Source organism: Haliotis cracherodii, unplaced genomic scaffold (genome assembly GCF_022045235.1).
Source record: "Haliotis cracherodii isolate W230 unplaced genomic scaffold, xgHalCrac1.p SCAF_14, whole genome shotgun sequence".
Classification (NCBI taxonomy): Eukaryota; Metazoa; Mollusca; class Gastropoda; order Lepetellida; family Haliotidae; genus Haliotis; species Haliotis cracherodii.
Window position 1 is genome coordinate 23,321,598 of NW_027266269.1, and position 113,752 is coordinate 23,435,349.

Below are 113,752 nucleotides of genomic sequence, written 5' to 3' on the forward strand. Positions count from 1 at the left end.
GTGCAGGGGTGGTAACTCTTGGTCGGCCGGTTCTCGGACGTCTGCAGTGGAATTGAACTGTGTGTATCGGTCACAAAGGCGGCAAATGGTGCTATGGTAGACGTTGAAGTGGCGTGCAACAGAACACTGCGATTTCCCTCCTCTGGCCACGTTCCGATCGGAAGTCATTTTCGAACTGGACAATGTTGACAATTGAATGACAAAACTATTGATGACAAAAAGATGAGCAAATGGCTTATTTGCTGATCCATTTCATTGAAAAATAAATCTGGTTAAAACATATTCCCGAATAAACAGACGTACAACACTCAGTTGCACAGTATATGATGTGTATATACCAGAATAAACACACGTGACACTCTCAGTTGCTAAAGTGGCTAATGTCGTCGTCTTTTGTTGGTTGCCCAGTCACGAGGGCATAAAGGGAAATACAATCGCTGCTGCTGCTGTAAATCTGTGACACCACTTCTTATCCCATACAGTGATTACAAATATGTGATTACATGTTACATCCGAGATCTCATGGAAAAGAAGTGGGACAACCAAGTAGGTATCAATAAAATCAAATATCGGTTACACCTACTTGGGTTGTCAATCTTGGGATTGGAAGAGGTCATTTAACGATGATGTCGTATTGGCCACAGCAGCTATAACCATGAAGATTTATTAAAAGGCGAGGATCCTCCAATTTTATTAAAAGGTGAGGATCCTCCATTCTGTATCCCTTGTGATGATAAAATCACGGTCAAACATGTCCTGCTTGACCGTGTTGATTTTTCATCACAAGGGATCCATATTTCAAAGTTTTCATCGCTAAAGGATCTTTGTAACAATATTAGCTCTCATTGGATTATTGGTGTTGTAATAGAAATAGAACTTATTGACATAATTTTGATGTAAATATGTGTTTCTTATTAATTGGTACTGTATTATTATTAACCGAGATTGTTTATGGCTGTGCCTTTTACGGGGTTTGAAGAAGTGTAAACTTATTGTCCCCCTGAGAGGGTATTGTCAGTCCATGTCTTTCAAAGTATGTTATTCCTATCTTGGTTTTAATTGCAGAATATTTGTTCTTTTAATTGATGGCTAAAATGGCATGCCATAGCCAGCAGGCGACGGGATGGTGTCAATACTGCTGGAGAAAGTATCGTAGGTCCCCACGGTCCCTAATTTTGTTGTTGCTGGCATTCTGTAGCCCTTTTTAATAATCTGTTGTTTACTGATAGTTTACTCTTTCACGTGTTCTAAAACTAGTTTTACCTCAAACCTGTATTAGTCTAATAATTATACTATTCTTCGTAGACAAGTTTTATGCACACTCAATATGTTTGATGTCAATGTTTAACTTTATCACGTCACGGTATGGCTGAAATATTCCCGATGTGACGTTAACCCTCTTGGTGCCACTCACTTTTTACACCCGCATAGTGCCAGGGGACCATATATAGTCCAGAGAAAATGACCTTTTTAAACTCTGAATTTTGATATTTAACACGGAGTGCGCAAAGTCAAAACTATAACCATCATCACCCCAATCATCTTAGCTTTAACATTGTGTAACTCATACAACAATGCTACGGACTACGAAATATGGCGAGATTAGTAAAGTGGCTACCGCTCTTCTCGGCCTTTTTCTGCCATGTTTGAACACCAAGCGAACGACGGCGAATTTTGATTATGCACCAATGTCACATACACGTAAATATTTTCAGATATAATCCTTGTTCATAAGAACAAATATGACCTGAGTGGTCAGAAAGACATATTTTTCCCAACTATACTTATTCACGTAAATACAATTCTGTTCACTCCTTTATGAACTAGTTTATTTACACGTTTTGAATATTTTTATCGACTATCGGTAATGGCGGAATGGTCGGTACACATGAGAAAACGACAGTGTATATTTCCATTACATTTACCGCGTGGTTACCGCGCTTCTCGATCTTTTTGTCTGCCATGTTGAACTTCATGCGAATGAAGGCATTTTTTTATTATGCACCGTTGTCACATACACGTAACTATTATTATATCAGACAGCCAATTTGAAAAAGAAATCTGATGAGACTGGTCAGAAAGATTTACTAGTCCCCACTGTACAGTTATTGGCGTAAGATTACTAAAGTTTAGTCGGCCACGGAAGTTTTTTGTTCAAGTATTGCATATGTTTATCGACTGTGTGTCATGGCGATTTAGCACGGCGCTACATACAAACCGACAGTGCAGATTGTCTTTTTGTTTATGATGCTGATTTACAGAAAATATTAAAATCAAAGATACGGAAAGATAGCTATAATCGTTAATATTAAGTTGGTATAGTGTATATTTATGGGCAGGAGGTTCATGATCAAAACCTAAACATTGAATGGCCAAGCCCGAAGTGATGAACAGTACTCGTTCGCCGCATAGCAGTGCCGCGATTTCTTGTTTACCGGTTGTCCTACATACTCGCCCGTTCAGACAAATAACTGCTACTTTTTTCATATGAAATGACTGAGAGTCATGTGTGATTGCTCAAACTAGCTGACCCTGTGAGTGACTTGCCCTAACTGTTTCACATTTTGTCGCAAATGGAGATTTTAAAAGTGTGGCCACGACATCTAACGTGAGTCGACGCCATATTGTAAACAAATTGTGTCAAGGTCGGTTCCACATGTGGTAGCTCGGCCCCCGTTTCTGTCGATGGTACACGCGATACAAACATAATGCAACTACTGAAATCATCAACATAACTTCTACAATGATGCCAGCAATACCTTTTTGCATTTGGGTTAACCGCTTATGGATACGATGTGTTGTAAAGTTCGATTTCGATTTGTTTTTCCTTTCATTGAAACTGTGATAATGGCGCTGTGATTGGTTTGCTGAAATAGTATTTTCCATGTGTCTAATGTACCTGGTACATGCTGTGATTGTAGAAGATAATTGATAACCAATTGTGTATGCATATATATCATCAAATACACATTACTAATCTCTTCAGAAAATGGAATATATTTTAGCTCGTTTTCAAACATTCTGCCATGGATATTAGATCAAAAATTAATATTAGATTTACAAATTATTTATGTACACTGTACTCTCGATTAACGTATGATATTCTATTGCAAGTCTTCAACTCTTATTTGATATGTCATCGGAAATGTCAGCAATGAGTAAAATTAATTTTATTTCGTTACAATCTGCAATTTTATTCAAATCGGCTAATAGACGTTCGGTGATTTCCCGCCGCTGTGAATTTGTCGTCTGGACAGGTGCGCGTGATTTGACCTCGCGTGTTGTGACGTGGATGACGTCACATGAAACAGCTGATCTAATGTTGTGGTAGTATAATGGATACACGTGGTTTCATTTTCCAAATAACAATATTCTCTTTGACTGAACTAGAAAGCATATCTAGTACATCACGATTGGAAAATGTCTACGGCGACCGAGTGAATGAGACCGCATATCATTTGACGAACAGTGTTAGAATATTTGGCGCTGTTTTCTAATTTTGGTATGTTGACATGTGCTTTTCATATATGTTTGAATGCTTGATATTCCAAAAATATCATGTGCATTTAGTTGAGTACAGTGAGAAAGCTGTCAAAATGGATCCAATATTAAACAACCTAGATTTTTAACATTTTAGCTTCATCTATTGGAATCTCGAATGTTTCAATTTATAATATAAACAGTAAAAGTAATCAGATTTACTCACAATATATAGATAATCAATTTCTGAAAGACAAAAAGTTTTCAGTATAAATGTGATTTCGTTTTGATGTTTTATATAGTTTTATTTATGTCTTTTTTTCGCTTTGCATTATCTAAATTACCAATTACTTCGACCAGTGACATAGTAGTTATTAGATTCTACTTTGTTTTGTATCCTAACTATGAAATAGATATTTTTTAAAATAAATGTTTGTCTAAGAGCAAAATCAATGCATTCTTGTGGGTTTTTTTTTCACCATTTTAATTTGAATATCTTCCCTCCAAGCTGTAGTTTAGCTAGGCCAAAATTAAGGGGGAAAAAAGGAAAGACATATAAAAACATTTTTATTAAAGATTTTATTTTGCTGGTTAAATTTTCGAAGTTCAATACCAAGAATATATTTTTCCTTTTATGACAAATAATTCCATTACTTTCATTGACCTACGATCATTATCTATTTCAAACTTTCCCTTTAGTAGAATGGGATGGAATGGGAAACTAGTGGAAATAAACTATCACGTATGTCCTTAAATGTACATGTACATATATACCTGGCTAGGTGTAAATACGCTTCTAAAGTCGTATTTATAAATCAAATGAATAAATGGAAGAAAAAGTGGTATTTCATGGACTGGCCATACAAGTATATTTTGAGCAAAGGTCTAAGTTAGGCAGCCAAGTGCGATATACGAGCTGATACGAGGATGTATGTTTTCTGGTGGCCATAGTGAAACAATGACATATGGCGCCCGAGTTGCGAGTGATCGAAAATAGGTTTGTTGAACAGATTTGCTGCCCATGAAAACGTTTCAACAGTTTTGATTGAATCAACATGTACTTACTCTTGGTTGGTGTACCGTTAGTATAATCTTGTTAATTATTAAGAAATAATAATGATGCCCGATATTGAGTATTGTTAGGGCTGTTTAGCGATCTTTCACATTTTGTCCTTTAAAAATGTACGATGTCAGTTACCCCGAAGTTGGTTATATAACTAATAAAAGAGCACGGTCACTGAAACATACATGGAAGTAACCGGGATTTCTTCAAGATATACATTCCAAACTGTCATTCGTTTTGTGACATGATCTTTGAAACAGTCTGCGTATGAATTAATCACGACCACTTCCGTCAATTTTGTTTTGACGTCAAAAACACGCACAATTTCATCGGGATTTTATATCGGTAAATATAACTCACGGAAAATTCTCAGTGAATGTGTACTTCAACATAAATATCATATGTCTATCACTGTTAGGAGATGTACTTGCCAATGATATGAATTATTGGTCATTTAGATTTCAAACAAGGGCGCTTACTTGACTTTGCTTGCCATATTCGGGTGCATCCATATTACGATTAATGTGGAAAATTAGGATACTTATAATACCAGTACTTTCATCGATGGCTGGGCACTGCATAGATCTTTTGGATTTGGTGACTTTAGATACTGTTGGAAAGACAATCAACTCGAGTTGCATGTTATACAATTTGGTTACACTGTGTGAAGAAATAAAGACGTTGCAACACTTTTGATACAATGTATACGTTTTTGTAACCGCGACGTCAGCACAGTGCGGCACTGAGCGTTTGCAAGCTGACTGACGTCCAGGCACCATGAGGGTTAAATCTCAACTCACTCACTCACTGTTACAGATTAAAGAAACGGATATTATTATCAACATCGATCTAATTTGTTTGCTATTTTAAGAAAGTGAATGATTCTCTTTTTGAAGATGAGTTTTGAAGACAACGGAGATCAAAACAAATAGTTTGAATATTTAGAAGAGGGAATTATCTGCAAAAGATTAACTACATCACATTAGTTCCCAACACTAAACCTGTCTGTATATGGAAGGTCTAAGTTCTCTTCTCGTGTCACATCAGTTTCTGCCACTAGACCTGTCTGTATATAGAAGGTCTAAGTTCTCTTCTCGTGTCACATCAGTTCCTGCCACTAGACCTGTCTGTATATTGAAGGTCTAGCTTCTCTTCTCGTGTCATCAGTTCGTGCCACTAGACCTGTCTGTATATTGAAGGTCTGAGTTCTCTTCTTGTATCACATCAGTTCCTGCCACTAGACCTGTCTGTATATTGAAGGTCTAAATTCCCTACTCGTGTCACATCAGTTCTTGAAACTAAACCTGTCTGTATATTGAAGGTCTAAGTTCTCTTCTCGTGTCACATCAGTACATTTCACATTTCATACTTCATACCTCCTTTTATTGCGACCGATTTACCGTTACTATCAAACGTAATATTTCTGTTATAGGGAGATATTATAATAATTAAGGTATGTATTCAAAACAAACTTTCCAATTCCTCGGTTAGAACAAAAACAAATAGTTTGATTATTTAGAAAAGGGGATTATCTGCAAAAGAATAACTACATCATACCCGTCCTGCCACTAAACCTGTCTGTATATTGAGGGTCAAAGTTCTTTACTCGTGTCACATCAGTTCCTGCTACTAGACCAGTCTGTATATTGAAGGTCTAAGTTCTTTTACTCGTGTAACATCAGTTCCTGCCACTAGACCTGTCTGTATATTAAAGGTTTAAGTTCTTTACTCGTGTCACATCAATTCCTGCCACTAGACCTGTCTGTATATTGAAGGTGTAAGGTCTTTACTCGTGTCACATCAGTTCCTGCCACTAGACCTGTCTGTATATTCAAGGTCTAAGTTCTTTACTCGTGTCACATCAGTTCCTGCCACTAGACCTGTCTGTATATTGAAGGTGTAAGGTCTTTACTCGTGTCACATCAGTTCCTGCCACTAGACCTGTCTGTATATTGAAGGTTTACGTTCTTTACTCGTGTCACATCAGTTCCTGCCACTAGACCTGTCTGTATATTGAAGGTCTAATTTCTTTACTCGTGTTACATCAGTTCCTGCCACTAGACCTGTCTGTATATTGAAGGTCTAAGTTCTTTACTCGTGTTACATCAGTTCCTGCCACTAGACCTGTCTGTATATTGAAGTTCTAAGGTCTCTCTCTACACGTGTCATATCAGTTCTTCTCAGGTTAATTTCAGGGGCACGGGTGGCCCAGTCGTCTAAAGCACCGCGATTCGCTGTGCAGAGTTGCGTCCCTTGGGCATGCCAGGAACCTATTATTGTGGGTTCGAAACCCGGTTCGCCCCGATTATGTTTCTAGGTTTGTCAGCACCATATCCGTGCTCGTGGGTTTCACCGAAGTGATAAACGTCTTAGACCTGCATCACTTCGGGGTTTCCTCCCACATCAAGCTGACACGCCTTCATATAACTGGAATACTGTTAAAAAAGGCGTTAAACACAACTCACTCACTCACTCCTGCCACTAGACCTGTCTTTATATTGAAGGTCCAAGTTCTCTTCTTGTGTCACATCGGTTCCTGCCACAAGACCTGTCTGTATATTGAAGGTCTAAGTTCTTTACTCGTGTCACATCAGTTCCTGCCACTTCACCTGTCTGTATATTGAAGGTCTAAGTTTTTTACTCGTGTCACATCAATTCCTTTCATTAGACCTGTCTGTATATTGAAAGTGTAAGTTCTTTACTCGTGTCACATCAGTTCCTGCCACTTCACCTGTCTGTATATTGAAGGCCTAAGTTCTTTACTCGTGTCACATCAGTTCCTGCCACTAGACCTGTCTGTATATTGAAGGTCTAAGCTCTTTACTCGTGTAACAACCGTGTTCCTGCCACTATACCTGTCTGTATATTGAAGTTCTAACTTCTTTACTCGTGTCACATCAGTTCCTGCCACTAGACCTGTCTGTATATTGAAGGTCTAAGTTTTTTACTCGTGTCACATCAGTTCCTGCCACTAGACCTGTCTCTATATTGAAGGTCTAAGTTCTTTACTCGTGTCACATCAGTTCCTGCCACTACACCTGTCTGTATATTGAAGGTCTAAGTTCTTTACTCGTGTCACATCAGTTCCTGCCACTACACCTGTCTGTATATTGAAGGTCTAAGTTCTTTACTCGTGTCACATCAGTTTCTGCCACTATACCTGTCTGTATATCGAAGGTCTAAGTTCTCTTCTCGTGTCACATCAGTTCCTGCCACTAGACCTGTCTGTATATTGAAGGTCTAGGTTCTCTTCTCGTGTCATCAGTTCCTGCCACTAGACCTGTCTGTATATTGAAGGTCTGAGTTCTCTTCTTGTATCACATCAGTTCCTGCCACTAGACCTGTCTGTATATTGAAGGTCTAAACTCCCTTCTCGTGTCACATCAATTCTTGAAACTAAACCTGTCTGTATATGGAAAATGTTAGTTCTCTTCTCGTGTCACATCAGTACATTTCACATTTCATACTTCATACCTCCTTTTATTGCGACCGATTTACCGTTACTATCAAACGTAATATTTCTGTTATAGGGAGATATTATAATAATTAAGGTATGTATTCAAAACAAACTTTCCAATTCCTCGGTTAGAACAAAAACAAATAGTTTGATTATTTAGAAAAGGGGATTATCTGCAAAAGAATAACTACATCATACCCGTCCTGCCACTAAACCTGTCTGTATATTGAGGGTCAAAGTTCTTTACTCGTGTCACATCAGTTCCTGCTACTAGACCAGTCTGTATATTGAAGGTCTAAGTTCTTTTACTCGTGTCACATCAGTTCCTGCCACTAGACCTGTCTGTATATTAAAGGTTTAAGTTCTTTACTCGTGTCACATCAATTCCTGCCACTAGACCTGTCTGTATATTGAAGGTGTAAGGTCTTTACTCGTGTCACATCAGTTCCTGCCACTAGACCTGTCTGTATATTCAAGGTCTAAGTTCTTTACTCGTGTCACATCAGTTCCTGCCACTAGACCTGTCTGTATATTGAAGGTGTAAGGTCTTTACTCGTGTCACATCAGTTCCTGCCACTAGACCTGTCTGTATATTGAAGGTTTACGTTCTTTACTCGTGTCACATCAGTTCCTGCCACTAGACCTGTCTGTATATTGAAGGTCTAATTTCTTTACTCGTGTTACATCAGTTCCTGCCACTAGACCTGTCTGTATATTGAAGGTCTAAGTTCTTTACTCGTGTTACATCAGTTCCTGCCACTAGACCTGTCTGTATATTGAAGTTCTAAGGTCTCTCTCTACACGTGTCATATCAGTTCTTCTCAGGTTAATTTCAGGGGCACGGGTGGCCCAGTCGTCTAAAGCACCGCGATTCGCTGTGCAGAGTTGCGTCCCTTGGGCATGCCAGGAACCTATTATTGTGGGTTCGAAACCCGGTTCGCCCCGATTATGTTTCTAGGTTTGTCAGCACCATATCCGTGCTCGTGGGTTTCACCGAAGTGATAAACGTCTTAGACCTGCATCACTTCGGGGTTTCCTCCCACATCAAGCTGACACGCCTTCATATAACTGGAATACTGTTAAAAGAGGCGTTAAACACAACTCACTCACTCACTCCTGCCACTAGACCTGTCTTTATATTGAAGGTCCAAGTTCTCTTCTTGTGTCACATCGGTTCCTGCCACAAGACCTGTCTGTATATTGAAGGTCTAAGTTCTTTACTCGTGTCACATCAGTTCCTGCCACTTCACCTGTCTGTATATTGAAGGTCTAAGTTTTTTACTCGTGTCACATCAGTTCCTTTCATTAGACCTGTCTGTATATTGAAAGTGTAAGTTCTTTACTCGTGTCACATCAGTTCCTGCCACTTCACCTGTCTGTATATTAAAGGCCTAAGTTCTTTACTCGTGTCACATCAGTTCCTGCCACTAGACCTGTCTGTATATTGAAGGTCTAAGCTCTTTACTCGTGTAACAACCGTGTTCCTGCCACTATACCTGTCTGTATATTGAAGTTCTAACTTCTTTACTCGTGTCACATCAGTTCCTGCCACTAAACCTGTCTGTATATTGAAGGTCTAAGTTTTTTACTCGTGTCACATCAGTTCCTGCCACTAGACCTGTCTCTATATTGAAGGTCTAAGTTCTTTACTCGTGTCACATCAGTTCCTGCCACTACACCTGTCTGTATATTGAAGGTCTAAGTTCTTTACTCGTGTCACATCAGTTCCTGCCACTACACCTGTCTGTATATTGAAGGTCTAAGTTCTTTACTCGTGTCACATCAGTTTCTGCCACTATACCTGTCTGTATATCGAAGGTCTTAGTTCTCTTCTCGTGTCACATCAGTTCCTGCCACTAGACCTGTCTGTATATTGAAGGTCTAGGTTCTCTTCTCGTGTCATCAGTTCCTGCCACTAGACCTGTCTGTATATTGAAGGTCTGAGTTCTCTTCTTGTATCACATCAGTTCCTGCCACTAGACCTGTCTGTATATTGAAGGTCTAAATTCCCTTCTCGTGTCACATCAATTCTTGAAACTAAACCTGTCTGTATATGGAAAATGTTAGTTCTCTTCTCGTGTCACATCAGTACATTTCACATTTCTTACTTCATACCTCCTTTTATTGCGACCGATTTACCGTTACTATCAAACGTAATATTTCTGTTATAGGGAGATATTATAATAATTAAGATATGTATTCAAAACAAACTTTCCAATTCCTCGGTTAGAACAAAAACAAATAGTTTGATTATTTAGAAAAGGGGATTATCTGCAAAAGAATAACTACATCATACCCGTCCTGCCACTAAACCTGTCTGTATATTGAGGGTCAAAGTTCTTTACTCGTGTCACATCAGTTCCTGCTACTAGACCTGTCTGTATATTGAAGGTCTAAGTTCTTTTACTCGTGTCACCTCAGTTCCTGCCACTAGACCTGTCTGTATATTAAAGGTTTAAGTTCTTTACTCGTGTCACATCAATTCCTGCCACTAGACCTGTCTGTATATTGAAGGTGTAAGGTCTTTACTCGTGTCACCTCAGTTCCTGCCACTAGACCTGTCTGTATATTCAAGGTCTAAGTTCTTTACTCGTGTCACATCAGTTCCTGCCACTAGACCTGTCTGTATATTGAAGGTGTAAGGTCTTTACTCGTGTCACATCAGTTCCTGCCACTAGACCTGTCTGTATATTCAAGGTTTACGTTCTTTACTCGAGTCACATCAGTTCCTGCCACTAGACCTGTCTGTATATTGAAGGTCTAATTTCTTTACTCGTGTCACATCAGTTCCTTTCACTAGACCTGTCTGTATATTGAAGGTCTAAGTTCTTTACTCGTGTTACATCAGTTCCTGCCACTAGACCTGTCTGTATATTGAAGGTCTAAGTTCTTTACTCGTGTTACATCAGTTCCTGCCACTAGACCTGTCTGTATATTGAAGTTCTAAGGTCTCTCTCTACACGTGTCATATCAGTTCTTCTCAGGTTAATTTCAGGGGCACGGGTGGCCCAGTCGTCTAAAGCACCGCGATTCGCTGTGCAGAGTTGCGTCCCTTGGGCATGCCAGGAACCTATTATTGTGGGTTCGAAACCCGGTTCGCCCCGATTATGTTTCTAGGTTTGTCAGCACCATATCCGTGCTCGTGGGTTTCACCGAATTGATAAACGTCTTAGACTTGCATCACTTCGGGGTTTCCTCCCACATCAAGCTGACACGCCTTCATATAACTGGAATACTGTTAAAAGAGGCGTTAAACACAACTCACTCACTCACTCCTGCCACTAGACCTGTCTTTATATTGAAGGTCCAAGTTCTCTTCTTGTGTCACATCGGTTCCTGCCACTAGACCTGTCTGTATATTGAAGGTCTAAGTTCTTTACTCGTGTCACATCAGTTCCTTTCATTAGACCTGTCTGTATATTGAAAGTGTAAGTTCTTTACTCGTGTCACATCAGTTCCTGACACTTCACCTGTCTGTATATTGAAGGCCTAAGTTCTTTACTCGTGTCACATCAGTTCCTGCCACTAGACCTGTCTGTATATTGAAGGTTTAAGCTCTTTACTCGTGTAACAACCGTGTTCCTGCCACTAGACATGTCTGTATATTGAAGTTCTAACTTCTTTACTCGTGTCACATCAGTTCCTGCCACTAGACCTGTCTGTATATTGAAGGTCTAAGTTCTTTACTCGTGTCATATCAGTTCCTGCCAATAGACCTGTCTGTATATTGAAGGTCTAAGGTCTTTACTCGTGTCACATCAGTTCCTGCCACTACACCTGTCTGTATATTGAAGGTCTAAGTTCTTTACTCGTGTCACATCAGTTCCTGCCACTAGACCTGTCTGTATATTGAAGGTCTAAGTTCCCTTCTCGTGTCACATGAGTTCCTGACACTAAAACTGTATATATATTGAAGGTCTATGTTCACTACTCGCGTCACATCAGTTCCTGCCACTAGACCTGTCTGTATATCGAAGGTCTAAGTTCTCTTCTCGTTTCACTTCAGTTCCTGCCACTAGACCTGTCTGTATATTGAAGGTCTAGGTTCTCTTCTCGTGTCATCAGTTCCTGCCACTAGACCTGTCTGTATATTGAAGGTCTGAGTTCTCTTCTTGTATCACATCAGTTCCTGCCACTAGACCTGTCTGTATATTGAAGGTCTAAGTTCCCTTCTCGTGTCACATCAATTCTTGAAACTAAACCTGTCTGTATATGGAAAATGTAAGTTCTCTTCTCGTGTCACATCAGTACATTTCACATTTCTTACTTCATACCTCCTTTTATTGCAACCGATTTACCGTTACTATCAAACGTAATATTTCTGTTATAGGGAGATATTATAATAATTAAGATATGTATTCAAAACAAACTTTCCAATTCCTCGGTTAGAACAAAAACAAATAGTTTGATTATTTAGAAAAGGGGATTATCTGCAAAAGAATAACTACATCATACCCGTCCTGCCACTAAACCTGTCTGTATATTGAGGGTCAAAGTTCTTTACTCGTGTCACATCAGTTCCTGCTACTAGACCTGTCTGTATATTGAAGGTCTAAGTTCTTTTACTCATGTCACATCAGTTCCTGCCACTAGACCTGTCTGTATATTAAAGGTTTAAGTTCTTTACTCGTGTCACATCAATTCCTGCCACTAGACCTGTCTGTATATTGAAGGTGTAAGGTCTTTACTCGTGTCACATCAGTTCCTGCCACTAGACCTGTCGGTATATTGAAGGTCTAAGTTCTCTTCTTGTGTCACATCAGTTCCTGCCACTAGACCTGTCTGTATATTGAAGGTCTAATTTCTTTACTCGTGTCACATCAGTTCCTGCCACTAGACCTGTCTGTAGATTGAAGGTCTAAGTTCTTTACTCGTGTTACATCAGTTCCTGCCACTAGACCTGTCTGTATATTGAAGTTCTAAGGTCTCTCTCTACACGTGTCATATCAGTTCTTCTCAGGTTAATTTCAGGGGCACGGGTGGCCCAGTCGTCTAAAGCACCGCGATTCGCTGTGCAGAGTTGCGTCCCTTGGGCATGCCAGGAACCTATTATTGTGGGTTCGAAACCCGGTTCGCCCCGATTATGTTTCTAGGTTTGTCAGCACCATATCCGTGCTCGTGGGTTTCACCGAAGTGATAAACGTCTTAGACCTGCATCACTTCGGGGTTTCCTCCCACATCAAGCTGACACGCCTTCATATAACTGGAATACTGTTAAAAGAGGCGTTAAACACAACTCACTCACTCCTGCCTCTAGACCTGTCTGTATATTCAAGGTCTAAGTTCTCTTCTTGTGTCACATCAGTTCCTGACACTAGACCTGTCTGTATATTGAAGGTCTAAGTTCTTTACTCGTGTCACACCATTTTCTGCCACTAGACCTGTCTGTATATGGAAGGTGTAAGTTCTTTACTCGTGTCACTTCAGTTCCTGCCACTAGACCTGTCTGTATATTGAAGGTGTAAGTTCTTTACTCGTGTCACATCAGGTCCTGCCACTAGACCTCTCTGTATATTGAATTTCTAAGGTCTCTACTCGTGTCACATCAGTTCCTCTCAGGTTAATTTCGGGGCACGGGAGGCCCAGTCGTCTAAAGCGCCGCGATTTGCTGTGTAGAGTTGCGTCCCTTGCCCACGCCAGAAACCTATTATTGTGTGTTCGAATCCCGGTTCGCCCCAATTATGTTTCCAGGTTTGTCAGCACCATACCCGTGCCCGTGTGTTTCACCGAAGTGGTAAACGTCTGAGACCTGCATCACTTCGGGCTTTCCACCCACATTAAGCTGACACACAATGATATAAGTGGAATACTGTTAAAAGAGCCGTTAAACCAAACTTACTCACTCACTCTGGTTACCTTACACCTCATCAATTACGATTTTCCTGACTATCAAACATGACATTTCTGAAATATGGTATACAGGATATGAGAAGGGAGAACAAACCTTTTCTTATTCTGTTGACGTTGTCGAGCGGAAGCAATAATTGCGTGTGATCTCATTAAAACCGCCAAACTTGACATGTGACAAAAACGTTTCTTTTATCGAGGAATATGAGCTCACCCTTTCGGTCAGATCAGCAACAGGTTTTAAGTATTTGCTAGTCCATTGGGTGTTATGGATGCTGCGAGATAAACTGCCGGTCAATATATATATATATATATGTATATAGTTGCGGACTTTATGTTTGCAGTGTATCAGCTGTTTCAACCTACAAAATTTGTATTTTTTGGCCAATCCAATTTTTAGGCGTCTGCTATCATTTGCCCGGCTGTTTTGATGAAACCAGAGATCAAACGCAACATGAAATGAAATATTTTAAAATGCTCTCTGGGTACAATAGGTATAATTTAATTTTCAAGATGGTTTTCAGGTATATGATCTTCGTCACTAAACCAAATGCTACGATAACGTTGAAGAAGCCGCTGATGATGTAATCGCCACCACTGCAGCCCCTAAAGTCGATCATGTTCATGTAAAAATCAACGCCAACGTGGGGCCATCTGGCTTGGATTCCGGCAGGTCATAAATGTGCAGAAGGTGACGTGTTGCAGCGACTGTTTTGTCTCGAATGCGACGGATCTGGATGTAGCAGGGCTGCTGTGGCGATCTCCCTGACATTTGATAATGTCCAGTGATACCATTCAGCATCCCGGGGCAAGGGAGGTAATTGATAGTAAAAGTCCAGATTCCACCCTTGCCGAACTAGGCTGGAATTCCGGAGTTACATTTTGGCTGGACTTACGGGTCTATGTACAGTACAATCAAAATCTCGAAACGAATTAGACATACGGTTCGTAAACAACATGGATTTCAGCGTGCAGATTTCGTTCGACTGCAGGATTTGCAAAGCATATGTGCCGTCAACTGGGCGTCCAAATCTTTTCATGTTTTTAATCAAGGTGAGTAAATGATTTGATGCACTTCGTCCGTTAAGACCCATTTTATTTTAAAAAATCAGATCGTCTTAACTACGCGCCGCCATTTTGTTTGAAGCAAGTGCAAGTGATATGAGAGATTGGTCATTAGAAGGGACATAACTCGTAACACTGGTATCTCTACAATCAAGTCACGAAATTCCAGCGTAGTTCGGTAAGGGTGGAAACTGGAGTTTTTATTATCAAAAATCTTTTGGGATAATAAATATATAAAATCAACAATACCAAATTGAATGAGAGATTTGTTCTTTTTTATAAAAAAGAGGAACAATTAGAAAACGGTTTTCAACCATTACAGACATGAACTTTTGATGAAAACAACTCAGTGTATACGCGTCGAACGTTTCTTGTTATCCTTTGATCGACATGTCATTCATGTTACCTATTAAATTCTTTTCTTTGCGATAACTTTTCGACAGTTTGAAAGGTATGTTGTAGGTAAACACAAGGGTCAGAAAAGCCAATCCCTCGTTCTCCACAAACCATCGGTTTAATGAAGAGTGATACACCTCAACTTGTGTGTGTCTGGTATATTGACGACGACGTTCTAGTACCATCTGAAATGTGAACAATGCTACGAATGATCATAAACGCATCATCTTGTATACCATTTGTTCGAGTGAGTGAGTGAGTGAGTTGGGTTTTAACGCCACTTTTAACAGTATTACAGTTATATCACGGCGTGTCAGCTTCATGTGGGAGGAAACCCCGAAGTGATGCAGGTCTAAGACGTTTACCACTTCGGTGAAACACACGAGCACGGGTATGGTGCTGACAAACCTGGAAACATAATTGGGGCGAACCGGGATTCGAACCCACAATCATAGGTTTCTGGCGTGCCCAAGGTAGGCAACTCTGCACAGCGAATCGCGGCGCCTTAGACGACTGGGCCTTCCGTGCCCCCACCATTTGTTCGACACCAAAGCTTCGCTGTGAGTCTGGTTCGAATGACCCAGCGCTACAAGTGGTATCCAACCAAATGACAATGTTATGAAAATGAAACAAGCGATATTAGTAGTTCACTCGACTTGTTGCATGACGTTTCTCATACACTTGGAACGTATTACTTACTTCGCACTCCACACTCAAATACTCCAGCAAGAATATCATTCATAACAGTCCCCTTATTCGACTATACACACTCTCCAAGACAAGTTTGTTTGTTTATTTGTTTAAGGCCACAATCAGCAATATTCCAGCTTTATGACGGTGGTCTGTAAATAATCGAATCTGGACCAGACAATCCAGTGATTGATATCATCAGCATCGGTCCGGGCAATTGGGATCTATGGCATGCATCAACCAATTGCAAGTCAATGAGCCTGACCACCTGATCATTTTAATCGCCTCGTACGACAAGCATAGTCGCCTTTTACGGCATGCATGGGTTGCTGAAGACCTATTCTACACCGGAATCTTCACGAGGCTCCAAGTGGAGAACCATGAAATAAAAATTGTAATGGTCGGTCGTCAAACCTTTGAAAAATGACTGCCAGAGATAAAACTGCCTGAAACAAAAACCTCGCAGCCCAATACATCCAAAATATTGCAATTCCTCCGTGCACGTGGGTAGGGTCATTCTTGGTTTTGTTCGACTTCAGTGGAATGAATGTGTAATCGCTCTGAGCCATTGGTAATGTTGATTTCCATTACCTACAGTTACGTGAGAGCTCTCTACTTGTGCTACAGTATTTGTGATCGATTTTGAGTGTGTCGTCTACAACTTGATGAACGCTTAAGGGTCACTGACATCCTTTAAAGTATCAGATTTCTGATTGGGCGCCTCGACCACGTGACATGTGCAGTGTCATGACAAGTAGATGATTGCTAGATATGAATCAGAGTGCTACCTGTATATTGGCTTTGTAGCACTGTTAATGTTATTTGTTCGTCACTAACAAAATTATCAACATAAGTTTGCCATTAAATAGTAATCAGCAGCTGTCAACAAAGCGCACAGTATGAGCGCAAGAAACGAGATTTCATTCCAGTGTAGTAGAACTAACGACAGGCAAAGTCCATATACTATTGCAGTGTAAGGCCGAAGTCAACTTTTTTGACAGGGGGTGCAAATATTGGTGCAAGTATCACTTGTCCCCAACTTGATTCAAATAACACTGTGTTCTATAAAGAATCCAGCGGGGAGGGGGTCCTGGGTACGGCACTGCAGTGGTTAATCAATTTTACAGTCTACTATAGACCACCTATTAGTCTATTTAGTAAAAGTTTAGTAACATTTACTAACATGTTAGTGTATGTGTGGACAGTGAAATTCATTGACTAAGTTAGTGAACTCTACTATTTCTGTCAGTGTGTTAACTGCAAGAAAGAAGGATTCATTCACCCGAACGTCAACTCAAAGAAACTACCAAATATGCACGCAACGTTTAGGACTTTCTTCATTTCTCCATTTACTTTAGTGACAAATTAAAGACATTTAGTTTTTTCATGTGTAACGATTCAGGGAGGTATGGATCGCAGCTGAGTGTGAAATATATGTGATGTGATAGGCGTGTGATCAATACGCAATACGTGATTTTGTAAACACTATTCAACATGGAAAATTAACTTCCACTTTCGTGTCTGCAAACTTTCTGGGTTTTTTTAAACGGAATGATGGAGGACACCTAAGAAAAAAATCAAAAATGATGTATTTTGTATACATGGTCTGGGTTGAAGAGGAGGAATGTGCCTGTCACTGTGACAACCAGGGTTTAACGCTGCAATATTTCAACAATACCACTCTGGCAACCAGGGTTTAACGCTGCAATATTTCAACAATACCACTGTTACAACCAGGGTTTAACGCTGCAATATTTCAACAACACCACTGTTACAACCAGGGTTTAACGCTGCAATATTTCAACAACACCACTGTTACAACCAAGGGGTTAACGCTGCAATATTTCAACAACACCACAGTGGCAACCAGGGGATTAACGCTGAGATATTTCTACAATATCACTGTGGCAGCCAGGGGTTTGAGGATGTTAGGATTCGAAGCAGGATCTAGACGTATGAACACGAGTGAACAGAAAATATGAATAACATTATTTCTACTCACCCTAACACAAAACCAGGCCGGCGCTACTCCAAACTTCTTAATGAAAAGCTCCATTTTTGTAATATGTCCTATGTCTTTGGTCCTGGTGAACTGGAAATAGATATTAGCATTATTATAAACTAATATAGGGGTGTCGTTGTGCCAAGGCTAACACATAGACTCCAATATGAACATGTTTTAGTGTGCATTGTTGTTTACAGCCGTACTCAGGAAATATTCCGGCTCTATGATGGCGTCTGTAAATAATCAAGTTTGGTCCATCAAGCCTTTTCACGCGATCAGTTTATTTACAGTTTGTTTGTTTGTTGTTTAACGCAGCACTCATGTGATAGCAGTCTGGAAATAGATTAGTCTGGACCAGACAATCAAGTGATTGCAATCATGAGCATCGATCTACGGAATTGGGATACGATGACATGCGTCAAAGTGAGCAAGCCTGGCTACCCGATCCCGTTATTCGCCTCTTACGACAAGCGTGGTTGGCTGAAGACTAATAACTTCGAGCCGGGATCTTCACGGGTCAGTCTATTTAAAGATATCCGTCATATAGGTGGAATATAGTAGGGATACTATCAAGGAGTTGTGAACATAAACGTCTGCCTTTAAAATAAACATACCTTATCTAGATTCCCCAGCATGTGCACCAGACCTGTATTGATTTTGATCCTGTATGGCGATATACGCATGGATTAATGAGCACTCGACCGCCTCCGTGGTCTAGTGGTAGAGCGTCCGCCCGGAGAGGGGAAGGCCCAGGGTTCGATCCAGGGCCGCGTCATACCAAAAGACCTTAAAAGATGGTACTTGTTGTTACCCTGTCTGGCGCTCGGCATTAAGGGGCTAAAACAAGGACTGGTCGGCTCGGAGTCAGTATACTGTGTCTGAGTGGGGTATTCATGTTAGTGGGCTAGCACTATAGTCCGGACTAGTACAAGCAGCCACACAAACACATACACGTACATGCACGTGGCTATATTAGTGCAATAATCTTGGACGCGACGTTAAACCCAATTTCACCTCACCTCACCTAATGAGCACTCATTGCGGCGTTACAACAAACACACAAAAATCAACCGATACATCAACATACCTGAAACCTATCGACCTCTCATGCACCCATTACGTCGTAATTTTTATGCAGGTAAAACACCTCAACGTTGTTCTTGTAACCGTAGACTCTCAGACGTACCCAGCAGTCAGTGGAACTGTCTTTAGTTTTCCCAGTCTCTGTCACAACCCTATACGTGCTCCGGACGAATGCATTCGCTGAAACACATAATTTCAATATTACAAAGAGCAGTTGTGTCATTGTGACCAGTCGTGATATACCGGAACAAGCACAATGACGACTCGCACCATTGTCATCACGGTCTTGGTCTTCGCGCAATCGCGCACAGCAGAAAACCTAGTCAATTTGTTAACCACATCCGCCATTGTTAGTTGTAAGACCAATCGGCCATTTTTGCTGAAAATAGACCTCTGAGGTGTCTCGTAGCCAATGTAAGCCGGAACTATTTTTGAAAGAACTCGTTAGCACATGACCGTCACGTGATGTAAACATTCTAGCTTACTGTCGACAGCTATGAACGCCTTGTCAGACGGAAATACCACAGAATACAGGTAATCTGGTGGTTGTGTGTGATTACCTGTGGCGATAGATCACAAATACTTTGTTTAGCAAATTCAATGACCTTTCATTGTAGATGTTATAGCTATTATCATTACTGCTAACGTGACTTTATTTTACAGTCTCCGTGTTGGAACTATATTTCCAAAGCGTTGTTGTGTATATGTATAAATCTTTTGAATATATTTAGGATAAAAACTTTGGCGCAACAATGTACATCCGCGAGCATGTTTAGGCGGAGACCTGTTTACTGTTAATCCATTTCCAAAAATTCACGGCTGAGTCTTCTTTGCGTTTAGGAAAAGGGTGCGATGTTTGCCGATTGCGTTGTTCATTGTGAAAATGCAATTGTGACTGTCGTTTTGGTATATTTAGACACAAAATATAACTAATAAAGTATTTAGGGGTGATTCCTTGACCAAAGTGCGTAGTCAAACGCGCATTCTGACTTGCTTGTCCTGTTCTACATAACATTGTTCGATCTGTACATGTGGGCGAGTCGTCTTGCGAGAGAGTGAGAGGTGCCGAATAAGTTAGTGTCATATCATTCCGATATATATACACATAAAAAAAGTAAATCACCCCCGAATATTATGTATGATAATACACTACCATAATGCTTAATGTTGATGGCAATACTAATTATGATATTAATGTTGTTTTGACCGTTAATGCGTGATGGTGACGTCCCAATTTCCCGTGATTTGCACGTGCATCAAGCCTCCCTAGCACTCAGCAAAAGAAAGTGTGTTCACGCAGCAAATACTGGTACTGAAAACAGCGTAAACTAGTTTGTGTAGTCGTGAAGTATGAAAATGGCAAAGAAAGAGTTTATGTGAAGTACTAAGATGGAGCATATTTGGTATGCATGGCGATTGGACGTCAACTGGGTTACCATTACTCACTGATCAGCCGACTTGTGCGACAACACGCACAAACCAATTCAGTTAAGGACCTGTCACGTACAGGACACCCTCCTGTGACGTCAAGACGTAAAAACAGGATATTACTGCGATTAGTGCAAAGAAATCCATGTGCGACGAGCACCTTCCTGAGGAGTAATTAGTTACCCAATAGACGTCTGTCTTGCCAAACATTCCGGAATCGTTTAAGAGCTGCTGGAATGAGTGCCCGAACAGTCGTCAAACGCCCCCTACTGGTACAACGTCGTCGAAGACTGCGTGTTTGGCACACCAAGGGTGGAACCTCAGAACATGGAGACGAATCCATTAAAATATTGGTCAGATGAAAGCAGGTTTCAGCTGCATGTGAATGATGGCCGAACGAGAGTGTGGAGGCACCAAGGTACAGCATACACCCCCCAAGAACATTAAACCAACTGTTCCGTTTGGTGGTGGCTCCATGATGATATGGGGGTGCGTATCCTACAATTGTAAGCTAGACCTTGTGACTGTACGGGGCAATCTCAATGGTGAACGTTACATCCGGGAAGTTCTGGAACCAGTTGTTGTTCCCCAATTTGACAACCACCCTCTGGCATCAAGACCCCTGTTCGTTGACGATAACGCTAGACCCACTGTTTAAGAGCTATGGCTGCATATTTGGCAAACAACGCCATTGCAAGTTTACCTTGGCCTGCAATGTAACCAGGTCTTAACCCTATGGAGCACATTTGGGACATTCTTGGGCGTAGAGTGCAGGCAATGGATCCTCCTCCACACAATCTGGATGAATTGGCAGCAGCTTTGCATCATGAATGGGCGCTATTTCCCCTTGAGATGATCCGTCGTCTGACTGGAGGGATGAGGAGAAAGGTCGAGGCTGTCATCCGGGCACGCGGTGGCCCCACCCGTTATTTAACTATTTGACTCGCGAATGTCATTAATGGACGTTAATAGACATTTTTATTCATTATGTGCAATAATTTATCGTTGTTCCAGATTAGCAGTGCTATACTTATAGTGGGTGTTATGTTGTGGGAAAAACAGTACCTGTGTTTGGGCAACTATATCTCAATTAAAATTTCATTTTGTTTTGTTTGTTCTAAGATGGTTGCTCTTTACAAACTTTACAAAAATGTTTTATCCAGTCTACTCTGTCAATTTTGTCATGTTCGTTATTCTTGTTTACTATACAGAAAATGTTTGGGAGGTGCTTTACCTCTTTTTTTATGTGTATACATTGCAGTGTATCCTGTTTATGAACCTACCTGCTTTTGCGATCTTTGGCTTCCTGAAAATCTTCGTCATTCTGTTTTTCCCCTCTTTTCTAAGTCCCTTACTTTTGGAGGGACCTAAGTGTCCCGCAGGTTTCTCGTTCTGCAGGGTTGATGAGGCTTTGTCTTCGAGCACAGGAGATTTTTGGACATTATGTGTGGGTGGTGCAGATTTGTTGATGTCCTGTGTGGGTGGTGGAGATTTGTCGGTGTCCTGTGTAGGTGGTGCAGATTTGTCGGTGTCCTGTGTGGATGGTGGAGATTTGTCGATATCCTGTGTGGGTGGTGCAGATTTGTTGATGTTCTGTGTGGGTGTTGCAGATTTGTCGGTGTCCTGTGTGGGTGATGGAGATTTGTTGGTGTCCTGTGTGGGTGTTGCAGATTTGACGGTGTACCCTGTGGATGCAAGAAACAACATCATGTAGTGACTGATCATCTGGAGGTGGTAGGGGTTGGGATTTGTATTTCAAAAAGATTTGTTTCAGAAAATACTGTAATTAATTTTTGCCTCAGGTGTTGAAAAAAGAAATAGATGATCGCACGACAATCTGTATGTTCTGTAAAATGTAAGTCTTAAAGCAGTGTACGAAAAAGGATATTATGTCTTTCACATTAATCACAGATCTGAGTGTTAATGAGTGTAGCGTTACGCAAACAAACCATAAATACATAATACGTTTACAGTGAAACCTGTATGACTATCTCAAGGTCATTGTCAAAGATGCAAAGACAAAAGCAAGATTAAGATGCGAAACACGTCGTATGCCAAGAACAATCGTCTCGTTTACCTTATAAACTATTGCCAAAAAACATATATGGGGAAGGCTACCGGTAAAGGGACCACGTGGTCGGTATTGAGTTAAGAATGGAATCCTAATCTACAATTACATCCATCCAAAATAAAACAAATGAACTGAAAATCTTTACAACTGACGGTGTAGTGTCTTGTCAAATAATGCTATGATTACAATTTGAGAAATCGTGTGTTAACATTGTACCGTGTTTTTTCTTTTTACCATAAAACAATAACTATGCTCATCTGCATGTATCTTGTTATTAGCAAAGGTATAACCCTGCTAAATTGAAAAGAGTATAGCATTGCTCAGACAACGCGCGCATGCGTAATGCTGGAAGTGGTCCTTTTATACCTATGACCGTCAGGTTTGCATTAAACATAATCAACTCTCAATAATAAACCATTATAGTCATAGTTGAACCATGGACTGTGCAAATTGAATTTGTTAATTACATAATTCAGTTGTCAATAAAATGGATGCATTTAATAAGAATATGCAATTAAAAGGACAAACATGTCATGTTTTATCATTTTATTATCAAGCTGACGTCAAGAACCTGGACTTCAATTATCCATCGTCAGTCTGGAATACAATCAGTATCAGTATTGCAACTTAGACGTTTCTCATACAAGCAGATGCAATGTACTTATTTAATGTTTCTTTTTAATGATGCATGACATTTCCGTTTGTGAGATACATAGGTTACTTTAAAATAATTATGAAAACATTTTTCGCATCTTAAACATGACAGAAACCGCAAGTATCTAGTATAGAAATTGTGTTATTTTGAATGTTTATTGACATCTATACGACAAAATTATTTTTTAGACAAGAATGCCAGAGACAAATACATCTTTTAATTTGAATGGACCAGTTGGTCGTAATACGCAATTGATATTTAGAATATTATAAAAAAACAACATTTTGGACAATAATTGAGTTGTCATACATTCCCTTTCTTAACATACAAACACAAAATATTGTTTTCTAGTCGCTTTGCCATCAACATATTGTATTATTCATGTTCAAACGTTGAGTCCCGTGAACCTCCACCGGAAGCTAGGTCAGACCATGTGTGGGGCAGTAAGATACAGATCGCGATCGCTGTTACGCTTTGAGGAATGAGGAAAGGAAAATATTTTATTTATTAACTAAGGTACCAAACAATCTGATATCACAAAAATGCCTTCATGGATGGGAACTAGATCTTGCCCTTAACATGACGGAGTATGATTTGCAAATGATTAATCGTAGCCCCCACAGATATAACGTGTCCTCAAAACAAAAATGGTTCCAATACAGTATTATTAATAGAATTATGCGAACTAACGAGTTGCTGTACAAAATGGGATATACAGAATATATCTTTGCTATTTTTGTAAAGGAGAAAAACAAACCTTAATACACATGTTCTTTCATTGTGAAATTGTAAAACATGTCTGTAACAACCTTGCAAAAAGGATCAAAGACAAACCTTGAATGGAACTAGATGTTTCAATATTGACAATTTTATTAGGATATCAAGACTGCCAAGGATATCAAAATGTACATGTTATTACACACAGATCATAAAATTCTGGCCACTCTGTCAACATCCATGCAAGTAAACCCACGAACGTACACAATTCCAACAAAGATGTCTTGCCATCCAGACACAGGAATAGTTTTGTTTGTTATTATTCACAGATATACTTTGTAGCTTGTATGTATTTAAGATTGTATGTGAACTATATTCTATAAACTAGTTGTTTGTGTACGCCCAAAACAAATAAAAAATAGAAAAAAAACATAAAAAAAACAGACTTCATGAGATCCAAATCATAGACATATGTAGGCATAGGATCCTCTAATTAAAAAATATATTTTAAAAAGGTACGATCTTCATCAGACCCCATGAGATTTGACGAACAGATCATGAAAATTAGACACATGTAGGCACAGTATCTGTCTGATGCGATCGTTAAGTCTTGAACTTTTCTAAATAACACTCGACTACATTTCAGCTACAGAAGTAGATTCAGTGTATGATAGATAAGGGAGAATCAAAACTTGGAGTGTCTCATTCAGAGATAAACTTGATACTCATGTACCGATGCTATCTCATTTTCTCGACATATTTAAGTGATTCTGTAGTTGGATCTAGATTTATCGCTCCAGTTGCATTATTGTATAGACAAAAGTATTCTTATGATAAAGGATTTGATATCATGTAAGTAGATGTAATAAATAATGCGTGATGAGTTTTCAGCCTAGTGGTTAAAGCGTTCGCTCGTCACGCCGAAGACCCGGGTTCGATTCCCGACATGGGTACAATGTGTGAAGTCAATTTCTGGTGTCCCCCGCCGTGATATTGCTGGAATATTGCTAAAAGCGGCGTAAAACCATACTCACTCACTCACTCACTCACATGAGGTTTCAGGATAGATGAACTTATTGTATTTACCTCGGATGTAAAAGACAGCCAAATATCAACTTACCACATTTAAGAACATACTCGTCCGCATGATGGTGCCTTCCTCTCAACACCTTAAAAGCTGCTTCATCCGTTCCATCATTGTCGTAACGGGCGCACTTGGAACAGCTGGGATCACGGACGCACATAGCGAAACAGCAAAGTCTTGAGGACGTGAGGGCAATTTCAACTCTACCCTCGTCATCAGTCTATCCTGGACCAACATTCCTTCCAAAATGCACCAGAATACCATCGTACATGTCTGCGCCTACTGTGAGAACAGAGAACACCAGAAGCTGCTGATACAGACATATGATGTTGCTAAATACCATCGCCTCAGAGACAAACACGCAGCAATGACATCCAACGCCTTCTCGATGAAACGCAACGGTCTTATGTACCAGTATATGATTTGTTCAGATGTTCTATTGCTGTACCCCTGCAGGATGACGTTTGTGTACTGGGTGTCACATGTCAACGCAAATATTCATTCCTCCAATAGTCTTTTCTCTGACATACAACCATTAATAATTTGTTGTGAATTCAAATGTATTCATTTCAATAGATCGGTTAGGAGTTAACATACCTTGAACATTTCTAAATAACAGACGTAGATTCAGTGTTTGACTGATAAGGGGAATCAATACTTGAAGTGTCTCATTTAGAGATAAACTTGATACTTAAGTATCTCGTTTTCTCGATATATTTATGTGATTCTGTTGTTGGATCTAGATTTCTCGCTCCAGTTGCATTATTTATTAGACAAAAATGTACTTATGATAAAGGATTTGACATCATGTTAGTCGATGTAATTGTTAATGACGTTGACGTACTCGTCGATCGAGTTCATCCCAGAGGTGTTCGACAGGGTTGAGATCTGGAGATTTCGACGACCAGGGCAAGCTGTTGATCCTGGCGTTATGAAGGTAGTCTACCGTGACATGAGCTGTGTGCGGTGGAGCGTTGTTCTGTTGAAACAGCTCCCTCTGGCGGTCAATGATTGGAAGAAGGTGATGTTGAAGATTTTGATTCATGTAGCGATTTGCTGTCTGAATTTCGTGAACCACAACAAGTCAGATCTCGTGGTGTAGGATAGGGCCCCCACACAATTACACTACCGCCACCGAAATTGTCAAATTCACGTACAGAATGTGAGGCAACACGCTCATTTTCGACGACGATAAACACGCCGGTAAAGAAGAAATCGCGATTTATCGCTAACCACACACTCGTGTCCAGTTTCTCAAATTCCAAGGCTGTAAGATATGGCACCCATACAAGCGTCGCTGTCGGTGGATCTGTTGCGAAACAGGGACGATAAGTGGTCTTCTGGGTCGGATTCCAGCCTCGCAACGATGGTTCCAGACAGCCCGATATCCTCCTCAAACCAGGGATGCGTCATGTAGTCTACGCAGCTGTGACATTGCGATGACGTAGCGATACTGTGCAGGGGTGGTAACTCTTGGTCGGCCGGTTCTCGGACGTCTGCAGTGGAATTGAACTGTGTGTATCGGTCACAAAGGCGGCAAATGGTGCTATGGTAGACGTTGAAGTGGCGTGCAACAGAACACTGTGATTTCCCTCCTCTGGCCACGTTCCGATCGGAAGTCATTTTCGAACTGGACAATGTTGACAATTGAATGACAAAATTATTGATGACGAAAAGATGAGCTAATGGCTTATTTGCTGATCCATTTCATTGCAAAATAAATCTGGTTAAAACATATTCCCGAATAAACAGACGTACAACAGTAAGTTGCAGGGTGTATATGATGCGTATGTACTATGATAAACAGACGTTACACTCAGGTGCAGGGTATATATGATGCGTCTTTACCATGATAAACAGACGTAACACTCAGTTGCACAGTATATGATGTGTATATACCAGAATAAACACACGTGACACTCTCAGTTGCTAAAGTGGCTAATGACGTCGTCTTTTGTTGGTTGCCCAGTCACGAGGGCATAAAGGGAAATACAATGGCTGCTGTTGCTGTAAATCTGTGACACCACTTCTTATCCCATACAGTGATTACAAATATGTGATTAGATGTTACATCCGAGATCTCATGCAAAAGAAGTGGGACAACCAAGAGGGTATCAATAAAATCAAATATCGGTTACACCTACTTGGGTTTTTAACGATGATGTCGTATTGGCCACAGCAGCTATCACCACGAAGATTTATTAAAAGGCGAGGATCCTCCATTTTTTTTAAAAGGTGAGGATCCTCCATTCTGTATCCCTTGTGATGATAAAATCACGGTCAAACATATCCTGCTTGACCCTGTTGATTTTTTCATCACAAGGGATCCATATTTCAAAGTTTTCATCGCTAAAGGACCTTTGTAACAATATTAGCTCTCATTAAATTATTGGTGTTTTAACAGAAATAGAACTTATTGACATAATTTTGATGTAAATATGTGTTTCTTATTAATTGGTAGTGTATTATTATTAACCGAGATTGTTTATGGATGTGCCTTTTACGGGGTTTGAAGAAGTGTAAACTTATTGTCCCCCTGAGAGGGTATTGTCAGTCCATGTCTTTCAAAGTACGTTATTCCTATCTTGGTTTTAATTGCAGAATATTTGTTCTTTTAATTGATGGCTAAAATGGCATACCATAGCCAGCAGGCGACGGGATGGTGTCAATCCTGCTGGAGAAAGTATCGTAGGTCCCCACGGTCCCTAAATTTTTCGTTGCTGGCATTCTGTATCCCTTTTTAATAATCTGTTGTTTACTGATAGTTTACTCTTTCACGTGTTCTAAAACTAGTTTTACCTCAAACCTGTATTAGTCTGATAATTATACTATTCTTCGTAGACAAGTTTTATGCACACTCAATATGTTTGATGTCAATGTTTAACTTTATCACGTCACGGTATGGCTGAAATATTCCCGATGTGACGTTAACCCTCTTGGTGCCACGGGACCATATATGGTCCCTCACTTTTCACACCCGCATAGTGCCAGGGGACCTTATATAGTCCCGAGAAAATGACCTTTTTAAACTCTGAATTTTGATATTTAACACGGAGTGCGCAAAGTCAAAACCATAACCATCATCGCCCCAATCATCTTAGCTTTAACATTGTGTAACTCATACACTATACAATGCTACGGATTACGAAATATGGCGAGATTAGTAAAGTGGCTACCGCTCTTCTCGGCCTTTTTCTGCCATGTTTGAACACCAATCGAACGACGGCGAATTTTGATTATGCACCAATGTCACATACACGTAAATATTTTCAGATAAAATCCTTGTTCATAAGAACAAATATGACCTGAGTGGTCAGAAAGACATATTTTTTCCAACTGTATACTTATTCACGTAAATACAATTCTGTTCACTCCTTTATGAACTAGTTTATCTACACGTTTTGTATATTTTTATCGACTATCGGTAATGGCGGAATGGTCGGTACACATGAGAAAACGACAGTGTATATTTCCATTACATTTATGCCGTTCATTGAATGAATTTATAACCATCATCACCCTAATCATCTCAACGTTAATATCGTGTAACTGATATTTTATGCAGTGCTACGGATTGCGAAATATGGCGAGATTAGTAATGTGGTTACTGCGCTTCTCGAGCTTTTTTCTGCCATGTTGAACTTCATGCGAATGAAGGCATTTTTTTATTATGCACCGTTGTCACATACACGTAACTATTATTATATCAGACAGCCAATTTGAAAAAGAAATCTGATGAGACTGGTCAGAAAGATTTACTAGTCCCCACTGTACAGTTATTGGCGTAAGAGTACTAACGTTTAGTCGGCCACGGAAGTTTTTTGTTCAAGTATTGCATATGTTTATCGACTGTGTGTCATGGCGATTTAGCACAGCGCTACATACAAACCGACAGTGCAGATTGTCTTTTTGTTTATGATGCTGATTTACAGAAAATATTCAAATCAAAGATACGGAAAGATAGCTATAATCGTTAATATTAAGTTGGTATAGTGTATATTTATGGGCAGGAGGTTCATGATCAAAACCTAAACATTGAATGGCCAAGCCCGAAGTGATGAACAATACTCGTTCGCATCATAGCAGTGCCGCGATTTCTTGTTTACCGGTTGTCCTACATACTCGCCCGTTCAGACAAATAACTGCTACTTTTTTCATATGAAATGACTGAGAGTCATGTGTGATTGCTCAAACTAGCTGACCCTGTGAGTGACTTGCCCTAACTGTTTCACATTTTGTCGCAAATGGAGATTTTAAAAGTGTGGCCACGACATCTAACGTGAGTCGACGCCATATTGTAAACAAATTGTGTCAAGGTCGGTTCCACATGTGGTAGCTCGGCCCCCGTTTCTGTCGATGGTACACGCGATACAAACATAATGCAACTACTGAAAACATCAACATAACTTCTACAATGATGCCAGCAATACCTTTTTGCATTTGGGTTAACCGCTTATGGATACGATGCGTTGTAAAGTTCGATTTCGATTTGTTTTTCCTTTCATTGAAACTGTGATAATGGCGCTGTGATTGGTTTGCTGAAATAGTATTTTCCATGTGTCTAATGTACCTGGTACATGCTGTGATTGTAGAGGATAATTGATAACCAATTGTGTATGCATATATATCATCAAATACACATTACGAATCTCTTCAGAAAATGGAATATATTTTAGCTCGTTTTCAAACATTCTGCCATGGATATTAGATCAAAAATTAATATTAGATTTACAAATTATTTATGTACACTGTACTCTCGATTAACGTATGATATTCTATTGCAAGTCTTCAACTCTTGTTTGATATGTCATCGGAAATGTCAGCAATGAGTAAAATTAATTTTATTTTGTTACAATCTGCAATTTTATTCAAATCGGCTAATAGACGTTCGGTGATTTCCCGCCGCTGTGAATTTGTCGTCTGGACAGGTGCGCGTGATTTGACCTCGCATGTTCTGACGCGGATGACGTCACATGAAACAGCTGATCTAATGTTGTGGTAGTATAATGGATACGCGTGGTTTCATTTTCCAAATAACAATATTCTCTTTGACTGAACTAGAAAGCATATCTAGTACATCACGATTGGAAAATGTCTACGGCGACCGAGTGAATGAGACCGCATATCATTTGACGAACAGTGTTAGAATATTTGGCGCTGTTTTCTAATTTTGGTATGTTGACATGTGCTTTTCATATGTGTTTGAATGCTTGATATTCCAAAAATATAATGTGCATTTAGTTGAGTACAGTGAGAAAGCTGTCAAAATGGATCCAATATTAAACAACCTAGATTTTTAACATTTTAGCTTCATCTATTGGAATCTCGAATGGTTCAATTTATAACATAAACAGTAAAAGTAATTAGATCTACTCACAATATGTAGATAATCAATTTCTGAAAGTTTTCAGTGTAAATGTGATTTCGTTTTGATGTTTTATATAGTTATATTTATGTCTTTTTTTCACTTTGCATTATCTAAATTACCAAATACTTCGACCAGTGACATAGTAGTTATTAGATTCTACTTTATTTTGTATCCTAAGTATGAAATAGATATTTTTTTTAAATAAATGTTTGTCTAAGAGCAAAATCAATGCATTCTTGTGTTTTTTTTTCACCATTTTAATTTGAATATCTTCCCTCTAAGCTGTAGTTTAGCTAGGCCAAAATTAAGGGGGGAAAAGGAAAGACAAAAAAACATTTTTATTAAAGATTTTGCTGGTTAAATTTTCGAAGTTCAATACCAATAATATAGTTTTCCTTTTATGACAAATAATTCCATTACTTTCATTGACCTACGATCATTATCTATTTCAAACTTTCCCTTTAGTAGAATGGGATGGAATTGGAAACTAGTGGAAATAAACTATCACGTATGTCCTTAAATGTACATGTACATTTATACCTGGCTAGGTGTAAATACGCTTCTAAAGTCGTATTTATAAATCAAATGAATAAATGGAAGAAAAAGTGGTATTTCATGGACTGGCCATACAAGTATATTTTGAGCAAAGGTCTAAGTTAGGCAGCCAAGCGCGAAATACGAACTGATACGAGGATGTATGTTTTCTGATGGCCATAGTGAAACAATGACATATGGCGCCCGAGTTGCGAGTGATCGAAAATAGGTTTGTTGAATAGATTTGCTGCCCATGAAAACGTTTCAACAATTTTGATTGAATCTACATGTACTTACTCTTGGGTGGTGTAACGTTAGTATAATCTTGTTAATTATTAAGAAATAATAATGATGCCCGATATTGAGTATTGTTAGGGCTGTTTAGCGATCTTTCACATTTTGTCCTTTAAAAATGTACGATGTCAGTTACCCCGAAGTTGTTTTTATAACTAATAAAAGAGCACGGTCACTGAAACATACATGGACGTAACCGGGATTTCATTCCAAACTGTCATTCGTTTTGTGACATGATCTTTGAAACAGTCTGCGTATGAATTAATCACGACCACTTCCGTCAATTTTGTTTTGACGTCAAAAACACGCACAATTTCATCGGGATTTTTTATCGGTAAATATAACTCACGGAAAATTCTCACTGAATGTGTACTTCAACATAAATATCATATGTCTATCACTGTTAGGACATGTACTTGCCAATGATATGAATTATTGGTCATTTAGATTTCAAACAAGGGCGCTTACTTGACTTTGCTTGCCATATTCGGGTGCGTCCATATTACGATTAATGTGGAAAATTAGGATACTTATAATACCAGTACTTTCATCGATGGCTGGGCACTGCATAGATCTTTTGGATTTGGTGACTTTAGATACTGTTGGAAAGACAATCAACTCGAGTTGCATGTTATACATGTCTGTATATCGAAGGTCTAAGTTCTCTTCTCGTGTCACATCAGTTCCTGCCACTAGACCTGTCGGTATATTGAAGGTCTAGGTTCTCTTCTCGTGTCACATCAGTTCCTGACACTTAAACTGTCTGTATGTTGAAGGTCTAAGTTCTTTACTCGTGTCACATCAGTTCGTGCCACTAGACCTGTCTGTATAATGAAGGTCTAAGTTCTCTTCTTGTATCACATCAGTTCCTGCCACTAGACCTGTTTGTATATTGAAGGTCTAGGTTCTCTTCTCGTGTCACATCAGTTCCTGACACTTAAACTGTCTGTATATTGAAGGTCTAAGTTCATTACTCGTGTCACATCAGTTCGTGCCACTAGACCTGTCTGTATATTGAAGGTCTAAGTTCTCTTCTTGTATCACATCAGTTCCTGCCACTAGACCTGTCTGTATATTGAAAGTCTAAGTTCTCTTCTCGTGTCACATCAGTTCTTGAAACTAAACCTGTCTGTATATGGAAAATGTAAGTTCTCTTCTCGTGTCACATCAGTACATTTCACATTTCATACTTCATACCTCCTTTTAATGCCACCGATTAACCGTTACTATCAAACGTAATATTTCTGTTATAGGGAGATATTATAATAATCAAGATATGTATTCAAAACAAACTTTCCAATTCCTCGGTTAGAACAAAACAAATAGTTTGATTATTTAGAAAAGGGGATTATCTGCAAAAGAATAACTACATCCTACCCGTCCTGCCACTAGACCTGTCCGTATATTGAAGGTGTAAGTTCTTTACTCGTGTCATATCAGTTCCTGCCACTAGACCTGTCTGTATATTGAAGGTGTAAGTTCTTTACTCGTGTCACATCATTTCCTGCCACTAGACCTGTCTGTATATTGAAGGTCTAAGTTCTTTACTCGTGTCACATCAGTTCCTGCCACTAGATCTGTCTGTATATTGAAGGTCTAAGTTCTTTACTCGTGTCACATCAGTTCCTGCCACTAGATCTCTCTGTATATTGAAGGTCTAAGTTCTTTACTCGTGTCACATCAGTTCCTGCCACTAGACCTCTCTGTATATTGAAGTTCTAAGGTCTCTACTCGTGTCACATCAGTTCCTCTCAGGTTAATTTCGAGGGCACGGGTGGCCCAGTCGTCTAAAGCGCCGCGATTCGCTGTGCAGTGTTGAGTCCCTTGGGCACGCCAGAAACCTATTATTGTGAGTTCGAATCCTGGTTCGCCCTGATTATGTTTCTAGGTTTGTCAGCACCATATCCGTGCTCGTTGGTTTCACCGAAGTGATAAACGTCGGAGACCTGCATCACTTCGGGCTTTCCTCCCACATCAAGCTGACACGCCTTGATATAACTGGAATACTGTTAAAAGAGCCGTTAAACAAAACTCACTCACTCACTCCTGTCACTAGACCTGTCTGTATATTGAAGGTCAAAGTTCTCTTTTCGGGTCACATCAGTTAATGCCACTAGACCTGTCTGTATATTGAAGGTCTAAGTTCTTTACTCGTGTCACATCAGTTCCTGCCACTAGACCTCTCTGTATATTGAAGGTGTAAGTTCTTTACCCGTGTCACATCAGTTCCTCTCAGGTTAATTTCGGGGGAAGGGTGGCCCAGTCGTCTAAAGCGCCGCAATTCACTGTGTAGAGTTGCGTCCCTTGGGCACGCCAGAAACCTATGATTGGTTCGAATCCCGGTTGGCCCTGATTATGTTTCTAGGTTTGTCAGCACCATACCCGTGCCCGTGGGTTTCACCGAAGTGGTAAACGTCTGAGACCTGCATCACTTCGGGCTTTCCACCCACATTAAGCTGACACGCAATGATATAACTGGAATACGGTTAAAAGAGCCGTTAAACCAAACTTACTCACTCACTCTGGTTACCTTACACCTCATCAATTACGATTTTCCTGACTATCAAACGTGACATTTCTGAAATATGGTATACAGGACATGAGAAGGGAGAACATACCTTTTTCTTATTCTGTTGACGTTGTCGAGCGGAAACAATAATTGCGTGTGATCTCATTAAAACCGCCAAACTTGACATGTGTCAAAAACGTTTCTTTTATCGAGGAATATGAGCACACCCCTTTGGTCGAGCAGCAACAAGTTTTAAGTATTTGCTAGTCCATTGGGTGTTTTGGATGCTGCGAGATAAACTGCCGGTCAATATATATATATGTATATAGTTGCGGACTATATGTTTGCAGTGTATCAGCTGTTTCAACCTACAAAATTTGTTTTTTTTTTGCCAATCCAATTTTTAGGCGTGTGCTATAATTTGCCCGGCTGTTTTGATGAAACCAAAGATCAAACCCAACATGAAATTAAGAATTTTAAAATGCACTCTGGGTACAATAGGTATAATTTAATTTTCAAGATGGTTTTCAGGTATATGATCTTCGTCACTAAACCAAATGCTACGATAACGTTGAAGAAGCCGCTGATGATGTAATCACCACCACTGCAGCCCCCTAAAGTCGATCATGTTCATGTAAAAATCAACGCCAACGTGGGGCCATCTGGCTTGGATTCCGGCAGGTCATAAATGTGCAGAAGGCGACGTGTTGCAGCGACTGTTTTGTCTCGAATGCGACGGATCTGGATGTAGCAGGGCTGCTGTGGCGATCTCCCTGACATTTGATAATGTCCAGTGATACCATTCAGCATCCCGGGGCAAGGGAGGTAATTGATAGTAAAAGTCCAGATTCCACCCTTGCCGAACTAGGCTGGAATTCCGGAGTTACATTTTGGCTGGACTTACGAGTCTATGTATAGTACAATCAAAATCTCGAAACGAATTAGACATACGGTTCGTAAACAACATGGATTTCAGCGTGCAGATTTCGTTCGACTGTAGGATTTGCAAAGCATATGTACCGTCAACTGGGCGTCCAAATCTTTTCATGTTTTTAATCAAGGTGAGTAAATGATTTGATGCACTTAAGACCCATTTTATTTTAAAAAATCAGATCGTCTTAACTACGCACCGCCATTTTGTTTGAAGCAAGTGCAAGTGATATGAGAGATTGGTCATTAGAAGGGACATAACTCGTAACACTGGTATCTCTACAATCAAGTCACGAAATTCCAGCGTAGTTCGGTAAGGGTGGAAACTGGAGTTTTTATTATCAAAAATCTTTTGGGACAATAAATATATAAAATCAACAATATCAAATTGAATCAGAAATTTGTTCTTTTTTACAAAAAAGAGGAACACTTAGAAAACGGTTTTCAACCATTACAGACATGAACTTTTGATGAAAACAACTCAGTGTAAACGCGGCGAACGTTTCTTGTTATCCTTTGATCGACGTGTCATTCATGTTACCTATTAAGTTCTTTTCTTTGCGATAACTTTTCGACAGTTTGAAAGGTATGTTGTAGGTAAACACAAGGGTCAGAAAAGCCAATCCCTCGTTCTCCACAAACCATCGGTTTAATGAAGAGTGATACACCTCAACTTGTGTGTGTCTGGTATATTGACGACGACGTTCTAGTACCATCTGAAATGTGAACAATGCTACGAATGATCATAAACGCATCATCTTGTATACCATTTGTTCGAGTGAGTGAATGAGTGAGTTTGGTTTTAACGCCACTTTTAACAGTATTACAGTTATATCACGGCGTGTGATGCAGGTCTAAGACGTTTACCACTTCGGTAATATACAAACACACGAGCACGGGTATGGTGCTGACAAACCTGGAAACATAATTGGGGCGAACCGGGATTCGAACCCACAATCATAGGTTTCTGGCGTGCCCAAGGTAGGCAACTCTGCACAGCGAATCGCGGCGCCTTAGACGACTGGGCCACCCGTGCCCCCACCATTTGTTCGACACCAAAGCTTCGCTGTGAGTCTGGTTTGTATGACCCAGCGCTACAAGTGGTATCCAACCAAATGACAATGTTATGAAATTGAAACAAGCGATATTAGTAGTTCACTCGACTTGTTGCATGACGTTTCTCATACACTTGGAACGTATTACTTACTTCGCACTCCACACTCAAATACTCCAGCAAGAATATCATTCATAACAGTCCCCTTATTCGACTATACACCCTCTCCAAGACAAGTTTGTTTGTTTATTTGTTTAAGGCCACAATCAGCAATATTCCAGCTTTATGACGGTGGTCTGTAAATAATCGAATCTGGACCAGACAATCCAGTGATTGATATCATCAGCATCGATCCGGGCAATTGGGATCGATGGCATGCATCAACCAAGTCAATGAGCCTGACCACCTGATCATTTTAATCGCCTCGTACGACAAGCATAGTCGCCTTTTACGGCATGCATGGGTTGCTGAAGACCTATTCTACACCGGAATCTTCACGAGGCTCCAAGTGGAGAACCATAAAATAAAAATTGTTATGGTCGGTCGTCAAACCTTTGAAAAATGACTGCCAGAGATAAAACTGCCTGAAACAAAAACCTCGCAGCCCAATACATCCAAAATATTGCAATTCCTCCGTGCACGTGGGTAGGGTCATTCTTGGTTTTGTTCGACTTCAGTGGAATGAATGTGTAATCGCTCTGAACCATTGGTAATGTTGATTTCCATTACCTACAGTTACGTGTAAGCTCTCTACTTGTGCTACAGTATTTGTGATCGATTTTGAATGTGTCGTCTACAACTTGATGAACGCTTAAGGGTCACTGACATCCTTTAAAGTATCAGATTTCTGATTGGGCGCCTCGACCACGTGACATGTGCAGTGTCATGACAAGTAGATGATTGCTAGATATGAATCAGAGTGCTACCTGTATATTGGCTTTGTAGCACTGTTAATGTTATTTGTTCGTCACTGACAAAATTATCAACATAAGTTTGCCATTAAATAGAAATCAGCAGCTGTCAACAAAGTGCACAGTATGAGCGCAAGAAACGAGATTTCATTCCAGTGTAGTAGAACTAACGACAGGCAAAGTCCATATACTATTGCAGTGTAAGGCCGAAGTTAACTTTTTTGACAGGGGGTGCAAATATTGGTGCAAGTATCAGTTGTCCCCAACTTGATTCAAATAACACTGTGTTCTATAAAGAATCCAGCGGGGAGGGGGTTCTGGGTACGGCACTGCAGTGGTTAGTCAATTTTACAGTCTACTATAGACCACCTACTAGTCTATTTAGTAAAAGTTTAGTAACATTTACTAACATGTTAGTGTATGTGTGGACAGTGAAATTCATTGACTAAGTTAGTGAACTCTACTATTTCTGTCAGTGTGTTAACTGCAAGAAAGAAGGATTCATTCACCCGAACGTCACCTCAAAGAAACTACCAAATATGCACGCAACGTTTAGGACTTTCTTCATTTCTCCATTTACTTTAGTGACAAATTAAAGACATTTAGTTTTTTCATGTATAACGATTCAGGGAGGTATGGATCGCAGCTGAGTGTGAAATATATGTGATGTGATAGGCGTGTGATCAATACGCAAAACGTGATTTTGTAAACACTATTCAACATGGAAAATTAACTTCCACTTTCGTGTCTGCAAACTTTCTGGGTTTTTTTTAAACGGAATGATGGAGGACACCTAAGAAAAAAATCAAAAATGATGTATTTTGTATACATGGTCTGGGTTGAAGAGGAGGAATGTGCCTGTCACTGTGACAACCAGGGTTTAACGCTGCAATATTTCAACAATACCACTCTGGCAACCAGGGTTTAACGCTGCAATATTTCAACAATACCACTGTTACAACCAGGGTTTAACGCTGCAATATTTCAACAACACCACTGTTACAACCAGGGTTTAACGCTGCAATATTTCAACAACACCACAGTGGCAACCAGGGGATTAACGCTGAGATATTTCTACAATATCACTGTGGCAGCCAGGGGTTTGAGGATGTTAGGATTCGAAGCAGGATCTAGACGTATGAACACGAGTGAACAGAAAATATGAATAACATTATTTCTACTCACCCTAACACAAAACCAGGCCGGCCCTATTCCAAACTTCGTAATGAAAAGCTCCATTTTTGTAATATGTCCTATGTCTTTGGTCCTGGTGAACTGGAAATAGATATTAGCATTATTATAAACTAATATAGGGGTGTCGTTGTGCCAAGGCTAACACATAGACTCCAATATGAACATGTTTTAGTGTGCATTGTTGTTTACAGCCGTACTCAGGAAATATTCCGGCTCTATTATGGCGTCTGTAAATAATCAAGTTTGGTCCATCAAGCCTTTTCACGCGATCAGTTTATTTACAGTTTGTTTGTTTGTTGTTTAACGCAGCACTCATGTGATAGCAGTCTGGAAATAGATTAGTCTGGACCAGACAATCAAGTGATTGCAATCATGAGCATCGATCTACGGAATTGGGATACGATGACATGCGTCAACAAAGTGAGCAAGCCTGGCTACCCGATCCCGTTATTCGCCTCTTACGACAAGCGTGGTTGGCTGAAGACTAATAACTTCGAACCGGGATCTTCACGGGTCAATCTATTTAAAGATATCCGTCATATAGGTGGAATATAGTAGGGATACTATCAAGGAGTTGTGAACATAAACGTCTGCCTTTAAAATAAACATACCTTATCTAGATTCCCCAGCATGTGCACCAGACCTGTATTGATTTTGATCCTGTATGGCGATATACGCATGGATTAATGACCACTCGACCGCCTCCGTGGTCTAGTGGTAGAGCGTCCGCCCGGAGAGCTGAAGGCCCAGGGTTCGATCCAGCGCCGCGTCATACCAAAAGACGTTAAAAGATGGTACTTGTTGTTACCCTGTCTGGCGCTCGGCATTAAGGGGCTAAAACAAGGACTGGTCGGCTCGGGAGTCAGTATACTGTGTCTGAGTGGGGTATTCATGTTAGTGGGCTAGCACTATAGTCCGGACTAGTACAAGCAGCCACACAAACACATACACGTACATGCATGTCGCTATATTAGTGCAATAATCTTGGACGCGACGTTAAACCCAATTTCACCTCACCTCACCTAATGAGCACTCAATGCGCCGTTACAACAAACACACAAAAATCAACCGATACATCAACATACCTGAAACCTATCGACCTCTCCTGCATCCATTACGTCGTGATTTTTATGCAGGTAAAACACCTCAACGTTGTTCTTGTAACCGTAGACTCTCAGACGTACCAAGCAGTCAGTGGAACTGTCTTTAGTTTTCCCAGTCTCTGTCACAACCCTATACGTGCTCCGGACGAATGCATTCGCTGAAACACATAATTTCAATATTACAAAGAGCAGTTGTGTCATTGTGACCAGTCGTGATATCCCGGAACAAGCACAATGACGACTCGCACCATTGTCATCACGGTCTTGGTCTTCGCGCAATCGCGCACAGCAGAAAACCTAGTCAATTTGTTAACCACACCGCCATTGTTAGTTGTAAGACCAATCGGCCATTTTTGCTGAAAATAGACCTCTGAGGTGTCTCGTAGCCAATGTAAGCCGGAACTATATTTGAAAGAACTCGTTAGCACATGACCGTCACGTGATGTAAACATTACTGTCGACAGCTATGAACGCCTTGTCAGACGGAAATACCACAGAATACAGGTAATCTGGTGGTTGTGTGTGATTACCTGTGGCGATAGATCACAAATACTTTGTTTAGCAAATTCAATGACCTTTCATTGTAAATGTTATAGCTATTATCATTACTGCTAACATGACTTTATTTTACAGTCTCCGTGTTGGAACTATATTTCCAAAGCGTTGTTGTGTATATGTATAAATCTTTTGAATATATTTAGGATAAAAACTTTGGCGCAACAATGTACATCCGCGAGCATGTTTAGGCGGAGACCTGTTTACTGTTAATCCATTTCCAAAAATTCACGGCTGAGTCTTCTTTGCGTTTAGGAAAAGGGTGCGATGTTTGCCGATTGCGTTGTTCATTGTGAAAATGCAATTGTGACTGTCGTTTTGGTATATTTAGACACAAAATATAACTAATAACGTATTTAGGGGTGATTCCTTGACCAAAGTGCGTAGTCAAACGCGCATTCTGACTTGCTTGTCGTGTTTTACATAACATTGTTCGATCTGTACATGTGGGCGAGTCGTCTTGCGAGAGAGTGAGAGGTGCCGAATAAGTCACTGTCATATCATTCCGATATATATACACATAAAAAAAGTTAATCACCCCCGAATATCATGTATGATAATACACTACCATAATGCTAAATGTTGATGGCAATACTAATTATGATATTAATGTTGTTTTGTCCGAATAATGTGACCGTTAATGCGTGATGGTCACGTCCCAATATCCCGTGATTTGCACGTGCATCAAGCCTCCCTAGCACTCAGCAAAAGAAAGTGTGTTCACGCAGCAAATACTGGTACTGAAAACGGTGTAAACTGATTTGTGTAGTCGTGAAGTATGAAAATGGCAAAGAAGGAGTTTATGTGAAATACTAGGATGGAGCATATTTGGTATGCATGGCGATTGGACGTCAACTGGGTTACCATTACTCACTGATCAGCCGACTAGTGCGACAACACGCACAAACCAATTCAGTTAAGGACCTGTCACGTACAGGACACCCTCCTGTGACGTCAAGACGTGAAAACAGGATATTACTGCGATTAGTGCAAAGAAATCCATGTGCGACGAGCACCTTCCTGAGGAGTAATTAGTTACCAAGTAGACGTCTGTCTTGCCAAACATTCCGGAATCGTTTAAGAGCTGCTGGAATGAGTGCCCGAACAGTCGTCAAATGCCCCCTACTGGTACAACGTCGTCGAAGACTGCGTGTTTGGCACACCAAGGGTGGGACCTCAGAACATGGAGACGAATCCATTGGTCAGATGAAAGCAGGTTTCAGCTGCATGTGAATGATGGCCAAACGAGAGTGTGGATGCACCAAGATACAGCATACACCCCCAAGAACATTAAACCAACTGTTCCGTTTGGTGGTGGCTCCGTGATGATATGAGGGTGCGTATCCTACAATTGTAAGCTAGACCTTGTGACTATACGGGCAATCTCAATGGTGAACGTTACATCCGGGAAGTTCTGGAACCAGTTGTTGTTCCCCAATTTGACAACCACCCTCTGGCATCAAGACCCCTGTTCGTTGACGATAACGCTAGACCCCACTGTTTAAGAGCTATGGCTGCATATTTGGCAAACAACGCCATTGCAACTCTACCTTGGCCTGCACTGTAACCAGGTCTTAACCCTATGGAGCACATTTGGGACATTCTTGGGCGCAGAGTGCAGGCAATGGATCCTCCTCCACACAATCTTGATGAATTGGCAGCAGCTTTGCATCATGAATGGGCGCTATTTCCCCATGATATGATCCGTCGTCTGACTGGAGGGATGAGGAGAAGGGTCGAGGCTGTCATCCGGGCACGCGGTGGCCCTACCCGTTATTTAACTTTTTGACACGCGAATGTCATTAATGGACGTTAATAGACACTTTTAGTCATTATGTGCAATAATTTATCGTTGTTCCAGATTAGCAGTGTTATACTTATAGTGGGTGTTATGTTGTGGTAAAAGCAGTACCCGTGTTTGGGCAACCATATCTCAATTAAAATTTCATTTTGTTTTGTTTGTTCTAAGATGGTTGCTCTTTACAAACTTTACAAAAATGTTTTATCCAGTCTACTCTGTCAATTTTGTCATGTTCGTTATTCTTGTTTACTATACAGAAAATTTTTGGGAGGTGCTTAACCTCTTTTTTTATGTGTATACATTGCAGTGTATCCTGTTTATGAACCTACCTGCTTTTGCGATCTTTGGCTTCCTGAAAATCTTCGTCATTCTGTTTTTCCCCTCTTTTCTAAGTCCCTTACTTTTGGAGGGACCTACGTGTCCCGCAGGTTTCTCGTTCTGCAGGGTTGATGAGGCTTTGTCTTGGAGCACAGGAGATTTTTGGACATTATGTGTGGATGGTGCAGATTTGTTGATGTCCTGTGTGGGTGGTGGAGATTTGTTGATGTCCTGTGTGGGTGGTACAGATTTGTCGGTGTCCTGTTCGGGTGGTGCAGGTTTGTTGATGTCCTGTGTGGGTGGTGGAGATTTGTCGGTGTCTTGTGTGGGTGGTGCAGATTTGTCGGTGTCCTGTGTGGATGGTGGAGATTTGTCGATATCCTGTGTGGGTGGTGCATATTTGTCGGTGTCCTGTGTGGGTGGTGCAGATTTGTGGGTGTTCTGTGTGGGCGGTGGAGATTTGTGGGTGTCCTGTGTTGATGGTGGAGATTTGTGGGTGTCCTGTGTGGGTGATGGAGATTTGTTGATGTCCCGTGTGGGTGATGCAGATTTGTCGGTGTCCTGTGTGGGTGTTGCAGATTTGACGGTGTACCCTGTGGATGCAAGAAACAACATCATGTAGTGACTGATCATCTGGAGGTGGTAGGGGTTGGGATTTGTATTTCAAAAAGATTTGTTTCAGAAAATACTGTAATTAATTTTTGCCTCAGGTGTTGAAAAAAGAAATAGATAATCGCTGGACAATCTGTATGTTCTGTAAAATGTATGTCTTAAAGCAGTGTACGAAAAAAGATATTATGTCTTTCACATTAATCACAGATCTGAGTGTTAATGAGTGTAGCGTTACGCAAACAAACCATAAATACATAACACGTTTACAGTGAAACCTGTATGACTATCTCAAGGTCATTGTCAAAGATGCAAAGACAAAAGCAAGATTAAGATGCGAAACACGTCGTATGCCAAGAACAATCATCTCGTTTACCTTATAAACTATTGCCAAAAAATATATATGGGGAAGGCTACCGGTAAAGGGACCACGTGGTCGGTATTGAGTTAAGAGTGGAATCCTAATCTACAATTACATCCATCCAAAATAAAACAAATGAACTGAAAATCTTTACAACTGACGGTGTAGTGTCTTGTCAAATAAGGCTATGATTACAATTTGAGAAATCGTGTGTTAAAATTGTAACGTGTGTTTTCTTTTTACCATAAAACAATAATAACGAGGACGTTACCGTTTGCTCATCTGCATGTATCTTGCTATTAGCAAAGGTATAACCCTGCTAAATTGAAAAGAGTATAACATTGCTCAGACAACGCGCGCATGCGTAATGTTGGAAGTGGTCCTTTTATACCTATGACCGTCAGGTTTGCATTAAACATAATCAACTCTCAATAATAAACCATTATAGTCGCAGTTGAACCATGGACTGTACAAACTGAATTTGTTAATTACATAATTCAGTTGTCAATAAAATGGATGCACTTAAAAGGAATATGCAATTAAAAGGACAAACATATCATGTTTTATCATTTTATTATCAAGCTGACGTCAAGAACCTGGACTTCAATTATCCATCGTCAGTCTGGAATACAATCAGTATCAGTATTGCAACTTAGACGTTTCTCATACAAGCAGATGCAATGTACTTATTTAATGTTTCTTTTTAATGATGCATGACTTTTCCGTTTGTGAGATACATAGGTTACTTTAAAATAATTATGAAAACATTTTTCGCATCTTAAACATGACAGAAACCGCAAGTATCTAGTATAAAAATTGTGTTATTATAAATGTTTATTGACATCTATACGACAAAATTATTTTTTAGACAAGACTGCCAGAGACAAATACATCTTTTAATTTGAATGGACCAGTTGGTCGTAATACGCAATTGATATTTAGAATATTATAAAAAAAACAACATTTTGGACAATAATTGAGTTGTCATACATTCCCTTTCTTAACATACAAGGGGCGGTCGGGTAGCCTAGTGGTTAAAGCGTTCGCTCGTCACGCCGAAGACCCGGGTTCGATTCCCGCCATGGGTACAATGTGTGAAGCCCATTTCTGGTGTCCCCCGCCGTGATATTGCTGGAATATTGCTAAAAGCGGCGTAAAACCATACTCACTCACTCACTCACTCTTAACATACAAACACAAAATATTGTTTTCTAGTCGCTTTTCCGTCAACATATTGTATTATTCATGTTCAAACGTTGAGTCCCGTGAACCTCCACCGGAAGCTAGGTCAGACCATGTGTGGGGCAGTAAGATACAGATCGCGATCGCTGTTACACTTTGAGGAATGAGGAAAGGAAAATATTTTATTTATTAACTAAGGTACCAAACAATCTGATATCCCAAAAATGCCTTCATGGATGGGAACTAGATCTTGCCCGTAACATGACGGAGTATGATTTGCAAATGATTAATCGTAGCCCCCACAGATATAACGTGTCCTCAAAACCAAAATGGTTCCAATACAGTATTATTAATAGAATTATGCGAACTAACGAGTTGCTGTACAAAATGGGATATACAGAATATATCTTTGCTATTTTTGTAAAGGAGAAAAACAAACCTTAATACACATGTTCTTTCATTGTGAAATTGTAAAACATGTCTGTAACAACCTTGCAAAAAGGATCAAAGACAAACCTGGAATAGAACTAGATGTTTCAATATTGACAATTTTATTAGGATATCAAGACTGCCAAGGATATCAAAATGTACATGTTATTACACACATATACACATAAAATTCTGGCCACTCTGTCAACATCCATGCAAGTAAACCCACGAAAGTACACAATTCCAACAAAGATGTCTTGCCATCCAGACACAGGAATAGTTTTGTTTAATTAAAAAATATATTTTAAAAAGGTACGATCTTCATCAGACCCCATGAGATTTGACGAACAGATCATGAAAATTAGACACATGTAGGCACAGTATCTGTCTGATGCGATCGTTAAGTCTTGAACTTTTCTAAATAACACTCGACTACATTTCAGCTACAGAAGTAGATTCAGTGTATGATAGATAAGGGAGAATAAAAACTTGAAGTGTCTCATTCAGAGATAAACTTGATACTCATGTACCGATGCTATCTCATTTTCTCGACATATTTAAGTGATTCTGTAGTTGGATCTAGATTTATCGCTCCAGTTGCATTATTGTATAGACAAAAGTATTCTTGTGATAAAGGATTTGATATCATGTAAGTAGATGTAATAAATAATGCGTGATGAGTTTTCAGCCTAGTGGTTAAAGCGTTCGCTCGTCACGCCGAAGACCCGGGTTCGATTCCCGACATGGGTACAATGTGTGAAGACAATTTCTGGTGTCCTCCGCCGTGATATTGCTGGAATATTGCTAAAAGCGGCGTAAAACCATACTCACTCACTCACTCACTCACATGAGGTTTCAGGATAGATGAACTTATTGTATTTACCTCGGATGTAAAAGACAGCCAAATATCAACTTACCACATTTAAGAACATACTCGTCCGCATGATGGTGCCTTCCTCTCAACACCTTAAAAGCTGCTTCATCCGTTCCATCTTTGACGTAACGGGCGCACTTGGAACAGCTGGGATCACGGACGCACATAGCGAAACAGCGAAGTCTTGAGGACGGGAGGGCAATTTCATCTCTACCCTCGTCATCATTCTTTCCTGGACCAACATTCCTTCCAAAATGCACCAGAATACCATCGTACATGTCTGCGCCTACTGTGAGAACAGAGAACACCAGAAGCTGCTGATACAGACATATGATGTTGCTAAATACCATCGCCTCAGAGACAAACACGCAGCAATGACATCCAACGCCTTCTCGATGAAACGCAACGGTCTTATGTACCAGTATATGATTTGTTCAGATGTTCTATTGCTGTACCCCTGCAGGATGACGTTTGTGTACTGGGTGTCACATGTCAACGCAAATATTCATTCCTCCAATAGTCTTTTCTCTGACATACAACCATTAATAATTTGTTGTGAATTCAAATGTATTCATTTCAATAGATCGGTTAGGAGTTAACATACCTTGAACATTTCTAAATAACAGACGTAGATTCAGTGTGTGACTGATAAGGGGAATCAATACTTGAAGTGTCTCATTTAGAGATAAACTTGATACTTATGTATCTCGTTTTCTCGATATATTTATGTGATTCTGTTGTTGGATCTAGATTTCTCGCTCCAGTTGCATTACTTATTAGACAAAAATGTACTTATGACAAAGGATTTGACATCATGTTAGTCGATGTAATTGTTAATGACGTTGACGTACTCGTCGATCGAGTTCATCCCAGAGGTGTTCGACAGGGTTGAGATCTGGAGATTTTGACGACCAGGGCAAGCCGTTGATCCTGACGTTATGAAGGTAGTCTACCGTGACATGAGCTGTGTGCGGTGGAGCGTTGTTCTGTTGAAACAGCTCCCTCTGGCGGTCAATGATTGGCAGAAGGTGAGGTTGAAGATTTTGATTCATGTAGCGATTTGCTGTCGGAATTTCGTAAACCACAACAAGTCAGATCTTGTGGTGTAGGATAGGGCCCCCACACAATTACACTACCGCCACCGAAATTGTCAAATTCACGTACAGAATGTGAGGCAACACGCTCATTTTCGACGACGATAAACACGCCGGTAAAGAAGAAATCGCGATTTATCGCTAACCACACACTCGTGTCCAGTTTCTCAAATTCCAAGGCTGTAAGATATGGCACCCATACAAGCGTCGCTGTCGGTGGATCTGTTGCGAAACAGGGACGATAAGTGGTCTTCTGGGTCGGATTCCAGCCTCGCAACGATGGTTCCATACAGCCCGATATCCTCCTCAAACCAGGGATGCGTCATGTAGTCTACGCAGCTGTGACATTGCGATGACGTAGCGATACTGTGCAGGGGTGGTAACTCTTGGTCGGCCGGTTCTCGGACGTCTGCAGTGGAATTGAACTGTGTGTATCGGTCATAAAAGGCGGCAAATGGTGCTATGGTAGACGTTGAAGTGGCGTGCAACAGAACACTGCGATTTCCCTCCTCTGGCCACGTTCCGATCGGAAGTCATTTTCGAACTGGACAATGTTGACAATTGAATGACAAAATTATTGATGACAAAAAGATGAGCTAATGGCTTATTTGCTGATCCATTTCATTGCAAAATAAATCTGGTTAAAACATATTCCCGAATAAACAGACGTACAACAGTAAGTTGCAGGGTGTATATGATGCGTATGTACTATGATAAACAGACGTTACACTCAGGTGCAGGGTATATATGATGCGTATTTACCATGATAAACAGACGTAACACTCAGTTGCACAGTATATGATGTGTATATACCAGAATAAACACACGTGACACTCTCAGTTGCTAAAGTGGCTAATGCCGTCGTCTTTTGTTGGTTGCCCAGTCACGAGGGCATAAAGGGAAATACAATGGCTGCTGCTGCTGTAAATCTGTGACACCACTTCTTATCCCATACAGTGATTACAAATATGTGATTAGATGTTACATCCGAGATCTCATGCAAAAGAAGTGGGACAACCAAGAGGGTATCAATAAAATCAAATATCGGTTACACCTACTTGGGTTGTCAATCTTGGGATTGGAAGAGGTCATTTAACGATGATGTCGTATTGGCCACAGCAGCTATAACCATGAAGATTTATCAAAAGGCGAGGATCCTCCATTTTTTTTTAAAAGGTGAGGATCCTCCATTCTGTATCCCTTGTAATGATAAAATCACGGTCAAACATGTCCTGCTTGACCGTGTTGATTTTTTCATCACAAGGGATCCATATTTCAAAGTTTTCATCGCTAAAGGACCTTTGTAACAATATTAGCTCTCATTAAATTATTGGTGTTTTAACAGAAATAGAACTTATTGACATAATTTTGATGTAAATATGTGTTTCTTATTAATTGGTAGTGTATTATTATTAACCGAGATTGTTTATGGCTGTGCCTTTTACGGGGTTTGAAGAAGTGTCAACTTATTGTCCCCCTGAGAGGGTATTGTCAGTCCATGTCTTTCAAAGTATGTTATTCCTATCTTGGTTTTAATTGCAGAATATTTGTTCTTTTAATTGATGGCTAAAATGGCATACCATAGCCAGCAGGCGACGGAATGGTGTCAATCCTGCTGGAGAAAGTATCGTAGGTCCCCACGGTCCCTAAATTTTTCGTTGCTGGCATTCTGTAGCCCTTTTTAATAATCTGTTGTTTACTGATAGTTTGCTCTTTCACGTGTTCTAAAACTAGTTTTACCTCAAACCTGTATTAGTCTAATAATTATACTATTCTTCGTAGACAAGTTTTATGCACACTCAATATGTTTGATGTCAATGTTTAACTTTATCACGTCACGGTATGGCTGAAATATTCCCGATGTGACGTTAAATCTCAACTCACTCACTCACTATTACAGATTAAAGAAATGGATATTATTATCAACATCGATATAATTTGTTTGCTATTTTTAAGAAAGTGAATGATTCTCTGTGTGAAGATGAGTTGTGAAGACAACGGAGATCAAAACAAAAAGTTTATTTAGACGAGGGAATTATCTGCAAAAGATTAACTACATCACAATAGTTCCCAACACTAAACCTGTCTGTATAGGGAAGGTCTAAGTTCTCTTCTCGTGTCACATCAGTTTCTGCCACTAGACCTGTCTGTATATTGAAGGTCTAAGTTCCCTTCTCGTGTCACATAAGTTCCTTACACTAAAACTGTATATATATTGAAGGTCTATGTTCACTACTCGTGTCACATCAGTTCCTGCCACTAGACCTGTCTGTATAGGGAAGGTGTAAGTTCTCTTCTCGTGTCACATCAGTTCATGCTACTAGACCTGTCTGCATATTGAAGGTCTAAGTCCTCTTCTCGTGTCACATCAGTTCCTGACACTAAAACTGTCTGTATATTGAAGGTCTAAGTTCTCTTCTCGTGTCACATCAGTACATTTCACATTTCATACTTCATACCTCCTTTAATTGCGACCGATTTACCATTACTGTCAAACGTAATATTTCTGTTATAGGGAGATATTATGATAATCAAGATATGTATTCAAAACAAACTTTCGAATTCCTCGGTTAGAACAAAACAAATAGTTTGATTATTTAGAAAAGGGGATTATCTGCAAAAGATTAACTACATCCTACCCGTCCTGCTACTAAACCTGTCTGTATATTGAAGGTCTAATTTCCCTTCTCGTGTCACATAAGTTCCCTACACTAAAACTGTATATATATTGAAGGTCTAAGTTCTCTTCTCGTGTCACATCATTTCCTGGCACTAAACCTGTCTGTATATCGGAGGTCTAAGTTCTCTTCTCTTGTCACATCAGTTCCTGACACTAATTCTGTCTGTATACCTAAGGTCTAAGTTCTCTTCTCGTGTCATATCAGTTCCTGCCACTAGACCTGTCTGTATATTGAAAGTCTAAGTTCTTTACTCGTGTCACATCAGTTCCTCTCATATACCTGTCTGTATATTGAAGGTCTAAGTTCTTTACTCAGGTCATCAGTTCCTGCCACTAGACCTGTCTGCATATTGAAGGTCTAAGTTCTCTTCTTGTATCACATCAGTTCCCGCCACTATACCTGTCTGTATATTGAAGGTGTAAGTTCTCTTCTCGTGTCACATCAGTTCCTGCCACTAGACTTGTCTGCATATTGAAGGTCTAAGTTCTTTACTCTTGTCACATCAGTTCCTGCCACTAGACCTGTCTGTATATAGAAGGTCTAAGTTCTTTACTCTTGTCACATCAGTTCCTGCCACTAGACCTGTCTGTATATAAAAGTTCTAAGGTCTCTACTTGTGTCACATCAGTTCCTCTCAGGTTAATTTCGAGGGTACGGGTGGCCCAGTCGTCTAAAGCACCGCGATTCGCTGTGCAGAGTTGCGTCCCTTGGACACGCCAGAAACCTATTATTGTGGGTTCGAATCCCAGTTCGCCCTGATTATGTTTCTAGGTTTGTCAGCACCATATCCGTGCTCGTGGGTTTCACCGAAGTGATAAACGTCTGAGACCTGCATCGCTTCGGGCTTTCCTCCCACATCAAGCTGACACGCCTTCATATAACTGGAATACTGTTAAAAGAGGCGTTAAACAAAGCTCACTCACTCACTCACTCCTGTCACTAGACCTGTCTGTATATTGAAGGTGTAAGTTCTCTTCTCGTGTCACATCAGTTAATGCCACTAGACCTGTCTGTATATTGAAGGTCAAAGTTCTTTACTCGTGTCACATCAGTTCCTGCCACTAGACCTCTCTGTATATTGAAGTTCTAAGGTCTCTACTCGTGTCCCATCAGTTCCTCTCAGGTTAATTTCGGGGGCACGGGTGGCCCAGTCGTCTAAAGCGCCGCAATTCACTGTGTAGAGTTGCGTCCCTTGGGCACGCCAGAAACCTATGATTGGTTCGAATCCCGGTTGGCCCTGATTATGTTTCTAGGTTTGTCAGCACCCGTGCCCGTGGGTTTCACCGAAGTTAAACGTCTGAGACCTGCATCAATTCAGGCTTTCCACCCACATTAAGCTGACACGCAATGATATAACTGGAATACTGTTAAAAGAGCCGTTAAAGAAAACTCACTCACTCACTCCGGTTACCTTACACCTCATCAGTTACGATTTTCCTGACTATCAAACATGACATTTCTGAAATATGGTATACAGGACATGAGAAGGGAGAACATACCTTTTCTTATTCTGTTGACGTTGTCGAGCGGAAACAATAACTGCGTGTGATCTCATTAAAACCGCCAAACTTGACATGTGACAAAAACGTTTCTTTTATCGAGGAATATGAGCACACCCCTTTGGTCAGATTAGCAACAAGTTTTAAGTATTTGCTAGTCCATTGGGTGTTATGGATGCTGCGAGATAAACTGCCGGTCAATATATATATATATATATATATATATATATATATAGTTGAGGACTGTTTCAATTTTTAGGCCAATCCAGTTTTTAGGCGTGTGCTATCATTTGCCCGGCTGTTTTGATGAAACCAAAGATCAAAAGCAACATGAAATGAAATATATTAAAATGCTCTCTGGGTACAATAGGTATAATTTAATTTTCAAGATGGTTTTCAGGTATATAATCTTCGTCACTAAACCAAATGCTACGATAACGTTGAAGAAGCCGCTGATGATGTAATCACCACCACTGCAGCCCCTAAAGTCGATCATGTTGATGTAAAAATCAACGCCAACGTGGGGCCATCTGGCTTGGATTCCGGCAGGTCATAAATATGCAGAAGGCGACGTGTTGCAGCGACTGTTTTGTCTCGAATGCGACGGATCTGGATGTAGCAGGACTGCTGTGGCGATCTCCCTGACATTTGATAATGTCCAGTGATACCATTCAGCATCCCGGGGCATGGGAGGTAACTGATAGTAAAAGTCCAGATTCCACCCTTGCCGAACTAGGCTGGAATTCCGGAGTTACATTTTGGCTGGACTTACGAGTCTATGTATAGTACAATCAAAATCTCGAAACGAATTAGACATACGGTTCGTAAACAACATGGATTTCAGCGTGCAGATTTCGTTCGACTGTAGGATTTGCAAAGCATATGTACCGTCAACTGGGCGTCCAAATCTTTTCATGTTTTTAATCAAGGTGAGTAAATGATTTGATGCACTTCGTCCGTTAAGACCCATTTTATTTTAAAAAATCAGATCGTCTTAACTACGCGCCGCCATTTTGTTTGAAGCAAGTGCAAGTGATATGAGAGATTGGTCATTAGAAGGGACATAACTCGTAACACTGGTATCTCTAAGTCACGAAATTCCAGCGTAGTTCGGTAAGGGTGGAAACTGGAGTTTTTATTATCAAAAATCTTTTGGGACAATAAATATATAAAATCAACAATATCAAATTGAATCAGAGATTTGTTCTTTTTTACAAAAAAGAGGAACACTTAGAAAACGGTTTTCAACCATTACAGACATGAACTTTTGATGAAAACATCTCAGTGTATACGCGTCGAACGTTTCTTGTTATCCTTTGATCGACGTGTCATTCATGTTACCTATTAAATTCTATTCTTTGCGATAACTTTTCCACAGTTTGAAAGGTATGTTGTAGGTAAACTCATTGATTAGAAAAAATTTTCCCTCGTTCTCCACAAACCATCGGTTTAATGAAGAGACAAACGCCTCAACTTGTGTGTGTCTGGTATATTGACGACGCCGTTCTAGTGCTATCTGAAATGTGAACAAAGCTTCGAATGATCATAAACGCATCATCCTGTAAACCATTTGTTCGAGTGAGTGAGTGAGTTGGGTTTTAACGCCGCTTTTAACAGTATTCCAGTTATATCACGGCGTGTCAGCTTAATGTGGGAGGAAAGCCCGAAGAGATGCAGGTCTAAGATGTTTAACCCACGAGCACGGGTATGGTGCTGACAAACCTGGAAACATAATTGGGGCGAGCCGGGATTCGAACCCACAATCATAGGTTTCTGGGATGCAAGGGAGGCAACTCTGCACAGCGAATCGCGGCGCCTTAGACGACTTGGCCACCCGTGCCCCCACCATTTGTTCGACACCAAAGCTTCGCTGTGAGTCTGGTTTGTATGACCCAGCGCTACAAGTGGTATCCAACCAAATGACAATGTTATGAAATTGAAACAAGCGATATTAGTAGTTCACTCGACTTGTTGCATGACGTTTCTCATACACTTGGAACGTATTACTTACTTCGCACTACACACTCAAATACTGCAGCAAGAATATCATTCATAACAGTCCCCTTATTCGACTATACAGACTCTCCAAGACAAGTTTGTTTGTTTATTTGTTTAAGGCCACAATCAGCAATATTCCAGCTTTATGACGGTGGTCTGTAAATAATCGAGTCTGGACCAGACAATCCAGTGATTGATATCATCAGCATCGATCCGGGCAATTGGGATCGATGGCATGCATCAACCAAGTCAATGAGTCTGACCACCTGATCATTTTAATCGCCTCGTACGACAAGCATAGTCGCCTTTTACGGCATGCATGGGTTGCTGAAGACCTATTCTACCCCGGAATCTTCACGAGGCTCCAAGTGGAGAACCATGAAATAAAAATTGTTATGGTCGGTCGTCAAACCTTTGAAAAATGACTGCCAGAGATAAAACTGCCCTGAAACAAAAACCTCGCAGCCCAATACATCCAAAATATTGCAATTCCTCCGTGCACGTGGGTAGGGTCATTCTTGGTTTTGTTCGACTTCAGTGGAATGAATGTGTAATCGTTCTGAGCCATTGGTAATGTTGATTTCTATTACCTACAGTTACGTGTAAGCTCTCTACTTGTGCTACTGTATTTGTGATCGATTTTGAATGTGTCGTCTACAACTTGATGAACGCTTAAGGGTCACTGACATCCTTTAAAGTAGTAGACCTCAGCGTGAGGTTGCACTTGTTCAATGTCTGTGATTTGCAGACTTTGCAATATGTGTCTGCAGACAAAAATTACAACGATCGGCCCCGCACATGGCGTAAAACAACCAAAGCCCAGGATTGGTCCATCAGAAACCAGGTTTCAAGAAATCTAGCTCAAACAGCCAGTCAAATCGCTGTTGACTTCTGCCAGGCCACTGAAATGCATGTTGCTGACTAGACGATGAGAAAGCGTCTACATGTTCCAAAGCCAGACTGAATCACAGGGTATCAGATTTCTGATCGGGCGCCTCGACCACGTGACATGCGCAGTGCCATGAAAAGTAGATGATTGCTAGATATGAATCAGAGTGCTACCTGTATATTGGCTTTGTAGCACTGTTAATGTTATTTGTTCGTCACTGACAAAATTATCAACATAAGTTTGCCATTAAATAGAAATCAGCAGCTGTCAACAGAGCGCACAGTATGAGCGCAAGAAACGACATTTCTTTTCAGTGTAGTAGAACTTACGACAAGCAAATTCAATATACTATTGCAGTGTAAGGCCGAAGTTAACATTTTTGACAGGGGGTGCAAATATTGGCACAAGTATCACTTGTCCCCAACTTGATTCAAATAACACTGTTTTCTATAAAGAATCCAGCGGGGAGGGGGTTCTGGGTACGGCACTGCAGTGGTTAGTCAATTTTACTGTCTACTATAGACCACATACTAGTCTATTTAGTAAAAGTTTAGTAACATTTACTAACATGTTAGTGTATGTGTGGACAGTGAAATTTATTGACTAAGTTAGTGAACTCTACTATTTCTGTCAGTGTGTTAACTGCAAGAAAGAATGATTCATTCACCCGAACGTCACCTCAAAGAAACTACCAAAATGTGCACGCAACGTTTAGGACTTTCTTCATTTCTCCATTTACTTTAGTGACAAATTAAAGACATTTAGTTTTTTCATGTATAACGATTCAGGGAGGTATGGATCGCAGCTGAGTGTGAAATATATGTGATGTGATAGGCGTGTGATCAATACGCAAAACGTGATTTTGTAAACACTATTCAACATGGAAAATTAACTTCCACTTTCGTGTCTGCAAACTTTCTGGGTTTTTTTTAAACGGAATAATGGAGGACACCTAAGAAAAAAATCAAAACTGATGTATTTTGTATACATGGTCTATGTTGAAGAGGGGGAATGTGCCTGTCACTGTGACAACCAGGGTTTAACGCTGCAACATTTCCACAACACCACTGCGACAACCAGGGTTTAACGCTGCAATATTTCAACAATACCACTGTTACAACCAGGGTTTGACGCTGCAATATTTCAACAATACCACTGTGACAACCAGGGGGTTAACAATGCAATATTTCAACAATACCAGTGTGGCAACCAGGGTTTAACACTGCAATATTTCAACAATACCACTGTGAGAACCAGGGGCTTTACGCTGCAATATTTCAACAATACCACTGTGGCAACCAGGGTTTAGCGGTGCAATGTTTTAACAATACCACTGTGGCAACCAGGGGATTAACGCTGAGATTTTTCAGCAACATCACTATGGCGACAAGGGTTTAACGCTGCAATATTTCAACAATACCACTGTGGTAAACAGGGTTTAACGCTGCAATGTTTCAACAATACCACTGTGGCAACCAGGGAGTTAACACTGCAATATTTCAACAATACCACTGTGGCAACCAGGGGGTTGACACTGCACATTTTCAACAACACCACTGTGGCAACCAGGGTTTAACGCTGCAATATTTCAACAATACCACTCTGGCAGCCAGGGTTTAACGCTGCAATATTTCAACAATACCACTGTGGCAACCAGGGAGTTAACACTGCAATATTTCAACAAAACCACTGTGACAACCAAGGGTTAACGCTGCAATATTTCAACAATACCAGTGTGGCAACCAGAGAATTAACGCTGCAATATTTCAACAATACCACTGTGGCAACCAGGGTTTAAAGCTACAATATTTCAACAATACCACTGTGGCAACCAGGGGATTAACGCTGCAATACTTCAACAATACCACTGTGGCAACCAGGGGTTTAGCGCTACAATTTTTTAACAATACCACTGTGGGAATCACCACTGGTTTGAGGATGTTAGGATTCGAAGCAGGATCTAGACGTATGAACACGAGTGAACAGAAAATATGAATAACATTATTTCTACTCACCCTAACACAAAACCAGGCCGGCGCTATTCCAAACTTCTTAATGAAAAGCTCCATTTTTGTAATATGTCCTATGTCTTTGGTCCTGGTGAACTGGAAATAGATATTAGCATTATTATAAACTAATATAGGGGTGTCGTTGTGCCAAGGCTAACACATAGACTCCAATATGAACATGTTTTAGCCGTACTCAGGAAATATTCCAGCTCTATTTTGGCGTCTGTAAATAATAAAGTTTGGTCCATCAAGCCTTTTCACGCGATCAGTTTATTTACAGTTTGTTTGTTTGTTGTTTAACGCAGCACTCATGTGATAGCAGTCTGGAAATAGATTAGTCTGGACCACGGAGCATCGATCTACGGAATTGGGATACGATACGATGACATGCGTCAACAAAGTGAGCAAGCCTGGTTACCCGATCCCGTTATTCGCCTCTTACGACAAGCGTGGTTGGCTGAAGACTAATAACTTCGAACCGGGATCTTCACGGGTCAATCTATTCAAAGATATCCGTCATATAGGTGGAATATAGTAGGGATACTATCAAGGAGTTGTGAACATAAACGTCTATACGCGATATACGCGTGGATTAATGAGCACTCGACCGCCTCCGTGGTCTAGTGGTAGAGCGTCCGCCCGGAGAGGGGAAGGCCCAGGGTTCGATCCCCGGCCGCGTCATACCAAAAGACGTTAAAAGATGGTACTTGTTGTTACCCTGGTACATTAAGGGGCTAAAACAAGGACTGGTCGGCTCGGGAGTCAGTATACTGTGTCTGAGTGGGGTATTCATGTTAGTGGGCTAGCACTATAGTCCGGACTAGTACAAGCAGCCACACAAACACATAAACGTACATGCACGTCGCTATATTAGTGCAATAATCTTGGACGCGACGTTAAACTAAATTTCACCTCACCTCACCTATGAGCACTCAATGCGGCGTTACAACAAACACACAAAAATCAACCGATACATCAACATACCTGAAACCTATCGACCTTTCCTGCATCCATATCGTGGATATCTTTATGCAGGTAAAACACCTCAACGTTATTCTTGTAACCGTAGACTCTGAGATGTACCAAGCAGTCAGTGGAACTGTCTTTAGTTTTCCCAGTCTCTGTCACAACCCTATACGTGCTCCGGACGAATGCATTCGCTGAAACACAGAATTTCAATATTACAAAGAGCGGTTGTGTCATTGTGACCAGTCGTGTTATACCGGAGCAAGCACAATGACGACTCGCACCATTGTCATCTCGGTTATGGTCTTTGCGCAATCGTGCACAGTGGAAAACCTAGTCAATTTGTTAACCACATCCGCCATTGTTAGTTGTATGACCAATCGGCCATTTTTGCTGAAAACAGACCTCTGAGGTGTCTCGTAGCCAATGTAAGCCGGAACTATTTTTGATAGAACTCGTTAGCACATGACCGTCACGTGATGTAAACATTCTAGCTTACTGTCGACAGCTATGAACGCCTTGTCAGACGGAAATACCACAGAATACAGATAATCTGGTGGTTGTGTGTGATTACCTGTGGCGATAGATCACAAATACTTTGTTTAGCAAATTCAATGACCTTTTATGGTAGATGTTATAGCTATTATCATTACTGCTAACGTGACTTTATTTTACAGTCTCCGTGTTGGAACTATATTTCCAAAGCGTTGTTGTGTATATGCATACATCTTTTGAATATATTTAGGATAAAACTTTGGCGCAACAATGTACATCCGCGAGCATGTTTAGGCGGAGACCTGTTTACTGTTAATCCATTTCCAATATTCACAGCTGAGTCTTCTTTGCGTTTAGGAAAAGGGGGCGATGTTTGCCGATTGCGTTTTTCATTGTGAAAATGCAATTGTGACTGTCGTTTTGGTATATTTAGACACAAAATATAACTAATAAAGTATTTAGGGGTGATTCCTTGACCAAAGTGCGTAGTCAAACGCGCATTCTGACTTGCTTGTCGTGTTTTACATAACATTGTTCGATCTGTACATGTGGGCGAGTCGTCTTGCGAGAGAGTGAGAGGTGCCGAATAAGTCAGTGTCATATCATTCCGATATATATACACATAAAAAAAGTTAATCACCCCCGAATATTATGTATGATAATACACTGCCATAATGCTTAATGTTGATGGCAATACTAATTATGATATTAATGTTGTTTTGTCCGAATAATGTGACCGTTAATGCGTGATGGTCACGTCCCAATATCCCGTGATTTGCACGTGCATCAAGCCTCCCTAGCAATCAGCAAAAGAAAGTGTGTTCACGCAGCAAATACTGGTACTGAAAACAGCGTAAACTGATTTGTGTAGTCGTGAAGTATGAAAATGGCAAAGAAGGAGAGCTGCTGGAATGAGTGCCCGAACAGTCGTCAAACGCCCCCTACTGGTACAACGTCGTCGAAGACTGCGTGTTTGGCACACAAAGGGTGGGACCTCAGAACATGGAGACGAATCCATTGGTCAGATGAAAGCAGGTTTCAGCTGCATGTGAATGATGGCCGAACGAGAGTGTGGAGGCACCAAGATACAGCATACACCCCCAAGAACATTAAACCAACTGTTCCGTTTGGTGGTGGCTCCGTGATGATATGAGGGTGCGTATCCTACAATTGTAAGCTAGACCTTGTGACTATACGGGCAATCTCAATGGTGAACGTTACATCCGGGAAGTTCTGGAACCAGTTGTTGTTCCCCATTTTGACAACCACCCTCTGGCATCAAGACCCCTGTTCGTTGACGATAACGCTAGACCCCACTGTTTAAGAGCTATGGCTGCATATTTGGCAAACAACAACATTGCAACTCTACCATGGCCTGCAGTGTATCCAGGTCTTAACCCTATGGAGCACATTTGGGACATTCTTGGGCGCAGAGTGCAGGCAATGGATCCTCCTCCACACAATCTGGATGAATTGGCAACAGCTTTGCATCATAATTGGGCGCTATTTCCCCATGATATGATCCGTCGTCTGACTGGAGGGATGAGGAGAAGGGTCGAGGCTGTCATCCGGGCACGCGGTGGCCCTACCCGTTATTTAACTTTTTGACACGCGAATGTCATTAATGGACGTTAATAGACACTTTTAGTCATTATGTGCAATAATTTATCGTTGTTCCAGATAAGCAGTGTTATACTTATAGTGGGTGTTATGTTGTGGTAAAAGCAGTACCCGTGTTTGGGCAACCATATCTCAATTAAAATTTCATTTTGTTTTGTTTGTTCTAAGATGGTTGCTCTTTACAAACTTTACAAAAATGTTTTATCCAGTCTACTCTTTCAATTTTGTCATGTTCGTTATTCTTGTTTACTATACAGAAAATTTTTGGGAGGTGCTTAACCTCTTTTTTTATGTGTATACATTGCAGTGTATCCTGTTTATGAACCTACCTGCTTTTGCGATCTTTGGCTTCCTGAAAATCTTCGTCATTCTGTTTTTCCCCTCTTTTCTAAGTCCCTTACTTTTGGAAGGACCTACGTGTCCCGCAGGTTTCTCGTTCTGCAGGGTTGATGAGGCTTTGACTTGGAGCACAGGAGATTTTTGGACATTATGTGTGGATGGTGCAGATTTGTTGATGTCCTGTGTGGGTGGTGGAGATTTGTTGATGTCCTGTGTGGGTGGTACAGATTTGTCGGTGTCCTGTTCGGGTGGTGCAGGTTTGTTGATGTCCTGTGTGGGTGGTGGAGATTTGTCGGTGTCTTGTGTGGGTGGTGCAGATTTGTCGGTGTCCTGTGTGGATGGTGCAGATTTGTTGGTGTCCTGTGTGGGTGGTGCATATTTGTCGGTGTCCTGTGTGGGTGGTGCAGATTTGTGGGTGTTCTGTGTAGGCGGTGGAGATTTGTGGGTGTCCTGTGTTGATGGTGGAGATTTGTGGGTGTCCTGTGTGGGTGATGGAGATTTGTTGATGTCCCGTGTGGGTGATGCAGATTTGTCGGTGTCCTGTGTGGGTGTTGCAGATTTGACGGTGTACCCTGTGGATGCAAGAAACAACATCATGTAGTGACTGATCATCTGAAGGTGGTAGGGGTTGGGATTTGTATTTCAAAAAGATTTGTTTCAGAAAATACTGTAATTACTTTTTGCCTCAGGTGTTGAAAAAAGAAATAGATGATCGCTGGACAATCTGTATGTTCTGTAAAATGTAAGTCTTAAAGCAGTGTACGAAAAAGGATATTATGTCTTTCACATTAATCACAGATCTGAGTGTTAATGAGTGTAGCGTTACGCAAACAAACCATAAATACATAACACGTTTACAGTGAAACTGTATGACTATCTCAAGGTCATTGTCAAAGATGCAAAGACAAAAGCAAGATTAAGATGCGAAACACGTCGTATGCCAAGAACAATCATCTCGTTTACCTTATAAACTATTGCCAAAAAATATATATGGGGAAGGCTACCGGTAAAGGGACCACGTGGTCGGTATTGAGTTAAGAGTGGAATCCTAATCTACAATTACATCCATCCAAAATAAAACAAATGAACTGAAAATCTTTACAACTGACGGTGTAGTGTCTTGTCAAATAAGGCTATGATTACAATTTGAGAAATCGTGTGTTAAAATTGTAACGTGTGTTTTCTTTTTACCATAAAACAATAATAACGAGGACGTTACCGTTTGCTCATCTGCATGTATCTTGCTATTAGCAAAGGTATAACCCTGCTAAATTGAAAAGAGTATAGCATTGCTCAGACAACGCGCGCATGCGTAATGTTGGAAGTGGTCCTTTTATACCTATGACCGTCAGGTTTGCATTAAACATAATCAACTCTCAATAATAAACCATTATAGTCGCAGTTGAACCATGGACTGTACAAACTGAATTTGTTAATTACATAATTCAGTTGTCAATAAAATGGATGCACTTAAAAGGAATATGCAATTAAAAGGACAAACATATCATGTTTTATCATTTTATTATCAAGCTGACGTCAAGAACCTGGACTTCAATTATCCATCGTCAGTCTGGAATACAATCAGTATCAGTATTGCAACTTAGACGTTTCTCATACAAGCAGATGCAATGTACTTATTTAATGTTTCTTTTTAATGATGCATGACTTTTCCGTTTGTGAGATACATAGGTTACTTTAAAATAATTATGAAAACATTTTTCGCATCTTAAACATGACAGAAACCGCAAGTATCTAGTATAAAAATTGTGTTATTGTAAATGTTTATTGACATCTATACGACAAAATTATTTTTTAGACAAGACTGCCGGAGACAAATACATCTTTTAATTTGAATGGACCAGTTGGTCGTAATACGCAATTGATATTTAGAATATTATAAAAAAAACAACATTTTGGACAATAATTGAGTTGTCATACATTCCCTTTCTTAACATACAAGGGGCGGTCGGGTAGCCTAGTGGTTAAAGCGTTCGCTCGTCACGCCGAAGACCCGGGTTCGATTCCCGCCATGGGTACAATGTGTGAAGCCCATTTCTGGTGTCCCCCGCCGTGATATTGCTGGAATATTGCTAAAAGCGGCGTAAAACCATACTCACTCACTCACTCACTCTTAACATACAAACACAAAATATTGTTTTCTAGTCGCTTTTCCGTCAACATATTGTATTATTCATGTTCAAACGTTGAGTCCCGTGAACCTCCACCGGAAGCTAGGTCAGACCATGTGTGGGGCAGTAAGATACAGATCGCGATCGCTGTTACACTTTGAGGAATGAGGAAAGGAAAATATTTTATTTATTAACTAAGGTACCAAACAATCTGATATCCCAAAAATGCCTTCATGGATGGGAACTAGATCTTGCCCGTAACATGACGGAGTATGATTTGCAAATGATTAATCGTAGCCCCCACAGATATAACGTGTCCTCAAAACCAAAATGGTTCCAATACAGTATTATTAATAGAATTATGCGAACTAACGATTTGCTGTACAAAATGGGATATACAGAATATATCTTTGCTATTTTTGTAAAGGAGAAAAACAAACCTTAATACACATGTTCTTTCATTGTGAAATTGTAAAACATGTCTGTAACAACCTTGCAAAAAGGATCAAAGACAAACCTGGAATAGAACTAGATGTTTCAATATTGACAATTTTATTAGGATATCAAGACTGCCAAGGATATCAAAATGTACATGTTATTACACACATATACACATAAAATTCTGGCCACTCTGTCAACATCCATGCAAGTAAACCCACGAAAGTACACAATTCCAACAAAGATGTCTTGCCATCCAGACACAGGAATAGTTTTGTTTAATTAAAAAATATATTTTAAAAAGGTACGATCTTCATCAGACCCCATGAGATTTGACGAACAGATCATGAAAATTAGACACATGTAGGCACAGTATCTGTCTGATGCGATCGTTAAGTCTTGAACTTTTCTAAATAACACTCGACTACATTTCAGAAGTAGATTCAGTGTATGATAGATAAGGGAGAATAAAAACTTAAAGTGTCTCATTCAGAGATAAACTTGATACTCATGTACCGATGCTATCTCATTTTCTTGACATATTTAAGTGATTCTGTAGTTGGATCTAGATTTATCGTTCCAGTTGCATTATTGTATAGACAAAAGTATTCTTATGATAAAGGATTTGATATCATGTAAGTAGATGTAATAAATAATGCGTGATGAGTTTTCAGCCTAGTGGTTAAAGCGTTCGCTCGTCACGCCGAAGACCCGGGTTCGATTCCCGACATGGGTACAATGTGTGAAGCCCATTTCTGGTGTCCCCCGCCGTGATATTGCTGGAATATTGCTAAAAGCGGCGTAAATATACTCACTCACTCACTCACTCACATGAGGTTTCAGGATAGATGAACTTATTGTATTTACCTCGGATGTAAAAGACAGCCAAATATCAACTTACCACATTTAAGAACATACTCGTCCGCATGATGGTGCCTTCCTCTCAACACCTTAAAAGCTGCTTCATCCGTTCCATCTTTGACGTAACGGGCGCACTTGGAACAGCTGGGATCACGGACGCACATAGCGAAACAGCGAAGTCTTGAGGACGGGAGGGCAATTTCAACTCTACCCTCGTCATCATTCTTTCCTGGACCAACATTCCTTCCAAAATGCACCAGAATACCATCGTACATGTCTGCGCCTACTGTGAGAACAGAGAACACCAGAAGCTGCTGATACAGACATATGATGTTGCTAAATACCATCGCCCCAGAGACAAACACGCAGCAATGACATCCAACGCCTTCTCGATGAAACGCAACGGTCTTATGTACCAGTATATGATTTGTTCAGATGTTCTATTGCTGTACCCCTGCAGGATGACGTTTGTGTACTGGGTGTCACATGTCAACGCAAATATTCATTCCTCCAATAGTCTTTTCTCTGACATACAACCATTAATAATTTGTTGTGAATTCAAATGTATTCATTTCAATAGATCGGTTAGGAGTTAACATACCTTGAACATTTCTAAATATCAGACGTAGATTCAGTGTGTGACTGATAAGGGGAATCAATACTTGAAGTGTCTCATTTAGAGATAAACTTGATACTTATGTATCTCGTTTTCTCGATATATTTATGTGATTCTGTTGTTGGATCTAGATTTCTCGCTCCAGTTGCATTACTTATTAGACAAAAATGTACTTATGACAAAGGATTTGACATCATGTTAGTCGATGTAATTGTTAATGACGTTGACGTACTCGTCGATCGAGTTCATCCCAGAGGTGTTCGACAGGGTTGAGATCTGGAGATTTTGACGACCAGGGCAAGCCGTTGATCCTGGCGTTATGAAGGTAGTCTACCGTGACATGAGCTGTGTGCGGTGGAGCGTTGTTCTGTTGAAACAGCTCCCTCTGGCGGTCAATGATTGGCAGAAGGTGAGGTTGAAGATTTTGATTCATGTAGCGATTTGCTGTCGGAATTTCGTGAACCACAACAAGTCAGATCTCGTGGTGTAGGATAGGGCCCCCACACAATTACACTACCGCCACCGAAATTGTCAAATTCACGTACAGAATGTGAGGCAACACGCTCATTTTCGACGACGATAAACACGCCGGTAAAGAAGAAATCGCGATTTATCGCTAACCACACACTCGTGTCCAGTTTCTCAAATTCCAAGGCTGTAAGATATGGCACCCATACAAGCGTCGCTGTCGGTGGATCTGTTGCGAAACAGGGACGATAAGTGGTCTTCTGGGTCGGATTCCAGCCTCGCAACGATGGTTCCATACAGCCCGATATCCTCCTCAAACCAGGGATGCGTCATGTAGTCTACGCAGCTGTGACATTGCGATGACGTAGCGATACTGTGCAGGGGTGGTAACTCTTGGTCGGCCGGTTCTCGGACGTCTGCAGTGGAATTGAACTGTCTGTATCGGTCATAAAAGGTGGCAAATGGTGCTATGGTAGACGTTGAAGTGGCGTGCAACAGAACACTGCGATTTCCCTCCTCTGGCCACGTTCCGATCGGAAGTCATTTTCGAACTGGACAATGTTGACAATTGAATGACAAAATTATTGATGACAAAAAGATGAGCTAATGGCTTATTTGCTGATCCATTTCATTGCAAAATAAATCTGGTTAAAACATATTCCCGAATAAACAGACGTACAACAGTAAGTTGCAGGGTGTATATGATGCGTATGTACTATGATAAACAGACGTTACACTCAGGTGCAGGGTATATATGATGCGTATTTACCATGATAAACAGACGTAACACTCAGTTGCACAGTATATGATGTGTATATACCAGAATAAACAGACGTGACACTCTCAGTTGCTAAAGTGGCTAATGCCGTCGTCTTTTGTTGGTTGCCCAGTCACGAGGGCATAAAGGGAAATACAATGGCTGCTGCTGCTGTAAATCTGTGACACCACTTCTTATCCCATACAGTGATTACAAATATGTGATTAGATGTTACATCCGAGATCTCATGCAAAAGAAGTGGGACAACCAAGAGGGTATCAATAAAATCAAATATCGGTTACACCTACTTGGGTTGTCAATCTTGGGATTGGAAGAGGTCATTTAACGATGATGTCGTATTGGCCACAGCAGCTATAGCCACGAAGATTTATTAAAAGGCGAGGATCCTCCATTTTTATTAAAAGGTGAGGATCCTCCATTCTGTATCCCTTGTGATGATAAAATCACGGTCAAACATGTCCTGCTTGACCGTATTGATTTTTTCATCACAAGGGATCCATATTTCAAAGTTTTCATCGCTAAAGGATCTTTGTAACAATATTAGCTCTCATTAGATTATTGGTGTTTTAATAGAAATAGAACTTATTGACATAATTTTGATGTAAATATGTGTTTCTTATTAATTGGTAGTGTATTATTATTAACTGAGATTGTTTATGGATGTGCCTTTTACGGGGTTTGAAGAAGTGTAAACTTATTGTCCCCCTGAGAGGGTATTGTCAGTCCATGTCTTTCAAAGTATGTTATTCCTATCTTGGTTTTAATTGCAGAATATTTGTTCTTTTAATTAATGGCTAAAATGGCATGCCATAGCCAGCAGGCGACGGGATGGTGTCAATCCTGCTGGAGAAAGTATCGTAGGTCCCCTGGGTCCCTAAATTTTTCGTTGCTGGCATTCTGTAGCCCTTTTTAATAATCTGTTGTTTACTGATAGTTTACTCTTTCACGTGTTCTAAAACTAGTTTTACCTCAAACCTGTATTAATCTAATAATTATACTATTCTTCGTAGACAAGTTTTATGCACACTCAATATGTTTGATGTCAATGTTTAACTTTATCACGTCACGGTATGGCTGAAATATTCCCGATGTGACGTTAACCCTCTTGGTGCCACGGGACCATATATGGTCCCTCACTTTTCACACCCGCATAGTGCCAGGGGACCATATATAGTCCCGAGAAAATGACCTTTTTAAACTCTGAATTTTGATATTTAACACGGAGTGCGCAAAGTCAAAACTATAACCATCATCACCCCAATCATCTTAGCTTTAACATTGTGTAACTCATACAACAATGCTACGGACTACGAAATATGGCGAGATTAGTAAAGTGGCTACCGCTCTTCTCGGCCTTTTTCTGCCATGTTTGAACACCAAGCGAACGACGGCGAATTTTGATTATGCACCAATGTCACATACACGTAAATATTTTCAGATATAATCCTTGTTCATAAGAACAAATATGACCTGAGTGGTCAGAGAGACATATTTTTCCCAACTATACTTATTCATGTAAATACAGTTCTGTTCACTCCTTTATGAACTATTTTATTTACACGTTTTGTATATTTTTATCGACTATCGGTAATGGCGGAATGGTCGGTACACATGAGAAAACGACAGTGTATATTTCCATTACATTTATGCCGTTCATTGAATGAATTTATAACCATCATCACCCTAATATCGTGTAACTGATATTTTATGCAGTGCTACGGATTGCGAAATATGGCGAGATTAGTAATGTGGTTACCGCGCTTCTCGATCTTTTTGTCTGCCATGTTGAACTTCATGCGAATGAAGGCATTTTTTTATTATGCACCGTTGTCACATACACGTAACTATTATTATATCAGACAGCCAATTTGAAAAAGAAATCTGATGAGACTGGTCAGAAAGATTTACTAGTCCCCACTGTACAGTTATTGGCGTAAGAGTACTAAAGTTTTGTCGGCCACGGAAGTTTTTTGTTCAAGTATTGCATATGTTTATCGACTGTGTGTCATGGCGATTTAGCACGGCGCTACATACAAACCGACAGTGCAGATTGTCTTTTTGTTTATGATGCTGATTTACAGAAAATATTAAAATCAAAGATACGGAAAGATAGCTATAATCGTTAATATTAAGTTGGTATAGTGTATATTTATGGGCAGGAGGTTCATGATCAAAACCTAAACATTGAATGGCCAAGCCCGAAGTGATGAACAGTACTCGTTCGCCGCATAGCAGTGCCGCGATTTCTTGTTTACCGGTTGTCCTACATACTCGCCCGTTCAGACAAATAACTGCTACTTTTTTCATATGAAATGACTGAGAGTCATGTGTGATTGCTCAAACTAGCTGACCCTGTGAGTGACTTGCCCTAACTGTTTCACATTTTGTCGCAAATGGAGATTTTAAAAGTGTGGCCACGACATCTAACGTGAGTCGACGCCATATTGTAAACAAATTGTGTCAAGGTCGGTTCCACATGTGGTAGCTCGGCCCCCGTTTCTGTCGATGGTACACGCGATACAAACATAATGCAACTACTGAAAACATCAACATAACTTCTACAATGATGCCAGCAATACCTTTTTGCATTTGGGTTAACCGCTTAAGGATACGATGTGTTGTAAAGTTCGATTTCGATTTGTTTTTCCTTTCACTGAAACTGTGATAATGGCGCTGTGATTGGTTTGCTGAAATAGTATTTTCCATGTGTCTAATGTACCTGGTACATGCTGTGATTGTAGAAGATAATTGATAACCAATTGTGTATGCATATATATCATCAAATACACATTACGAATCTCTTCAGAAAATGGAATATATTTTAGCTCGTTTTCAAACATTCTGCCATGGATATTAGATCAAAAATTAATATTAGATTTACAAATTATTTATGTACACTGTACTCTCGATTAACGTATGATATTCTATTGCAAGTCCTCAGCTCTTATTTGATATGTCATCGGAAATGTCAGCAATGAGTAAAATTAATTTTATTTCGTTACAATCTGCAATTTTATTCAAATCGGCTAATAGACGTTCGGTGATTTCCCGCCGCTGTGAATTTGTCGTCTGGACAGGTGCGCGTGATTTGACCTCGCGTGTTGTGACGTGGATGACGTCACATGAAACAGCTGATCTAATGTTGTGGTAGTATAATGGATACACGTGGTTTCATTTTCCAAATAACAATATTCTCTTTGACTGAACTAGAAAGCATATCTAGTACATCACGATTGGAAAATATCTACGGCGACCGAGTGAATGAGACCGCATATCAGTTGACGAACAGTGTTAGAATATTTGGCGCTGTCTTCTAATTTTGGTATGTTGACATGTGCTTTTCATATATGTTTGAATGCTTGATATTCCAAAAATATCATGTGCATTTAGTTGAGTACAGTGAGAAAGCTGTCAAAATGGATCCAATATTAAACAACCTAGATTTTTAACATTTTAGCTTCATCTATTGGAATCTCGAATGTTTCAATTTATAACATAAACAGTAAAAGTAATTAGATCTACTCACAATATGTAGATAATCAATTTCTGAAAGACAAAAAGTTTTCAGTATAAATGTGATTTCGTTTTGATGTTTTATATAGTTATATTTATGTCTTTTTTTCACTTTGCATTATCTAAATTACCAAATACTTCGACCAGTGACATAGTAGTTATTAGATTCTACTTTGTTTTATATCCTAAATCCTGAAATAGATATTTTTTTAAATAAATGTTTCTCTAAGAGCAAAATCAATGCATTCTTGTGGGGTTTTTTCTCACCATTTTAATTTGAATATCTTCCCTCCAAGCTGTAGTTTAGCTTGGCCAAAATTAAGGGGGAAAAAGGAAAGACATATAAAAACATTTTTATTAAAGATTTTGCTGGTTAAATTTTCGAAGTTCAATACCAAGAATATATTTTTCCTTTTATGACAAATAATTCCATTACTTTCATTGACCTACGATCATTATCTATTTCAAACTTTCCCTTTAGTAGAATGGGATGGAATGGGAAACTAGTGGAAATAAACTATCACGTATGTCCTTAAATGTACATGTACATATATACCTGGCTAGGTGTAAATACGCTTCTAAAGTCGTATTTATAAATCAAATGAATAAATGGAAGAAAAAGTGGTATTTCATGGACTGGCCATACAAGTATATTTTGAGCAAAGGTCTAAGTTAGGCAGCCAAGTGCGAAATACGAGCTGATACGAGGATGTATGTTTTCTGGTGGCCATAGTGAAACAATGACATATGGCGCCCGAGTTGCGAGTGATCGAAAATAGGTTTGTTGAACAGATTTGCTGCCCATGAAAACGTTTCAACAATTTTGATTGAATCTACATGTACTTACTCTTGGTTGGTGTAACGTTAGTATAATCTTGTTAATTATTAAGAAATAATAATGATGCCCGATATTGAGTATTGTTAGGGCTGTTTAGCGATCTTTCACATTTTGTCCTTTAAAAATGTACGATGTCAGTTACCCCGAAGTTGTTTTTATAACTAATAAAAGAGCACGGTCACTGAAACATACATGGAAGTAACCGGGATTTCTTCAAGATATACGTTCCAAACTGTCATTCGTTTTGTGACATGATCTTTGAAACAGTCTGCGTATGAATTAATCACGACCACTTCCGTCAATTTTGTTTTGACGTCAAAAACACGCACAATTTCTTCGGGATTTTATATCGGTAAATATAACTCACGGAAAATTCTCAGTGAATGTGTACTTCAACATAAATATCATATGTCTATCACTGTTAGGACATGTACTTGCCAATGATATGAATTATTGGTCATTTATATTTCAAACAAGGGCGCTTACTTGACTTTGCTTGCCATATTCGGGTGCGTCCATATTACGATTAATGTGTAAAATTAGGATACTTATAATACCAGCACTTTCATCGATGGCTGGGCACTGCATAGATCTTTTGGATTTGGTGACTTTAGATACTGTTGGAAAGACAATCAACTCGAGTTGCATGTTATACAATTTGGTTACACTGTGTGAAGAAATAAAGACGTTGCAACACTTTTGATACAATGTATACGTTTTTGTAACCGCGACGTCAGCACAGTGCGGCACTGAGCGGTTTGCAGGCTGATTGACGTCCAGGCACCATGAGGCTTACATCTCAACTCACTCACTCACTGTTACAGATTAAAGAAACGGATATTATTATCAACATCGATCTAATTTGTTTGCTATTTTAAGAAAGTGAATGATTCTCTTTTTGAAGATGAGTTTTGAAGACAATGGAGATCAAAACAAATAGTTTGAATATTTAGAAGAGGGAATTATCTGCAAAAGATTAACTACATCACATTAGTTCCCAACACTAAACCTGTCTGTATATGAAAGGTCTAAGTTCTCTTCTCGTGTCACATCAGTTTCTGCGACTAGACCTGTCTGTTTATTGAAGGTCTAAGTTCCCTTCTCGTGTCACATGAGTTCCTGACACTAAAACTGTATATCTATTGAAGGTCTATGTTCACTACTCGTGTCACATCAGTTCCCGCCACTAGACCTGTCTGTATATCGAGGGTCTAAGTTCTCTTCTCGTGTCACATCAGTTCCTGCCACTAGACCTGTCTGTATATTGAAGGTCTAAGTTCTTTATTCGTGTCACATCAGTTCCTGACACTAGACCTGCTGTATATTGAAGGTCTAAGTTCTTTACTCGTGTCATATCAGTTCCTGCCACTAGACCTGTCTGTATATTGAAGTTCTAAGTTCTTTACTCGTGTCACATCAATTCCTGCCACTAAGACCTGTCTGTATTTTGAAGGTTGTAAGTTCTTTATTCGTGTCATATCAGTTCCTGCCACTAGACCTGTCTGTATATTGAAGGTCTAAGTTCTTTACTCGTGTCACATCAGTTCCTGCCACTACACCTGTCTGTATATTGAAGGTCTAAGTTCTTTACTCGTGTCACATCAGTTCCTGCCACTAGACCTGTCTGTATATTGGAAGTTGTAAGTTCTTTACTCGTGTCATATCAGTTCCTGCCACTAGACCTGTCTGTATATTGAAGGTCTAAGTTCTTTACTCGTGTCACATCAGTTCCTGCCACTACACCTGTCTGTATATTGAAGGTCTAAGTTCTTTACTCGTGTCACATCAGTTCCTGCCACTAGACCTGTCTGTATATTGGAAGTTGTAAGTTCTTTACTCTTGTCACATCAGTTCCTGCCACTAGACCTGTCTGTATATTGAAGGTCTAAGTTCTCTACTCGTGTCACATCAGTTTCTGCCACTAGACCTGTCTGTATATTTAAGGTCTAAGTTCTTTACTCGTTTCACATCAGTTCCTGCCACTAGACCTGTCTGTATATTGGAAGTTGTAAGTTCTTTACTCGTGTCACATCAGTTCCTGCCACTATACCTGTCTGTATATAGAAGGTCTAAGTTCTTTACTCGTGTCACATCAGTTCCTGCCACTAGACCTGTCTGTATATTGAAGGTCTAAGTTCTTTACTCATGTCACGTCATTTCCTGCCACTAGACCTGTCTGTATATTGAAGGTCTAATTTCTTTACTCGTTTTACATCAGTTCCTGCCACTAGACCTGTCTGTATATTGGAACTTGTAAGTTCTTCACTCTTGTCACATCAGTTCCTGCCACTACACCTGTCTGTATATTGAAGGTCTAAGTTCTTTACTCGTGTCACATCAGTTCCTGCCACTACACCTGTCTGTATATTGAAGGTCTAAGTTCTTTACTCTTGTCACATCAGTTCCTGCCACTAGACCTGTCTGTATATTGGAAGTTGGAAGTTCTTCACTCTTGTCACATCAGTTCCTGCCACTAGACCTGTCTGTATATTGAAGGTCTAAGTTCTCTACTCGTGTCACATCAGTTCCTGCCACTAGACCTGTCTGTATATTGAAGGTCTAAGTTCTTTACTCATGTCACATCGGTTCCTGCCAGTAGACCTGTCTGTATATTGAAGGTCTAAGTTCTTTACTCGTGTCACATCATTTCCTGCCACTAGACCTGTCTGTATATTGAAGGTGTAAGTTCTTTACTCGTGTCACATCAGGTCCTGCCACTAGACCTCTCTGTATATTGAATTTCTAAGGTATCTACTCGTGTCACATCAGTTCCTCTCAGTTTAATTTCGGGGCACTTGAGGCCCAGTCGTCTAAAGCGCCGCGATTTGCTGTGCAGAGTTGCGTCACTTGGGCACGCCAGAAACCTATCATTGTGTGTTCGAATCCCGGTTCGCCCCAATTATGTTTCTAGGTTTGTCAGCACCATACCCGTGCCCGTGTGTTTCACCGAAGTGGTAAACGTCTTAGACCTGCATCACTTCGGGCTTTCCTCCCACATTAAGCTGACAGGCTGTGATATAACTGGAATACTGTTAAAATAGTCTTTAAACACAACTCACTCACTCACTCTGCACTAGACCTGTCTGTATATTGAAGGTCTAAGTTCTCTTCTCGTGTCACATCAGTTCCTGACACTAGACCTGTCTGTATATTGAAGGTCTAAGTTCTTTACTCGTGTCACATCAATTCCTGCCACTAGACCTGTCTGTATATTGAAGGTCTAAATTCTTTACTCGTGTCACTTCAGTTCCTGCCACTAGACCTGTCTGTATATTGAAGGTGTAAGTTCTTTACTCGTGTCACATCAGTTCCTGCCACTAGACCTCTCTGTATATTGAATTTCTAAGGTCTCTACTCGTGTCACATCAGTTCCTCTCAGTTTAATTTCGGGGCACGGAAGGCCCAGTCGTCTAAAGCGCCGCGATTTGCTGTGCAGAGTTGCGTCCCTTGGGCACGCCAGAAACCTATCATTGTGTGTTCGAATCCCGGTTCGCCCCAATTATGTTTCTAGGTTTGTCAGCACCATACCCGTGCCCGTGTGTTTCACCGAAGTGGTAAACGTCTTAGACCTGCATCACTTCGGGCTTTCCTCCCACATTAAGCTGACTGGCTGTGATATAACTGGAATACTGTTAAAATAGTCTTTAAACACAACTCACTCACTCACTCTGCACTAGACCTGTCTGTATATTGAAGGTCTAAGTTCTCTTCTCGTGTCACATCAGTTCCTGACACTAGACCTGTCTGTATATTGAAGGTCTAAGTTCTTTACTCGTGTCACATCAATTCCTGCCACTAGACCTGTCTGTATATTGAAGGTCTAAGTTCTTTACTCGTGTCACTTCAGTTCCTGCCACTAGACCTGTCTGTATATTGAAGGTGTAAGTTCTTTACTCGTGTCACATCAGGTCCTGCCACTAGACCTCTCTGTATATTGAATTTCTAAGGTCTCTACTCGTGTCACATCAGTTCCTCTCAGTTTAATTTCGGGGCACGGGAGGCCCAGTCGTCTAAAGCGCCGCGATTTGCTGTGTAGAGTTGCGTGCCTTGGGCACCCCAGAAACCTATTATTGTGTGTTCGAATCCCGGTTCGCCCCAATTATGTTTCTAGGTTTGTCAGCACCATACCCGTGCCCGTGGGTTTCACCGAAGTGGTAAACGTCTGAGACCTGCATCACTTCGGGCTTTCCACCCACATTAAGCTGACACGCAATGATATAACTGTAATACTGTTAAAAGAGCCGTTAAACCAAACCTACTCACTCACTCTGGTTACCTTACACCTCATCAATTACGATTTTCCTGACTATCAAACATGACATTTCTGAAATATGGTATACAGGATATGAGAAGGGAGAACAAACCTTTTCTTATTCTGTTGACGTTGTCGAGCAGAAGCAATAATTGCGTGTGATCTCATTAAAACCGCCAAACTTGACATGTGACAAAAACGTTTCTTTTATCGAGGAATATGAGCTCACCCTTTCGGTCAGATCAGCAACAGGTTTTAAGTATTTGCTAGTCCATTGGGTGTTATGGATGCTGCGAGATAAACTGCCGGTCAATATATATATATATATATATATATATATATATATATATATATGTATATAGTTGCGGACTTTATGTTTGCAGTGTATCAGCTGTTTCAACCTACAAAATTTGTATTTTTTGGCCAATCCAATTTTTAGGCGTGTGCTATCATTTGCCCGGCTGTTTTGATGAAACCAGAGATCAAACGCAACATGAAATGAAATATTTTAAAATGCTCTCTGGGTACAATAGGTATAATTTAATTTTCAAGATGGTTTACAGGTATATGATCTTCGTCACTAAACCAAATGCTACGATAACGTTGAAGAAGCCGCTGATGATGTAATCGCCACCACTGCAGCCCCTAAAGTCGATCATGTTGATGTAAAAATCAACGCCAACGTGGGGCCATCTGGCTTGGATTCCGGCAGGTCATATATGTGCAGAAGGCGACGTGTTGCAACGACTGTTTTGTCTCGAATGCGACGGATCTGGATGTAGCAGGGCTGCTGTGGCGATCTCCCTGACATTTGATAATGTCCAGTGATACCATTCAGCATCCCGGGGCAAGGGAGGTAATTGATAGTAAAAGTCCAGATTCCACCCTTGCCGAACTAGGCTGGAATTCCGGAGTTACATTTTGGCTGGACTTACGAGTCTATGTATAGTACAATCAAAATCTCGAAACGAATTAGACATACGGTTCGTAAACAACATGGATTTCAGCGTGCAGACTTCGTTCGACTGCAGGATTTGCAAAGCATATGTGCCGTCAACTGGGCGTCCAAATCTTTTCATGTTTTTAATCAAGGTGAGTAAATGATTTGATGCACTTCGTCCGTTAAGACCCATTTTATTTTAAAAAATCAGATCGTCTTAACTACGCGCCGCCATTTTGTTTGAAGCAAGTGCAAGTGATATGAGAGATTGGTCATTAGAAGGGACATAACTCGTAACACTGGTATCTCTACAATCAAGTCACGAAATTCCAGCGTAGTTCGGTAAGAGTGGAAACTGGAGTTTTTATTATCAAAAATCTTTTGGGATAATAAATATATAAAATCAACAATATCAAATTGAATCAGAGATTTGTTCTTTTTTACAAAAAAAGAGGAACAATTAGAAAACGGTTTTCAACCATTACAGACATGAACTTTTGATGAAGACAACTCAGTGTATGCGCGTCGAACGTTTCTTGTTATCCTTTGATCGACGTGTCATTCATGTTACCTATTAAATTCTTTTCTTTGCGATAACTTTTCGACAGTTTGAAAGGTATGTTGTAGGTAAACACAAGGGTCAGAAAAGCCAATCCCTCGTTCTCCACAAACCATCGGTTTAATGAAGAGTGATACACCTCAACTTGTGTGTGTCTGGTATATTGACGACGACGTTCTAGTACCATCTGAAATGTGAACAATGCTACGAATGATCATAAACGCATCATCTTGTATACCATTTGTTCGAGTGAGTGAGTGAGTGAGTTGGGTTTTAACGCCACTTTTAACAGTATTACAGTTATATCACGGCGTGTCAGCTTAATGTGGGAGGAAACCCCGAAGTGATGCAGGTCTAAGACGTTTACCACTTCGGTGAAACACACGAGCACGGGTATGGTGCTGACAAACCTGGAAACATAATTGGGGCGAACCGGGATTCGAACCCACAATCATAGGTTTCTGGCGTGCCCAAGGGAGGCAACTCTGCACAGCGAATCGCGGCGCCTTAGACGACTGGGCCTCCCGTGCCCCCACCATTTGTTCGACACCAAAGCTTCGCTGTGAGTCTGGTTCGAATGACCCAGCGCTACAAGTGGTATCCAACCAAATGACAATGTTATGAAATTGAAACAAGCGATATTAGTAGTTCACTCGACTTGTTGCATGACGTTTCTCATACACTTGGAACGTATTACTTACTTCGCACTCCACACTCAAATACTCCAGCAAGAATATCATTCATAACAGTCCCCTTATTCGACTATACACACTCTCCAAGACAAGTTTGTTTGTTTATTTGTTTAAGGCCACAGTCAGCAATATTCCAGCTTTATGACGGTGGTCTGTAAATAATCGAATCTGGACCAGACAATCCAGTGATTGATATCATCAGCATCGATCCGGGCAAATGGGATCGATGGCATGCATCAACCAAGTCAATGAGCCTGACCACCTGATCATTTTAATCGCCTCGTACGACAAGCATAGTCGCCTTTTACGGCATGCATGGGTTGCTGAAGACCTATTCTACACCGGAATCTTCACGAGGCTCCAAGTGGAGAACCATGAAATAAAAATTGTTATGGTCGGTCGTCAAACCTTTGAAAAATGACTGCCAGAGATAAAACTGCCCTGAAACAAAAACCTCGCAGCCCAATACATCCAAAATATTGCAATTCCTCCGTGCACGTGGGTAGGGTCATTCTTGGTTTTGTTCGACTTCAGTGGAATGAATGTGTAATCGCTCTGAGCCATTGGTAATGTTGATTTCCATTACCTACAGTTACGTGTAAGCTCTCTACTTGTGCTACAGTATTTGTGATCGATTTTGAATGTGTCGTCTACAACTTGATGAACGCTTAAGGGTCACTGACATCCTTTAAAGTATCAGATTTCTGATTGGGCGCCTCGACCACGTGACATGTGCAGTGTCATGACAAGTAGATGATTGCTAGATATGAATCAGAGTGCTACCTGTATATTGGCTTTGTAGCACTGTTAGTGTTATTTGTTCGTCACTGACAAAATTATCAACATAAGTTTGCCATTAAATAGTAATCAGCAGCTGTCAACAAAGCGCACAGTATGAGCGCAAGAAACGAGATTTCATTCCAGTGTAGTAGAACTAACGACAGGCAAAGTCCATATACTATTGCAGTGTAAGGCCGAAGTTAACTTTTTTGACAGGGGGTGCAAATATTGGTGCAAGTATCAGTTGTCCCCAACTTGATTCAAATAACACTGTGTTCTATAAAGAATCCAGCGGGGAGGGGGTTCTGGGTACGGCACTGCAGTGGTTAGTCAATTTTACAGTCTACTATAGACCACCTACTAGTCTATTTAGTAAAAGTTTAGTAACATTTACTAACATGTTAGTGTATGTGTGGACAGTGAAATTCATTGACTAAGTTAGTGAACTCTACTATTTCTGTCAGTGTGTTAACTGCAAGAAAGAAGGATTCATTCACCCGAACGTCACCTCAAAGAAACTACCAAATATGCACGCAACGTTTAGGACTTTCTTCATTTCTCCATTTACTTTAGTGACAAATTAAAGACATTTAGTTTTTTCATGTATAACGATTCAGGGAGGTATGGATCGCAGCTGAGTGTGAAATATATGTGATGTGATAGGCGTGTGATCAATACGCAAAACGTGATTTTGTAAACACTATTCAACATGGAAAATTAACTTCCACTTTCGTGTCTGCAAACTTTCTCGGTTTATTTAAACGGAATGATGGAGGACACCTAAGAAAAAAATCAAAAATGATGTATTTTGTATACATGGTCTGGGTTGAAGAGGAGGAATGTGCCTGTCACTGTGACAACCAGGGTTTAACGCTGCAATATTTCAACAATACCACTCTGGCAACCAGGGTTTAACGCTGCAATATTTCAACAATACCACTGTTACAACCAGGGTTTAACGCTGCAATATTTCAACAATACCACTGTTACAACCAGGGTTTAACGCTGCAATATTTCAACAACACCACTGTTACAACCAGGAGGTTAACGCTGCAATATTTCAACAACGCCACAGTGGCAACCAGGGGATTAACGCTGAGATATTTCTACAATATCACTGTGGCAGCCAGGGGTTTGAGGATGTTAGGATTCGAAGCAGGATCTAGACGTATGAACACGAGTGAACAGATAATATGAATAACATTATTTCTACTCACCCTAACACAAAACCAGGCCGGCCCTATTCCAAACTTCTTAATGAAAAGCTCCATTTTTGTAATATGTCCTATGTCTTTGGTCCTGGTGAACTGGAAATAGATATTTGCATTATTATAAACTAATATAGGGGTGTCGTTGTGCCAAGGCTAACACAAAGACTCCAATATGAACATGTTTTATGAGCATTGTTGTTTACAGCCGTACTCAGGAAATATTCCGGCTCTATTATGGCGTCTGTAAATAATCAAGTTTGGTCCATCAAGCCTTTTCACGCGATCAGTTTATTTACAGTTTGTTTGTTTGTTGTTTAACGCAGCACTCATGTGATAGCAGTCTGGAAATAGATTAGTCTGGACCAGACAATCAAGTGATTGCAATCATGAGCATCGATCTACGGAATTGGGATACGATGACATGCGTCAACAAAGTGAGCAAGCCTGGCTACCCGATCCCGTTATTCGCCTCTTACGACAAGCGTGGTTGGCTGAAGACTAATAACTTCGAACCGGGATCTTCACGGGTCAATCTATTTAAAGATATCCGTCATATAGGTGGAATATAGTAGGGATACTATCAAGGAGTTGTGAACATAAACGTCTGCCTTTAAAATAAACATACCTTATCTAGATTCCCCAGCATGTGCACCAGACCTGTATTGATTTTGATCCTGTATGGCGATATACGCGTGGATTAATGAGCACTCGACCGCCTCCGTGGTCTAGTGGTAGAGCGTCCGCCCGGAGAGCGGAAGGCCCAGGGTTCGATCCCCGGCCGCGTCATACCAAAGACGTTAAAAGATGGTACTTGTTGTTACCCTGTCTGGCGCTCGGCATTAAGGGACTAAAACAAGAACTGGTCGGCTCGGAGTCAGTATACTGTGTCTGAGTGGGGTATTCATGTTAGTGGGCTAGCACTATAGTCCGGACTAGTACAAGCAGCCACACAAACACATACACGTACATGCACGTCGCTATATTAGTGCAATAATCTTGGACGCGACGTTAAACCAAATTTCACCTCACCTCACCTAATGAGCACTCAATGCGCCGTTACAACAAACACACAAAAATCAACCGATACATCAACATACCTGAAACCTATCGACCTCTCCTGCACCCATTACGTCGTGATCTTTATGCAGGTAAAACACCTCAACCTTGTTCTTGTAACCGTAGACTCTCAGACGCACCCAGCAGTCAGTGGAACTGTCTTTAGTTTTCCCAGTCTCTGTCACAACACTATACGTGCTCCGGACGAATGCATTCGCTGAAACACATAATTTCAATATTACAAAGAGCGGTTGTGTCATTGTGACCAGTCGTGATATCCCGGAGCAAGCACAATGACGACTCGCACCATTGTCATCACGGTCTTGGTCTTCGCGCAATCGCGCACAGCAGAAAACCTAGTCAATTTGTTAACCACATCCGCCATTGTTAGTTGTAAGACCAATCGGCCAATTTTGCTGAAAATAGACCTCTGAGGTGTCTCGTAGCCAATGTAAGCCGGAACTATTTTTGAAAGAACTCGTTAGCACATGACCGTCACGTGATGTAAACATTCTAGCTTACTGTCGACAGCTATGAACGCCTTGTCATACGGTAATACCACAGAATACAGGTAATCTGGTGGTTGTGTGTGATTACCTGTGGCGATAGATCACAAATACTTTGTTTAGCAAATTCAATGACCTTTCATGGTAGATGTTATAGCTATTATCATTACTGCTAACGTGACTTTATTTTACAGTCTCCGTGTTGGAACTATATTTCCAAAGCCTTTTTGTGTATATGTATAAATCTTTTGAATATATTTAGGATAAAAACTTTGACGCAACAATGTACATCCGCGAGCATGTTTAGGCGGAGACCTGTTTACTGTTAATCTATTTCCAAAAAATCACGGCTGAGTCTTCTTTGCGTTTAGGAAAAGGGTGCGATGTTTGCCGATTGCGTTGTTCATTGTGAAAATGCAATTGTGACTGTCGTTTTGGTATATTTAGACACAAAATATAACTAATAAAGTATTTAGGGGTGATTCCTTGACCAAAGTGCGTAGTCAAACGCGCATTCTGACTTGCTTGTCGTGTTTTACATAACATTGTTCGATCTGTACATGTGGGCGAGTCGTCTTGCGAGAGAGTGAGAGGTGCCGAATAAGTCAGTGTCATATCATTCCGATATATATACACATAAAAAAAGTTAATCACCCCCGAATATTATGTATGATAATACACTACCATAATGCTAAATGTTGATGGCAATACTAATTATGATATTAATGTTGTTTTGTCCGAATAATGTGACCGTTAATGCGTGATGGTCACGTCCCAATTTCCCGTGATTTGCACGTGCATCAAGCCTCCCTAGCACTCAGCAAAAGAAAGTGTGTTCACACAGCAAATACTGGTACTGAAAACGGTGTAAACTGATTTGTGTAGTCGTGAAGTATGAAAATGGCAAAGAAGGAGTTTATGTGAAATACTAGGATGGAGCATATTTGGTATGCATGGCGATTGGACGTCAACTGGGTTACCATTACTCACTGATCAGCCGACTAGTGCGACAACACGCACAAACCAATTCAGTTAAGGACCTGTCACGTACAGGACTACCTTCTGTGACGTCAAGACGTGAAAACAGGATATTACTGCGATTAGTGCAAAGAATTCCATGTGCGACGAGCACCTTCCTGAGGAGTAATTAGTTACCAAGTAGACGTCTGTCTTGCCAAACATTCCGGAATCGTTTAAGAGCTGCTGGAATGAGTGCCCGAACAGTCGTCAAACGCCCCCTACTGGTACAACGTCGTCGAAGACTGCGTGTTTGGCACACAAAGGGTGGGACCTCAGACCATGGAGACGAATCCATTGGTCAGATGAAAGCAGGTTTCAGCTGCATGTGAATGATGGCCGAACGAGAGTGTGGAGGCACCAAGATACAGCATACACCCCCAAGAACATTAAACCAACTGTTCCGTTTGGTGGTGGCTCCGTGATGATATGAGGGTGCGTATCCTACAATTGTAAGCTAGACCTTGTGACTATACGGGCAATCTCAATGGTGAACATTACGTCCGGGAAGTTCTGGAACCAGTTGTTGTTCCCCATTTTGACAACCACCCTCTGGCATCAAGACCCCTGTTCGTTGACGATAACGCTAGACCCCACTGTTTAAGAGCTATGGCTGCATATTTGGCAAACAACAACATTGCAACTCTACCATGGCCTGCAATGTATCCAGGTCTTAACCCTATGGAGCACATTTGGGACATTCTTGGGCGCAGAGTGCAGGCAATGGATCCTCCTCCACACAATCTGGATGAATTGGCAGCAGCTTTGCATCATGAATGGGCGCTATTTCCCCATGATATGATCCGTCGTCTGACTGGAGGGATGAGAAGGGTCGAGGCTGTCATCCGGGCACGCGGTGGCCCTACCCGTTATTTAACTTTTTGACACGCGAATGTCATTAATGGACGTTAATAGACATTTTTATTCATTATGTGCAATAATTTATCGTTGTTCCAGATTAGCAGTGTTATACTTATAGTGGGTGTTATGTTGTGGTAAAAGCAGTACCCGTGTTTGGGCAACCATATCTCAATTAAAATTTCATTTTGTTTTGTTTGTTCTAAGATGGTTGCTCTTTACAAACTTTACAAATGTGTTTTATCCAGTCTACTCTGTCAATTTTGTCATGTTCGTTATTCTTGTTTACTATACAGACAATTTTTGGGAGGTGCTTAACCTCTTTTTTTATGTGTATACATTGCAGTGTATCCTGTTTATGAACCTACCTGCTTTTGCGACCTTTGGCTTCCTGAAAATCTTCGTCATTCTGTTTTTCCCCTCTTTTCTAAGTCCCTTACTTTTGGAAGGACCTACGTGTCCCGCAGGTTTCTCGTTCTGCAGGGTTGATGAGGCTTTGTCTTGGAGCACAGGAGATTTTTGGACATTATGTGTGGGTGGTGCAGATTTGTTGATGTCCTGTGTGGGTGGTGCAGATTTGTTGATGTCCTGTGTGGGTGGTACAGATTTGTCGGTGTCCTGTTCGGGTGGTGCAGATTTGTTGATGTCCTGTGTGGGTGGTGGAGATTTGTCGGTGTCTTGTGTGGGTGGTGGAGATTTGTCGGTGTACTGTGTGGGTGGTGCAGATTTGTCGGTGTCCTGTGTGGGTGGTGCAGATTTGTCGGTGTTCTGTGTGGGTGGTGCAGATTTGTCGGTGTCATGTGTTGATGGTGGAGATTTGTGGGTGTCCTGTGTGAGTGATGGAGATTTGTTGATGTCCCGTGTGGATGATGCAGATTTGTCGGTGTCCTGTGTGGGTGTTGCAGATTTGACGGTGTACCCTGTGGATGCAAGAAACAACATCATGTAGTGACTGATCATCTGGAGGTGGTAGGGGTTGGGATTTGTATTTCAAAAAGTTTTGTTTCAGAAAATACTGTAATTACTTTTTGCCTCAGGTGTTGAAAAAAGAAATAGATGATCGCACGACAATCTGTATGTTCTGTAAAATGTATGTCTTAAAGCAGTGTACGAAAAAGGATATTATGTCTTTCACATTAATCACAGGTCTGAGTGTTAATGAGTGTGGCGTTACGCAAACAAACCATAAATACATAACACGTTTACAGTGAAACCTGTATGACTATCTCAAGGTCATTGTCAAAGATGCAAAGACAAAAGCAAGATTAAGATGCGAAACACGTCGTATGCCAAGAACAATCATCTCGTTTACCTTATAAACTATTGCCAAAAAATATATATGGGGAAGGCTACCGGTAAAGGGACCACGTGGTCGGTATTGAGTTTAAGAGTGGAATCCTAATCTACAATTACATCCATCCAAAATAAAACAAATGAACTGAAAATCTTTACAACTGACGGTGTAGTGTCTTGTCAAATAAGGCTATGATTACAATTTGAGAAATCGTGTGTTAAAATTGTAACATGTGTTTTCTTTTTACCATAAAACAATAATAACGAGGACGTTACCGTGTGCTCATCTGCATGTATCTTGCTATTAGCAAAGGTATAACCCTGCTAAATTGAAAAGAGTATAGCATTGCTCAGACAACGCGCGCATGCGTAATGTTGGAAGTGGTCCTTTTATACCTATGACCGTCAGGTTTGCATTAAACATAATCAACTCTCAATAATAAACCATTATAGTCACAGTTGAACTATGGACTGTACAAATTGAATTTGTTAATTACATAATTCAGTTGTCAATAAAATGGATGCACTTAAAAGGAATATGCAATTAAAAGGACAAACATATCATGTTTTATCATTTTATTATCAAGCTGACGTCAAGAACCTGGACTTCAATTATCCATCGTCAGTCTGGAATACAATCAGTATCAGTATTGCAACTTAGACGTTTCTCATACAAGCAGATGCAATGTACTTATTTAATGTTTCTTTTTAATGATACATGACTTTTCCGTTTGTGAGATACATAGGTTACTTTCAAATAATTATGAAAACATTTTTCGCATCTTAAACATGACAGAAACCGCAAGTATCTAGTATAAAAATTGTGTTATTTTAAATGTTTATTGACATCTATACGACAAAATTATTTTTTAGACAAGACTGCCGGAGACAAATACATCTTTTAATTTGAATGGACCAGTTGGTCGTAATACGCAATTGATATTTAGAATATTATAAAAAAAACAACATTTTGGACAATAATTGAGTTGTCATACATTCCCTTTCTTAACATACAAACACAAAATACTGTTTTCTAGTCGCTTTGCCATCAACATATTGTATTATTCATGTTCAAACGTTGAGTCCCGTGAACATCCACCGGAAGCTAGGTCAGACCATGTGTGGGGCAGTAAGATACAGATCGCGATCGCTGTTACACTTTGAGGAATGAGGAAAGGAAAATATTTTATTTATTAACTAAGGTACCAAACAATCTGATATCCCAAAAATGCCTTCATGGATGGGGACTAGATCTTGCCCTTAACATGACGGAGTATGATTTGCAAATGATTAATCGTAGCCCCTAAGAAATAACGTGTCCTCAAAACAAAAATGGTTCCAATCCAGTATTATTAATGGAATTATACTAACAAACGAGTTGCTGTACAAAATGGGATATACAGAATATATCTTTGCTATTTTTGTAAAGGAGAAAAACAAACCTTAATACACATGTTCTTTAATTGTGAAATTGTAAAACATGTCTGCAACAACCTTGCAAAAAGGATCAAAGACAAACCTGGAATGGAACTAGATGTTTCAATATTGACAATTTTATTAGGATATCAAGACTGCCAAGGATATCAAAATGTACATGTTATTACACACAGATCATAAAATTCTGGCCACTCTGTCAACATCCATGCAAGTAAACCCACGAACGTACACAATTCCAACAAAGATGTCTTGCCATCCAGACACAGGAATAGTTTTGTTGTGAACTATATTCTATAAACTAGTTGTTTGTGTACGCCCAAAACAAATAAAAAATAAAAATAAAAACATTAAAAAAAGAACAGACTTCATGAGATCCAAATCATAGACATATGTAGGCATAGGATCCTCTAATTAAAAAATATATTTAAAAAAGGTACGATCTTCATCAGACCCCATGAGATTTGACGAACAGATCATGAAAATTAGACACATGTAGGCACAGTATCTGTCTGATGCGATCGTTAAGTCATGAGTTTTCAGCCTAGTGGTTAAAGCGTTCGCTCGTCACGCCGAAGACCCAGGTTCGATTCCCGACATGGGTACAATGTGTGAAGCCCATTTCTGGTGTCCCCCGCCGTGATATTGCTGGAATATTGCTAAAAGCGGCGTAAAACCATACTCACTCACTCACTCATTCACTCACATGAGCTTTCAGGATAGATGAACTTATTGTATTTACCTCGGATGTAAAAGACAGCCACATATCAACTTACCACATTTAAGAACATACTCGTCCGCATGATGGTGCCTTCCTCTCAACACCTTGAAAGCTGCTTCATCCGTTCCATCATTGTCGTAATGGGCACACTTGGAACAGCTGGGATCACGGACGCACATAGCGAAACAGCGAAGTCTTGAGGACGGGAGGGCAATTTCAACTCTACCCTCGTCATCAGTCTTTCCTGGACCAACATTCCTTCCAAAATGCACCAGAATACCATCGTACATGTCTGCGCCTACTGTGAGAACACAGAACACCAGAAGCTGCTGATACAGACATATGATGTTGCTAAATACCATCGCCCCAGAGACACGCAGCAATGACATTCAACGCCTACTCGATGAAACGCAACGGTCTTATGTACCAGTATATGATTTGTTCAGATGTTCTATTACTGTACCCCTGCAGGATGATGTTTTATGTACTGGGTGTCACTCGCAAACGCTAATATTATAAGCCGATTACCTGAGTGTTATCTGTTATAGGAGTTAACGAACCTTGAACTTTTCTAAATAACAGTCGACTACATTTCAGCTACAGAAGTAGATTCAGTGTATGATAGATAAGGGAGAACCAAAACTTGAAGTGTCTCATTCAGAGATAAACTTGATACTAATGTACCGATGCTATCTCATTTTCTCGACATATTTAAGTGATTCTGTAGTTGGATCTAGATTTATCGCTCCAGTTGCATTATTGTATAGACAAAAGTATTCTTATGATAAGGGATTTAATATCATGTAAGTAGATGTAATAAATAATGCATAATTTCTATGCAATGTGTTTCCGTTCCATATGGTGTTTGTGTAACGTGTATATACCAGAATATAACTGAAGGGTGATGCAGAAACAATGTCTGTGTGGACAGTTCGGTGTCAGGAAACATAAACATAAACATTTGGGTTAAGTTTTAAAAAAAATGCAAGCTGGAATGTCGCATTGTAGAAAGTGTCCTTGTTTAAATGTCTGAGGATATTTAAATACACTCTTCAAAAAAAGAAACACACAGGTAGTATTATTAGCGTCTTATCCTACACCACGAGATCTGACTACAGAAATCTCTACATGAATCTAATTCTTCAACCTCACCTTCTTCCAATCGTTGACCGCTTGAGGGAGCTGTTTCAACAGGATAACACAGCTCATGACACGGTTGACTACCTTCATAATGCCAACATCAACGCCTTGCCCTGGCCGTCGAGATATCCAGATCTCAACCCAATCGAACACCTCTGCGATGAACTCGTCAACGTCAGAACACGTCAGACACTCCCACAACTGGCCTTAGCGTTACAAGCAGAATGACGCAGAATTCCGCAGGACAGAATTCATACTCTTATCCTGTCAGTGCCGCGAAGATGCAGTCTCAGTTGCAGGATGTATATGTGTTGGTTGGTTGGTTTGTTGTTTAGCGCCGCACTCAGCAATATTCCAGCTTTATGACGGCGGTCTGTACATAATCGAGTCTGGACCAGACAATCCAGTGATTGACATCATGAGCATTAATCCACGCATTTGGGATCGATGACAAGCATCAACCAAGTCAGCGAGCCTGACCACCCGATCCCGTTAGTTGCCTTTTACGACAAGGATAGTCACCTTTTAGGGCAAGCATGGGTTGCTGAAGACTTATTCTATACCGGACTTTCACGGGTCTGTATATGTGTATAGACCACAATAAACAAGCGTAGCACTACAAAATAAAGGATGTGTATAGAACACAATAAACAGACGAAGCACTACCATAACACTGACACTGAAGAAAAACGGACAACACTATGACAACAATTAACAACACCAACATAACACTGACAATGTAGAAACACGAACAACACTATGACACACAGCAAAAAAAGTGTAGGTTTCCGTCTTCCGGAAACCTTCCGGAAACCTTCCGGATACCTTCCCATTTTGGATCCGGCCCGGATACCTTCCGGAAACCTTCCGGAAACCTTCCAAAAAAAATGTCAAAATTTGGGGGTTGCATTTTGTTCACTTAAGTGTGAAACACATAAAAAAAGTAACTTGAAAATACCAAGCAATTTGAAGGTTGTTGAAGGCATCTGGAAGGTTTCCGGAAGGTTTCCGGAAGGTATCCAGATGCAAATTTTCTTCATGACTTGCTTCTGGTAAAGAATGTTAGCCTGTGCATTACAGGTACCTGTTGTAATATTCTGTGTTATTTTAATGGTAAATATCCTCCTAAAACATTTTTGGAGAAGAAAATTGTTCAATTTCATATTTTGTCCTTTTCGGATGTTAATGGTATTTAATGAACAAACATCAGTTCTTGTATAATGATATCGTCATTGAAAAGGTCATTGACAATGTGCTCACTTGGGCCTTTGGTCCTAGTGAGATGATAATAAGACTATTTGTAACGGTACATGTACTTGTTATATCCAAAATACTAACTTCATTGACATTTGCCTCACCCTAGTTTTATGGTACTACAGTAAGCTCTTCCTCAGTTACTGTGAATTATTATATTAAAAGGGATTGACAGTTAATTTGACACTGGAGTTGTAACCACTGCACATATATGTGTATTCAAATAAAATAACAACGATGTGCTTAATACTTCACAAATATCTCCAGAAATAGGCATTTTAGTTATAATTGCAGAAATACTTTATGAATGACCCCTTCACTGTTGCCTTGATCTTACACTTCAACCCCTCATGAGATATCACTTTTGAGTGTGAATTTGACCTTCAATATCAGTGATAAATATTTCAAAAACATTTCAAAGAGCTATCCAGCACATAAACCAAATATGCAGTCCTTTGGTAGAATTCAACATATCATTGACCAAAATATGGAAGTAATGTAACCAGTATATGTATAAGGGTTACTAAGACTTCTGTAGAAAAGGCAATTTAAGGGAAAATGTAGTATATATAGATCACACACGACCTTTTTCAAACTTCGACCCCTGCCCAAAGGAAGAGTTAGACCACAAACAAACTTTTTGTCTGGTTGTGACTTTAACCTTTGACATAACAGATCAATGTGTCATCAGACGTTTTCAGAGCAAAGGAAACGTGTTATTTATCTTGAGATGCCCAAGCAATGCATGGTTTCATAAGATAAGTGTGGCTATTAAACTGAGGCAAAATCATGAAACATCCTCATTTACACAGCTGGCAAATGAAACATAAGCAACAATCAAATTATCAATTTCTTTTATTCATATGCCTATAGTATATCGCACATTGAACAGTGTTCACATGATGGTTCCTGATGCAGTATGCAATTTCATCCTATTCTTCAATACTCATAACAGAGTGTGATAACTGTTCGCTTGACAGTACCTACGGATTATGTTCACCAGTTCAGATAACTTACTTTCCCTCAATCCTCCTTTTCTTTCTATATTGCCATGGATGAACAGGAACCAGGATGAGGGGATACCAGTTAGACTCTATCTCTGCTGCATTGTGTTAGTAGAATTGTGAACTTTCCATTTGGTGTTTGGGTCCACATTTAAAGACAATAAGTCCCATTTATCATTCCTTTCAAGTGTTTACAAGAATTTCCTGAATGTCCTGGAAGAATTACACTCCAGCTTGGCATTGGTTGGTCTTCTCACATTAGCCAGACCAGCCTTTGTGTGTCCCAGTACCATTTGGCATACAATTTCTCGGTCGGCCTCCATTGAAATAACAGGACCCTCATCATCGCTGTCTGCAAATCACCTCTGATATCTGAAGGGGTGCAGCCTCTGTTTAGGACTCCCTTGTCTGGTCATTCCTGACTGTCAACCTGGAGTACTCATCCAGGGATCTCAAGCAGGACTTCAGTTTCTGCAGCATTATGTAAAAAGATTTTAGCAATCAAAAAGAATTGTTGCCACATGTACTTACAGATAGAAGGCAGCAAAATCACTTAAGTTGTCATATGTGAGTCTTGTTATATGCTAAACATTTAAGATAATCACATCTCAAATCTCAACCAGACAAACCAGTGACTAATGTTATGAACTCGGTCCAGACAAACCGATGATAACTATTATGGACAATATCCCACATCACTGTGGTATGATTACATGTGATCAATGAGCCTACTCAATCACAACCTTATCTATTAATTAGGCTTGGAATGCTGGGAATCTTTTTAAGAGATGTCATTTAGTGATTGTTTCAACTCATCAACATGGAAAAATATATATTCACAATCCTTGTCATATAGCCAAACTATTGCTGGATGCAGTGTTAAATAAATGATTTGGCTTTAACACTGCTTTGAACAGTATTCCAGATATATCACCGCATGTTAGTTTGATGTGGGAAGAAAGTCCTAAGTGATGCAGGTCTTTGATGAATCCCACGAGTATGTGTATAATGCTGACAAACCTAGCAACATAATCGGGGAGAACCAGGATTTGAACCCATGACTATAGGTTTCTGCTAAGCCCAAGAGATGCAACTCTGCACAGAAAATTGTAGTGCCTTAGATAATAGGACATCCGTGCCTACAGCGATAAGGAACAAACTGAAGACATATTTGCAAAATAACCATATGAACCAAACAGAATAATTTCAAAATATTTACCACTCACTGTTGCTCTTCTATGGTCTTTCTTTGCATTGATGCTGCACGGATGACTGTCTCTTTTATTCATCCGGACATTCTACAAACATAAGTAGCATTCACATCACAGAAATGTCCAAACTGTACATGTTGTACATTTGATTCAAATGAAAAGACCCCGGTTGTGATTCCGACTTAGAACTACCCTAATCATAATAATTCATGTCAAACATTCAGAGATGACATTTATCCCCATATTTAACAAATGTTAAAACAATATTTTGACCACAAAGTCAGGGTCATTCAACACATACATTACATAGGAAATAACTTGTTCGACAATGCAGAGAGATCCTCACCGAGGTGAATATCATTCCATGAATTATTGCCACATTTTCTTGAAATGCAGATTAATGCAATGCAGTATTTACTTTTATTTCTAGGCTATTTGTTTGGCTTTTCCATGGCACTGTTTTGACAGAGATCTAACCTTGATATGACACTTTGTTCAGAAATGATATAAATAAGAGAATACTTTATTATTCCCGAGAAAATTTGGGTTACATTGTAAAAGCAGAGAGAAACAAGTATAAGATTCATGATTTAAGTTAAATACACTCGACCCCTGAAGATTCCGGGGTAGACTAGGTCTTCAGCCATTATGCTTGTCGTAAAAGGTGACTAACGGGATCGGGTGGTCAGACTCTCTGACTTGGTTGATGCATGTCATTGATCTAAATTCCGTGGCTCGATGCTCATGATATGAATCACTGGGTTGTCTGGTCCAGACTTGATTATTTACAGACCACCGTCATATAGCTGAGTGCGACCTTAAACAACAAACCAACCTAAATACACTCATACATACAAACACAACATCCAAACACCAGGGTTAGAAATTGGCACTAGTCATTTTGACATTTTAAAGGTTTTGCTATATGCTATCATTTTAGGACTAGTGGACTGAAAGTGTTAGTTTCTACCGCTGCAAACACTAATCAACTAATGAATTGAGTGGTCAGACTAGGTTGTCATCATACTCTGAGGGCATGGATCTTTGCTGAAAATAACAATCACTAGATTGCCTGGTCCATGTTCAATTATTTACAGGCTGCCATCACAGAGCTGGACTATTGTGAGTGTGATGTTTCACATTACATTGAAATATACCATGATGAATACATGTAGTTTGTATTTATCACAAACAAAAATACTCACTCAATACTTGGTATCCTCCCTGAGGATGTCTGTGAACCTGCCCACAAACCCTGAACATGCTGAAACAGAAAACAACTAACTTGTCTTTATCCTTTCAATGTTTCAGTGTGAATTTGTTAAAGATTGATAAGCTGTCATTATTCATTGTAATCCATATCTCACTTTCAGGTGGTTCAGGTGGCAACACATGATTGGAATTGAATGCCACGTTTTGTTTGACATGTACTTTGCCAGATTTATACCCTTGGTAACTAACCCTCATCATCAAATCCCAGCGTTATGTTGAGAATAAGGACACGACCCTTAAAAGTCCTGCACCTGTAGCTCTTATGCAAGCCCAAATAGAAATACCATGTCACAACAAACACTTGATCATAATAATAACAAAGGGTTTCCGAAAACAACAAAACTAAAAGGCCCTTGACGTTTACAGTAGTAACATGGAGATCAGGAAAATATCTAAATCAATCCATTCCATAAGATCTCTGTATAGAAATCATGGAACATTATGTCTCGAAGCCCTGCTACGTACCTGGCATCTGCACGCTGCTCTTCCTTCCTTCGGCTGTCAATCGAGTTTTCGAAATACTTGACGTCCTCGTTGTGGATGGCTCAGGTGGATTTCGACCGGGATTTCCGAGTTAGAGGTGATTGAGAACAATGTATCGATACACGAGGTAAGCATATCGCAATCAAGCATCACGGTGTACATCGATTACACGAGGTTTGAGTGTTTGTTTACATTTGTGTTCCAAAATGGCGCCCTCGGCCATACAGGGAATTATGGGTAGACTTGCTTGTCCCGGAATAACACGAGTTGGTCACGAATGACGAGCGGTCATTTCTGCAGCAGTTACGGAAAGAGACGAGGTTGGCCGATTACAGTTCATACAGGCCATATTGGGAGCCGCGGGGATTTCGACAGTGTGTATTAGGAAGTATACCTATGTGGTGTATGGAATATGCGTTTGCCTACCATGCCAGGCAGTGTGACAAGGGATATCCCAGCGGATGTAATATTCCTACAGCAGAAATGTTTCACAACCTCGATTGCAGGGAGCTGAAGATGTGACATATTCAGACAGAGACCATAATACATAGACTGTTATATGGTCTCTGATTCAGGTAAGGAATATGTTAATAATATTGATCACGTATTAAAGTTATTTATCTTCTGTAAGCCACTTATTCTGTTTTATATATGTTAGTAAATGTGTGATTTAATTTTTGTAGGATAAGCAGTCTACCTAACTTATGTTAATCCTTGCTAATGTATATGATGTAGAAATATGTTTGCTTACTTATATTCCTTTATCTAGATACTCTACAGTGACTCATTTTTTTAGTTCATACCGTACCGACTAAACTTACCTTTGCAGGTGTGAATAATCAAGAACAAATGAAATGACAGGAGTTTTGCAACAGTGAACATTGTGAAGTGGAAGATAAGACATTTGAAAGGTATGGATATTTTCACTTGAACTTGTTGAAGAATACCGTGATGACAACTTTATCATGTTGGGAATTTTGGCGGTGGGGTAGCCTAGTGGTTGAAGTGCTGAAGACCAAGGTTCGATTCTTGTCATGGGTACAATGTGTGAAGTCTATGTCAGGTTCCCTTGCTGTGGTATTGCTAAAAACAGCGTAAAACCATACCCACTCATTTGGGGATTCCGGGTTGGAATTGGTCCCCATCAACCTATGCTAGTTGTAAGAGAGGGTTATACTATAAAGGGAAATAGTACCTCGCCTACTATTGCCTGGTGAAAACAGCACCTTGTTGTTTTTTTTACCTTGGGTCTGAATATGCCCGAATACATGAAATTAAACTTGCATGGTCACTTGTAAACAAATAACTGAGAAATGTTCAAAAAGGTTTACATTAAAAACTAGCATCTACTTGCCGACTCTGATTTGGAGATGCAACTCAACTTATTGTGAAAATATAATATGCTTTGATTTCTTTGAAGTAAAATAAATGCAATTAAACTTGCAAACACAAATAATTGTTAAATGTTAGTCACCTAAAAATAGTTAAGATTAGAAATTAGCCTCTGCTCAAATTTACTCATGATTCTGATTGGGAGGTGCAACTAAACTTATCATTGAAAGATCACATGCTTTGAAGTTTTAAGTAGCTTTACTCAGATTAGCTCAATGTCAAGCTGAACCTGAGTCTGGCGAAAATGTCAAGAAACTGGACAACAGGTATACTATATATGTCATATTTATTTTAGTAAGTAGGAAATAAATAGTAATTTTATAGAAATTTCATTTATATATATTTCGGCCAGGAATCAACATGTCTCTCCAGATAACAGACAACAATTAGTAGCCCTTTTTGTCAAATCAAGGTGCTGTTTTCGTTGGAGAAATCAGTGACATTTTGCTGAGGTGCCGTTTTAGCCTCACCCATAAGAGATAACCTAATAGATCAGGTGATCAGGCTCAGTGACCTGGTTCATGGCATCTGACAGTGACCATCTAACAGTGTGGATTGATGTTCACAATATCAATCACTGGATTGTCTAGAATTTTGGGCCTACCTTTAGAATACAGTACCTAACTTTTCAAACAGGTCACAGTACCCTGTGATGTAATTCGTAGTATTCTGTTGCCTGGCACACTGGCAAAACAATGCCTTGTGATGTCAGGGGTCATTGGATGTGCATATATATGCTCTTTTCAGTGGTCTATCGTCTCCACACGCTATGTTGTTGCATGAGTTTAAATTATTTGTTTACTAAATATTGTTTTAAACATTTATATGTGAACTGGATGGGTAAACAAGCAAAAACTTATTTGAATACCGCTCCAGAATTAGAATACAATATGATATGACAAAAGTACAGTCAAGGAATACAATTATATACATGTTCTTATTATAGAAACTACGTTGTCGGCGCTGTCAGGTCGCATTTTTAGTTGTAATAGTGTACTGCAATATACGGCAAGGAATAGTATTATAAATTTAAGATGCTATGTACAATCACAAAACCTATTGGATAGCTGAATGTAGTCTTCTACTGATTTAAGAATTTCTAAGTTTATTTTTGACATCCTTTCAGGATTACCTAATAGAATTGAATTTAGATCATATCCCTTAACATAATAGTACATATTCTGTCTTAAATCATTGTAATTTGGACATATGAGAAAGAAGTGAAGTGCATCTTCAGTGTGATGGCCACAGCTACATGCAGGATTATCTTATAAATATTGCCTGCGGATGCACATTTTATAACAAGTGCTTGTTTATTTTCTATATACTTTTATTTCATTTTTTACTTATTACAGTGGTTAAAATGATTATAAATATAAATTGAAACTAATAATGTGCAATAAGCGGGTTATAGCTGAAACGACACCTTAGCAAAACAGCACTGACTGGCGAAATACTCGCCGAAAGCGAAAACGGCGATTGTTACTTGACGAAAATGACCCTTATTTTTTTTTTTACCTTGGTAAAATAAATGAAATTAAACTAGGATTGATAACTTGCAAAGACCAATAATTGTGAAATGTTAAAACAAGTTTACAATAGAAATTACTTACTTACTTACTTACTTACTTTGGAGATTTAACGTGCGCTTTCCGACTGATGCGTATTTCGCACTCGGGCCCGGCCAGGCCATTTAATGTGTTTCCGAGAGGGGCGAGGGTGGTAATAGAAATTAGCCTCTACTCCAACTTATCCTATACCCGACTCAATTTATTGTGATAACATGCTTTGAAGTAAAATATATGGAATTAAACACACATCGTCTCATACAAACACAAATGCATGTAGTTGTTAAACGTTGAAACAAGTTTACCTTCGAAATTAGTCCCCTACTCCAATTTACTCACCGACTCTGATTGGCAGACACAGCTCACTTGTTGTGAATGTATTTTTCACTTTAAAGTTTAAAGTACTCAATGTCAAGCTGAAACTGTATTTAAGAATCCTAACATGGTGCAATTTCTCCCTTAACTCAGAAAAAACAACAGGAATAGTATTCAAACATAAAAACATGAAACCCGCCTCCCCAATCCTCCAGCTAAACAATCAAACAATCAAATTTCAAAAACAAACCAAATTCTTAGGACTTATTTTCGATGAACATCTCACCTGGGATGCTCACATCCAAAACCTAACAACTAAATGCAGTAAAGACCTAAACACCCTAAGATGCCTAACTGGCTCTAACTGGGGAGCCTCCAAAGATACTCTCCTCTCTCTCTACATATCCCTAATTAGATCAAAACTAGACTACGGCTGCGCCATATACAACACCCTAAACAACTCTCTATCTAAAAAACTTGACTCAATACAATATCAGGCTCTCAAACTCATTACACGCACCCAACATGGCACCTCCTACACCTCACTTCAGGCCTTAACAGGAGAAATGCCACTAAGTCTACGCAGGGAACAGCTAAGCTTAAATTTCTGGGCCGCGTCCCAATCAAACCCTCTCATCCAAAACTTAATAAACCAAAACATCAGCCCTAAAAACCAAGCTCTAGCTCGTAAACACCCCTTACTTACCCCAATATCCCAAAGAATAACAAACTACCTAAATGAACACCAAATTAAAAATCTTAAACAAAACTGCAAACAATCAAATATCTTCACCCCTAAACTTAAAATACCCAAAATAGACACAACACTAGCTAGCCAAATAAATAAACAAACCGACCCAAATATAGCTAAAACTACCACACTAGCATACATACACAAAAATTGGCCAAATTGGTGTCACATTTACACGGACGGATCCTCAGATCCGACCTCCAAACACACGGGTTTCGGAGTCCATACCACACAACCAACTAAAACCACACAATCCTTCCGACTCCCAAATAACCAATCAATATTCACGGCCGAACTAATGGGCATGGCCTCAGCCCTCCACAATCAAGAATCCAAAAACAACCAAAAAATCCTAATACTTACTGACTCCCTAAGTGGACTACAAGCCCTCCAAAACAAAAATACCAAAAACCGACCTAAATTAATAAATCAAATACTTAAAAGCTCCAACGACCTAACAAAAGCAGGCAAACAAATAACCTTCTTGTGGATACCCGCCCACGTAGGAATATACGGTAATGAAAACGCCGATAAAGCAGCTAAACTATCCCTCAAAATCCCAGAAATAAGCTTAAACTTACCCATCTCAAAATCAGAAATTAAAAGTGTAAACAAACAAAAAATCACAAAAAAATGGCATAACCTATATCTAAACTCAAATAGCCAAATCAAAAGAGTGCTCAGCAAACCACTAACCAAACCAAAAATTCTCCATCCATCCAAAAAAATCGACAGAGTAATCACTAAACTCCAAACAGGACACACCAACCTAAATAACCACCTAAAAAAAAATTAAAAAACACACTACAGGTAACTGCCCACACTGCAAACAACCAGAAACCCCAGAACACGCACTCATCCACTGCACACACTACCTAACACATCGAACCGCATTACAAACCACCCTCAATCTAAACAAGGCTCTCACTCTAGAAGCAATACTAAACCCACAAAATAAACTAGAAAACTTCAAGGCCTTAGGCGTATTCTTAATAAAAACGGAACTAATAAAACGCATCTAAAACCATAATAACCTACCAAATCAAAATCACAAAAACAAACAATCATCCACCATACCCAGCTCCCTTAGTTCTCTTCCCCAACCCCATCGGCATCTATTCCAAATCTCAAAATTCCCAAATTCTATATAAGCAACCCCTAAAGCCCCCTCTTGGGTTGCACAGACCACCCTCGCCCCTTTCGGAAACACACTAAATGGCCTGGCCGGGCCCGTGTGCGAAATACGCGTCAGTCGGAAAGCGCACGTTAAATCTCCAAAGTAAGTAAGTAAGTGCAATTTTTCACAATGGCCTTTCGATGTGTCATTTGAACATGTTGAAAGGTTTTACAAGGGATATTTGTAACCCAATACTTTCCGTAACGGGCGACAATGCTCGTCTAAAGAGTTGACTAACGCCATCAGGTGGCGATCAGGCTCGGTGACTTGGTTGATGCATGTCATTGATCCCAATTGTGTGGGTCGATGCTCATGATGTCAATCACTGGACTGTCTGGTCCAGACTCGATTATTTACATATAGCCGGAATATTGCTTGAGTGCGGCATAAAACAACAAACCAAATCATAAGTGTGGGATGAATGATTTGAAATTAGCAAGTTTAATGTGACCTTCAATCACTACAACCTGTTCTGTTCTTTGATTCAGTGAAAATTTGCATCATGATAGTTTCAACTGTAGATACAGTTAATCTGTTTGTTGTACAGTTTCTGTATATCAATATATATGTTGTTCAAATAAGCTTTGCCTCTTCACCAACCCTATTCCTCTTTTGGAAAAAATAGTGTCTAATAATTCAAACACCATCACCATCATCCTAGTGAACACAACAAAGAAATGCACATCAAAAACGTCATTATTATTATTTCTGATCTCTGATAAATGAGAAAAAAACTGTTATCCAGCAAGATACATTTCCTTGGTCCCAAGAAGCATGTGACATAGTAAACTGACTCGATAAGTTGAATAGCAGTTGTAAAGGCACAAGCCGTCACTACTCAATTAAGTAATTAACAGACAATTGCAAGTACTAATACCCACCCGACACTAATTGCCCTGTTAATCCCTAGTCCACAATGAGTTGACATTGAGTTCATTTTGCTAATTAGCTGTTTTTAGAGTAGCAAGGTAATAAACATCAAAGGTGGGGCGGGCTTTGATCATGTGTTCTGTAGAAGAGATGATGTCACTTGTTTTATGTTTATTTAGGATTAGCTACATCCTTTGATGCTACCAAGGCAGCCCTTGAGATTATCAGACAGTTTGGCTAGACACAAACTGATGTCTCCCTTGTAGCACACTATGTGTCAGACACAGACTTTGACCACTCTGTGCAGATGCATATCAATGCATAAAGAATATTGGGTAGATGATTCAACAATGCCACACAAGTCAAAGTTGGGTTTCACTGTATTTAGAAACAGACGATGGATCCAAAACTTTATAACAGTAATTATGATTAATTTAAACTTTGCCAGGCCAATATTTGGCAGATTTGCATGTTATTGTTAATCTTCATTTAGTTAATTTTCAAAAAAGATAGGATGAATGATAAAATATGATAATGAGTCATGAATATTTGAATTCAGATCAGAACAAACAGGGAGGGTCACCCCAAAATGTGAGAGTCTCTAGGGGAGACTTGACAAAATGGACAATAAAATATAAAGTGCTTTGCATTTTCTTTCAGGGAGGGTTGTGTCAAAAATGAATGAGAACATACCGGTAATACATGACCGGCCCCTTTAATGTAATATACATAGTTTTTAGTTGATGGTTCAGGTTGTACTTTTCAGTTGAATTTCTTATCACTGTCTATGATGGACTACCAATTAACGGTAGATATTTAATATCCATAATAACTTAGATAAATGCTTCTACAGTCTCATCCTAATTTGTCAAAATTTGAATTTCAATATAGCTTCCATTAATGAATTAATGAATTTGGTGAGAATATCTATTGTCTGAATGCCTAATATACTTTCTTTTGTATTTGGTGTGCAAGGGTAGCCTAGTGGGTGAAACAGTCTCTGAAACCCGGGTTCAATTCACCACATGGGTTCAATGTGTGAAGCCCATAGCTGGAATATTGCTAACAAGCTGCATGAAACTATACCAGCTCACTCGCTCATTATGTTGTATTTTGAGATCACTTACATGACATGTGTTTTGATAATTATGAATAGTTGCATTTATGTATTTATGTATAAGAACCTATGTAACTTAGTTTTGCATAGTCTTGTTTACCCTTCCTTACATTTTGATGTAATGCAAACATTCAAGCAAAATTCAGCTGTGGTATTGTTTTAGAAGACCGGATACATTTTTGTATTTTCTGAACACTTTTCTGTTTGCAATGGCTTATTTACATGTTCAAAGATTGGTTAAATATCAGTTGCAAGATAAATTGTCAATACCTCACTGTTTGAGAAAACAACTTTAAACATTTGTAAATATGTGTGTGTTTCATAACTTTTGACTAACAAGTTTCTAAAGATGTTATGAAATGTTTCAGGTACCTAGATTTCACAATCTGACACCAGCTACATTTAAGAAGATCTTGCTCACACAATTCAGACAAGGGACTCGCCGGAAGATGAACAGTACTCCTGATAACAACCAACAGATTCACCTCAGAAAGTGATGATTCTGAATGAATAATGCCACATCAGTGTTACTGTAGGTGGTTTTATTATGACACTAATGAAGTCTGAATGAATTTATGCCAAAGCACTGTGACTATGTCCAGGTTGTGTACACCGATGCTGACCATACAAATCTGAATGACTTTTGTGGTTTACTGCAGAAACATAATTGACTTTAGATATTCTTCTTCAATAAAATTCTTCTGAGATTTGACTAATTTGTTTATTTAGAAAATGGCATTGAAGCGTCTGTTCTGTAAGGCCTTGCAACTTGCAAGCCCCACTGGTTACTTTATGCTAGTTCCTCTTCTTGCTTGATCAAATTTCAATTTGTGATATGTACCAATGAAATGCCATATAATCAATAAATAAGATTTTTTTCCAAAAACATGATTTGTTTTGCTTCATTAGCATAAAGATATATAATACTGATCAGCCATAACATAGGTGCTGAACAAATATGAAATGTACTAATGCCCTGAATGTATTCCTACTATAAATACTTAACAAAAGTTGTAGTTCCACCTTAGTAGACAAATGACATTGATATTTTTTCTGTACTTTATTTAGGTGTTTTCTATGGATGCCATTAGTCTTATGCACCAATTTGGGACAATTGTATTCTGTTTTATATTCCCATGAAACTACACTGTCCCGATATAACAAGTACTGATACCGTTCCAAACTAATCTGTTAATCTCACCAGGGCCAAATGCCAAAGCACATAGCCAATGACTTTCCATTTTTTTCTGAGTGAAAATGCTGTTTTGCCACTTTTAGCAATATTGCAACAATATCATGGTGGCGGACACCAGCAATAAGCTTCACGCATTGGACCCATGTCGCAAAACAACTTGTGAACAATGCATGCCCACATATCTCAGTTTGAGGAGGATATTTACCATTAAAATAACACAGAATATTACAACAGGTACCTGTAACTTTTTCTTTTTCTCAGTACAAACTGGAAGTCTGGACATGAAATTTAACGATATCATTATACAAGAACTGATGTTTGTTCATTAAATACCATTAACATCCGAAAAGGACAAAATATGAAATTGAACAATTTTCTTCTCCAAAAATGTTTTAGGAGGATATTTACCATTAAAATAACACAGAATATTACAACAGGTACCTGTAATGCACAGGCTAACATTATTTACCAGAAGCAAGTCATGAAGAAAATTTGCATCCGGATACCTTCCGGAAACTTTCCGGAAACCTTCCAGATGCCTTCAACAACCTTCAAATTGCTTGGTATTTTCAAGTTACTTTTTTTATGTGTTTCACACTTAAGTGAACAAAATGCACCCCCCAAATTTTGACATTTTTTTTGGAAGGTTTCCGGAAGGTTTCCGGAAGGTATCCGGGCCGGATCCAAAATGGGAAGGTATCCGGAAGGTTTCCGGAAGGTTTCCGGAAGACGGAAACCTACACTTTTTTTGCTGTGACAACAATCAACAACGCCAACATTACACTGACAATGTAGAAACACGGACAACACTATGGCAACAATGAACAACACCAACATAACACTGACAATGAAGAAACACGAACAACACTATGACAACAATGAACAACACCAACATAACACTGACAATGAAGAAAAACGGACAATACTATGACAACAATGAACAACACCAACCTAACACTGACAATGAAGAATAACGGACAACACTATGAAAACAATTAACAACACCAACATAAAACTGACAATGAAGAAAAACTGACAACACTATGACACCAATGAACAACACCAACATAACACTGACAATGAAGAAAAACGGACAATACTATGACAACAATGAACAACACCAACATAACACTGACAATGAAGAGAAACGGACAACACTATGACAACAATGAAGAGCACCAACATAACACTGACAATGTAGAAAAACGGACAACACCATGACAAAAATTGACAACACCAACAAAACACTGACAATGAAGAAAGACGGACAACACTATGACAACAATTAACAACACCAACATAACACTGACAATGTAGAAAAACGGACAACACCATGACAAAAATTGACAACACCAACAAAACACTGACAATGAAGAAAGACGGACAACACTATGACAACAATTAACAACACCAACCTAACACTGACAATGTAGAAACACGAACATTATGACAACAATGAACAACACCAACATAACACCGACAATGAAGAAAAACGGACAACACTATGACAACAATTAACAATACCAACATAACACTGACAATGTAGAAACACGAACAACACTATGACAACAATCAACAACGCCAACATTACACTGACAATGAAGGAACACGAACAATACTATGACAACAATGAACAACACCAACATAACACTGACAATGAAGAAACACGGACAACACTATGACAACAATGAACAGCACCAACAAAACACTGACAATGAAGAAACACGAACAACACTATGACAACAATTAACAACACCAACCTAACACCGACAATGAAGAGAAACGGACAACACTATGACAACAATGAACAACACCAACATAACACTGACAATGAAGAAACACGAACAACACTATGACAACAATTAACAACACCAACATAACACTGACAATGAAGAAACACGAACAACAATATGACAACAATTAACAACACCAACATTACACTGACAATGAAGAGAAACGGACACCACTATGACAACAATGAACAACACCAACATAACACTGACAATGTAGAAAAACGGACAACACTATGACAACAATGAACAACACCAACCTAACACTGACAATGTAGAAACACGAACAACACTATGACAACAATGAACAACACCAACCTAACACTGACAATGAAGAAACACGAACATTATGACAACAATCAACAACACCAACATAACACTGACAATGAAGAAAAACGGACAATACTATGACAACAATGAACAACACCAACATAACACTGACAATGTAGAAACACGGACAACACTATGACAACAATGAACAACACCAACCTAACACTGACAATGTAGAAACACGAACAACACTATGACAACAATGAACAACACCAACATAACACTGACAATGTAGAAACACGGACAACACTATGACAACAATGAACAACACCAACCTAACACTGACAATGTAGAAACACGAACAGTACTATGACAACAATGAACAGCACCAACATAACACTGACAATGTAGAAACACGGACAACATTATGACAACAATGAACAACACCAACATAACACTGACAATGTAGAAACACGGACAACACTATGACAACAATGAACAACACCAACCTAACACTGACAATGTAGAAAAACGGACAATACTATGACAACAATGAACAGCACCAACATAACACTTACAATGAAGAAAAACGGACAATACTATGACAACAATGAACAACACCAACATAACACTGACAATGTAGAAACACGGACAACACTATGACAACAATGAACAACACCAACATAACACTGACAATGTAGAAACACGAACATTATGACAACAATGAACAACACCAACATAACACTGACAATGTAGAAACACGGACAACACTATGACAACAATGAACAACACCAACATAACACTGACAATGAAGAAACACGAACAACACTATGACAACAATGAACAACACCAACCTAACACTGACAATGAAGAAACACGAACATTATGACAACACTGAACAACACCAACATAACACTGACAATGTAGAAACACGAACATTATGACAACAATTAACAACACCAACATAACACTGACAATGTAGAAACACGGACAACACTATGAAAACAATGAACAACACCAACATAACACTGACAATGTAGAAACACGAACAACACTATGTTTGTTTGTTGGTTGGTTGTTTAACGTCGCACTCAGCAATATTCCAGCTATATGAGGGCGGTCTGTAAATAATCGAGTCTGTGAACGACATCATTACCATCAATCCCTCGCAATTGGGATACGATGACATGCATCAACCAAGTCAGCGAGCCTGAACAACCGAGCCCGTTAGTCGCCTCATAAGACAAGCATAGTCGCCTTTTACAAGTATGGGTTGCTGAAGACCTATTGTACACCGGATCTTCACGAATCCACTGACAATGAAGAAACACGAACAACACTATAACAACAATTATCAACACTAACAGCAGCAATTGAATAACACGGTAATAATGTAAACGACTTTATTAATCATAACAGGGTACTTTTAAGATGACATGTTAAATAATAAGGGAACGATGAGACTAGTAACAGGCTTAATTAACCGTTGCGTCGTGAATATCATGCAATATTAACCTTTTACTGCTTTTGCGATGGCAGTTTAAAGAATGGTAAATCAAGGTCAACTGGAATGATTGAGAAGAACTCTATGTAATGGGACGGCCGAAAAAGACAAATCAGTATCGTTGGTAAAATGATCGCGTGAACAATATACAGTAAACTACGATTATAACGAACACGCTTATGACGAATTGACAGATATAGCGAACTTATTTTTTAGTCCCGGCCATTTGTTGAATGTATGCTGTATATATGCTTATAACGAATTACGGTTATAACGAACTAAAATTAGTGGCCCCTTTGAGTTCGTTATAACCGTAGTTTACTGTAGAGCGTTTCGAAATTCATTCAAAAACAAATACAATTCACAATTCTAACGTAACGTTTAGACACGTATGTGAAGACTTTACCCCACCACCCTATAATACAAGACCACCTCACCGTCTGACAATACAAGACTTTCACACCATCCCCAAATACAAAACTTTCACACCATCCCCGATTACACGATTTCGTCACCGTCCAAACACACAAGACCACAGTGTCCTGTTAAATGCGGCGTTAAACAACAAACAAGCAAACAAACAAACAAACTCAGCAATATTCCAGCTATATGACGGCGGTCTGTAAATAATCGAGTCTGCACCAGGCAATGCAGTGATTGGCATCGTGAGCATCATCTACTTAATCGATATAAGATAACATGGATCAATCAAGTCACCGAACCTGACCACCCAATCACGTTATGGTCGCCTCTCGAATAAGTAGAGTGGAAGGTCAGTTTGGTTTATAAATGACGTTCTGAAGAGAAAGTTTGTATCGCAGCACGAGGATCGCGTTACTGACTATTGGTTGAAAAGAATGCCTCATAAACGTGGTTTGTTTAATATGCTTCACTTAGAGGGTTATATTTACGTGTAATCAGCCACATTGGACAATGTTCCCCTTGTATTTTCACAAGGTTTGTGTCTTTGTTGGTTGTTTTACGCCGCACTCAGCAATATTCCAGCTAGTCGCCAGTCTGTAAATGATCGAGTCCGGACAAGACAGTCCAGTGATTGATACTGTGAGGGTTACGATCACATGCCATCAACCAAGTCTCTGAGCCTGACCACCCGATCCATTTCGTCGCCTTTTACGACCGCAGGGACCTGTTCTAACCCGGAATCCCACGGGATAATTTAGTTAATATATGAAAAATTGTTAACTTATTTGTTGTTTACTGAGGAAAAAGGCCGGCAGGTAGTTGATCGCTATACATTCCTATGCTGAGTATTGTTTTACGCCGCTTCTGTCAGTATAACATGAACTCATGTCAGGGAACCAGAACCTTCTGGATGAAGCTTAAATTGGTTGGTTGGTTGTTTTGTTGTTTAACGCCGCACTCAGCAATATTCCAGCTGTATGACGGCTGTCTGCAAATGATCGAGTCTGGACCAGACAATCCAGTGATTGACATCATGAGCACCGATCCACGCAATTGGGATCGATGACCGTGCATCAACAAAGTCAACGAGCCTGACCACCCGATCCCGTTAGTCGCCTTTTACGACAAGCATAGTCGCCTTTTACGGCAAGCATGGGTTGCTGAAGACCTGTTCTACCCCGGATCTTCACGATGAAGCCTAACAGCGAAGGCTTCAACCACTAAACTAACCCACCGTTTCGAAAGCGATTGAACGAAATAGTGTTTAAGTGTCTATACTAAGACTTTTAGTTGAGATAAGGATTTTAAACATGTAAATGAATTAATCTATCAATCCAAATAAAAATATAGTTTTATTCTGTTGAGCTCGAGTCTCTCTACAACCGCCCAGAATACCAAATTAAGAGAAAACACTCACTGTTTTAACAATTTTTCATTTTCAGATTTGATCATTTTTAAATATGTGACTCATATAAAAGAACACATTCTAATGTGTACATTTTAATTAATGTGCTGTTAACATTATTACGTATAACTGTCTATTTTTAATGTGCAGCCGAACCCATGAAGATCCGGTGTAGAATAGGTCTTCAGCAACCCATGCTTACCGTAAAAGGCGACTAACGGGATCGGGTGGTCAGGCTCGCTGACTTGGTTTGATCGATGTCATCGTGTCCCAATTGCGTGAATCGATGCTTATGATGTGAATCAATAGATTGTCGGGACCAGACTCGATTATTTACAGACCGCCGTCACATAACATAGCTGGAACATTGCTGAGTGCGGCGTTAAACAACCAACCAACCAACCAACTTGTAGCAGTGTTGCTGTCACTATCCTGACAGATATTTCAACATGATTAATGTTTAATGTTTCTCAGGGTATCCAATCTGGAATGTCTGGCTTATGTCAAATTGAGACCGCCTCCGTGGTCTTGTCGTAGAGCGTCTGCCCAGGGGTTCGATCCCCGGCCGCGTCATACACGGCATGCACGTCACTATATAAGTGCAATAATCTTGGACGCAATGTTTAACCCAATTTCACCTCACTTATTTCAAATTGATAGCAGTAGTGTGGATATCAACAACTACTTTCGCAAGTTTGAACTTCGCGCAGGGCGTTATCTTAGTTCATACACCGATGTGACGACGACTTTAATTTTGTGTCTCAAAACAGCTTAAATAATATTTTCCTCCAAGAAAGTAACAATGGACGTCATTCTCGTGACGTATACAATAAAGAATGCTAAGAAATTTTTTAGCCACCCGTTGTAGAGTTTTTCTATAGTAAATACATGCCGTATCTGCCATTTTAGTTTGTCCAGTGGAGGCCGCCATTGTGAAGTCATTGCCGCGGTCAGTGTAGAAAAAGCGCGGCATACCCAGGAAACCAGTCTAGGATTGTTACTGTTATCGTCACGCAAAACTTGATCCTGGATCAATCAATGTTATCTTTTTACACGTTTATGTTTTACTACAAGTTTATATGATGTCAACAATAAAGGTCCAAAGACATAAGACTCGTTCAATTACCGCGTCTCTCAAGGAGTCTCTACCCGCCTAACGTTAGACTGTACTATCGGAATTCCAAGATATGAAAGTCAACGTAACGACCGCATCACTTCAGTGAGTACGTGCGCAAGAAAGATTTCGTTTTAAAAAACGGATTTCAGTTATGGTAGAATGAGGATAAAAAAATGGAATGTTCAGCGTTCTTAAGACACCGCTCAATGTTACATTTAAGACATCACGATAACGCGTTCGGTTGGGCACACAAGAAACCTATACAGTTGTGGTTCGAATTCCATTTTTTCCTTGATTATATTTCTAGGTTTGTCAGCACCACATACGTGCTCGTGGGTTTCAACACATTGGTAAACACCGGCGTCCTGCATCTCTTCGGGCTTAACTCCCACATTAAGGTTGGTTGGTTGGTTTGTTGTTTAACGCCGCACTCGGCAATATTCCAGCTATATGACGGCGGTCTGTTAATAATCGAATCTGGACCAGATCGATGACATGCATCAACCAAGTCAGCGAGCCTGACCTCCTGATCCCGTTAGTCGCCTTTTACGACAAGCATAGTCACCTTTTACGCCAAACATGGGTTGCTGAAGACCTATTCTAACCCGGAATCTTCACGGGTCCCACATTAAGGTGACACGCCGTTATATAACTGGAATACTGTTCAAAGTCGCGTACGACTCCACGCACTCTCATTATTGAAACGTCCTCCGTGGAAACGTCCTCAATGTATCATCGTTGTTGATTTCCAATCACATTTCCGGGCATCAAATATTCAAATATTCTGGTCCAGATTCGGTTATTTACAGACTGCCGCCATATGGAATATTAAGTATGGGTCACTAAAATAGATTTGCAGGCATTTTTGCTAAAGTCATATTTTTGTATTATTTTGTTCATCACATACTGAAGAATTAGAATTCCATTGAACCCAAACCTTTCTGACGCTATCGTGGCGGCCATCTTTGATTTTAAAATGGAAACCAAAAAGACTGATAATGCGTCTTTGTAGGAATTCGAAAGTGCACATGGTAAATGTTTATATACATTATGGTGTAGAATTTAATATATCAATCAAACTAGACAAATGTTTCAGCCTCTAACAGACAGGTTGTTGTCATATAGTTTATAAATAACAACAATTTATTTCATTTTTGTTTTATTTTTTTGTATGTTTCTCACTTTCTATGTCATGAATATTTACAAAGTACGATGACAACAAGCATCGCCCAGTGAACAGGTGGATACACTAAATTTACCATCAGGCATCTGGTCTACCAAATAATCGTACATTTTACAATTATTATCAAATTGTGGTCAATTTACATATTTGACATGTCAGGTTTGTATATGAATATGAATAGGTGTCAAGAAAATAGTAGATATGCTGACGTAAACATTCAGTTTGAAGAGTTTCAGAAGTGGCAATTTTGACCTTTTACAGGTTAAGTTTGAATGAATATTATGAAGAAATTCTTTTGAAAGTGCAAAGTTGCTGCGTTCCGCTATCCAAGAATCAAGTCACGACCCATGGAGTTTTACAGGATCCCTGATGAACAGCATTGGTACTGACGTTCCTGCAGAACTTAAGATATTTGTGACGTGGGTCATTCAAGGCTCCAAATCAGCTAGCACGGAACGGTCATCAGATATTGATAGATTGGCAAACATAATCGCACAACAATTTTAAATCAGATCACAGTTCAGGAAACTGTCTCAGACAAAGAGGGTAGTCAAGCTACCTCCAACATCAGGGACACTGGTACAGCACATCAAGAGGGACCACTTACAAGGTGGGTTGTGGACACTAGATAATGCTGTACATCCTGTGATACCTGACCCATGTGATCTTGGATGGCGAAAAACAGGCGTTAAACGTATGCTGATTCTCACAGAGGAGCTTGGTGTATCAGCAGTTTTTGAACTTACCAAATGCAACTGTTGTGCCAACAAGTGTCAACAAGTGATCAGAGTAATGCAGTTGCAAACAGCGATGGCGAAAAACAGGCGTTAAACGTATGCTGATTCTCACAGAGGAGTTTGGTGTATCAGCAGTTTTTGAACTTACCAAATGCAACTGTTGTGCCAACAAGTGTCAACAAGTGATCAGAGTAATGCAGTTGCAAACAACATAACATTGAGTTTACTGATCTGTGTAAATGTGAGGCCAATCAATATTGTTTGAATGTGTTGCAACATGACATTGTTGAAGTGTCTGGAGTAACAAATGAAGAGTTATCACTTGAAAATGTTATTTGAAAGTACGTTTTGCTGTTAATGGTTTTTGAATATGCTTTTGTTTGTTTGTCTGTTGTTTAACGCCGCACTCAGCAAACATGGTCGCGTGTTGCGGAAAGCATGGGTTGCTGAAGACCTATTCTACCCCGGGTCTTCACGGTGTTTTGAATATGCAGTTCAGCGATACTTGTATATCTTGACATACTTGAATGAGGATGATGTTGAGCAAATCGGACTTAGTATGTTAACCTTTAACGACTTATAGAATACTGCAAAAAATAAATACAATGAAAAATCCCGTTGTAATTGCTGTTTGCAGTCTTTTCTATTAAAACTGAAATAATAAGAATGATATATTTGAGATCTGATTAAATTACAGAATAAATGATTGTTGTGCATTTTGTATGTCAGGCAATGCATTTTGTTATATGTTCTTAAATTCAATAAAATTGTTGGTAATATGTCATCTGAGACAATAACTATGCATGTTTAGTTGACATTTCATTTGTAAATAACGACCACTCAATACAAATCAAATGCAGAATGGCAGCCATTTTGACGTTCACTTTGTACGGGAAATGTGGGGGAAAATAATTAGGCCCAATGGAATTTTTTACCTGTTGATATGAAGGCGTGATCAAAAACGTAAACGTAAAATGAGACTTGAGCAAAAATGACAGATAATTTACATTTCGCCCCATACCAGTGGCTGAGTGCTGCGTTAAACAGTAAACAAACAATCAAAATCACGTTGTCCCAGGCACCAGGCGCAATTGTCTTGCGAGACAATACGCTCGTTCTCACAAAGTTCAAGACTGTACTTATTTCCAGGAAGCTCACTTAATAAACAAACTGCTGTGGCCGTCTCGGTCACAGTAATCCAACAAAATTGAGCCAGACAGACGTTTACGTCAACGTTGGGGAAAGTACATGTATATTTTTAAACAGATCATATCATTTCCATTGAAAAAAATATTGTGTGTCCTCGTACTTTGCTTTTATATAGGTGACATTTGGTGGGGCTTATGTTTATTTCGTGAGGAGTGTTTCCGTGAAGCTTGTTAACACAAATACCCTATACTTACAAATGTTAATAAGTAAGTCCTTGAATGACATTTAAAGTGAATGAGTGAGTGAGTTTGATTTCACGCCGCTTTTAGCTATATTCCAATCAATATCACGGCGGGGGAAACCAGAAAAGGGCTTCACACCTTGTACCCATGTCGGGAATCGAACCCGGGTCTTAAGTGTGACGAGCGAATGCTTTAACCACTAGGCTACCCGACTGCCTCGAATGACATTTAGAAGTGATGCACATAAGGAAAAGCATTTATGGGTGTCAACTTCTTTATTATGAGGGACACAACGTTTAGGAGTATATACTTACTTCTTGATCAGGTGAATAAATGCTATAGAGCACAGAAATATATACACTTAAAGGCAAAAGAAACGTCACGTGAATGTATCATATACATATCTTTATTTTCAAATGCTTATATATGTAAGTAAAGACATCGGAGAAAGTCTGTGTTTGACCCATATGAAATTAACAGTCTGGGGAATGTTTTTGCGAATTGTGAATTTGGGGAGGCACCAGAAGACATCACAGGCAAGGGGTTCAAAATCAGTACCTGGTGTGGCCACCACGGGCGTTGACTACAGCCACACATCTCCTGTACATGGAATGGACTAGCCTTTTGATGAAGGCCATTGATGTATGGGCCCATATCCTCAGGAACGCTACACGCAGTTCTACTGCAGTTGTCGGCCTTGTAGCGGAGAGCTGTAATGCCATTAGCCCTGCCTGGACCTATTTTCTGAAAGACCACAGGTCCCACTCTCTGGTTCAGTCCGATTCCACCCCAAACCATGATGCTTGGGCCGCCCCATGGATCTCGTTCCATAACACAAGCATCAGCATAACGTTCGCCCCTCCTTCGCCAGACCCTTACTCTGCCATCCTACATTGAAACACAGTAGCGACTTTCATCAGTGAAGATGATTCCTTTCCATTTCTGTTGACGCCAATTTTGATGCTGCCTGGCCCTTTGCAGTCGGGCCTGTCGGTGACGATCTCTCAGGATGGGTACACGAGCAGGACTGTGGCACGAGATGTTGTTGGCAGTCAGGCGACGTCGGACTATACGATCACTGATGGCACGCTGGTGGTTGCCAGTGGTTTGCCGAGCTGTTTCAGTGGCCATTCGGAATCGGTTCTGCAGATGTTGGCGTATCATGAACCGATCTTGTCTGGGAGTAGTCACTCTTGGACGACCACTACGCGGTCGGTCTTCGGCGGTGTTGGTGGTGTTGTGGCGATGTTGCAAACGATATAACGTTCTGACGTTGACATTTGCAACGACCTGTGCAGTCTGGCCTGCTTGCAGTCTTCCGATCGCTCGTTGTCTCTCAATTCCTGATAATCTTGGCATGGCTGATGCATCGAAATAACGAAAGCAAGCTTAACAGTTTTGGGTGTCTTTAAAACCCATACCATCCACGATATGGACGTGAATCATGTTTTTGACAAGACTTTTCCGCAACCATTGCTCTTTTGTAGGCTGCATTTGGGCAAAGCACTCCATTTTAAACTCTATTGTTAAATGGACTTTAAGGCAACAAAAAGAAGCAGTAGAACGATAAATGAGCTTATTGACCAAAGTGTCTGTTAAGTTTTATCAGTATTTTCAGAAGTGACGTTTCTTTTGCCTTTCAGTATATATATATATACCTGTCAGAACAACAAAAGTAATAAGATAAAAACGTGGAATCCTAAAAAGGGAAGCCATCAGTTAATAGGCGCTGATAGGTGATTAGCAATGGACAATTGGAAGGCAACACTTAACAGTTAATTAGCGCTGATAGGGATGGTCTTAAATTATCACTGATTGGTAATAGGCAATGGGAAAACGGGAGGCAGTTTCCAATGAAAAATGAATCACGCAAATGTCTAAGGTCCAACCATTAACTCTATGAAAGACAATAAAACCTTTATGTGACAGTATTAAACCAATCTTATCAGTAATCTTGAACAAGTGCAACATGGAACACTTTCCTTCCACGATATGTACTCTTGAAAATAGTCTTAACGCCATTTGTTTGGAGAGAATATATAACAGTATACATCACTGATGCAATTGTGTCCCTAAGATTGGTCTATATTGTTATCTGGGAGTAGAGATTGTTATTTGTTTATTTCTTGTTGTAAGTGGCAGCAATTGACTTCCGGTAGGCAACCTGTCCACATTAAAATTAATTGCTAGATTAAAATTAATATGATATTGTTTTCAAAAGTGGGGATGGAAGCTTTTTTTCTATTCTTTATTTTCTATTAAAGTCGTCAAGTTGATGACTGGACACCTTGGTATGAACAAAAGATGACTGAAATAACAAAGATAATAAATAAACATTGATTTGAATGGTAGCAGTCGGATGTATCTGTGTCAAACAAATTTTCGTTTTCCCAGCCCCAACTTGTACTCGTGCGTTTAAGAATTTATCCTCAAATGACGTTAATTTGTCTAGTTACCCACAAGCAAAGTTGTTGAAGAGTCAGACTGGCAATGGACAGGCATACTAATCTTTGATGGTTTGCATACACCCTCGTATTTTCAAAATAGCGAACACCATCTTGACAGATGACAGCTTGCTGACGATAGGCAGGCAAGCACCGAGTGTCGGATGTAGACCACTTCACGGTATGTTGTAGACATGAAATGGCCGTTTGACAGCTGATGTCGTTACACTTCACGGCATGTCGTAAATATGAAATGGCCGCTTAACAGCTGATGTCGTTACTGTACTCTAAACATTTCACTCGGGCAAAAAAAACTCATTTGTCGGGGGTTTAGTCGTGAGTGAGTGAGCAATATTTTAGTCGTGAGATGATTTTTTTGCAATTAATTTATTGTAGTCTGATATAGTTGCAGACAGACTTCCAGAAAAAGTTCGATTTGTCACCAACCAAGGGAGGTAACTCTAAATCACTCTGTTACAATCTGGCCACCTAAACACTTCACATTTTACGAACGTTTCAGTCAATTGCTGCCACTAACAAATCAAGGCAAGAATACTTACATCAATTTCTACTGATACATAACAATATGAAATTTAATCAGAAATTCATTTTCCCCTGGTCATGAACAATATCCACGATTTAAAATTTTGACCAATCAGGAAAGAATTTTGTTTTGAAAAACATGTCCGTCATTACAAACATGAACTTTTTTAAAGTGAAAATAACTCTTTCGTCATAGACATGTGAAGCGTTTCTAGTAAAACTTTCATTTCTCCTGCATACACGTGTTACCTGTTGATCTCACCTTGTGAGTGAAGGCTTTCGCCCGTCGTGAACTGCGTTTACCTCTATCAAGGTAATTTATGTTATATACGTTTTCGTCAGATTGTAAGGTATTTTGTAGGTAATTGAAATCAACACAAGAGTCACAGACTCGTCCTCCATAAACCATCGGTTTAATGAGGAGTGATACACCTCAACTTGTGTGTGTCTGGTATATTGACGCCGCCGCTCTAGTCCTATCTGAAATGTGAAGAAAGGTAAACATTGTCGTGAGCTTATCAATTTTCGACATTGTATACCATTTTATTAAGGTACATACCCTGGACCCATTCGTCTCCATAGCGTCGTTTTGAGTCTGGTTCGAATGACCCGCAGCTAAAAATGGCGACAAAGTACGTGATTCAAACAAGCGATATCAGCAGTTCACGACTCGACTTGTTGCATGACGTTTCTCTTACAACAAGGACATATGACTGACTTCACAGTCCTGACTCAAAAATCAGTTTCTAGCGATGATATAATTTATAACAGCCGCCATATTCGACTATACAGTTTCTCCAAGACAAGTGGGGAATCATGAAATATAAATGTTGTGGTCGGTCATCATAAAGCTTTGTTAAAAATACTGTCCTGGAACAAAACCCTAACGCCCAAAGACATCCAAGGTATTGCACGTGGACCATGCAATTCATCCGTGCACGTGGGTAGGGGCCATTCTTGATTTTAAGGTTTCAGTGAAAGGACGTCAAATCGCTATCAGCCATCAATTGTTGTTTTTCTTTATCAACAGTTACAACGTAAGATCTCTACTTTTGATTTAATGCTGTATTTGTCAATCTAATTAAAAATCTGATCTTAGTTCTTGCTATCGCTAAACAGGGGTCTGAGGACATCCCATTACGGATCACGTCAGAACAACCTTTCATCCCGCCAATCAAATCGTCGCTTACCAGATCATGAAAGTGACAGTCGGAACGAGTGTTCTTATCATGCAACCTCGAAAACGTTAACTCGGGGTATTCCGAACGACAGTTACGGCCCCTACGGCTGATTCCGTCAATATTATCGTTTCTGTGGGATAAACATTTGACGGAAGAGCCGTTGCACAGTACGTGGGAGGCACTGACATACAATCTCAACCATATATTAGACAGTTCGGAAGGTTCGTTTGATTAGTTTTCCAATTATTTATCGAGAACTGTGTGAACAAATTTAACAAGCGTTGTCTGAAGTGGAAGTCGCCAGGTTACGAGTGCAGTAAAGCTCGAGAAATCTGCTTTCTAACTGGCTGATGTTGACTTCTCGCTTGTAATTACAGTGGTCGGTCAAAGCTCGCGAAAGGTCGTTCTGACCCGTAAATGGATGTCCTCAGATCTTTGTTTAGCGGCAGCTAACTTAGATCTGATTTTTTTAGATTGCAGTAATTGTGATGGGAAGGTGTCGTCTACATCATGTTGAACGCGACAAGGCTATTGATGTGCTTTAAACTGATAGACCTCCGCGAGAGGTAGCACATATACCCAAAGAAAGGGTTAAACACATCCCAATATTTGTAACAGTCATGAAAGATATAATTACGGGAAGAAGCATGGTATGCCCTCGAGTATCTTTCAAAGCAGTATATCCAAACGTTAAAATTGCTTTCTTAAGCTCGGTGTTAAACAGTTCTTCCATGACATTGTGTAACCATGACACAAAGGCGATTATCAAACGCCACAAAATGGCAAAAATTCGGCATGCATAACACAGGAATGGCTTGTAATGACATTGGTCGGAATTTGGAGTATCATCACACTGTCGTAAGCCATTGAGTCCAGAAACATGCTCCGACCGGTGATGTACAGGACCATCCCAGTTCCGGAACACCTCCTGTGACGATACATCGCGAAGACAGGGACCTTCTACGTCTCATACGTCGAGAACCCTTTTTAGCAAGTACTCGTCTGAAACAGCCGTGGTTGCCCAATCGTCGTTTCAGCATCAAAACCGTCAGGAACCGGCTAAAGAAGCAGCAGGACTGAGGGCTACACGAGTCATAAAGCGTCCCTTGTTGAGAGATCACCATAAAGCTGCTTGTTTGGCATGGTGTATTGCACGACAGAACTGAAATCTGAGAACTGGGAGAAGGATTTACTGGTCAGACGAAAGTCGCTTTCTGCTCCACGTCACTGATGGAAGAACGAGAGTTCGGAGGCACACAGGAACATTAAACTGACTGTTGTATACGGCGGGGCACGGTAATGTTTTGGGGTGTATCTCTCATGATTGCAGGTTGCATTTGGTCACCATAAGGGGCAACTTAGCCCCTGTTGAGAGTACATCCAGGACGTTTTGAGGCC

At 39.9% G+C, this 113,752-nt stretch overlaps 1 protein-coding gene and 1 long non-coding RNA gene across 2 annotated transcripts; both read right to left on the reverse strand.

Moving 5' to 3' along the window:
- Positions 1 to 19,108: 19,108 nt before the first annotated feature.
- Positions 19,109 to 83,979, reverse strand: LOC139460307 (nuclear pore complex-interacting protein family member B13-like). The gene is made up of 14 exons (XM_071241799.1): positions 83,673 to 83,979; positions 80,538 to 81,089; positions 77,830 to 78,005; positions 62,934 to 63,086; positions 62,126 to 62,399; positions 58,648 to 59,229; positions 56,222 to 56,397; positions 55,244 to 55,333; positions 45,919 to 46,071; positions 45,111 to 45,384; positions 41,624 to 42,205; positions 21,798 to 22,199; positions 21,218 to 21,223; positions 19,109 to 19,266 (listed from the first exon to the last, which is right to left on the reverse strand). The coding sequence occupies exons 1-14, from the start codon at positions 83,977 to 83,979 to the stop codon at positions 19,109 to 19,111; spliced, it is 3,885 nt and encodes a 1,294-aa protein (XP_071097900.1).
- A 2,907-nt stretch (positions 83,980 to 86,886) lies between these two features.
- Positions 86,887 to 89,960, reverse strand: LOC139460638 (uncharacterized). Its single transcript, XR_011652819.1, has 3 exons — positions 89,432 to 89,960; positions 88,242 to 88,313; positions 86,887 to 87,486 (listed from the first exon to the last, which is right to left on the reverse strand). It is a non-coding gene; the product is annotated as an uncharacterized lncRNA (long non-coding RNA).
- Between the last annotated feature and the right edge of the window lie 23,792 nt (positions 89,961 to 113,752).

Coding starts and splice junctions, on each gene's coding strand:
- LOC139460307 (XM_071241799.1), bottom strand. CDS start 83,979: ATGGTATTTAGCAACATCATATGTCTGTATCAGCAGCTTCTGGTGTTC. Junction 56,398..58,647: donor GCCAAAGATCGCAAAAGCAG/GTAGGTTCATAA, acceptor TCTGTGTTTCAG/CGAATGCATTCGTCCGGAGC. Junction 22,200..41,623: donor GCCAAAGATCGCAAAAGCAG/GTAGGTTCATAA, acceptor TTGCATCCACAG/GGTACACCGTCAAATCTGCA.